This window comes from Tasmannia lanceolata, unplaced genomic scaffold, assembly GCF_043159265.1.
Source record: "Tasmannia lanceolata isolate RefF3 unplaced genomic scaffold, GAP_Taslan_0.1 ptg000135l, whole genome shotgun sequence".
Classification (NCBI taxonomy): Eukaryota; Viridiplantae; Streptophyta; class Magnoliopsida; order Canellales; family Winteraceae; genus Tasmannia; species Tasmannia lanceolata.
Window position 1 is genome coordinate 160,684 of NW_027518811.1, and position 144,179 is coordinate 304,862.

General features: G+C 39.0%; 8 protein-coding genes, 3 long non-coding RNA genes and 1 pseudogene across 13 annotated transcripts in view; 7 read left to right on the forward strand and 5 right to left on the reverse strand.

Annotated features, from left to right (window-relative positions):
- Positions 1-5,373: 5,373 nt before the first annotated feature.
- On the forward strand, positions 5,374-13,912 carry LOC143866508 (putative small nuclear ribonucleoprotein G). The gene is made up of 4 exons (XM_077375982.1): positions 5,374-5,508; positions 5,609-5,631; positions 13,347-13,468; positions 13,559-13,912. Exons 1-4 carry the CDS (start codon positions 5,474-5,476, stop codon positions 13,619-13,621), a joined length of 243 nt encoding a protein of 80 aa, XP_077232097.1. The 5' UTR covers positions 5,374-5,473; the 3' UTR covers positions 13,622-13,912.
- Positions 13,913-15,591: 1,679 nt separating this feature from the next.
- Positions 15,592-16,920, forward strand: LOC143866516 (uncharacterized). The gene has a single exon (XM_077375990.1). It carries the CDS (start codon positions 15,751-15,753, stop codon positions 16,648-16,650), a length of 900 nt encoding a protein of 299 aa, XP_077232105.1. The 5' UTR covers positions 15,592-15,750; the 3' UTR covers positions 16,651-16,920.
- Positions 16,921-25,584: 8,664 nt separating this feature from the next.
- LOC143866505 (uncharacterized protein At2g38710-like) lies at positions 25,585-42,866 on the reverse strand. Its single transcript, XM_077375980.1, has 5 exons — positions 42,530-42,866; positions 31,300-31,419; positions 29,489-29,603; positions 26,492-26,585; positions 25,585-26,048 (listed from the first exon to the last, which is right to left on the reverse strand). The coding sequence occupies exons 1-5, from the start codon at positions 42,631-42,633 to the stop codon at positions 25,846-25,848; spliced, it is 636 nt and encodes a 211-aa protein (XP_077232095.1). The 5' UTR covers positions 42,634-42,866; the 3' UTR covers positions 25,585-25,845.
- Positions 42,867-49,861: 6,995 nt separating this feature from the next.
- Positions 49,862-53,976, forward strand: LOC143866522 (uncharacterized). Its single transcript, XR_013242736.1, has 2 exons — positions 49,862-50,283; positions 53,477-53,976. It is a non-coding gene; the product is annotated as an uncharacterized LOC143866522 (long non-coding RNA).
- A 15,237-nt stretch (positions 53,977-69,213) lies between these two features.
- Positions 69,214-71,366, reverse strand: LOC143866518 (uncharacterized). The gene is made up of 4 exons (XR_013242731.1): positions 71,025-71,366; positions 69,945-70,077; positions 69,593-69,692; positions 69,214-69,495 (listed from the first exon to the last, which is right to left on the reverse strand). It is a non-coding gene; the product is annotated as an uncharacterized LOC143866518 (long non-coding RNA).
- A 916-nt stretch (positions 71,367-72,282) lies between these two features.
- LOC143866502 (uncharacterized) lies at positions 72,283-73,461 on the reverse strand. 2 transcript variants are annotated; one of them, XR_013242728.1, is made up of 4 exons: positions 73,398-73,461; positions 72,995-73,060; positions 72,504-72,571; positions 72,283-72,335 (listed from the first exon to the last, which is right to left on the reverse strand). It is a non-coding gene; the product is annotated as an uncharacterized LOC143866502 (long non-coding RNA). The 2 variants fall into 2 exon arrangements; XR_013242729.1 differs by having other exon boundaries at positions 72,995-73,057; positions 73,398-73,420.
- Positions 73,462-75,276: 1,815 nt separating this feature from the next.
- LOC143866512 (uncharacterized) lies at positions 75,277-83,566 on the forward strand. Its single transcript, XM_077375987.1, has 3 exons — positions 75,277-75,714; positions 75,789-75,872; positions 83,392-83,566. Exons 1-3 carry the CDS (start codon positions 75,580-75,582, stop codon positions 83,422-83,424), a joined length of 252 nt encoding a protein of 83 aa, XP_077232102.1. The 5' UTR covers positions 75,277-75,579; the 3' UTR covers positions 83,425-83,566.
- LOC143866524 (18S ribosomal RNA) lies at positions 78,934-79,320 on the forward strand (annotated as a pseudogene).
- Positions 83,567-85,518: 1,952 nt separating the features above from the next.
- LOC143866501 (disease resistance protein RGA2-like) lies at positions 85,519-86,584 on the reverse strand. The gene is made up of 2 exons (XM_077375976.1): positions 86,545-86,584; positions 85,519-86,399 (listed from the first exon to the last, which is right to left on the reverse strand). Exons 1-2 carry the CDS (start codon positions 86,582-86,584, stop codon positions 85,519-85,521), a joined length of 921 nt encoding a protein of 306 aa, XP_077232091.1.
- A 2,155-nt stretch (positions 86,585-88,739) lies between these two features.
- LOC143866503 (uncharacterized protein At2g27730, mitochondrial-like) lies at positions 88,740-93,245 on the reverse strand. The gene is made up of 3 exons (XM_077375977.1): positions 93,059-93,245; positions 90,513-90,551; positions 88,740-89,163 (listed from the first exon to the last, which is right to left on the reverse strand). Exons 1-3 carry the CDS (start codon positions 93,155-93,157, stop codon positions 88,957-88,959), a joined length of 345 nt encoding a protein of 114 aa, XP_077232092.1. The 5' UTR covers positions 93,158-93,245; the 3' UTR covers positions 88,740-88,956.
- An 8,470-nt stretch (positions 93,246-101,715) lies between these two features.
- On the forward strand, positions 101,716-109,418 carry LOC143866507 (small ribosomal subunit protein eS25y). The gene is made up of 4 exons (XM_077375981.1): positions 101,716-101,861; positions 101,996-102,070; positions 102,477-102,611; positions 109,105-109,418. The coding sequence occupies exons 1-4, from the start codon at positions 101,859-101,861 to the stop codon at positions 109,216-109,218; spliced, it is 327 nt and encodes a 108-aa protein (XP_077232096.1). The 5' UTR covers positions 101,716-101,858; the 3' UTR covers positions 109,219-109,418.
- Positions 109,419-138,563: 29,145 nt separating this feature from the next.
- LOC143866517 (heterogeneous nuclear ribonucleoprotein Q-like) overlaps positions 138,564-144,179 on the forward strand; it is a 12,412-nt gene continuing 6,796 nt past the window's right edge. The window contains exon 1 of one of the 2 annotated variants that reach the window (XM_077375991.1): positions 138,564-138,677. The gene's annotated coding sequence lies outside the window, so the exon portion shown is untranslated. The remainder of the gene's footprint in view (positions 138,678-144,179) is intronic. The other variant, XM_077375992.1, reaches the window with a different exon arrangement.

The following is a 144,179-nucleotide window of genomic DNA, read 5'->3' on the forward strand; positions in this document are numbered from 1 at the left end:
TTACTTTTCTAGCATGTGATTAGTTACTATTTTCTTAGCATTATCTCTTGCATAGGCTCGCGTGCTAGTGTATTTATTCTATTGCTTTGGTTGTTTACTATTTTGTATTATCTTCTGCGTAATTAGGTGCATATTAGTGTGTTTACTTCTTTATCTTAAGTGTTTACTCTTTAGATATATATCTTTTGAGCAGTTTCACATACTTATTCACATGCTTAGCTGTAGCATTTATTTATTCATCTTATCTTGATTATCTGCTTAGACATAGCTCTTTACTGTTTTTCCTGCTTATCTCATCATATTTGTCATTATCTGCTTAGCTGTAGCTGTGCATGTGGTTGTTTACTGCTTTCTTAGATGTGTTGAGTTAGGATTAGACGTGATGAGTTAGGATTTGTTTGCTTTCTTTGCCCATCCCTCGGTCATGCATGCTTAGGTAGACATTTTCTCAGGGGTGCCTGTTCCCATTTCTAGGGGTGTAAACGAGCCGAGCCGAGCTTGGCCAGGCTCGGCTCGGCTCGGGCTCGAACCAGGCTCGGGGAGCTCGGGTTATATTAAGTTCACACCCCTCATCTTCCCTGGACAGCCCTATCTAGTGTAATTTGACTACTTTTTTACACTATGAGGGGTGGTCCAAGTAACAAATGGGGTTCCAAAAATGAAGTGACATATTTTGCCTCCCCCTTTCACTCCCTGGACAACCCTTTTAGTGTATATATTAATATATATAATATATATATTTAAATATATTAAATTCTTAACGAGCCGAGCCGAGCCTGGCCTAAATCGGGCTCGGCTCGTTAAGCTTAACAAGCCTGGTGAGCCGGCTCGGCTCGTTAAGGATTCGAGCCGAGCTCGAGCGAGCTTCCGAGTCCGAGCCAAAATTGACACCCTTACCCATTTCACATGATTTTAGCCCAAAATTCTTTGAAAATAATAAAAATGGCATGAGAGACTGAGTGCGCTCGGGCTTCCATGGCCTTAATCCATGGATGGCGACTTTTCTTTATATTTAGGTACATCTTGACTCCGAGCTTTGACTCTGAATCAAGAAGTATCGTATATACCGCCATTACTCATGCTGTAAGGGCACTATATTTTTTAGAGAGCCTTGACAAAGCTCTCTATCGTGTGGTGATCAAGAGGCCCCCTCGGGCAGCCTCGAGGTCGCGGGTCCACAGTATCTTGGAACTGCTATCCAGCTGAACAAAGGGTGGATGAGATTGAATGAGGTTTGGGGCTGTTGGAAAGAAGGTAAGATGGGAAGATTTGGGTGGTGTTTTGTAATACAAAATCAGAAAATTACTGGTTTTGAAAAGTTGATGGCGGCGCAATGATCAAGCAGAGAAGGACTTGTGGGGCAGAAACATTGATTGAAGGCTGGTGGGTTGATGAAAGTGCAGACTTTCTGCACTTTTTCCGGACAGATCCATAACATCACAGTTACCTTATATAATATAAGGTAATTAACCCCCTCATATTACTCAGACCACCCCCCTTTTTTATTCCTATTATTTACCTTATAAAACAAGGCAAATAACCCCAGATTTATCCTTTTAGGATCCAAAAAAAATATCAGAAAAAAATTAACTCAAGCCTAATTTGAATCATCATTTCCTTCTTCTCTCGTCTATCTCTAGCCCTAAACGAAAAAGAACCCTAGCCGATCTGGCAAAAGAAGAGATGCTAACCCTAGCCAATTGAACACTGCGAACCTTAACCGAGAAAGAAGAGATGAGGTCGTGAGCAAGGGAAAAACATCATTCTTCGAGGGTATCGATTCCTTAAAGGAAGCTGTAGTGTTGGACAATAACAATATTGAACTGGACTCCTATATTAGGAAATATAAGGCAACCTTGCCTGAAAAGGTTATGTGTGACTTGCATAATCTACAGCTACCCAATGTGTAGTTCCCTCCGGCAATGATACTCAACATTTGTGTTTGATTGAAAAACAGCAAGAGGAGGCCCTGAACACCACTAGATCCCTTAAAGCACAGTATCCTTTTGAAGCATTCAAAACTAGTGGTCTGAAGAGATCAAGCCGTGAGGATGAGGAGGAAAAACGCCTGCCAGCCAAGGCGGCAGGGGATAGGGACAGTGGAGACAGTGTTGGAGGCGGAGGGTGCACTGGAAAGACACGGCAGGGGATAGGGACAGTGGGGACAGTGCTGGTGGCGGAGGGCGCACTGGGAAAAATTCGGCAGGGGATATGAATAATGCTGGTGGTGGGCCTGCAGGGGATATGGACAGTGTTGCTGGTGCCGCACGTGCTGCCTTGCTGGTGCCACAATTCCAGTATTTTTGTTTCTTGTGCAATATATTTTTTATGCATTTTAGTGTGCAATGTGTTTGTGCCTCTACATTCAAAGGTAAATTGAATATTTCAGTCAGCCCACGTTGTTCCTATTGATGTCATTAGCAATAAGGGGGAGATGAGCCTGGCCATTACAACTCATAATACATATGCACGATCTTGACAGTTCATTAAGTGGTTCCCACCCTGGAGATAGGTCATGACCCAAAAATCTTCAAGAGAAGATAGATCCTAAGCTCACAGATTTAATGGCCGTAAAATAGATGGCTAGGAAGTTTGAGTTTTACGTCGTAAAGCCAGTGATCATTGGATCGGCAGAGAAGGAAAACTTCAGGGTGAAAAAGTTTAGCATATAAAAGTTTTACTTAGACCATGAGGAAATAATTTAACTTTCTTTTGGTTCCCAACAAATTCTTTTTAACTCTAGCATAACTGAAGTTATAAAATTGTAATTTTTCTCTTTTCCGTTTTTCTTTTTAAGCGGCGGGATTCTCTATCAGTCTTGACACCGAGTTTATTGACAAAATTATAATTTTCTTTTGGTGTGTGGTTAAAGGAGGCCCTCTAACCAGTGTTGTCAAAATGCTTCCTTTTTTATTAGATAATATTAAAGTTCACTCACACCATTAAAATCATGATTTCCTTATCAGATGACTTTTTTCTCATGGATTTGCAGGAGCGGTTTTTCGAGAAGTACAGAGAGCAGGAGACACCTCCACCCACCAGAGAAACATAAGAGAAGGATCATATCTTTGAGTGATTTAGCTTTCTGTGCTTGTTGCAAACTTATGTTCAAGTTGCAGACATGAAAAGTTTTGTTTAATAACATCCTGTGCATGGTAACATCATGGTAACAACTATTTCTGGATATGTTTTTATCATAACTCGAATACTTGATGCTTTTGGTTCTCATCATTGTAGCATCATAATGCGAAAAAATGCTTGACAGAAAATATTCAGTAAGTTCAGCACAACCAATTGAAGACAGAAAATATTCAGTATGTTCAGCACAACCAATTGAAGGAGATATTTGTGAGGGTGAGAGTGAGGGGAGTATGAAAAGTTCTTGAAAAAACAGGGGGAAAAACCCAATTTGAAGTATAGTTTTTTTTTCCCACTGGTTTTTAGGAATTTCTTGCCAGTCTCCATGCTCACCCTCACTCATGGCCTCTCAATTCTCCCCCCCTTCCATCATTCTGCTCTTCCTTCACAATTGGGCTCACAGATATTCCATGGAATAATTTTTCTTGGTTTTGCCAAACATGCCCTTGCTGTTTATCAAGTCTGTCGATTTTTCCCAATTATGGGTCCCATTTTGGAATGACAATAGTCTTGCTTTTGTCCTCCCATGTTCATCAACAGTATTGGATGTTAGGATTAGATTATTGGCCCGATTTTTAGTCCATAAGATCCATAACAACTCCGATAAAATAACCGGTTTGGATTAATCAAAGGTGAGACTCAACATGTAGCGTAAGGCTCTGTTCAGTTGTGTAATTTGGTTTAGAAAACTCCTGTGAAATGACCCAAACATGGAAATTTTATCTCATGTGTGCACTTGGAGTATATTATTTTTCAAAAAATACAGTGGGGCCCACTTTTTACGATGTTCCAAACCGTTCATCTGATGGGCCACACCGTAAATAGATTGTAACCAATAGGATGATCCTAACCCGCCATATGTTTCTATAGATCGGAAGGCTAGGATCAACCTATGGAGATGATTGGCAGGGTACAAGCCTATTTAGGGTTTGGATCATATTAAGAAGTGGCCCCCACTGTACTTTCTCAAAATTACTGGACTTCACATGCACACATAGTATGAAATCTCCCAAAACATGTTTTGTTAATAGAAAAGAAAAAGAAAGTACACATGGCATTGATGAGAGAGATGTCTTTAGTCTCTATTTGGTTGCACAAAAGCCGGGATGACTTAGGGGTTTTGGTTGGCTAAATAAGTACCAGGTTAGCCAAACTCCTTGTTTGGCTGTCAATATAGCATTGAAATCCCTGGCGTCTCCTAATCATTGCATCTCGCTGATGTGCCACCCTTGTCACCTCGGAAAGAAATTCAAGCTTAAAACTAAAAAAAGTGAAATTTTGCTTGGATTTTTCAAGAATGATGTTTTTTCTCTTTCTCTGTCTTCTCTCTATATTGGTAATGACACTTCCTAGTCCCTACCAATACTCTTCGAAGTTGACCACTAAATGCTACTTACCACTATTTTACTAGGTAAGTTGCAGCTAAACCCAAGACTTGTGTCCTTCATGTGGACAACCAAACTAGACCTGGCAAATGCGTGGGCCGGGCCAGGTTTCACCCAACCCGTACGGGGCCGGGTCTTACGGTCCGAGTTAAAAAAGACCCAGAATTTTACGCGTCAAAATTTGGCGAACCCGACCCCACCTGTACAGGCCGGGTGGACCTGCAGGTCACCCGTTTTTTTGTATTTTTTTGCTGTTTTTATTCCCACACTATAATAGAATGATCCAAGCCGTCCATGTGATACACCATAACGTAAATAGGTGGGTCCAAAATATCATTTCCATATGATGATCCTAGTCCTCTGATCTATGGAGGAATTGCATATTATTATTTATGGAAACCTCTATAGATTGAAGGGCTAGGATCATCCTGTGGAAATGATATTTTGTGGGTGACCTATTTACGGTGTGTTCCATCACATGGACGGTTTAGATCATCCTATGATGTGGTCAGTACATATTATCGTGCTATAAGGGCTTACACCATGTAAAATCTCGAACATTTGTGTTTTTACGGGCACCCGACCAGACCCAGTTTTTACGGGTTGGGCCGGTCCGGGTCAAATTTTCAACGTGCCGTGATTTAGTGACCCGGACTCGTAAATTACGGGCGGGCCGGGTGGACGTGCAGGTCCGGGTCACTTTTTGCCAGGTCTAAACCAAACCCTATTTACCACATTGCCCCAAAAACAAATAATACAATTTTTCCGAGGGAAAGCAACTGAACGCGTTGTGAGGGAAAAACAAAAATTCCGTCCCACTAATACCAAGAAAATATCTTCCTTCTTCAAGACAAAAGATATTCGAGAGGAAACGAAGAAAAATAAGGGGTTTAGGGTTTAAAGGGGTTTAGGGTTCAAACAGGACACTTCGATCTCCCTCTCTCGTCGCCATGAGTAGGTCAGGTCAGCCTCCAGATCTCAAGAAGTAAGATTCTCGAATCCCAATCTTCATGATCTTTCCCTTCTCTTTTCGTTCTTTTGTTTTCTTTCTTTGTCGTTGATCGGAATTTTATCTGCTATTACAGGTACATGGACAAGAAACTCCAAAGTAAGTTTTTGATTCCAAACTTCCTGTATTAATTCTTTTTCATCTTCAAGTATTATTTATATCGATATAGTTAGGGTTTATGTATTTATACCTTTTGTATGATGTCAATACGCTTATATTTCCCTAAACTTCTCATATTCTCTCAAACATATTTAGGTAAAATTGCTTGAGTTATGTATAATGCTTTTTTAGTTTTTCGTGTTGCGCGTTCCATTTAATTGCACGATTGTCTTGCATCCTTGATGTTGAGAAAATCCACCAGGCGAAACCAATCTGATCGTGCTCAAATTAAATAGAAAAGTAAAAGTAATAAATCGAGCCACGAGATGAACACTAAGATTTTATGTGGTTCGGCCAATCCTGCTCCACTGGCGAGAAACACGATCTTTGACTATGAGAAAAACAATATACAAGGATTACAATGGATTTAACCCAAACCCACAAAACCGCAACCCTTTCCTTGCTTCACTCAAACCTAGGTCGTACACCAGAGAAACTTGAGAAAAAACCCACAACAGAATACCCGAGAAAACGCCAAGAGAAAAACCAAGAAGGAAACCCTCTTCCTCCTCCTCTCTTTTTCTCTGCCTCTTCTCTCTCTCTTTCTCTCCTTTACCTTGAAGTAGCCGACACACTCCAAGCCTTCTTGCCGCAGCCCACAAGCAAGAAGAAAACATTCTCAACTTTTATAGATTAGGTTTTTCAAAAAAACCTAAAAATGACACTTTCTGTTTTGCCTCTTACTTCCCACGGAAGTGTTGAGAAATAAGGCAACTTTCCCCAACACTTCATAACTTAATCACTCTGTATAAACCGTTGATTTTACTTATAATTCGGACAAATCTTGTTTTTCTTTTTTTTGAAGTAACATATTTTTTGTTAACACAATTTTTGTTCGATGATATATTGCGGAACATGGTTATTCTGGTTACGTTTATTTTCTTTTACATTTTGTTGCAATATTCTTGGGTTTTCTCCCTTGCTCTCTATAGATGTACTTCGTCATCACATATTACTAAATTTCCTTTATTTTCATAGACTATTGCCTGGTACAAATCTGTTTCTAGTACTAAAAGAAGCTGTGAAAAGCAATAGAGAAACTGATGAGCTCCACTTGAGTTGACTGTGATTATCTTTTTTTTTAAACACATACATAATTTTCTGAAAGCATGCATACTATAGCCCCAAATTATTCTTGAAGGAAGGAACATATGTTGGGATTTATTGGGGAAATGGTGTTACTGGTTTGGGATAGATTAAGGTCCTTTGAGAAAAATAGTTGAGGTTAAGTGGGAATTTGGGATGCATGTTTGGGGTGGGATGCCAATGTTGCTTCTAGGAGTAGGGTTTTGAGGCTGTTTGGTCGAATGAGGTTAGAGCTTAAAAGGGGGGACTAGATTCTGAGTTAGGAACTTCAGGATTGGTGATAGTGTTAGATGTTGGGAAGGTGTTCAAAAATGAAAAGACTTTGTGTATGGTATTTTCCCAAGGTTGGTCGGTCAAACGCTATGTAGAAGCATAGTTTTAAAACTCCCTCGTGGACTCCCCCAAGTCGACTCCCTTTTACCTTGGCCGTGTTCTGCATTTTGCCCCACAAAGTCAATAAAACACCTCTGACTTTCCCAAATTATGACCGTGTCAACCGAGTACTCAACCAAGACAACTAGGATTTTCCTCAGCCGTGTTTTGACCCGCATCCACAGTTTGAAACAATGTAGAAGTATAAAGGTTAGTGAGAGTATTGGCAAAGAGGGGCAAGTTTGTGCAGTTCCTGCTATGACTAGAAACTTGCATTATGAAGAGATTCCTATTAGATTATTGCGTATACTGTAGCATTGTTTCAAATTTCGGTTTCGGTCCTTACGGAATCCGAAATTTCGGCCGAAATCCGACGAAATCAATTCAATGGCTATTTTATATCGTAGTTTATTTTTTCTGCAATTTCGGGATAATATTAAATAATTATCAAAAATCGAGAGAAATCCCTTAAATTTGGGACAAATTTCGGGATAAACAAAATTTCGGTCGAAATTTCAAAATTTCAGCCCAAATAAACTACCGTTTCGGGTCTAATCGGTTTCGGTTCGGTTTCGTTATCGACCGGTCAAAATTTAAAACCCTGGACTGTAGTGGATCAATGTACACAGCAGATCAGCTGATATGAGGGGATGGAGATCTGAGAATAGTTACTTATTCTCAATTAGGCCATTTCATTTAATTCTTAGTGTTAACATGTATGTGTATAGGGGCAAGCATTACTGTTATTTTTTTTTGGATAACCTTTTTAGGAGTAGTGTATCTTTATCTTATTCTTTATTTGTAAAAAGTATTGCAAGGTCCTAAGTAGAGTTACCGAGATGGTTTATCTCTCCCAAAATGTGCTCTTGGACAAGTGCTATGGTCTTATATCTCCCAAAATGTGTTCCTGGACCACCACGATGAATCTTTTGGCCTAAGTATTCACTGAAAACTCTTAGAAAGGCACAACGCATATCGTAGAAGATGTAAGCTTCTTGGAGGGTAAACTTAGACGATTGCCCTTGTTGTCCTTCATAGCTCTTTTGGGATCGATGAGCAATAAGATTCTTCCTTATAGTTCTCATTTATAATGTCGAATCCCGTTAATTTCATAGGAAAAGTATCCAAAAGTAGCAAATTTTGACTCAATTTCTCATCCACCTTGTTTTGTGACCCCAATTTATGTTCAAAGTACAAAGATGTATTCTTGGAGGATGACAGAAACTCCCGATGAAGAAGATAATGTCTTCAATGTGTCAAAGCCTTGATAATGGTCTAGAACTCCACGTTGTAGAGTATCCCCTTGGGCCCTGTTAAGCTTTTTTCTAATGTGATGTATTGCAATCAACATCTTGGTAAAGTTTGGAGGAGCTTGTAGAGGAGCTTGTATCATTTTCTTTTTCACGGGCTCGAAGTTCTTTTTTGTTTCTTTGGTCCACAAAAATTAAGTCTTTCATCATGCATTTGATCATGGTGGCAATAAAGGTGCTAACATTTCGAATGAATCAATGATGGGATGTTGCCAACCCATAGAAACTTTGTACCTCATCTATGATAGTAGGTGTCGACTACTCGAACGTATCATGTATCTTCCCTTGTACAATCTTGACTCCATCAAGTGGTACCTTGGACCTGAGGAAAATCACCCTTGGTTGCATGAAAGTGCACTTCTTCAAATTGATATGGTGCTTCTCCCGCCGAACAATATCCATGACTTCCCTAAGTGGTCCACATGTTTCTCTTACACTCAGGCCATACACGAGAATGTTGTCAAAGTGAGCAACCACAACCTTGCCTATGAGACTATGTAGTATCTGGGTCATCATGTGCATGAAGAAGCTTGGAGCATAGATCAATTCGAAAGACAGAACACGGCACTCATACAATTTTTTCTTGATCTTGAAGGCCATCTACCACTTGTCAACCTGTCTTTATGCGGATTTGATGATACCCACACTCCTTTAGATCAATTTTGGTCAAAAAAACATAATGCAGTGAATATCATTCGACATGTAGTAGAGACCATTATTTGACTATGATTATTGTTGATCACACCATTATCCACATGCATATGCTAAGAGCAATCTTCTTCTTCGTAAAGCTGGAACTGCACATGGAAGAGGGCGAGCCTAGGCCAACGGTAAGGTTGCTCCATTGTGAAGTGGTGGTCACGAGTTCGAGTCACGGAAACAGCGTCTCTGCAAAGCAGGGGTAAGGCTGTGTACATCTAGCCCTCCCCAGACCCCCGCAATGGCGGGATCCTCGTGCACTGGGCTGCCCTTGGAACTGCACATGGTCTGAAGTTTTCCCATATCAATCTTCAAGTTGCCTGCTTAGCTCGTTGTTCTTGATTGAAACTATTTCGTATGCATCTTGATTTGGTAGATTAGCTCCCATCACCAAATCAATGGCATTTTTTTTAAAAAGTAAACTTTTATTAAAGAGAAGAACCCATGTACAAAGGAGGGGACAAGATGTCCCGCACTGCAGTTACAGACATGATATTGAATGGCTGTAATACCTGCAGCCCCACCGCCCCACCGTAAATACAAACACCGGCATCAAATTAGTTACCAACTGCATGCTTTGGTCCAACAGACAAGTGGAAGCATAGATGTCTCGATTGACTGCAGCACTTGGGTAGGAAGGAGCAGAAATAGTCCGTTCCTCTGGAAAGTCACTGGCATGTTCAATGTTGTGCATTGGTTACTCCATGAGAACCAAGTTTCTAGTTATAGTTGTCAACCCGTGACTCGACTCGACACATTACTCATAAGAGTTTTTGACAAGTACAGAAATTTAGTTGCGAAAAATATAATTATATATCAGAAGATGAAGCATGTGAAAAATATAACCTAATAGCACATAGATAAAGCATTAAGCCAAAAATATAAATAACTATATCCTTGTAACTTGCATGCACAGAAATAATTAAGTTCCAACTTCCAACTTCCAAATTTTCAACCATCAAAACAAGAAAGCCCAGGCCCAGCGACTGGGCTCGACTCGTAAGAGTCTTATTTTGTCTAGTCAACTCGCAACGACTCGCTTCAGTCACCAGACGACTTGTAAGAGTCTTAAACAGAGGCGCGAGTCACCCATGCGCCTCAACTCGTGAGTTGACTCGTGCAAGTCGTAACAATTTGACAACTATATTCGTAGTCATTAAGCACTCATTGAATCTCTGTCAATGCACTCTTTAACAATAAGAGGAGAATCTCCGCCAAATTGCAGTGGAAGTGGATCCAGCAGACGGAGGTCGTAACTAGGAATCTGTTTCTTTACTCATTAAAGGTCTATCGATAAGCCAAGTCCTATTGAGGATGGATTCTCTGCTCTCTTCACTGAAAAGTGATGAGTCGAGAGGTTTTTCGGAAGTGCTCAGCAAAACAGGGCACTTTTGGTTTCCTGGATTTTCTCTCTGAAGGTTGGATCACTAGAACATTGGATTTGCTGGGTCTTATTACCCAGTAAACAGGGTTTCCTCCCATGCAAACAGAAGGGCAGACATGGAGAGAAAGAGAGCTTGGCGTAGACATTTTTTAACGGTTTGACTGCCCCTTCCCAAAGGAATTGTGAGCTTGGAGGTTGAAGCTTGGAGCTCATGTTTAAGTTACTTGCCTACTTTTATGGTATCTACTCTGCTTGTTGACGGGCCAATGTTGCTGTTCTTCCTGATGTCTAGATATAAAGTTTCTTTTCCTTGGAGGCTATGTTGCATGAGTACGGATACTAGTGTCCGGATCTGACATGGGTATCGAGTGTGGGATACAGTTAACCTCGGAAAAAAAAAAGGATTTTTGGATTCATCTGATTTGATTTCTTTGACATGATAATATGGTTATATATTGGGAATTTTTGTAGATTAAGTAAATATAATGTTTTTTTTTCATATAAAAAACTTACTATTCGGATAGATAAAACTCAAAACACATGGGAATTTCAAATTTGTTGTAGTATTTAGAAAAAATAAATTTAAGAGACCTAGAAGTGCAGCAGTGACTCCAAAAGTATTGGAATCCAACACGTGTCGGACACATATACTTCACTGGTTCAAAAGAATCCATTTAACAATGCTTGCAGCTATATTGCAAGTGCACCTTGAGTATCAGCCTGACTCGAGCACGTCCCTGCCAGGGAACCATTTGATGGTATAACCATTCCAATGCCAGTAATGACCTTCCTTTCCATGATTTTCTCCGTCTTCACCTTCACATGTTCAGCCCTGGATAGACAGAGCTACTCTCTAGAAACACTTTTGCAGCCTCTAGTGCCTGTTTCTGGTTCATTGAACTTCCCGGTTTCCCCACCAAACTGTTCAACCTTTTCTTGTTCTTCATTACCCAGGCATGTCTTGTCTCGCTTGGTGAAAGAAGGTCCAAAGCGTTGTAGGTCTCGATATCCTTTTGGTTCAAAGTTCAAACAGTCCCCAGTCTCCACCTCAAGCCCTATATCTGTCAGCTCCCAACTCCACCATCTCCATTTTCCATGCATCTATCAGCCATCCTCACAAGGCCACAGAATCTTCATTATCTCTGCGCCATCATCAGCTCTTTGTGCAATGGTACTCTTGTTTTTTTTCTTTTTTTTTTAATGAATGGTACTCTTTTAGTGAGAATATCATCTATTTAGCAAGGTAAGAGTAGTCAAACCCGGAAATAATTTTAAAAACCAAGAGGGGGGAGCGGGGTTAGGGTGTTCCCTTTGAGATCCTAGGACCTCCATTTCCCTTAAACGCAAGTTTCCATCTTTAGATCATTGATGCTATGCATTTGAACTGAGTACGTTCAATGATCCCTTCATAATTAATCAGTGATACTCATCTAACAGAAATTATATGGTGTAAGGCCTTAAACCAATAAGGCCTTTGTACGGTGGAGGTACCATCCTTGATATTTGATCCAACAGCCGCTTCTCAAAAAGTGAGCTGCTGTTGGATCAAATATCATGCTTGGTACCTCTAGCGTATAGTTGTAAGGCCTTACACCATATAAAAACTCTTCAACTAATACTTTTAGTCAGTTATTGGAAAAGTCATGCTCGACGGATGCCTGCTGCAATAGATGGAAACATAGCACTCCTAACATTAGCAACAATAACTGCAGTTAGCATACCTACATCAGGAAGTTTGCAGGTCATATATGATTTCTAATTGGCTGTAAATCTCACACAAAATATTTGATTCCAAAATCCAAAGTGCTTTATTTAGGAAACCCAGTGTTATGGGTGCTATAAATCATCTCTGTTATGGACTTTTTCTTCTCTCCCCTAGATGTCCATCCTACCTCTCAATTAACCAAGGTGAGTGAGAAATGCTTTAGGTTCTTGATTTCAAGGCATAAAAGTCCTTGGGTTCATTGTCAGTATCTTTGTTGTGGAGGCCGCATGGTGATGCCTGGAAAGGTGGTTTCTGAAAATTCAATGCAGGGTTGAAGGTGTAAGTGTTTTGTGAGGCTGTCCTGATGATTGAAAGTGCCCTGGGATGTGGATGGAGAAAGCCTACATGCAGTTTTTTATTTCTTCTTTTATGCTTTTTGGGGATTCAGGAGTATGCTCCTGGATCATCATACTATGTAATCGCTAGAGGGACTTACTGGTCCCCATGTAAATTCCATGGTATGAATATATCAAGTCACTTTTTCCATACATCTACTTTTGACCTCTGTATTTAATAGGGTTTTCATACATCTACTTTAAAAAATAACAGAATTTTACGTGTGATAACTCATAAATCCATTCGAAATGATACATTGAAGTTGCGAATTACTACTGCTGAAGTATTACTAGAGAAACTCTAGCTATTGTCCAATTTTTTCCAAGAGGAAACCATATTAATTTGATCGCTCCGATCTGCTCTGGTGGTTCTAGCAAGTGCTACTAAGTTAATCACAACAATCTATTTTTGTCATTAGATCTATTTCAGTTGTATCTTTTTTTCCCAAGTTTTCTAAATTCCGTCAAGTTTGTAAGTTTTGTTTCTGTCTAATTTAGAACCAAACTAAAGCCCAATAGGTACAGATTAGTCTGACATGGGGGTCTTGGATTGCCTTTTATTGGTTTGTAGGCTCAGCCAAATTTTCATTGTTATTCATATGTAGCTTCTGATTGTCACTATTATTAATATCGCTCTCGAGTTACCTTAGTGTGCATTCCCTTAAGTGGAGCTAATGTATCTAAACTAAAATTCATTGTTGCAGTTAAGTTGAATGCGAACCGGGTTGTAGTTGGCACCCTTCGTGGGTTTGACCAGTTCATGAATCTCGTGGTTGATAACACACTGGAATTGAATGGCAACGAGAAAAACGAAATAGGGATGGTGGTGGGTTTCTGTTGTGCTTTGCACTTCTCTAATTGTTGCCCATTATTTTGTTTTGTGCTTGGATGATCTTATTTTTTGCCTTTCTTACAGGTTATCAGGGGAAACAGCGTAGTTATGATTGAGGCTCTTGAACCAGTTAGCAGGACTCAATAGCTGTTTTTAAGGTGAGATTGACAATTTGTCTTGTCATCTACAAGTTTCTTTTGGACACAAATGGTGGTTTAGAAGAGAAAAGGGGTCTTTAGTTTATGGATTAGACGGAGGTTGGATTTTCCTGCTTTCCCTCTGCATTTTCCACTGTTTTGAATTTATAGGTGGTGTAATGGAGTGAATTGTTTTTGTGGGTTGGGGTCGATCTTTGTCCTGCTTATGTCTGCTTCTTATAGTTTAACTACTTGCTGACCTGATGATTTATCTTATGACAGAAATATGAGTTCTAGGAAAGTATTGTGTTCTAACTATCCATGACTGCATTATAGGATCCAAAAACTTTTTTGAACGTTCAAAAAAGCAGGGCTTGCTGCTGCGATATGGTAATGGGTCATCCAAATGGAAAAAATTAATTCAAAAAATTTCAGTACAAATTTCATTCCGACTAGGGTGGAATCAGAATACCACCTCTTGGGGAGGGTTTTTTCATTTTTGCCCCTTTAATGTTGATTCCGTCCATTTTTTTTTAACCAATAGTTGGAATCAGAATGGGATACTGATTCCAACACCTGATTCCGACAATCCAAATGCATCCTAAAGAGCCTAGATTTTGAGAGGATAACAAGTGGGGGATCTTTATCACGAGCTTATGTATACCTGTCTCGGTGCCCTTTCGTGTGCATATGGCAAAATATCCATTGGGACCCACAATATTGGATGATCCAAACCTATCTCAGATAGACCATGCTTCAATAGTCATATCTGTAGGAAGATTCTAATCCCCCGGATCAGAGGGTTAAGATCAACATCCCAGATATTTAAGTTAATGGTTTAGATCATCCAATAGTGTGTGTGGTTCCCACCTTTTTTTTTCTTTTTTTTTGGGCTGAAAAGACTTGTAATTTGCACTAAACCAGCCATTACAATTGCTTTTCTACTATGACAAAACCATCACAACAATAATCTTATAATAGAAGACTCTACTACTGATCAATTTCCCTTTTCTTCTTCTACTTTATCTTCTCTTTCTTTCTTTAGGGTGAAAATGATTTAAAAACTCCTTCAATAAACCCGTCTACGTAACTTAGTTTCCTTTCCTGCGACTCCAGAATTGACCAATGGTGATGGAACATCACATGAATCCAATTCGAAATAAGATAAATATAGTATTCTGTGTTTGAAAGGAGAGACGACCATTGAAGTATTCTATTGAACTAATATCTGTTCACTGGAAAAAGACGATTGAAATGAAGAATGTTCCAGTTCCAAATCAAAATATATAAAATTTAAATATCTTCACCACATGGTACGCTAGGGTTTCCATTTCCATTTTTTAGCGATTTGAATTGCTGTGTGTACCATGTTTGGGTTCATGCAAGCCATATCACGGGATTGGGGGATAGTGACCCTGGTGACACTGGATCAAATCCATGCCTTGAAGGGGTGGTCCATGTCCTTATCCTTTTTTATTGGCTATCATCATATGATAACAACTGGTAGCTTTGTTTCATATCTAGATTCCTGAAAAGCATAATACCCATCTCACTAGGATCAATTTTTTTAACAACAGAAAATTTAACTATATTTCCCAAGAGAATTACAATAACCAAAGCCTAATGTAGCCACATATGGACAATTTGGATCACTTTCTGACCTCAACATGCATCACCTAATCTAAATCTGAAATGGGAATGGGCATGCCAGCTAAAGGCTTCAACAAAATCAGTAGTGGGTAAAGTTTAAAAAAGAATGGAACAAAAGAGAATCCCCAACTCTCTTACAGAGAGGACCTAAAAAAAGATATCTGGGATGTATTGAAGAGATCCCTTATTTGACATTTTTAACCAAGTATAGAAGGACTTGAAATCCACACTTCACAACCAATCCTTATTTGACATTTTTAACCAAGTATAGAAGGACTTGAAATCCACACGTCACAACCAATCCTTATTTCCCTCAACTGGAATCCAAACAGATCATAGCCAGTAATAGCATCTTCCCACCACCTCATTCTAAGCCAGTTGTTCTTCCATATCTGTCCTTTCTTTTCTCCATATATTTCTCTTCTCCTCTCTTAACCCACTATCTATCTTTACAGATTTCTCTCTCCTTTCTGTTTCAAGCTCACAACCATGGCTGCCTGTGGTAGCCTTCAACACTTTTTCGAGAACCCGATGCCCGAAAACCCAACACTCCTTGAATCCTTAGCCTCATGGAAACAGATGAAATCCATGAAACCAATTGAGCTCTCCTCATTTACAGAGATCTTCGGCGAACTTCACTTCAAGGAGAAACCCGAATCGCTTGCTTCCCCACCTCCTTCATCATCCTTATCCTTAGATCAAAACCCGCCATCCAAAGTCGAAAATTTGGATATAAAAAACAGCAAAGAGAAGAACCCATCATTGGATTTTTTGTTTGGTACCTCCAAAAATCAATATACAGCTTGCTCCAAGAACAGCGATTGCTTCTCATCGAAGAACTCTGAAAGTCTACAGCTTTGTACAGAAGGACTTGGATTCGAGAGCTCCGGCGAGGTCGAGGACTCAAAGAACAAGAGTGGAGATGATTGGGACAATCATGAGAAGGAAATATTAGAAAAATATGGTGCTTTGAAGCTTCCATTGGAGAATCAACATGGAGGCTCAAGGAATGTTTTTTACTCCGCTGGCGGTGGAAGTTATAAGAGATCAAGCACAAATGGCAGCTTCCCGCCGCCGATTTCTTGTATTGGGAGGAGTGGAAAACCTTGGGTTTACTTTAGATCTTATAGGCATGATGGGAGGTTTGTTCTTAAAGAGATCAGAATTCCCACTCAGGAACTTTTGCACGCGTCCAGAGAAGATGGGCGTCTGAAGCTGCATTTTGTTCAGCCTGACGCAGAGATCGCCGAAGAGAAAAAAGAAGAAGAAGATGATGATGTTGAAGAAAAAGAAGAAGAAGATGATGATGATGAAGAAGAAGAAGAAAAAGGAGAAGAATATCCAGGGGAAGATACCAGTGATTTGCTAATGGGTAATGAAGTTTCCTAATTTATCGGTCCTAGATGCCAATAACATGCAGTTTTATGGTTTGATTTTCTTCCACCTATGTAGAAAAACAATAATGAGAGATTAAAGGCCCTTCAAGTGATGGTTTTTTGTTGTTGGTTTTCTGAAGCAATTCTGGTTGTGAAGAGATGATTAGAACTTTTGGTTTCTTTGTTCTTGAGGAGAGCTAGACATGATGATGATCCAGTTCATCAATGTGAGTTGCTGCAAATTTTAACCAAATTTATGCAATCTGGATTGGATTCGAGGGAACTTAACATTAGCAATTTGTTGCAATTTTATGCAAACTTTGATCTGATTTGGTCAGCTGTTGGGTACCTAACCAATAGGGCAAAAGCTCTAGGGCGGATGGAATGCGTAGGTATAAGCCCTTTAAACCTGTCCCATACCAGGCTGGGTTCCATGCCTAGGCAGGCCCCTACCCAGGACCGTAACATTCCACCATGTTTCTATGTCCGCCCTCCACGACGGCCCACTCTGTGATAGCTTTCACTTTAGCCTTTTTTCTAAGTAGCCCTTCCACAGGTTACCCCTTCCATGGCGGCCCACTTTGGAAACTTCACTCTGGCAGCTTTCACTTTGGCTTTTTTACCAGGTAGCCCTTTCCAGGTAGTTCGCTCCACATGTCGCCTCTTACGTGACTCAAATATTGGACGTGATGACTGCTCTAATACCAAATGTTAGGTACCAAACCAATACGCCAAAAGCTCCATAGAACTCGTTAGGCTAAGCCCTTTAAACTTGTCCCACAGCAAGCTAGGTCCCACGTAGTCCCATACCTAGGCAGGCTCCCACTCATGACCTTCACCAAGTTTCTTCACCCGCCGTCCTCAGTGACCCACTCTATGACGGCTTTTACTCTGGCCTTTTTTCTAGGTAGCCCTTCCATAGGTTGCCCTTCCACAACGGCCCACTTTGTGGAAACTTCACTATGGAAGCTTTCACTCTTGCTTCTGTGCTTGGTAGCCCTTTCCAGTTAGTTCTCTCCACAAGTCGACTCTCACATGACTTGAATGCTAGACATGGCGAATGATCTAATACCAAATATTAGGCACCTAACCAATACGCCAAAAGCTCTAGAGCTGATGGAACGCATCAGGCTAAGCCCTTTAAACATGTCCCATACCAAGCTGGGTCTCACCTAGACCGGCTCCTACTCTTGACCGTAACATTCCTCCACGTTTCTTCATCTGTTGTCCTCTACAGCCCACTTTGTGACGGTTTTCACTCGCCTTTTTTTCTAGATAGCCCTTCCACCGATCGCCCCTTACACGATGGATCACGTTATAGAAACCTCACTCTAACTCTTTTACTATGTGGCCCTTTCCAGTTAGTTCTCTCCATAAGTCGCCTTTTATGTGACTCGAATACAAAATGTTGTAACTACTCTAATAACAAATGTTAGGAACCTAACCAATACGCCAAAAGCTCCAGAGCTAATGGAACACATTAGGCTAAGCCCTTTAAACTTATTCCATACCAAGCTGGGTCCCACCTAGTCCCATACCTAGGCCATCCCCACTCAGTACCGTAACAGCATCCCATATGTTGAATTGTAACTCCAAGCAAGTTGGGTTTTTCTACGTGATTAGCTTGTGTTAAACATGCACTAAACACATTGAGGATGTCAGGATGTGCCATTGTTAGGGGGGGGGGAGTACAAATTCAGTAGACACAGGACTGCAACAAACTGGAGATACTGCATGGGAGCCAACATATTTAGAGATAGTCGAAACTAATTCATGAAACCAGAAAGAATTCATTGTCGGGAAAAGAACCAATCTTCTCATTCTACCTTCCACTCTTTTAATTCTGGCTTTGATGTAGATGAATGGTTTTTCCAAAACAGTAAAAGGAGGACATGATAGTTCTACATAGAAAAGGAGAAGCTGCTATTTTCATGGACCGAGGATTAGTCATGATCTATTAGAGGGCATTTTTATTTTTATTTTGAAAAAGGTGCCATTTATTAATAAAAGAGAAGATTACGAGTACACTTGGGGCCAAAGTTTAACCCACATAAAAGGATCTCTACCTCCTCTATATCATATGAGAGCCTCAATACCTCGTATTTATATGGGGAATGATCCATTGGTAAGGGAATCTGCATCATACCTCCTCTATATCATATTAGAGCCTCAATATATTCTAGGGAAGTCAGCTTAAGCCTGATTAGGAAAGACACCTTGAGGAGTTAACATAATCCTAAAAGGCTTAGACTCTATTCTACACTATAAAAAAAAGGGGTAGACTAGGGCTGCAACAGGGTCGGGTTTTTCAAAACCCTAGCCCAACCCTAGATCCCATTATCTCGGCCATGACCCTGAGTCAGGGTCGAAAAACCTCAACCCATTGCCCGCCCTACAGGGCTCAGTGCTGGCCCTAGCCCGCCCTGATTGGCCCTGATTGGGCAGGGCCGGCCCTGATTGGGCAGGGCCGGCCCTAATTGATCCTAGTGCAAATACCTGTTAAGAGTGCCAAAAATAAAGCAACCACTTATCATAAAGAACAAAATGATCAATAAACAGAGAAAGGGAACAAAATAAGACAATATGAATTCAACAACATGACGGGCAAGAGAGACAATTAATAATAATAATCTAATGAAACATCAATCCAAGATAATAGAAAACATTAGCAAAAGAAACATGCACAGATGGTTCAATTATATAATAGAAAACTTAGGGTCGGGCCGGGTCACGGTACCCGAGGCATTAACCCAGAACCTGACCCGACCTGAGTCAGGGTCTAAAAAAATGAACCCTGACAGGGTTGGAAAATCCAGCCCTGACCTTGTTTCGGCTCCAGGCAGCTCAAGGCGGCTCAAGGTTGACAAGGCCAAACTTGCACCCCGAGGGTAGACCCCATGGTACGCACTCTCATTCTAAACCTTTTTGTTGTTGTCGCTCCTAACTTAAGCATCGGAGAGCCTCACCTGGAATCAATTCCAGTGCTCTTTCTAACTGATCTCGTGTGCGCAGGTTTTCTTCCAATAGTCTGTTTAAGTTTCAATGGCAACAAGAGGTTTCATTGAAACAAGAACAATCACGATAAAGATAGTTTGTTAATGAATCACATTCAAGTTACAAAGTTCGTATTGGGGAATAATTTGGTGAAACAAACGTTCTAGTGACATATCTGGAGCAAATTTTCCCTTCCCCCTGCTTCTAGGTGGTCGAAAAGTGAGTTTTAAATCTGAACCCTCCTCTTCTTTATCATCATTATTTCAAGCAGTGGCCAATCGATGATGAGAATCCGAGTCAGACACAGGAGGGTCATTCAGACCAATTGATTTATATGATAGTGGGGGCATTTCCAACTGGTAGTTTCTCATCCACTTATGTTGGGGAGGCTACCAATCCTATAATGGTTGAAAATAGGGGCCAACCAAGACCCCTTAATAAGGCTTTGTTCTATAAAGCAAACGATTCATTCCGACAACTTACAAAAAAATAAAAATAAAAAAAAAATTCACCGATCAATTAAGATCATAGATTTCATAAAATATCGAGAAGATTCGAGAAAGATCATATGTTATTTTTATATTTAAAACACTTATACTCCATATACATGTAATATTATTTCTATTTTAAGATACAACTAAGGCCATTACAGGTTTCGAATTCTTGCAAGATTTACAAAGCACATGAAATTAACAAGTCATTCGCGAATTTGTAAGAAATTCAGCATTTCATTCCCAGAATTTGCAAGTTTTAGAAATTTGAATTTCTCAAAAAATTTATGATTGTTTGGTGAAAAATGTCAACTTATTCGGAATTTCGTAAAAAGTTAAAAAAATCACCTAATTTTGAGACTAAGGCATTGTGTGAATTGCAAGAAAAATATTTTCTCAGAATTTATTTCGAGGGAAATGCTATGATCATGGTTAATTTAGAGGGATGTGATCACAATTTGAAGGTCCCTCTTAATAAAAATTGAAAAGGGTTGGTTCAAGATATAATTTTCATGTGTATAAAAAGTAGTAAATTTTAGAAATATTTTTCCTTTCCAAACTTTTTCAGAAAATTCCTGCAATCCAAACAGGCCCCACGAAGAAAAGTATAACCTCACTTCCTAGCACTGTCTTTCCGTGTGTGTTTGTCTCCTTCGAGATAATTTCTCAAGGACATGGCATCTCTGGTGAGGCCCACATGGAATTGAGCACATCTAGACCATGTCTTCATCTCAAAGATTGTGGGCCCAGCTCAAAAGAAGGCCTCACCCACAAGATTTCAAAGGAAATCAAATCTACACGACAAGACACTTTTATCAAAAGAAGGCCCTGAGGATAAGAAAGATCCAACATTTCATTGAAAACAAAGGCATGCAAGTGTTTGGATGAGATCAAATTTCAAAATCAGCCTCTAAATTGATCAAAAAACTAGATAGACGATAGGACCCTCATGCATACCTAAGACTTAGGTTATGAAATAATCTTAGAAAACTTTATGATGTAAATGTTTACCATGCAAAAGTAAAGTTATACTAGAAAAAGATTGTTTTCTGCCTGTACTTAAGAAAATTACTCTCTCTCTCTCTCTCTCTCTCTCACTCATAGCCTGTCATCAAAACAACTTTCTAGCTCTTTATCGATGTATCACATGCCTCTTGCTTGCCATCTTAAAAAAGCAAAAAGTTACCAACCAACCACACAAAATTGAAGAGCAAATCAGATTCGTACGGTAGAATCTTAACTTCTATAGTATAAATCTTATGGGACATAAGCTTGGAGGTTTCCTTTTTTTTTTTTTTTTTTTTGTAAGAAGATAATGGATAATAAATTAAATTAAAAAAAAAAAGGATTACACATGCACATCAAAGGGCCTAGATCGCATAAGAATTCAAAGAACCTCTAATGACACTTGATCCTGCGCCCGGGTCCCAATAAGTGGTATCAAAGCTGAGCGGTGGTAATCCTGGTGTGCCTCTGAGGATGGAAAAATCTCTCAAGGAAGATCTTGGTACCCCCGGTATGAATCTGAGGACGGAAAAATCTCTCAGGGAAGATCTCGTAGTTTCCAAGTTCCTGCCACGTGGAGGGGCGAGATTGTCCATGTTGCTTCCACCGGGAAGGGGGAGATTGTAGGAGGTTCTATGTGAAAGTAAAGATCCAACATAAAAAAAGGTAATAGATGTGGATGGGCTTTATAACGACTCGGGCAACCTCCACTTAACAACTACTGTTAAGGGTGAGTTCTACCTGGGTCCCAACACGGTGAAGATCTCGTAGTTTAGTTCCCACGTAATTGCCTCCATGTGGAGGGGCAAGACTGTCCCCGTTGCTTCCAAGTAGAGGGGGAGATTGTTGGGGGTTCCACACGAAAGCAAAGATCCCACATCGGAAAAAGTGAATTGATGTGGATAGGAATACAAGGGCTTGGGCACCCTCCCCTTTAACGGCTAGCTTCTAATGGTTTCTACCAGGGTTCCCAACTGTACATTCACTTCACAAATGGATTATCTTTTCAACCTAATATACTACACCTTCATTTGAAAAAAGCACCCGGTTCATGTTATCTGAAAATTTCATCACGTCATCACATTTCGTACTCATTTATTCCTATACCAAAAATGATAGTTCAAATCAAACACCTATTTGTCAAACACATACGGATTTGATTCCAGACAAAAAATAAATTCCAGACACAAGTTTCTCAAAAAGATAATCTTCTTTTCCTTGGATCCAAAGATGCCCTAATTATATCCTTTTCGCCATTTCTAAGTGCAACATTTTGTGAACAAAGGGTATTGATTTGAAATTTATAAAAAATGTGTCATCAGGTGAGAGAAGATGGTTTTAGGACAAATATACCCCTCCTACCTCTTTTTTTTCTCCACCTTTTTGCACCTATCCCTATGCACTTATTACCTTCTCACCTACCACCTTCTTCTTCCTCAAGACTTTTCTAACGTGGAAAACTCCATTGAAGGGTTTTGAAGGCTGCCATTTACAACAGGGTTTGGTAATCATGAGGGTTTATTCATGATAAACTTATCGAAGCAGTGTTACAAAATGCAAAGAAAATGAATTTTGAGCTTAAAACTGAATTTTGTTGTTTTTCCCATTTTCAAGATAAATCTATTTTCTTTGCATTTTTTTATTCTAAAACATCAAAATCAAGCTTCAATTTATGGTTGCCTGCATGACACTAAGATCACAATGTATATCCCTATTATCCTTCGAATTTTTACTCAATTTGAAAATAAAAATCTTTGGAATTATCCATATTCTACTGGCTTCCGTCGGAAGTCTGAACAAAACTTCGGACTTCCGAACAAACGTTTGGACTTCCGACGGAAGACAGTCAAACTTTGTAGTTCGGTAATTGTCTTATGTTAGTGCATTATTTTGGTATTTTTTTCGTAATTTTAATACTTTGCTTCCATTTTTTCGTAATTTTTCATTTAAAACTTAGCACTTCAGCCACAAATCCGTAATGATTACTATTTTTTGCAAGAAATGATTACTATTTTTTGCAATTATGCTTTTGCTAGCCACCTTTGCACCTATTACTTCTGCCAATCTTTGCATCAAAGGATGGGCCACAAGCCGAGAAGTTGCCTCGGCAAAGGTGGGTAGCAAATTCCCATACAAAAAAGGGAAATGTTATACACTCTACTGTATTTTGATGAGGGCACTCCTCATTTAATTAAAAGTGCAGTATGGCCTCCCATAGGATGATCCAAAGCGTCAATTAGATGGGCCACAGCCTAAATTGGTTGTGTCCCAAAAATCATTTCCATAGGTTGATCCTAACCCTCCGATCTATAGAGGGTTAGGACCAACCCTCTAACATTCTGATCAGAGGGTTAGGATAAATCTACGGAAATGCTTTTTGGGGCACAACCTATTTAGGCTGTGGCCCATCTAATGGACGGTTTGGATCATCCTATGGTGCGGGCCATACCGTACTTTTAATAAAGTGAGGAGTGTCCTCATCAAAATACGGTAGTGCGGATAATATTTCCCAAAAACATCTTAAAAAATACGGCAAAAATTCGGGTGACATGCGGGTCGACCCTGCCCGGCGTGGGAACCACATTTTCTACCCCGGAATCACTAGGGAACCAAATTTTATATCTCGGAACCACTAGGGAACTACTAGGCAACAACATTTTATACCCCGGAACCACTAGAGAACCACATTTTATACGCCGGAACCACTAGGGAACCACATTTTATACCTCGAAACCACTACGGAACCACATTTTATACCCCAGAACCATAACGGAACCACATTTTATACCTCGGAACCACTAGGGAACCACATTTTATACCCTCGAACCACTACTGAACCACATTTTATGCCTCGGAACCACTAGGGAACCACATTTTCTACCCTGGAACCACTAGGGAAACACATTTTATACCTCGGAACCACTAAGTAACCACATTTTCTACTCCGGAACCACTAGGGAACCACATTTTCTACTCCAGGACCACTATGGAACTACATTTTCTACCCCGGAACCACTAGGGAACCACATTTTATACCCTGGAACCACTAGGGAACCACATTCTATACTCCGGAACCACTACGGAACCACATTTTATACCCCGGAACCACTACGGAACCACATTTTATACCTCAGAACCACTAGAGAACCACATTTTATACCCCGAAACCACTAGGGAACCACATTTTCTACTCTGGAACCACTAAGGAACCACATTTTATACCCCGGAACCACTAGGGAACCACATTTTATACCCCGGAACTACTAGGGAACCACATTTTCTACCTCGGAACCACTAGGGAACCACATTTTATACCCCGGAACCATTAAGAAGGGTATATTTATCCTAAAAGTCATCTTCTCTCACTTGACAACACATTTTTTATAATTTTCAAATCACTACCCTTTGTTCACAATTTCGCATAAACTTTGCATTTTTTTAATGATTTTCCCTTAATATATCATCTGACATGATACAGCTAATATTCATGCTAACACAAAGGCTTCTTTGGACAATTGGACTTCACCAAAATTTGTCCTTCTTTGCAAATAAGATTATTTTAGGGAGATGATAAATTCGCACTCCCTGGAGGATAATTCGCACCGCACCCTGTACCCTGGATCGACGTCAAAAAAGCCTAATAAAGAAGAATATGTGGCAGACATTAACGCAGTTTGGCGTCATTGGACGTTAAGGGGGGCGATTTATCCTAAAGGGGGTGCAAATTTAGGGGAGTGATAAATCGACTCCCATATATCTTAAATCGACTCCCTATGTGTCTGTCTCCCTCCTCTTTCTCTCTCTAACCCAGAGGAGAGAGAGACATTGGGAGTCGATTTAAGATATTTGGGAGTCGATTTATCACTGCCCCAAAATTATCATCGCCCTCTAATTTGCAAATGGGACATTAAGGCGTCTTTGGAAACCATTAATTATATCATTTCTAAAACTATTATGAACATGCGTAATGCTACAATCAGCCCTGCAAAAAAGGGGGTGGGTGGGTCAATACCCATTTAGAATGATACATAAAATTAGTTTCATAACTGTCCTAAAACCATTTTACCCTCTCCTTTTTTTTTGCAAGGGCTCCTGTGAGTCTAGCATTCTTCTATAAACATTATTTGAAAACGATCACATTTAACATCAAAATCATTTGCACGTAAGCTTAGAGGAATGCTAAACTGAAGGGCACCCTCGCAAAAACCGAGCGGCATGGGCATCACATTAGATCCACATCACCTAACTGCATTTATAATTCCTTTAATTTTGTAATTTTGAGGACAGTTATAAATATGGTTGTGTGAAGCGGAACCAATGGGGCGCCCTTGCGGATGGATTTTTAGAAGGGTAGCCATCCGTTTAGCACCCATAAGATTATATGCAAACATTTTTCAGAGATCCAAAGAGGAGTGAGGTTCCTTTCCACCCACCAAAGAGAATTTGAACGCAAATGAGGCAATGATGAATAAGAGAGTGGATTGATCACAAAATAGATCCATACATATATCGTAAGTCACAAGTTTAAAGTTCACATAATACAGCTTGGCATGTGAAGCTGTTAATAACTGAGTTTTATATATAGTCACAATCATTGGGTAAGAGTTTTCTTTTTCCTCAAATATAATTTGAAGAACAACTACAACAGATCAATGAAGAGGACTGTTTAAATAAGCCTTTCGAATTTCCAACTTCAGTTATAAAGATATTGGGATAAATCAATTGTTGGGCTTGGGTCCAACAAGTGCAGGGACAGCTCCTCTTGTTGTTTTAACATGGGAGGCATAGTCATTGTAGTGGAGTGTGTAGAGGGTGCTCTGGTAGCGAGTCAAACGGATGCGCTTGCGGAGCGACTCGGTGATAGCGCCATTGTAACCTGCTTTGCGCATCAGCGAGTCGATTGTCTCCGTCTTTGTCCAGCCTGTTTTGGGCCCAAGAACCAAACAACCACAAACTAAGTATAAAACATGTTTTTGTTATTAGAAATCAAAACATTTTCTTCCTTCTTAAACCCTTTTCTTTTTATTCCTAGACTATGTTTCTTTCAACGCAAAAACAAATTTTACACCCATTTTAAACCTAAATGTAAACTTAAATTTGTCAGGAAAAAGGAGATGCAAATAAGTTTGAAGACATATGGATATGGTATAGAACCATGGCTAAACTAACATAACCAGAAATCTTCTGTAGGGAACCTAAATAAGAGATAAACAACTTTTTGCATTAAGTTAGGTTGGTTTTTAACACAATGATGGTTTAAGCTTTCAGAGAAGATCCTCTTCATGACAGTAGGGTCTTCCCTACAGAAATTGAGGAAAAGTAAACAAGGGAATAGAATAAATGCTGACCATAAACAGAATATACCTTCATGGGCAGCTACATCAGGCAAGTATGTTGCGCTACGCCTTGTATTATAATCAGGGTCAGTGAATTCAATAATTAGACCATGCTTTCCAACCTGAAACAATAAAATATCCAGTTTACACATGGAAAAATCAATTTGCTAAAATGTGTCTTACAGAAGATTGTTAGAATGTGATTAACACTATTTGGAAACAGTTCAAAAGATTGGATCACGAGACCACATTTCAATCATGTATTACAAGAAAACACACCAGAAGGCAATGCAACCTTTTTTGTTTCTGGCAGATTAGATGCTGATGAAATCTTCTTTTTTTTTTTTGAAAAGTGACAAAAATATATTGATAATTCATACGAAGGATACATGAAGAAGGGACCAGGAGTCCCCCCATGGATTACATCGTATGGTGGCCTAGGAGATAGCTCCAGGGCCTTAAAAGATAAAATATTCCAGGACTATTCCCCCTTTACATTCCTCTTTACATTCTCCATTCCAAAACAAAACACCCATCTGTGAATACCCAGCAGCCCTGAAACTTTTCTAGTAGAATACAGTAAGAAATTAGTCCTGAAAGACTGTAAATCCTGCTGACATCAGCAGCGCGGGCCTATAGTAGTCTGCATTCAAATGGCAAGCAGGTGCGAATTGTGTTCATGCAATGAGGAATCACTGGATCACCTATTAGCCTTATTAAGGATCAAAAAAGGAGTTGGGGGAGAATAGCCTTTGATATAAAATCTGATCTGATAGTGTGGATACAGATTGGTAATGAAGAGCCTAGCTATAGCGTTAGAGAGATTCTAAGGGACTGGAAAGTGATCATTTTCAAGAAGAAGATCGAGCAAAAGGTGCTACCATGTTGGAGCCCACCCCCAAATGGGTGGATAAAACTAAATTTTGGCAGGAATTCAGAAGGAAAGCCGGGCATTGCGAGTATAGGTGGCCTCTTCCAGGACTCAAACGGCCGATGCCTTCTTTCTTACTCAGGACCGGTCGGAGTTTGTGATGCCAATGAAGCGGAAGCAAGAGCCACTTCTGTGGGGGTTGAGATGGTACACAACTCATGGGACGGGCAAATTTGTAGTGGAAGGGGACTCAAGGAATGTCATATCATGGGCGACCAACAAAGCGACTGGACCATGGGTCCTAACGGGCATCATATCAGAAATCAGGGTTCTAGTAACATCACTATCTCCTAAATTTAAGCACAGCGCAGATCGGCCAATGAGGAGGCTGATAAACAGGCCAAAGATGGAGCGGAAAAGGAAGAAATAATTATTTGGCCTGTAGACTTTGGAAATATATAGGTCTGGTATGGGGTAGGATTAATGCATGTTGTTGTGGAGGGACATCCGTTCCCCATTAATTGTAACCTGGTTATCACATCATTAATAAAATTGTTACTATTCAAAAAAACAAATCAGTAAAGCCTGCGGTGAGGGTTCTTGTCGTTTGAACTTACTGTCTTTAGGATCTTACCCCGTGCGAAGATGATTGAACCATGCAAAATCTTGAAGAAGATGGGCAACAACACTTGTGAGATTGAACTTCCTAATGACTTGCATATGTCAACAATATTCAGTTTTCCGAACCTCCATGATGCTGTCTAAAAATCCAAGATTGAGAAGACTTGCAAGAGATTGAGAGTTGTCTAGAACTCTGTGAGGTCAAATAGAAAGAACAGCCACTAGCTATGAAGCACGGGTGCGGGTGCGGGGTGCGGGTGCGACAAGACACGGGTACGTGGGTACGTGATTTTCCAAAAAACTTGGGTGCGGGTGTGCTCGGGTGCGTTGAATATAATAATATTTTTTATTAAAAAAAATTTTAAAAATAGGAAAGCAATCAAATAACCATAACATCACCATTCACCAAAATGGAAAAAGGGCTTTTATAATTTAAACCCCCAAAAAAAAAAATGTTATTGGCAGCCCTCCTCTTTTTCTTTTTCTTTTTTGTTTTAAAACACTTAAAAACGTGTCGGGTGCGTCGGGGTGCGCACCCCAAGCGCACCCGACACGCACCCGACCGTCAAAAATTTTTTAAAAAGGGTTTTTGAATCGGGTGCGCACCCGACACGCACCCGGGACGCACCCGAGCGCACCCGTGTCGGATACGCACCCGATACGGGTACGCGGGCCATTTTGAAGCACCCGTGCTTCATAGGCCACTAGTACAATATTGCGTTCACTGAAAGAACCTAACAATCGAACAAGCTTCATTGATTGATGACGAATTGGAGATAGATGAGAAGAAAATTAAAATGTTTGGAGATAGACGCGATCACAGGTGGGCCCACAGGATCCCACCTGTGAACGCCCTCAAAAGTCCGGTGGACCGAACGTTTGTAGCAGAAAAAAGGGGAAGGATCATAAAGATGACATCTTTCTGACATCAAAAGGAGGACCCATAGAAGTTTGCTGTGATACCCAGATATAAAAAAGGACAAGAAAAAGGAGATAAGAATCAATATTTAAAAAAAAAAATTTAGTACACAGATACTAAAACGAATACTGATACAGATGTCTTATATCATGAGATAAGGCACAAGACATGTATAAATAAAATATCATGGAACTTGATTATATTTAACTTAGAAGATGGAATTAGTAGTAAATTTAAAATAGCATCAATAGATTCTATACTACTCATATGTTCCACATTATCATTTCAAATATATGACATTACAGGCAAAATGCATTATAGTTAATTCAAAGTAAGTGGCATATGTTTCGAACATTATAGCTATTTTGACCAGCAAAAATATCCATGAAGTATCCGAGTACAAGTATTGGTACCATAGCAATGCCAGACAAGGTACGTTGTGCCTACAGAAGTATTGAGTATCATATTTGACATTGGCTTCAAAATTCAGGGAAAGCTGCCATTCATTTATTTGGAGAATTACCATGATTTTTTTTTGGGGGGGAAGTTCTGATTATTCATTCTAATAATCTGAAACTTAAAAAGCACCGAAAAGAAAGAAAAGAAAGTCAGACCTCCCAATCAAGGTAGTTGAGAGCAGATTCATAGTCAGTCAGAATGGAAACTGTACATTCTAAATATGGCAGCTCTTTAGGCTGTATAGGAGGAAACCGGCGGTCCCTCAAAGCACTGCAAGATTACAAAGAAGGAAACCGATAAGTTGGCATTTTGCAAGCAAATGTAGAATACATAAATCCAGCACAATCAAAAGATTAAACAGGCAGAGAAAACATTTTCAATCGGCGGCAAGCCATGTCAGCAAGTTCATTATACTACAAAGTCAACTCAACTCAACTAAGCCTTTGTCCCAAACTAGTTGGGGTAGGCTAATGAATCCTTCAGAAAATTTTCATGACACTATACTACAAAGCTATGATTTGTGGACACGGACACAAGTGTCGCGTGCCGACACGGACACGGAGTGTCGGACACGGCAAACCCCCAAACTTTAGAAACGGGGGCACGGCTAAAATAGGAAGTATATGTAATCATGATTTGTGGATATGGATTCGTGTGTCCAGTTTCAACATGGATACGAGTTGTCTAAATGAGGTAACACAATATTCAATAAAAAAACAGAATGTCACACTTGACACGGTACAAAAACATGTCCACACACCCACATTAAGTCTAACACTTCCAGCAATACAAGTAAAAGTATCCAAAGGAGTGTCGACACGTGTGGACACGCGTGTCGTGTAGGACACGGCAGGACACGTGAGTCTGCAATAAATACGAAGTGTCGGCCAAATCATAGGTACAAAGTCAATTAAGCATAATTTAATAAAAGCAACAAAAGCCAACAAATAAGACAACCAATTAAACAGTGATATGCCAAATGACACAAAGATAAAAAATAAAAAAGGGATTGCGTGAATAATGCAGTCAAAGGGTAATATACTCTTACATGCGGTAAATAAAATGGAAGGTTTTTTAAGACAGTCAAGAGGTTTCTACTCAGTAGGGCCCTATTCATTTGTGGGACATACCAAATCATGTGTTAATGAAATCAGTAGTGCCCTATTCATTTGTGGGACATACCGAATCATGTGTTAATGAAATGGAAGGTCTTTAAGACAGTCAAGAGGGTTCTACTCAGTAGTGCCCTATTCATTTGAGGTACATACCAAATCATGTGATAAATAAAAGAGAACGCAGAAACTATGATCAAAACGGCAAGTGTATGAGCCTCATCAGACAGTAAAGAGGATGGGCATACATATGGTAACCTGTTATTTACAATAGTCAACACTCCAAATTGTTCACTAATAAAATGTCATTTATAGTTCTCGTCCTGTACTATTATCTTGTTTCTAATATTCACGTTGTTTCTCTTTCCCTTCCCCCTCGAGGTGTTGAGTATAAAGTCAGTGAGAAACAAGAAGCTCACACGCTTGCACTGCTTGCAGCATCCATATTACTCATTGGATCTAGGCACTCCCAAAGTTCTTAAACTTGTTGTTGAACCTATTAATGGTGATTCACTTGTTACCAGTGATTTTTTTCCTTTTTTTTCTTCAAGTCATCGACCTTTCCACTACATGATCACATATTAATACTTCATATGAATATATAATATGCAAATGGTGAAGACAATATAAACAGTATTTCAAAAATTGCTACCAGGAATGCCTGGGAAAGATCCCACAAGTGGGAGAAATAGGGAACAAGATCATTCTCAGTCCCAGTCAACTTCCATTTGCATTTCACTTTGGTTTGACATGAGATGAGACGTGAAGAGTTCAAAACATGCACGGAATCAATGACTTTACAGAAATAGAGGTCAATGGCTTCAAAAATAAAACACACAATTCAAAAAATGTACCTAGTTAAAGCATAGTCCTTGAACCCATTGATCAAGTAACGAGCTTCTAAGGTTCCTATGCATCCACGTAGACGAGGCTCCCCGCCATTAATAGCTTTCTTCCAAGTGACAAACAATGGGCTGAAACCAGGTAACTTTTCACATGAGATTAAGATAAACAGACGAGAAGTTAAAATATCGAATATAATAAATTCTTTAAAACTGTCCATTAAAATAAGTACATTTCTAGGAGAAAAGGACAGATATTATAATTAAATACGGAGGGTCCCAGAAAAATATAGTGAAGTAGATTACTATGGGAAAAAAAAGAGCTTTTGAATAGAAGGTGCAAAGTGTAAACCGACCATTAAACAGAAAGGGAAGAAATGATTACATCCAAGTAATTAATTCAGTTGGAACCAGTTCAGAGACATAGACCAACAAGAACGGCCCAATTTCAACAAGCTGATTTGGCAACAATTTGGCCTTAGTTTCATTCTCTTTTATCTTCCTTTTTTTCTTTAACAAAAACAGGTACCATCAGACACTTCGTTAGTTCGGTTTAAGAAAACTTCCAAAGGAAGTCGATAACAATTTTATTTTATTTTATTTTATTTTAATGGAGGAACTCAATAACAATTATTCATCAAAAAACTAATATAGTGATTATAGACAAAGTGCACACAGAGCTTTGAACTCGGTCACTGATTGCAACCAACAGAAAGGTTCTACCAATTAGAAGAGACAATATCATTTGCGAAACCAATAATAAGGTGGTCAAAAAGCACTAAATTATCCAAAGCTTTCCAGAGTCAAAGTTGCCATCTTTGTTAGTTTTTTGAGGTACTATGGGAGGAAAACCATGAATCAATAGCCAAGGACAAAGCATGAATTTGTGGAAAAGTGTGCCCTATAGGTGTTGCAGTGGTGATGTCAGTAAGGAGTCCACTCACTTTAGGATCCTCTGAAAATTCTCAATGTCATTTGTCTTTTTCTCTTGCATTGAGGGTATTTTTCCTCATTGGTGACCACCATCACAGCATAGTAAACAAAATGAACATGTTCCAAGGGAACCTCAGCTTGTTGGGGAGTGTTAGAACTTAAAAGTGGTTGAAATGTATAAGTAGGGGCATTTTGCCATTACAACCCTCGTGCATGCGTGTGTCACTTGTATTGAGTTACTATAATAAATGAAAGGAATTGAGTTAGAACCTTTTTTTTTTTTAAAGTTGACAGGGATATATTAAAATCATACGAGGGATACATGCGAGGGAGACCAGTAGTCCCCCAAGTATCACAACATATGAAGACCTGGAGCATTCCAGGTAGAAGAAAAACAAAAAAGAAAACTATAAAACCAATAATTGGCCTTCCCGAGCATCTTTAACATCCACCCAAACAGCTATACTACTATTCCTTTAAAGGAACTTTTCTTCACCAATCATAAAATGCCCCCCCCCCCCCCCCCCTCTCTCCTCCTCAACTGTACACTTACCCAGTTCCTTTAACAAAAACTTGAATTCGTAACGAAAAGCCTCTTCGCTCGCCACTGTGTCCAGATCCTCCTCTTGTAGATCCCTGTCGTCTGGCGCCTTTCCGGCCGCTCTCTTCTCTTCAAGTTTTCGTATCCCCACTGCTTTCTTCGCCTCCCACTCTTGTCGTCTTAAGCTTCTCTCTTCCATCAAGGATTTGATGAAGAAAGGATGCTTGTGCATTGGTTTATGGGTCTCCTTAACATTGAAGTCCCTGTCAGACTAAAGGAGGCCTCACTTCTCCTATTAGTGTCGTCTTTGAAAAGCGACCATTGCCTTTTGATGAAATCACTAATGATTTCCCTTAAGGTTGGCGAAGACTTAAAAGCCTTTTCTTCGTTATTAGCAATGCCCCCCTAATCCTGAGCAAAGCCTCCTCTATTTCATAAAGTCCATGTGCCGCTTTCGTTTCCAACTTATGGCCGGAACGACTGATGAAGATGAAAGTGGAGGGAGGCTCTGATCCTGCTGTTCCATATTCCTTAATGGGGCAACGAGAGGACTGAGTTTTCGATTCTACTATTTACTTCCAAAGTTCCCCCTCATTTTATTATAGGGACAACCGCCTACAGTTACCAATAACCGCCCCCACACCACCCACAATGGCGAAATAGAAGAGTTTTCCGAGGCTTTGATATGAACGCATTTATGGAGCCAGGCAGTCTCCGGACAAAGTCTTTCTGCCTCTTCGGCTTCCAAGGATAATATGACAAAAATTCCTATACTAAGTAATCAAACAATAGGGCCCTAGAATGGTTTCTGACAGGATTCTAATCATCCCCTTCGATTTCCACAAGCGCCTTAAATGCTATGCTATTTCTTATGATGATTAGATCCATCTTTAAGGGAAATCGCTGACTCCCTCTTGTCCTTTCCGATGATTCAGCTGACTTGATATAAGTTTTTTCAATTCAATAGCGTAAGCGGCAATCTTTTGCTTGTTTCAAAAAACCAACTCACCCATCTGTATAGCACCCATCGAAAATCCATTTTTTGCTTCTCCTTTTACTTCCTACCTTTTTATTTTCCAAAAAACCTATAATCCATCTAGCTTCCATAGGGATGAAGCTAGAGGAACAAAACCCCAATGACCCTTACCCGGTCACCCAAGGGCCACATATGCCCTGGGTAGATGTAGAAAATCATTTTTTGGACCCCATTCGACCATTTTATTCCTTTAGGCATTGTCGGAATGTAGCTTCCATTGATTCTTGAAATTCGAACCAACCAAGCGGAACTCCGCTTTCCTTGATTTTAGGACACCCAAAGATTTATTCCAATTCAAGCGCACCCCAATAGGGTGGTTAGCCCTGCTTTTACTTGATCTAACGCGCTCGAGGCACTGTATTTGAGAAAAATCCGCCCTCCCAAGAGCTTTTGTTTGCTCAGTCTTATTAGGATCAGAAAAAATACCATTTTGACCTGAACGATGAGACACGGGATCCGATGTATGTCCATCAAATTCTAAGGGATGTGGGGCCAGTGGAGTATTGGGAAAAGCCTCCTTGAATTTTCCTTTCCCTTTCTTTGATTGATGAGATTTGAATTTTGAATTCAAATAGGTGGGCCCCAAAGGTTCAACGGTTTTCCCTCCAACAGACCCCCAGCCTCTTTGAATGGGGGGGGGGGGGTGTCAGCAAATCCGAGTTCGGTCCATTTCTTTCAAGAGGAGGGGAGACTTCAATTCTTATAGTAAAGCAGTCACCCAATATCCAGAGGAGAACAAAAGAACATGAAAGCTTCCATCTAGGAGCGAGGATTCTAGCCGAAAAGAAGCTCATACACTGCATGTGTCTAATTTCCATCCTTGCTTGCAAGACCGGACAAAAAATGTTTCTCAAGGCTTCCAGTGTTGAAATTGCCCATGCGTGTAACGGAATTCCATAAAAGTTAACCCAGGTTTCTTCCGCTCCCTGGATAAAACCCCGATTCCAAGCTGAGAGAGATAGCAATTGGTTCCCACACGCTTCCACCCCCTTGGCCAAAATCGATGCAGCATGGTCTACTGATTCAAACATAAAAAGAACTTCATCCCTCGTTAGGAAACAAGGGCAGGAGAGGGAAGGTAAGTTCCAAAGTCGTTTGGCCCAGGCCCAGGCCCAGAGATCATCTAGGGTCCCATTTGTATCCTTATTTTTTCCGACCAGGCATGCTCTTAATATTTCAACCCGAGCTCCCACTTCCTTTCCGGATACAAAAAGTGAAGGGATCCCTTTCTCAAAAGATGTGATATTTCTCCGGAATCCGGCCACGACTCGTTCTCACCGCCGGCATTGGCCGAGGACTGTTGAGGGTGAGTAACGAGATTCGGCCCAAGATTGAGAGGGGCAGATTTATTTATTTTTTCCTGGTAACACCACATCGAACCCGCCATTTGAAATTGTGGTAGTGGCAGGAAGGGCAAGTCCAATCCCCAGGCCATCTTCCTGCCGAAGGAGGAGACCACTTTAAGACGGCCTTTTTCTTCCCTACCCCACCCACCATCGACGTCTGCTTTCTCATTTGCCCTGGAATTGAGTTAGAACTCCCACATGATTTTTCTCCTTTCTCTTCTATACTTCTACATCTTTATCATACTTAACGATAGATTTTATAGACCATCCAAAGTGGCAAACCAAGATAAGCTAAAAAGACAATCTACCTTGCAACCCCTTATTTCCATTTCTCATACAATTTGTCTCCATTCTCGCAGGACTTTACTCCCATCATCTTTTTTGGCATCAGAGCAAGTTGTAATTCTTAAAAAAAATTTAAAAAAAAAAAAAAAAACAAGTTGTAATTCCTAAACTGATCTAGGTCATCACAGAGAGTGATAAAAGCTCAACCAATGACAAAGAGATGAGATGCTGGTAGATTTGATCCAACAGTGGTTGCCTAATACAACAGCTTCAAGCTATGCGCAAGGAGCAATCTGATGAAATCCGTCCAACTCGTGCCAACGAACAACTGGAAGGCAAGGTTTTAATTTTCGTTTTGGTCGCCACGGAAACAGAAATGTTTCAGTCTCAGTTGGAATTTTCAGTGGAAATCCTGTAAACTAAAATAACATAAACATATAGAAACAGTTGCAAATGATAAAATTTTAAGATGAAACCATCACATATGCAAGACAACCATTTATAATGGTTTAATAACATCAAACGCCCGGTGATGCATTGTCACGCATGTCTGATAATTCAGTCCATACCACATTTCACATGTAATCTATATAAATGTGTATACATAGTACATACACCACATTTCACATGCATTTCATAGAAATATAATTGTGTAACATGTATTGATGTAGTATGCCACTGATGCACTCACGATTTTGGTTTCAGAATGCGTTTCGATTTCGGTATCGTTTCAGTGGGCATGGAAATAGAAACATTTTGGTCATTTTGTATCGGTTTCGGAGGAAACTTAAAACCATGCTGGAAAAGCAAAGATTTTCCAAAAGAAAATTTAAAACACCATCAATCTGATCATTTGATGCCAAATTTGGAGGGAAAGAATCTATTTCAAAATGAAATGAAACAAAGAAACCCCCTGAGTCTCATTCCTGGGTCGTGGGAACATTGGTCTTGAATGCCAAGTTTTTTGAAGAAAGAGCTAAGAACGAAGATGACCCTATGAATACAGTGACCCTCAAGATTTTGAGAGGGGAATGAAAATCGAAGTCCCTGATTTTCATAGCATTCTCCAACTTGAAAATTCTGGGAGTGGTTAATCAGTATAGGAAACTTTTTTCGAATGGAATGATTTGCCAAAAGTACGGAAGATTAACTTCATGGTAAAACAAAGTTAAAAGGGGCTGCTTTGATTTGGAGGCATAGACTAATGGGGAAAAAAATAGTTTCAGCCAAGGCCGAAATTGGTACCGAAACCGAAATTTAAATCCATGGCTCATACATACACCACAAAGTCCAGATATTCAGCACGAGGATTCAGATGATGACACTACGTCGTCATGATCATCTCACAATTGGATTCACTCATTTTACATCCTTCAGAGGTTTGCCAGAGTTTTCTTCAACATCTTGACACCTTCTGGAGATTACTTCATAGACACATGGACGCTCGAGACTAGTCGAGGGTTTCGTTGGCGGTACTTAGTTTGTTGGTAACAACGATTGGGTCTGTGGTTAGGTGTTGTACAGATGCGACAATTTCACGGGACCGTGTTTCCAGATGTAGAGAATCTTACTCGACGGAGTCGAATTCTTCCCACCCAGGGAAAACTGATATGACCCGGCTATGATTACGTGTTATTTTTACAGACTTTAGATTTTTTGGGTGGGAAAGATGGGATCAAACCTCCGACATCAAGGTTGAGAAACAAATCTTAAAACATTGAGCTACAGGACCACCATTTCAAAAAAAATTGAGCTACAGGACCAACCCCTAGAGACTTTATCTTAGTTAGTTGCTATTTTGTATCTAGGACTTATTTTAGTATTTTGCCATGTTGGAGCCAATATGTGTGGTTGTCTACACCACCTAGGGCCCACACCACCTCACACCCCACTCGCCGGTCCTAGGTTCCCCAAGCTAGACCCATCAAAGTTCAACTTTAATAAGCGTTGAGAGGGGGGAACCCAATCTTCAATGATCTTGGGTACCTGAATAGAATCATAGCAAATTCCCTGCCATCCATACCATAAATCATAGGCAGATACAAATCTAAAGCAAGGGAGGGATCTCGCCCCATGCAATGGTCAAGGCAATGGACTTATTACATAGGAAATGCCCTCTTTTTTAATATCCATTGAATATCCGAGCATATCGCTCTTTCCACAACACCCATATTATTGTTAAGAGAAAGATTCCAAAGAATTTTCCCTTTCTTCTTCCACGAGACACTAGACCACCCTTCAAGGACTTCTATGAGCTTAGCAGGGACTCCCCATGAGATTCCAAACCTAGATAATACCCTGCTCCACACATCTCTAGCCACCCAGCAATGAATGAAAATGTGGTCCACTGTTTCCTAGCCTCCAAACATAGCGCACAATGGTCAACAATCAAAACCTCCCGGCTCGCAAAAAGTCCACCGTCTGGATTCGTTGAGGCAAGTTACCCAACAAAAGGCACAAACCCTAGATGGTGCTTGGATGCTCTAGACTTTGGCTCCCTTTTGAAGATCCAGGACAAGGTTGCAGCCTCATAAGGGGTTGTTCACCACCCAACAGTCCCTTCTATCCTCTTCCCTTCTATCCTCTTTCTTGGCTTCTCGACCTTCTTTTCCTTTTACTTCTACTGGGCTGGTAACTCTCCTGGTTAGAGCCCCACCTTTTCGATTTGAGATTGCATGGCTCCAGGATCCAAATATGGAAGAAAGGATGGGAAAATGGTGGGCCTCTGAAAATTTTGAGAGCCCCACCTTTTCGATTTGAGATTGCATGGCTCCAGGATCCGAATATGGAAGAAAGGATGGGAAAATGGTGGGCCTCTGAAAATTTTGAGGGGCCTGCCAACGTAAGAATAGGGAGAAAATTGAGATTTGTTAAGAAGATGTTGAAGGAATGGATTAAGGAGAAAAGAGGGTATGACTCCTGCAGAAAGAATTGGTTGGAAAGTAGGATTGTAGATCTAGGAGATTTAGAGGAAAAGGGATTGGGGAACATTGTTTCTAGGGAGGAATTGGGGCGTTTTGGAAAGTAGGTTTGACACCCCTGGTTGACTCTTTTGTTTAATTCTCTTCGATGGTACGAAATTTCAAAATTTCGGCCGAAATTCTGTACGAGATAAAATATTATTTTATTCGAATTCGTCAGATTCCGTCCGAAATTTCAGTTTCGGTGAGGACCGAAACGCATTCCGAAACCGAAATTTGAAACCATGCCTATATAGCAGCACCTTGCCGCCTTATACATATTTCCTTATTAATTTTGTTGTCCGGGCTACACATGAGAGCATTTTCTCCACTCCAGTTCCATCCATTGCTGGCTGCGGTTGGTTATCTTGGACTGTTTTTGGACCTTCCAGGCTGTTCCACTACTTCTCTTGGGCCACTTCACGCTAGGCACATATATCTACCGGTGAGGTCTAATTGTTTATGGTTTTCAGCCTGTTTTGGACTTGATATTTTGATTCACCGACACACTTGGCCTTATACTTTTACCCTCACTTCATTCCATACATTATTTACCCTATTTAGGAGGCTACTAGGACCGATACATTCTTTATTTTCAGATTGCATTCCAACCATCCACTTGTTATTGTCCTGTTTATGTATTTATACTTGTTATTGCCCTGTTTGTATATTTATTATTCTTTAATGTGAACTTTATTTGCAGCAAATGTTTGAGCAGAATTTTAGACTTATTATTGGATTATCTCAAAGGTTAGATCAAATTAAATCTTTTATCATGGATTGATTAATTTCTGGAATGCCTAATCTGAAAATGGGGCTGATTTGTGCCAGTCTACCGGGAGTTTAACCCATTAAGCTCTAAAGGTTCTCCGGTATAATCGTGAGCCCTTCTGGGTTTGCACCAAAATTAATTTCAACGGGCAAATATAGGAAATCTAGGACATACAGGGATCTTGTTAGTGACAACTTCAGTGTAAGTGGGCATTCTTAGGTCCAATAGTAGTGAAGGATTCCAATGAGGCGAAAGTGATAGCAGTCTTCTTTTTTTTTTCTTTTTTCTTTTTTTTTGAAAAATGACATATATATATATATATATATATATATATATATATATATATTCATACAATGAAAGTTACATTGGGGACAAGTGGTCCCACACGATTTACATAGCATGAAGATCCAGGATCATACATCCTGGGCCAAAAAACATAAAAGAACCAAGTTATCTACACCCACATCCATCTAACATAATCACCATAACCCTCATAGAAATAAGTCACAGTACTTCCAATCCCCCATATAAACATCTGAACATATTCCAAGCTCAAAGAGCATATAGAAACCACAAAGAGAATGTAGTTATCCACCTTTCGTCAAAGCCACCACTAGTCCATTGGATTAGTCTTGTATGGTATCAGATTTGTTGATTGTGAACATATAGGCTGCCTAATTGTAAAAGGAGATTCACTTAATGTGATCTGATGGATGGACAGGAGGAATCCCTATCCTTAGAGGTTTGCGAATATCATTGAAGAAATTCATGATAGATTGGAGGAGGGGCATTTGGTTCATTTTTGGCATGCACGAAGATCAGCGAACAGCAATGTAGATCAGATGGCTCGATCTAGTGTAGACAGAACTAGACTAGAGTTGTTTGATGACCTTCCTCCATGATATTTTTGTATTTGTAGTTTAGGATAGGACTGTTTGCTTTGTATGTTTATTTTCTTTTGTACTGACCGAGGGCTTCATTTCTTTTTCTAATAGATTACTTCGCCATTCAAAAAAATCCTTAGGTGTTGACCCTTGTTTATTCTTAATTTCGATTGCAGATATTGATGTTTATTTTTATTCATTTGGGGTTTATTTAGTACTAGTAGCATAGGAATATTCTCGGGATTTCCTAATAAAACACTATAGAAGGGTTATTAAAGGGACCCTCTTTCTTTCTCTTTCTCCCTCGTTTCTTTCTCTTTTCGTCTTCCTCCTCCCTTATCATTCAAAAGGGAAAAAAAGAGTCATGGAGGAGTGTTAATAAACATCTTAAAATGCATTTTTCCCATTCAAATAAAAAAAGAATGGCCTTGGAAGCCCTTCTCTTGTCCTCAAGTTTAAACACTCAATAATGATAACTCCATTTAGCATTGTGTCCCTACCAAACATTCCTTGGAATGGAAAGATAACTTTCTCAAGCACCCCTTTGAGTCTATTGGCAATGGATAAAGAAATAAGTGTGTAAGTCATACGGACCATACCAACCTAATAAGCCAGATATATGTTACCTCAGCTGCCCCTCCCCCTTTTGTTACAAGCATGAAGAAAGTGGTGTGACCATATTTATTAAATGTTGATAATGGGTCACTTCTACCTGGATGAAACAACCTACAGAGGATACAACAAGTATTCAATAGGGATGGTAAAGTCTACTATGGGTTTGGCATTCCGCTTAACATATACACAGCACAACCTTAACTCTTTCCACATATGAGTAACCCTTCATCAGCAATGCGCACATACGAGGCTCTACATCGCAATCGTCTTCTTCAGATCAGATGGTGTTCTTTGGGATAGAACTCTTTCAAAGACTCGTTCAATCTCTCTTAGCACGTCCTATTACTACTAGAAGAACACCATTTCAAAGCTGATCGGTCCCAAAGATTAGTCTCCACCCATCTTCAATACCGTATTTCAAATCTCATCCTGCTCAACCCCAGCCACAGTTTACTGTCATTGAACAAGCATCTAAACTCTAAAGTCAAGACCATCAAGCTTAGTGTGGCAAATTCTTTGGGGTATAAATGCTTAAAGGAGCTAAACGATCACTTCGCCTAACTCAGTCTTGTCTCCCACCAGATGCCCTTTTTCAGAATTTATTTGATTTAATTCATTATTCTCCTTGCATCCATCATTCTGTGAGAGAAGGTTGTGTTCTATCTCCCTCCTTGAGTCACTTTAACCTAGATTAAGATAACCCATACCCATTAGGAGGTAATAAGTTTAGCCGCTAAAATTGAAAATCATGGAATTATATAGTTTGCTGAAAAGAAGGCCTGTCATGAGCAATGCAGAGGCCTTCTACACTTGTTTCCTTTAGATAAGACAATAGTTTCTTTCAGTAGTCTAAGAAAATGGATAAGAAGTGACCAAAAAGTATTCAGGGTGCTCTGCAATCTTAACCTAAAACTATACTCTAAATTACAAGAACAGAAACGAGTACGGAAGCATATGGTAGAGGAATACCTTGAATGGAATGCAAAAAAATAAAAATGAAAAGGGTCTCCTAAAATTCATTCCAATAAATCAGGTGTGGGACACTATAAAGAGGTGAATCAATACAAAAAACACAAGTTAGCAGGAGTAACACCATCACCAACAAAAACAGAAACAAGGTAAAACCAACCCTGGTAAATCTATATTCATTTGGATGCTTAAGCATTCATTGGGCAAGTCCATGGAGGAGGGTAGGATTTTAAAACCCCGATAAAGCCAAAGGGAGCCAAAGTCCCTGTTTGGATGCAAAGTTAACTGGGTTGGGGGGAATTACCTACGAAATTTCTTCTTTTTTGGGTTATTTCATATGGAAAGATACGTAATGCCTCATCACCAGACAAGCAATTATTACACATGTTTCTTGTCTCGTAGTTTTTAGGGATTTGGATGCTACATTGGCAACCAAGCACCATAAAGTTGAAATTTTTTTCTTTTCTTTTTTGCTTGGATATTGCCTGAGGATGCCTCGCATGCGGCATCCAAACAGAGTTATTTGAAAATTCATCCAAATCCATCTGATGCCAAGTTGCCAAAAAAAAAACGCAGAGAACCCAAAAGGCTCATGAATTACATCTAAATGCAGAAAAAATTGAAATTAGGGAAATTTAAGATAAAACACATCCAATCAAATAGGACGAAAAGAGGAATATAAAAAAGCCTGATGATAATCACATCAGATTACACGAAAGCATGAGATTTTACAAAAATGCAGATAAATAAAAACAATAACCAGTCAATTAAACCCTAACAACACCCAAACCAATAAAAAAACTCCATCAAATTCAAAAGAAGAAGGGAGAAGAAAAAATCAGAGAGAGAGAGAGAGAGATCATGGATTTTAACAGATCGAATTGAAACCCTAGAAACGTACTGTTGGCCTTCATCAAAAGCGGGAGGAGGAGTCTGTTCGCTGTTATAATGCGCGACGAGCGTGTCGAAACAATAGACCGCCATTTCCCGATTTGCAGAAACCATATTTTCGAGCTCGAGAAATCGGGAAAAAACGGGGGGGAAATAATTGTAGAGGAACAAAGCTGTCAAAGAATCGGGATCTAAAAAAATTGAAGGTTCAGTAGAGTTTTGATCGAGTGACGATTAGAATTGGGTTTTCCGATTGTCGAGTTGTGAAAATGTAGAAGAAAAAACACACACAACTTTTGCCTTTTCTTTTTCTTTTTGGGTTCTTCTTTTTAGGCTTTTTATATTTTGAAAGAAGAAGAAGTTGGAGTTGTCTGACCTTCCACGTCGCGAATGATTGGAGACGGACAGATGACACCTGTTTTGTGGCACGCAGGACCACCTGAAACGAGTGTCCCGCCTCGATCTCCGTGCTGCACTAGAATTGCTTTAAACGATTTCTTCAAGGGGTGGGCCCCACTGAAAGGGGTGCACCTTTGGACCGGCTCAGCCCAATTTTGGCTCGGGCTGGGTTGGGTTAGGGTTGAGGCTTTGGGTTAGGGTTGAGGCTTTGGGCAACCCTACCTAACTTGAACCCGAGCCATGCTCCAAATTTGATCGTGTGTTTATTCCCATCTGACACGCTCGACCTCAGAAACCCACTATTCATGTTGAAAGGTGTTTACCCAACGAGGCGTTGGCTCTTCGGCATAAAGTCACGGGTTTGCTCCCTCTTGACGAGTGTTCAATCCCGCCCCCAGCTTACCTGACCCACGTGGTGAGTGGGTCGTTGTGTGTAGGGACTAGTCCTACTCCAGAAGGGGGTGGGGACATCATACGTCATCAAAACCTATTAAGTTGGCACACTTCACGAGGATTCTTTTGGTTCGTTTGAATAGGTATTTGAACTGAAAGAACCTTGGGTTCGTTTCTATCTTGGCCGTCGGAAATAACTAGAGATGAATGAATACTTGAAACGTGTTGAAAAACTTAAACTGTTTGGAACGCTAACGTTATTTAATACTTTAGTGAGCAGCGCCATCTTTTCTCACTTCTCTTTTGGCTTAGAACGGTAACGTTATTGAATACATCTCTTTTGGCTTAGAATCTTTTCCCTTCTCTTTTGCTCCTCATTAGTTACACCGGCTTACCCCATTATTTACGCTTTCCGCCCGCGTACCCCTTTATTTCCACCGGCGTACCCATTATTTTCGCCGGCGTACACCCTATTTCCGTCGGCGTACCCCTTAATATTCCGGTGGCGTACTCCTGAATCCGGCAGCATTCTCAGCCAAAAGAGACATGAGAAATAATAAAATATTCAATAAAGTCGTCGTTCTAAGCCAAAAGAGGCGTATTCAATAACGTTATAAGCCAAAAGAGAAGTAAGGACCAAAAGAGAAGTGAAAAGATAGAAACGAACTCAAAGCCAAAAGAGACGTATTCAATAACGTTATTGTTCTAAGCCAAAAGAGAAGTGAGAAAAGATTATGATTGACTTTGGGTTGTCAGCGTTCCAAAAAGTTTTTCAACACGTGTCAAGCATCCATCCGTCTCTAGTTATTTTCGACGGCCAAGATAAAAAAGAACCCAAGGTTCTTTCGGTTCAAATACACATTCAAATGAACCAAAAGAAGCCTCGTGAAGCGCGCCAATTTAATAGGCAGTACTGAAAAAGGATGACTTTGTGCATGTCAGAAGGGTATCAGGGTCTTTTGACCACCCGATTTTGAAGATTAGCCCGCGTTGTGTTCTTGTTTTAAAAGGTGCCCACAATCCAAATTCCTCTAAACATCAACCCGAATTCCGCATTCCGTACTTTTCTCTTTGTAATGGAACCTTTTGTCTTCTTATGGTTTTGTCTCTTTGTAAACCACCTTTTGTACCTTTTTACTTTAGCGGTCTATATAGCTACAATTTGAAGTTCTCTCCCAATTTCTAAAGTAAAGTGAAAAACCTTTAGTCCCACGTGGAAAGTGTGAGTGGAGGTGAATGGGCATATATAGAGATCCTCTTCTTCTTGTCTTGTGAATGAGAAGAGAAGAAAGGGGGTCCTACTCGCACGGTCCACCTATTAGGCTTGATGGGCTTTTGGACATACAACACAAGCGCACGCCCGGCCCGGCGCAGCTGCGCGCGTGTGGGCCCAAGTATTCCTTTATTTTTTATTTTCCTTTTAGCAAATCTTTTAATTTATTAACGTTAACTTTATTTGTTACCGTTTAAGATACGGCATAAACGTGGTTTAGCGGCCGTTTGGGAAACATCTTTTACGCCATAATGGGTGCGACGTTTAGCCTTCTCTCTTTGTTTTCTATTTAATCGGTTTTGAGATTAGGCAAGAGGGATCCAAAAGGAAAGCTCTCTTTCTCTGGTTTTTTTTCTTCCTTGCTCTTCTGTTATTTCTCGTTTACCCCCAATCCTTTTTCTGATCAAGGCTCTTTGGCACATATAAGCAAGTTCGCAAGGAGTCCGGGCTGCGTGAGTTCACACCCCTGGAGCGAGAGTTGATGTACCCTAGAGGCATACGCCGTGAAGCCCATCCGTACCGTTGATTCGTCATAGTGGGAGCGAGATTTGCCTTAAGGACGGCAATTTATTTCGCGCCTCAACTCAATAAGTCATCTCTTTCTCTATTGATTTTATTTACAGATTAATACTTGCTGGATCGTTGTTCTGTTGGTTTCGCTTTCATCTTCTAGGACATATCTATTATCAAGTATATTTCAAATCCCAAAATTACATATCTATACACCGTTTCTAACAAAAAGGGGCGCATTATCCTACAAGGGGTGAAAAAATATTGTCGTCTATTTTTTTCATGATTTTGCCTTGAGACAACCAATACCCAACCTGACCCAGTTAGGAACATTGGGTTAGAATGGTTGGGTTAGGATTGAGAGATTTAGAGGGGGGTTGGGATAGGGTTGACTCTCCTCAACTTGAGGCATGGGTCGGGTGGGGTTAGGGTTGAGGTAATGCTGCCTTTGTGTCAGGTTTGGCCTCAACCCGACCCAACCCGGCCAAGTTGCACCCCTACTACAAAATGTGTCATCTAGTGGTGGGGTATCAGAACCGGGCCCCACTTGATGGAAAGTCTCAACCACGAAGAAGGTGGCATGTAGGATGGAGATTGGTAGATTGGGGTGTTGCTTCTCCCTTTCCCTTTTCTTTTCCAATAAAATAACTAAAATTTTGCCTTTATAGGGTTTATTTAAGCTTGGAAGTTTTTAGATTTCATTCCATCCTAGATTTTATATGGTGTGTGGCCATGTAGACCCGTATTTTTCAGAATGAGTTTTATAGGCACTCAGGATCTGAAAGAGTAGATTCAAGAGAGGAAGCAACTGGAGCTCGTTTAGCCGAAGGTGCAGGAAAGGAAGCTACTTTACCGAGTTTACCAGGTGCAGGATATCAATCAGTAGTATGTTAAGCAAGATACGGCTTATCAGCCTACGCGCGATACGGATTTCATTGAGTTCCCCCGTTTGCTATTCTGTTGGATTTTAGATTATGGATCTGATCTATGGTTTATTCGAACCCAAAAAATCTGCAACTTGAAATGAAAAACTCTTTCTGTTTGGAAATCAGAAATTAAATAGAACTTATCTGTTTGGTTGAAAACCCTTTGGAAATCGGATTGAAAAGAATAAGGTTGAGTCGTGCCACTGGTCACTCTCCTTAAGAATCGTATCTGCCCCCTACCGGTGCAACCGGGATTTGCGAACCGACGCTCCAAGATAAAACAGTCAAAATTAGCCCCAGTCCACGTGCACTCGCTGACTGGTCCACCCAGAATCACCAACGGAACTGTGCTCAGAAAGAATGGAAGGAAGGAAGGAAGAGAACATAACAGAAAGCCTTGAGTGCAAAAACGTATGTGTAATTTTCTGTGTGTAAAACAATATGTCTCGTCCCCTTTTATAGACCTGAAAGTGTCTGTTGGGGAGAGCCACCATTAAAACACACCCTTAAAGGCCAGTAACGTTTTTTCTCCCAACAGTCATTTTTGTGACCGTTGAGATTCTAAAGGATTCTTTGCAATAAAAATAACCTTTTCATTTAAACCCAAAGCCAGACCCGAACCTCGGACCTCGAACCACGGGCCACGGCCGCGGCCCGGCCCGGCGAGGCGCGCGCGCGCGTGTGTGTGTTTTTTACACATGGGCTTGTGCACTTCTAAAAGCCCAAGACCCAACAAATTCTAAAGCCCCTTGAAGGCTCAAGCCTTTCTCCAACTCTCCATCTTATATGGATGAGAAAATTTCTCTCAAGCTCCCATGTGGGACTATTTATTTTGCCTTGGTTTAGAGAGCACAATGTTCACACACACATCAAGGTCTTGGATTCAAGTCCCCATTCAAGCAAAGGACTTTTGCCTTCCAAATAAGAGAGGGAAAACTTTAATTTGAATCTTCCCTTTAAATTTTAAATACAAAGGAAAAGTATCTTTGACTTTTCAACTCTAATTTTGATTTAAAAATACTAACAATCCCCCACAAGATTCAAAATACAGTCACAGTTTTGAAAACGGAAGTATCTGAGCACATTAGAATAATAGAGCGGATTCATACCGGTGTCTTTTGGACTTCAACCGATATTTAGGATAAACAGATTACGTTACCGAGTACGGGTAGAGTTAGACTCCTTCAACCTTTCCTCGTAGGTGTAACCGACTAACCTGTCACCCACACCCTACCATCGATTCCTTGGTGATTCAATCACAGTTTTGGAACATTTTGGCCTTGTTCCCCTCTTGGTTCTCATGAATGTTCTAGAGAATTACTCGTTAAATTCTCATAGGAGGTGGCCTTACTTCCACATTCACTTAAGTCAGTCATCAAGTATGCACTGCAAGTAACATACCACCCAATATAGGTTATGAACTGATTAAGAGCCTATAACTCATCCTTTCTCATTTGCAGTGAACACTATCTTCCAACATTTTGCACCTAGGAGTAGGGGGTGATAGTGTTAACAAACCATCCGGTGACTTGTTAGTACCCATTGAACCAAATTTCAGGGATCTCCTTTCACATTGGTTGGGTGTCCATCACTAATTATTCATGCCACGAGCTTTAACCCCATTCCTTGCGATGCCTCATAAACCACCTTGTCTATCTGTGGCTTTGTTAGAAGATCTGCCAGATTCCTCTCCGTCCTTACAAAGTCGAGTGCTATTGTTCCCTCAAGTATTGCTTTACCAAATTATGCCTCAGGCGAATATGCCTTCTTTTGCCATTATAGGTCTTATTTTTTGCCTTGGCTAAAGCAGGTTGGCAGTCACAGTGTAGAAACACCGAGGGAACTGGCCATGGCCATAAAGGCACATCTGCCATAAAATTCCTGAGCCATTCGGCTTCAGCTCCTGCTAGGGCTAAGGCTATAAATTCTGCTTCCATAGTGGAACTTGTACTACATGTTTGTTTAACCAATTTCCAAGAAATCGCACCACCACCAAGGGTGAATACATATCCACTGGTAAACACTGAATCTCTTGAATCAGAGATCCAATTCGCATCACTATAGCCTTCTAAGACAACAGGAAACCCCCTAAAATACAGTCCAAAGTTCATTGTACCTTTTAAGTACCTCAACAACCTAGTCAAAGCCCGCCAGTGTTCATGTCCTGGTCTGTGTGTGTTGACTGAGTTTTCCAACTGCTAGTGCAATGTCAGGTCTAGTACAGTTCATTAAATATGACAATGAACCTATAATACTTGAGTATTCCTTTTGGGATACCAACTCACCTTTGTTTTTCTTTAGGTGAACCTGACAATCTAAAGGTGTCTTTGCAGGTGAACTATCATATTGTCCAAACTTCCTAAGAATGTTTTTCACATAGTGAGACTGAGACAATATTATTTCATTTTCTTTTCTAATGATTTTCATTCCTAGAATTATATCAGCTTCACCCATATCTTTGGTTTCAAAGTTTGACATTAAAAATCTCTTAGTAGATTTAACTATGTCCAAACTAGTACCCATAATCAGTATATCATCTACATATACACACAAAATTACACCTTCATCACCATTAAACTTACTATAAACACATTTATCAGATTCATTTATCTTATAGCCATTTGTAATTAAGATACTATCAAATTTGTCATTCCACTGTTTAGGTGCTTGTTTTAAGCCATACAGTGACTTAATTAATTTACAAACTTTGTTTTCATGTCCAGTTACAATGAATCCTTCATGTTGTTTAATGTAGATTTTTTCATCTAAATCTCCATTTAAGAAAGCTGTTTTTACATCCATTTGATGTATTACCAGTTTATGAATAGAAGCTATATCTAATAATATCCTAATGGTGGACAACCTTGCAACAGGAAAATAAGTATCAAAGTAGTCTATATCCTTCTTCCGTCTAAAGCCTTTAGCTACTAGCCTTGCTTTAAACTTATCAATTGTCCCATCAGGTCTTAGCTTCTTTTTAAATATCCACTTGCTATCTAGTGCTTTAGTTCCAGGAGGAAGGTCCACTAGTTCCCAAGTGTGATTTTCTATTATGGAGTCTAGTTCACTTTTTATAGCTTCTCTCCAGAATACAGCATCTGGAGAAATTACAGCTTCAGTATAAGTTACAGGATCTTTATCTATTAGATAGGTGAACATCCCATCTCCTAGATTTGTTTCTTTCCTTTGTCTTTTACTTCTTCTGAGTTCTTGAAACTCAGGGTCCAATTCCTTTTCAGTTTGATTTCTTGAAACATTACTAGGTTCTTTAGGAATTTCTTTCTTCATAGGGAAGTGATGTTCAAAGAACTCAACATCCCTAGATTCAATTATAGTGTTATATTCTAGGATATTTTCAACTGATTTTAAAACCAGAAATCTATAGGCAGTACTATTTTTAGCATATCCTATGAATACACAGTCACAAGTTTTAGGTCCTAGTTTTCTTTTCTTAGGTTCAGGTATTCCAACCTTAGCCAAGCAACCCCAAACTCTTAAGTGAGATAAACAAGGCATCTTGTTATGCCATAAATCATATGGTATTTGACCATTCTTCTTTGGAGGTATCCTGTTATATATATAACATGCCGACAGAAGTGCTTCCCCCCACAAGTTTAAGGGTAAACCAGAACTTATTAACATAGCATTGAACATATCCTTTAAGGTTCTGTTTATCCATTCTGCTATACTGTAGACACCCCATTTTGTTTTGTTTTAATCAACAAATAAATTAGTGTGTTAAATCCATGTGAGAACCCCCTCTATCATTGATTTATATGTTTTAGGTCATTAATATCTTGATCTGACTTTACGGATCATCAATCGGGACAAAATAAGCTAGGGTCACTTCATAGCCCGGACCCTGATTCCATTCCGAGACCCGATTTCCGTAAATCGTTAGATCAATGGCAGATCATGACCTGGGTCTAACCATCCAAAACCACCTAACCTCTCCTCTCATCCTAACCATTCAAACCTCACCTAACCTCACCTAACCTCTCCTCCCATCATAACCATCCAAACCTCACCTAACCTCACCTAACCTCACCTAACATCACCTAACCTCACCTAACCTTACCTAACCTCACCTAACCTCACCTAACCTCCTATCCCATTCTCCTATAAATACCCTCTCATCTCACCAAAGAAAAAAAAAAAAAAAAAGAAAAGAGGATAGAACCCCTCTCTTAGAAAATTCAAGCCCTCTCTCTAGACCAAATCCCTCTTCTCCATAAGTTTGCATGGAATATCGTCTACAAAAAGGTATGTCTTTTGGAATTTTATTTTCTTTTCTATATTTGTAGGATTGAGTGTTGTTTTGCGTATATTTTGGTTGATGTCATGTTTAATTTTGTACTAGTTTGGCCTTGGTCATGTTCTCACTTATGCTAAATATAATTAATGTGTTAGGGTCATTAGAACCTATTTGCAATGGGATGTTGAAATCATTGGCTTGTTAGGGAATTTAGATTTCTTTTGGGAAAACAATTCATTAAAAATTTTGAACATTTACAAGAAAGAAAACTTGAATTTTACATGAATTATCAAAACCCATTTAATTTGGCTTACAAAACCTCCATCTTTCAATTGATAACAACAGCCCCCACTCCAATTTGATAACAACAGCCCCCACTCAATCTCAAGAACCCAATATCCATACCCCACCTTGCCAAGTAGATAAAAACAACCCCTTTTTCAAACATCCCATTTGAATCTAATCTCAGGCCCATTCAAGCCATTTTTCATATTCACCGTCTTTTAATCACTAAAAAAATAAGAACTATCAAAAGAAAACATGGGGGTGCCAATATCATTCCCGTCATAGTGCTAGCTGTTAGACTTTAAACAGATTTTTCGACCTCTAAACAACAGAATCGTGGGAAATGGTTAACTACAAAGTCGTAGATATTTTCGTGCCGTTTCCAACGAGTATTCGTGCTAGATCAGACAGCGAGCGGTTAAAAAGTTAAGTCCAAAATGGTTGCGGCACACCTTTAGGCATTTCCAGTTTAATGTTGCTGTCCTTTTGTTTGCAACACAAATTCGAACCTCTAAATCACAGATTTACAAACAATGGAGAACTACAAAGTTGTAGCCCTATAAAAGATCTTTCCAACGCATGTTTTTACGTTGAATTTGGCCAAGCGGTTAAAGAGTTACGACAGTTTTAGTGGGCTGCATTTGTCAGATCTTTTAATGGTCAATGGTTTGTCGAATTTGTGCAATTGTCAAAACTTGGTTGTGTTAACGTCATTTTCCAAACCAAAATCGAAAGACATTAATCTAAAGTACATCCAACCTAAAATTAACAAAACTAAAATTCACCCATTTAAAATCCACTGATAAAAATCCATTAAAAGCCATTAACCAAAAGACCACTAAAAATTTCAAATGAAACTAAAACCTTCTAAATAAACAACTTTAAAAGCTACCAAACACACTAAATACCTTCAGATAATAAAAGCTTCAAGAAAACTCTAAAAGTTTCCACAAACCCAAAAGAATTCGAGATTCCCAAGAGCCGGTGGATTCAAAATTCCTTTAGGAACCCTTAGAGCCCAATTTAGGAACACTGGTGTCGTGTCGTGTCGTGTCCTAAGTTTTAGGGAGTCTTAGGTTTTAGGGAGTCCTAGAGTCAGGAGTCCGGCCTCATCACGGACGCTTGCTATGTATAGCAACCGTGCCATAGGTCTAGTTACACTAGTCACCCAATCTTTCCCTAGGACAAGCCTAGTAAACTAGGATGTAAGGCAAACCTGCATTAGTCTAAGGGACCATTTGCATTTAGATGAGAATCATATAGCATCTTAGATGAAATCCTAAGATAATAAAATCTTCAACTTGAATTAAATAACTTCTCCTAAAACTGTTGAAACAGTCAATCCCGTCTAGGTCGGTGTCTTAGTTGAGTTAGGCATATGTAACTTAGCTTAGGTGCACCGAACTACGTCGACTCTGATCCCAGTGAGGCTTGGGTACGTAGGCAGCTTGGATGTCTGATGGCATACCACCCGCGAGTCGGCACCACAAACAAATTGTGGTGTTTTGTATATTAATTTTCTTGTAAATGCTTAATCAAATCACTTAGGACTTTCCATGAAATTAGAATTTTAGGAGAACTTTCACTTAGATTGAATCCAGACAAATTAATAAATCAAGATACACATTTAGGATTCACATTGAAATTAGATCATAGGATGCATGTCACTTAGTTCGCACATTAACATAGAGTTGAATGAGCCATTTAAAATAAATTTAAAAGAGTTAGCTTTTGGAATCGAAGACCGATTATCGGGCAAGAATGGTGCATGTGGTGGATAACTCCCCATACCTTCCATTCTCGTAACCAGGTAGCGAGTCTAGATTTCTGGTTAATTACGGGTCCTAGATCCCACATCTAGGTGGCGACTCTGTCAGTCTCTTTCGTGTGGAATTCGGATTGCCTTAGTGATCCCAAGTTCACAGGAAAGATTAATTCAAATCAATAATAAAATGCACACGCCAATCGCGTGGATACGAGAGACCAAGAGAGAGAGAGCGGCGGCTCGCGCCCCACACCCCTCTCGCGGGATCAGGGTACCACAGTTTGGCGACTCTGCTGGGGATCACCTAACTTCATTAAAATTTCAAAAGATAATTCATTTGAATTTAATTTAACTGGCTCATAAAAACTCTATACTTGATAGATTACTTTGTCTTGTTTTATTTTCTCATCACATTTTACTTGAACTTAATCTAACAAAACCTGAAGGCATCGTAGATTGCGCAAACATATTGCATACACTTACATCACTTGCATCTAAACCCTTGCATCTCACGTGCACACACATCCTATTTTAGGAACCCGGAGTGTTATCTAGCATGGTTGACTGGGATTTCATCACCTGGTGCCTCTGTGCTAGAGAAGCATTCCACCCTTAGCCTAGTACCTTTATGGTACGTAAACGGATCTCTTGTTCACGTACTGATACACCGGACACTGGTACAGTATATCGAACATGGATTCGCGCTAAGGGAACTCTTGGCCTTACCCCTAGATTAACCCACACATGCATGTAGTATACGAACACATGTGCATCACGTGTGTGAGCCTAGTTTAGGATATCCTACCTATTTGTGTCTAGATTAGGCCGTAGTCCATCTTCCAATGGCTACGATCGGTCCTTAGATACACGAACAAAGTCATGAGTCGAGATCCTCTCTCCACTCCGATAGATTAGGATTAGGGTTGATGCCTTCAGGTAACACTGATAAAATGTGAAAAAAAAAAAAAAAAAATTTCCCTTTGGGTTAGGATATAAATCCCATAATTTTCAAAGATCTCATAGGATTAGTCATTCATGATCTATCCGTTGAAAGCAATCTTATGCTATCTCATCTAATCTTTTGATCGTGCGTCTTTCGTTCTTCTGTCATACGATTCGATCGTATCTTCATGCCATCCCCTAACTGGAAGATGCAGAATCTCACAATCTTTCGATTATGCGTTCTCATGATCTGATCATGCCTGGTCCAGATAATCCAATCTTGCTTGTACCCCTGGTCTGTTCCTCCTCTAGGGGCTACCTTTTTCAAGATTATTTTGCTAAGTCCTTCAGAGTTCACTCTCAGAATCATTGAGCTAGGGGCATTTCCCTATGCGAATCAGTCATCATTGTCCAAAATTGAAAGTATCAGCCATGATGATGTTCAGAACGAACCAGCCTTCGCCGAGCCTTCAACGCCAAACAGTTGCAGCAGTTAAAGTTTTAGTCACTTACTATTTTATGTTGAGTCAGTCATCATGGTCAGTATAATTGTTGAGTCCGGTCTTACAGTTAAAGGTCAATGCCTAGTCCAGGCAAGTTATCTTCTGTTTCTCTTTCTTATTTAGAGTTGTGAATCGTGAGCATGTTCAGGATAGGTCGTCTGATGTAATAGCTTTTCTTTAAATAAAATTTCAGTCAGTTCCAAAAAGTTCACTTGTGTCTGTTCTTAAGTGTGCTTCTGGTCTTAAAATAAGACTCCCTCCTCAAATGAGGACAAAATTGACGAAACTCCACTTGAGTCACAGCAATTACTTGAACGAGAGGAGGAGCGCCAATCCCAACCTTTCAAAGATGAAATTGAAATGATAAACACTGGCACTGAAACTTTGATTCAGTGAATGCCGATTGAAAATACATTACCCTCTAAAGAGTGTGAAGAATTGATAAAATTATTTCAAGAATAAGAAGATTGTCTAGAAAAGCTACAACCGATACCAGGGGCAAGACATAGATGGAAAGCTCAAAGAAAATGAAGAAAGTAAGAAGATATATGCTATACAAGGGGCATAGAGTGGAAACAACTTTCATATTTCCAATCAATGACCTTGGTTCTCAAATTCATAAAGCCAACAAATTCAAGATGAAAAGTTCAAAAGCAAACAATGAAAAGTGATCATCAGATATCGAGAGTACGAATCCATAGATGGAGGATGTCAAAGAACAAGTTTCGCTCTATGAAAGTCAAAAGCACATATTAGAATCTTGAAAGAAGAAGATCCATTATCTCTTACCTGGAAATGCCGTCAAACTCCGCGAAAAAAAAAAAAACAAAAGAGAAAAAAAAATAATCAGTACCAGAGGGACTCTAGTAACCTAGATCGATTCCCAATCTGAACATCGAAAGGCCTCCTTTGGCCGATTAAATCCCAAAATCAAAACCCAATGTCAAAAGAATACCGATTTGCAAACCCTTCGAGCCTAAATCAAATTTTCTTGAAAACCCATCAAACTTGGGGCATTCCCCCGAACTACGCGAGACCTGATCCCTATACTGGGGTACGTAGGCAACTCGGTTGAACCGAGTTCGGTCGATTCAAAAAGGAAAAGAAATTCAATCCTTTCAAAAAAAAAAAGAGAGGGACAAGTTCCAAAAGAAGAGAAGTTAATTGTTCCAGAAAGAAAAGAAAAAAGGAAAAAAAAATCAAACAATTTATCTTCAAACTAGGGGCATTCGCCCTGAACTACACACGACCTGATTCCTACCTTGGGATATGTAGGCGACCTGTTCACAGGTTCGGTCGAAATCTTTGTTGAGCCTTAAGCCATTCTTTGAAAAGCCCTATCCTACCTATAAAAGTCCTTCTGGTGTTCAGAACTAATGAGCTAGGTCCTGAGATACAATAAAAAAATGAAATGATGATGAATAAGAAAAATAACGGAGTTTGAAGATCTGCTAGACTGAAAACCTGAAAGGGCGGTCTAGGCAAAATTTAAGATCATTCCCCTGCTAAGTTGAAAACCCGAAAGGGCGGCTTAGGCAAAAGCTAAGGGGATAGCCTGCTGGATCGAAAACCTAGAAAGGTGGTTCAGGCAAAAGTTAAGGCTAGCGCGGTCCGCCAAGTTAAAAACCCTGAAGAGGTGACTTGGTCACGGTAAGAGAATCAGTATAAGAAGGCAACAGCCGGTATCAAGACTGAAGATCAACTGAAGTTCAAGCAAATTCAAGTGATATCCTCAAAACTGGGGGCATTGAAGCTAAGCAATCTTAGGGGTCGTAATTAAATTCTTGAGGCATTACTGTTTCGAGGAAGAAGTCCGATGTTTACCAATTGAAAAACTATTCCTTGAAAGGATAGACTTACCAAACAAAACATTAACTAAGTCAGAAGCATCACTATGTTTGTCAGTATAGTCAGTCAATCTTTATTATTCTAAGTTCACTCCTTCAGGGCTGCTCAATCCTTTGAGTAGTGCCTTTCATCTAAGTTTTCTCTTTAGAAAGAGTCAATTGTCGTTCCTATGTCCAAATGATGTAACTGTCTTGGTGAAGGAGGCCAGGCCTAGGCAGCTCCCTGCAATTATACCTGAAAGAGCTCGAGAATTTAGTCAAACAACTTCATTTCAAAGAAGATCAGCTCAGAAAAATTCAGAAGTAGAAACATCAGAAAGCCCAGCTTCCGTAAAAAGATCATACCCCAGGAAGGCACCTTAAGCTTGGAAGAACCTCAGATGCAATGGTGGTTGAGCCAATTTCTCAGAAAGATGAACCATTCAAATTCATAATTCCCTTCCGGTTAGTTATCCTGGTCAAGAAATGTTTATCTAAACACCTGTCAAGAAGCAGATCCCGCTTTTCCATGTTAATATCCAAGAGAGTCGTTGTTCTAAATTACCAATCTCAAATGTCTTGTTCAAGGTTTCAGTTATCAAAATCCCCAGAAGACAAGACCAGCAGTCTCTTTGAGAAAAATCTTGTTGAAGTTTCATAAAAATGTTCCTAATCCATTCTTGCTAGTAATGGTTCTTCGTTCCAAAGGTTTGCCGTTTCATCATTCGTCAAAGTCCTAGTTTCCAACATCTTTGTCGGGCACGATCCATAATATCCCCGATTTCATTGAGTTCAAAAAAATAAAAAATTCATCAAATCCAATCTTACGTCAAATTCAAGTTCATGGAAAATCTCTAAATTCTTCGAGCCCGTTTGTGAACGGTACCTCTTTTCTCGAGCCCATTTGCAAATGGCCTCGTCTTCTCCTTGAGCCCGTTTGTGAACGGTGCCTCATCTCTCGAGTCCATTTGTGAATGGTTTCGTCTTCTCCTTGAGCCCATTTGTGAACGGTGCCTCATTTTCTGAGTTCATTTATGAATGGTCTCATGTCCTCCTTGAGCCCGTTTGTGGACGGTGCCTCATTTCTCAAAAAATCAAAAATTCATCAAATCCAATCCCCAATTCAAAAAATCCAATCCTACGTCAAATTCAAATTCATAAAAATCTCTAAATTTTTCATTGTTGAATTCATCAATCAAAGCTATCTTGTGTCGTCGAGCCCGTTTGTGAACGGTGCCTCATTTCTCGAGCCCATTTGTGAATGGTCTCGTCTTCTCCTTGAGCCCGTTTGCGGACGGTACCTCATTTCCCAAAAATAAAAATTCATCAAATCCAATCCCCGATTCAAACAAATCCAATCTTACGTCAAATTCAAGTTCATGAAAAATCTCATGTCCTCTTTGAGCCCTTCTGTGAAAGGTGCCTCATTTCTCGAGGCCGTTTGTGAATGGTCTCGTCTTCTCCTTGAGCCCGTTTGCGGACGGTACCTCATTTCCCAAAAATAAAAAATTCATCAAAACCAATCCCCGATTCAAACAAACCCAATCTTACGTCAAATTCAAGTTCATGAAAAATCTCATGCCCTCTTTGAGCCCGTTTGTGAACGGTGCCTCTTTTCTCGAGGCCATTTGGGGATGGTCTCGTCTTCTCCTTGAACCCGTTTGTGAACATGTTTCTCATTCTCTGAGTCCATTTGTGAATGGTCTCATGTCCTCTTTGAGCCCGTTTGTGAACGGTGCCTCTTTTCTCGAGGCCATTTGTGAATGGTCTCATCTTCTCCTTGAGCCCGTTTGCGGACGGTACCTCATTTTCCAAAAATAAAATTTTTTTTTATCAAATCCAAATCCTTAATTAAAAAATAAAAATAAAAATCCATTCCTACGTCAAATTCAAGTTCATAAAAAAATCCCTAAATTCTTCGAGCCCGTTTGTGAACGGTGCCTCATTTCTCGAGTCCATTTGTGAATGGTCTCGTCTTCTCTTCGAACCCGTTTGTGAACAGGTGTCTCATTCTCTGAGTCCATTTGTGAATGGTCTCATCTTCTCCTTGAGCCCGTTTGTGAACGGTGCCTCATTTTCTGAGTCCATTTGTGAATGGTCTCGTGTCCTCTTTGAGCCCGTTTGTGAACGGTGCCTCATTTCTCGAGTCCATTTGTGAATGGTCTTGTCTTCTCCTTGAGCCCGTTTGTGAACGGTGCCTCATTTCTCGAATCCATTTGTGAATGGTCTTGTCTTCTCCTTGAGCCCGTTTGTGAACGGTGCCTCATTTCTCGAATCCATTTGTGAATGGTCTCGTCTTCTCCTTGAGCCCGTTTGTGAACGGTGCCTCATTTCTCGAGTTCATTTGTGAATGGTCTCGTCTTCTCCTTGAGCCTGTTTGTGAATGGTGCCTCATTTCTCGAGTCCATTTGTGAATGGTCTTGTCTTATCCTTGAGCCCATTTGTGAACGGTGCCTCATTTCTCGAGTCCATTTGTGAATGGTCTCGTCTTCTCCTTGAGCCTGTTTGTGAATGGTGCCTCATTTCTCGAGTCCATTTGTGAATGGTCTTGTCTTATCCTTGAGCCCGTTTGTGAATGGTGCCTCTTTTCTCGAATCCATTTGTGAATGGTATCGTCCTCCTTGAGCCCGTTTGTGAACGGTGCCTCATTTCTCGAGTCCATTTGTGAATGGTCTTGTCTTCTCCTTGAGCCCGTTTGTGAACGGTGCCTCTTTTCTCGAGTCCATTTGTGAATGGTTTTCTATCCTCCTTGAGGCCGTTTGTGAACGGTGCCTCATTATCCAAGTCCATTTGGGAATGCTTCTTATCCTCGTTGAACCCGCTTGTGAGCGGCGTCTCATCTCCTTCTAAAAACTGTTTGAGAGCGATCTTTGTCCTTTCCCTTCAGAATCCATTCGAAAATGATATCTCATTCTCTAATTGCCCGTTTGTGAACGGCGCCGCATCGAGTTTTTATTATTATTCAAGTTCTAGGGTTTCATCTAAGGTTTTGCATTATGTTAAGGTGCGTTGTGTCTAGAGAGTCCTTTGTCGATTAAAACTACGCAAAATGGTTCTGTCATTTTTAACTTTGGTATTCAATGACTACGTCATCTCTACCAAAGAGGGGCATCTGTAGACACCCCATTTTGTTTTGTTTTAATCAACAAATAAATTAGTGTGTTAAATCCATGTGAGAACCCCCTCTATCATTGATTTATATGTTTTAGGTCATTAATATCTTGATCTGACTTTACGGATCATCAATCGGGACAAAATAAGCTAGGGTCACTTCATAGCCCGGACCCTGATTCCATTCCGAGACCCGATTTCCGTAAATCGTTAGATCAATGGCAGATCATGACCTGGGTCTAACCATCCAAAACCACCTAACCTCTCCTCTCATCCTAACCATTCAAACCTCACCTAACCTCACCTAACCTCTCCTCCCATCATAACCATCCAAACCTCACCTAACCTCACCTAACCTCACCTAACATCACCTAACCTCACCTAACCTTACCTAACCTCACCTAACCTCACCTAACCTCCTATCCCATTCTCCTATAAATACCCTCTCATCTCACCAAAGAAAAAAAAAAAAAAAAAGAAAAGAGGATAGAACCCCTCTCTTAGAAAATTCAAGCCCTCTCTCTAGACCAAATCCCTCTTCTCCATAAGTTTGCATGGAATATCGTCTACAAAAAGGTATGTCTTTTGGAATTTTATTTTCTTTTCTATATTTGTAGGATTGAGTGTTGTTTTGCGTATATTTTGGTTGATGTCATGTTTAATTTTGTACTAGTTTGGCCTTGGTCATGTTCTCACTTATGCTAAATATAATTAATGTGTTAGGGTCATTAGAACCTATTTGCAATGGGATGTTGAAATCATTGGCTTGTTAGGGAATTTAGATTTCTTTTGGGAAAACAATTCATTAAAAATTTTGAACATTTACAAGAAAGAAAACTTGAATTTTACATGAATTATCAAAACCCATTTAATTTGGCTTACAAAACCTCCATCTTTCAATTGATAACAACAGCCCCCACTCCAATTTGATAACAACAGCCCCCACTCAATCTCAAGAACCCAATATCCATACCCCACCTTGCCAAGTAGATAAAAACAACCCCTTTTTCAAACATCCCATTTGAATCTAATCTCAGGCCCATTCAAGCCATTTTTCATATTCACCGTCTTTTAATCACTAAAAAAATAAGAACTATCAAAAGAAAACATGGGGGTGCCAATATCATTCCCGTCATAGTGCTAGCTGTTAGACTTTAAACAGATTTTTCGACCTCTAAACAACAGAATCGTGGGAAATGGTTAACTACAAAGTCGTAGATATTTTCGTGCCGTTTCCAACGAGTATTCGTGCTAGATCAGACAGCGAGCGGTTAAAAAGTTAAGTCCAAAATGGTTGCGGCACACCTTTAGGCATTTCCAGTTTAATGTTGCTGTCCTTTTGTTTGCAACACAAATTCGAACCTCTAAATCACAGATTTACAAACAATGGAGAACTACAAAGTTGTAGCCCTATAAAAGATCTTTCCAACGCATGTTTGTACGTTGAATTTGGCCAAGCGGTTAAAGAGTTACGACAGTTTTAGTGGGCTGCATTTGTCAGATCTTTTAATGGTCAATGGTTTGTCGAATTTGTGCAATTGTCAAAACTTGGTTGTGTTAACGTCATTTTCCAAACCAAAATCGAAAGACATTAATCTAAAGTACATCCAACCTAAAATTAACAAAACTAAAATTCACCCATTTAAAATCCACTGATAAAAATCCATTAAAAGCCATTAACCAAAAGACCACTAAAAATTTCAAATGAAACTAAAACCTTCTAAATAAACAACTTTAAAAGCTACCAAACACACTAAATACCTTCAGATAATAAAAGCTTCAAGAAAACTCTAAAAGTTTCCACAAACCCAAAAGAATTCGAGATTCCCAAGAGCCGGTGGATTCAAAATTCCTTTAGGAACCCTTAGAGCCCAATTTAGGAACACTGGTGTCGTGTCGTGTCGTGTCCTAAGTTTTAGGGAGTCTTAGGTTTTAGGGAGTCCTAGAGTCAGGAGTCCGGCCTCATCACGGACGCTTGCTATGTATAGCAACCGTGCCATAGGTCTAGTTACACTAGTCACCCAATCTTTCCCTAGGACAAGCCTAGTAAACTAGGATGTAAGGCAAACCTGCATTAGTCTAAGGGACCATTTGCATTTAGATGAGAATCATATAGCATCTTAGATGAAATCCTAAGATAATAAAATCTTCAACTTGAATTAAATAACTTCTCCTAAAACTGTTGAAACAGTCAATCCCGTCTAGGTCGGTGTCTTAGTTGAGTTAGGCATATGTAACTTAGCTTAGGTGCACCGAACTACGTCGACTCTGATCCCAGTGAGGCTTGGGTACGTAGGCAGCTTGGATGTCTGATGGCATACCACCCGCGAGTCGGCACCACAAACAAATTGTGGTGTTTTGTATATTAATTTTCTTGTAAATGCTTAATCAAATCACTTAGGACTTTCCATGAAATTAGAATTTTAGGAGAACTTTCACTTAGATTGAATCCAGACAAATTAATAAATCAAGATACACATTTAGGATTCACATTGAAATTAGATCATAGGATGCATGTCACTTAGTTCGCACATTAACATAGAGTTGAATGAGCCATTTAAAATAAATTTAAAAGAGTTAGCTTTTGGAATCGAAGACCGATTATCGGGCAAGAATGGTGCATGTGGTGGATAACTCCCCATACCTTCCATTCTCGTAACCAGGTAGCGAGTCTAGATTTCTGGTTAATTACGGGTCCTAGATCCCACATCTAGGTGGCGACTCTGTCAGTCTCTTTCGTGTGGAATTCGGATTGCCTTAGTGATCCCAAGTTCACAGGAAAGATTAATTCAAATCAATAATAAAATGCACACGCCAATCGCGTGGATACGAGAGACCAAGAGAGAGAGAGCGGCGGCTCGCGCCCCACACCCCTCTCGCGGGATCAGGGTACCACATATACCATTTGATTCAGGTTGGTATGGGGCTGTGGTTTCATGGATAATACCATTATCATCACAGAACTTAGTTATAGAGTATTATGTTCCTCTATCTGTTCTAAGTCTTTTAATTATTTTATCTAACTGATTTTGCACTTCATTTTTATATTTGATAAAGGCTTCTTCAGCCTCATTTTTAGATCTAAGAAGGTATACTTTAGTGTATCTAGAGTAGTCATCTATAAAGGTTACATAGTACCTTTTACCTCCTCTAGATTCAAGATTTCTAAAATTAGCTAGATCACTATGAATTAGCTCTAATAATTCAGTTTTTCTTTCGACACTAAAGTGAGGTTTCTTAGTGAATTTTGCTTCAACACAAATTTCACATTTTTCTTTACTAAGTTCAATCTTTTCATTTATTAAACCTAAGTTGCAAAGTCTTTTAATATAAGGTGTACTTCTATGACCTAGTCTACCATGCCATATATCATAAGATTCAACTATGTAAGCAGAAGAAGATGATTTTTCATTTATAATGTCAAGTACATTCAGTACAATCAAACCATTGGCATTATAGCCCTTTCCTACAAATACATTACTTTTACTAAGGATCGCCTTGTCTGCTTCAAAAGTGAGCTTCAGTCCATTTTTGTTGAGGAGCGCGCCAGACATCAGGTTCCGCCGTATATCCGGCACATACAGCACTTCTTGCAATGCAAGTATCTTTCCTGAAGTTAACTTCAGAAGGACCTTGTCTTTGCCCATGACTTTCGAGGTCTGTGAGTTGCCCATATAGACCTGATCTCCTCCATCAACTGTAGTGAAGTTGTAGAAGGAACTTCGGTCTCCACATATGTGCTTGGTAGCACCTGTATCCAGCACCCACTCTTTTGCATTTTTCACAAAGTTCACCTCAGTCACAACTGCTACAATCATATCTGCCTCGGTTAGATTAACCTTACCACCGGATGAACCAGTCTTTCGGTGTCAACAATCCTTCTTGTAGTGTCCGGGTTTCCCACATTCAAAACAGACTCCTTTCTTCTTAGGTCCAGATTTCTTGAAGTTCTTATCCTTCTTCGGTTTTAGATTCTTAGATCCATCATTCTTGGTTTCAACAATGTTTGCCTTAGAGGTGTACTCTTTGGCCTTTAGTTGCTTATCCTTAAGTCTGTTTTTCTCTTCAATTTTAACCCGAACAACCACTTGGTCTAAGGTCCATTCTTTTGTCTTGTCCGATTTTAAAATCTTTCCAAGACAAAGGCAATTTCTCAATGAGAGAACCAGCCACGAATGTATCAGGTAATTTCATACCTTCCTTAGCTAATTCACCAATAATAAACTGATACTCATCTATTTGGGCAGAAATAGGTTTCACATCTTCCATAGTAAAGTCTAAAAAATTTCCTATCACATATTTCCTATTTCCAGCATCCTCTAATTCATATTTAGTTACTATGGCATTCCAAAGATCAGCAGCATGCTCATAGGAATAATAGATATTATAAAGTTCATTTGACAAACCATTCAACAAATGATTTTTGCAGCTATAATCTGCATTATCCCATTCAGCAGTTTCTTCACTTGGTGCAGGAAAGGAAGCTACTTTACCGAGTTTACCAGGTGCAGGATATCAATCAGTAGTATGTTAAGCAAGATACGGCTTATCAGCCTACACGCGATACGGCTTTCGTTGAGTTCCCCCGTTTGCTATTCTGTTGGATTTTAGATTATGGATCTGATCTATGGTTTATTCGAACCAAAAAAAATCTGCAACTTGAAATGAAAAACTCTTTCTGTTTGAAAATCAGAAATAAAATAGAACTTATCTGTTTGGTTGAAAACCCTTTGGAAATCGGATTGAAAAGAATAAGGCTGAGTCGTGCCACTGGTCACTCTCCTTAAGAATCGTATCCGCCCCCTACAGGTGCAACCGGGATTTGCGAATCGACGCTCCAAGATAAAACAGCCGAAATTGGCCCCAGTCCACGTGCACTCGCTGACTAGTCCACCCAGAATCACCAACGAAACTGTGCTCAGAAAGAATGGAAGGAAGGAGGAGAACAGAACAGAAAGCCTTGAGTGCAAAAACGTATGTGTAATTTTCTGTGTATAAAACAATCTGTCTCGTCCCCTTTTATAGACCTGAAAGTGTCTGTTGGGGAGAGCCACCATTAAAACACCCCCTTAAAGGCCAGTAATGTTTTTTCTCCCAACAGTCATTTTTGTGACCGTTGAGATTTTAATTAAAACGGTTTTTTGCAATAAAAATAACATTTTCGTTTAAACCCAAACCCAAACCCGGACCACGGGCCACGGCCCGGCCCGGCGAGGCGCGCGCGCGTGTGTGTGTTTTTTACACATGGGCTTGTGCACTTCTAAAAGCCCAAGACCCAACAAATTCTAAAGCCCCTTGAAGGCTCAAGCCTTTCTCCAACTCTCCATCTTATATGGATGAGAAAATTTCTCTCAAGCTCCCATGTGGGACTATTTATTTTGCCTTGGTTTAGAGAGCACAATGTTCACACACACATCAAGGTCTTGGGTTCAAGTCCCCATTCAAGCAAAGGACTTTTGCCTTCCAAATAAGAGAGGGAAAACTTTAATTTGAATCTTCCCTCTAAATTTTAAATACAAAGGAAAAGTATCTTTGACTTTTCAACTCTAATTTTGATTTAAAAATACTAACATATTCTGTTTGCTCCACCTCTTTACTTGATTGCGTAGTAGTTTGCTCCTCCGTAAGCCTAGTGTGCCTAGTCCCGGTCTATTTCATTTCCTCTCTTTCCGTTTGCTTGGTCTGCCCTTTCAACAGCTAGCCTTCCTTTTTAATTGGCAAGCTAAGTAAGCTACTGCGTACACTTGGTAACGAGCAAGTGAACCCTCGCTCGCTTACACTTCATAAGTAACCTACCTTAGCTTAGCTTGCTCGTCATGTAGGAAGGAAGGAGCGAGAGCGAGTCATGCCATGTTGACCGAAGGACTAATGTTTCTCTGGATTTTGAGTCATTACATCCATTCATTTAATAAGTGATGATCAAATGGTTCTTACTTAGAGAACCTTTGGGCTTAGTTTGGGGGCTTTATTGAATAATCGCATAAAAGGAATCATAATGAGGGCTTTAAGTTGGTAGAAATGATCAAGCAGTACTTCCCCATGATTCCGATCCAGAGTATGCTCCTATCCACTGATTAAAGAAATGACTATCAGGAACTTAATACAATACAATAATAATAATAGATAGTGTGCTAAAAAGAACTATATGAACCTTTCTACCATATTATCTATTATACTAATGATTCCAATCCTCTCATTTCATTTAAAACTTGGAATTTGAATCTCTTTCATTTATTAAAGTGAAGTGAAGTGAAGGGTCAATCCCTGAATGAATGTAACGATCCCAATATGATTGTTTGCACGTGTTCTTTTCTCAAGTGAGGCGAGGTCCCTAAGAGGAGTGCGGTCTTCCCAGATCGATTTATGCTAAAGATGCATGTGGTGAGCGCGCCATCATTAGGTAAATCCAATCGGTTGCCTGAAAGACTGTCTTGCTCCTCGCAGAACAGTTCGGTTTCTATCTACCGTTGGTGAGAGCTTTTCCTGACCTATGTCCCTTAGATCACTGAACCTTCGACCTTTCCGTTGACCAACGAAAGTTGTGTACCATAGTCAATAGCTAGGTATGGATAAGGGGGCATGGAATACATATGGTGAGCTACAACAATGGTTAAAGAACCTAACATAGCTAGGTTAAGAGATAATTGAGCATGCCATGACGTTGTTAGGATCTCATAGAGGCCTTTTTTACCCGGGCCTGTAAATGGCCCTTTATAAGCCTCTAAAATATCTTTCAATAAATGGTTCAAATCATTTTATTGATGTAAGTGTTCTATATCATATAAATTGCCAACTATTCTATTCATTTTTAAACCATATCCGTACTAACGTAGTGGCAGAAAGAGTACCATGTTGAAACGTAGCATGTCCAAAAGTAAACTGTCCCCATGGATTTCTACGAAAAACACCATCGGATTTCAAAGTAGCACGATCTAATTCAAAAAATTTCACCAAATTGGGCATGTCTAGCATATTTTTTCATAGATCGGAGGGTTAGGATCTACCCATGGAAATGATTTTTGGGCAACCTATTTAGGTTGTGGTCCATCTAATGGATGGTTTGGATCATCCTATGGTGCGGGCCGTACCATACTTTTAATAAAGTGGGAGTGACCTCATCGAAATACAGTAGTGCTGATAACATATCCCTTCAGAAAATGACAGCCTTCTTTATCTTGAGAGAAGAGCCCCTACGTAACTGTATTGTCCTTTTCCATTGTATTAAAATGGGTATGAAAAGACACTGAGATAGAGATGCGTGCATTCATTTGCTCTTGCATGTGTCACAAAAAAAGGGAAGAAATAAACGACCATTCATGGTGGGTTTACAGGTAATTAATTATTTCCATATATGAGCTCCACTTTAGTGCTAGGAAGGGAAATGTTTTTTGTTTAATTATATTCGCCCCTTTTTCTCCCGTGGGCCAAACCCCATTTCGAGAACTTACTTTTGCTGAAGAGGGCCCTGGGGAGAGGGGGAAGGGAGAAGCTGAGCTCGAAGAATGAGCCGTGCAAGGACGCGGGGATATAGCAAGTAAGCAGCAAGGTTCTCCCTTTAGGACCGACTACAACAAGCTAACCAAGCCCCGCGCCAAAGGAAAGGACTCAACTGAGAAGCCCGAACCTCTTCCTCTTTCTTGGAGAGGAGGTGGGGATGTCACTCATGTAGCACGCACCTGAGATCTGATCTTTATTATCCTCCTGATTTCCCCACCCAGTCACAGAAATGGTCCTTTCCTCGCCGCTTGCCAATTTTTGGTGGAACTCACAGGAATCTACGAAGTTCGAACGCCCGAGCTGCTGCCTTTTTTTTTTTTTAAGGTGAAGCAACTCATGTCGCGCTTCTCTTTCATAAAGTTGTCCCATATGAGGTGGTGGGACGGAGGGCCGCCCTCGTTCAAGCGAGACTTCCAGATTGAGTTTATGTTCATGGAGTGAGATATGAATACCCGATAATAAAGAATCTATGTTCTACAAGAAGCTAAGAGAGGAAAGCTCGATGGATGGGAATGCTACCCAGAACGAAGGAAGGGAAGCCATCCATCTCTTTGTTTTTTCTTCAGCTCTCTCTTCCCCTCTCTCTCACTCAACTTAAAATTCAGTGAAATTTGCGCCCACTCGAAGCTGTAGAAGTCTACTTTACGACGAAAGAACGGAAGTGAAAAAATTCCAAGTATTTTGAGAGTTAAGAGCAAAACAGTGAGACTAGCGTGCTTTTGTCGTGCTGATTTCAGACCTATCTCTGATTAAACGACCATAGCTCACTCAATTCAACTAGAGGGACTGCATTATGGAAACTTCTATTGATCGTACGGTTAGGACCATCCTATGGAAATGATTTTTGGGGCACAACCTAATTACGTTGTGATCCAACAAATAGACGGTTTGGATCATCCTATGATGTAGGCCATACCGCATTTTTTGAAAAATACGTGTTTATTCATGGCTGCACATCTTATAACATGTCAATATACATGAGCAACATAGACTGTTGATCTTTTAGAACATCTAGGTCCCGTGCTGAAAGAAAATTCCTACAAAAATCAATGGCTTTATCTAGGGAAATGATATCAGCATAACCATGTTTTAATAATTGCACAAATGCACCACGTCTTTTCTTTTTTAATTTGCTTGTCATTGTTTTTTGGGACCCTTTTGGGAGTTGTTATAACTCTCTGGCAGCTCTTTAAATAATAAAACATAAGTTGTGTTAGGGCAAATAACAAAACATGGCTGTGCTTTTAACATTTCCCTTTTTACTTTTATTGGCAGAATCTATGTTTGGATGCATATAGGTACCTTGAATATTGTGGTATAAGTTGTCAATAATCTATGTTTGGATGCATATAGGTACCTTGAATATTGTGGTATAAGTTGTCAATAGGGAGGAGACAGACATTTGTAATGTTTGATCTACCTAGGATTTACCTAGTAGAATAGTGATAAGTAGTGTTTGGTTGCCGATCTCGTAAAAGTAATGGGAGGGGATGTCATTACTAATATATAAAAAGAGAAGAGAGAGAGGGAAGAAAGAGAAAAAGTAAAATTCTACTTGACAGATTCTTCCTTTTTTGAGGAGGATGGCATGGAAGGTATAAGTAGAGAACATGGGTGGCACATCACCAGACAAGCAATTTTTACCTTTGAATCTTGTCAGTAGTCTCTAGGGATTGTGATGCTAAATCGTTTACCAAACACGATAAAATTTACCAAAAAAGTATTTTTCTATTTAGGACATACTTGAGGATGCCAAGCATGTGGCAGCCAAATAGACCCTAAGTAAGGCTTAAGGGATAACCATTCAAGGCAGTAGTATCAATGTATCCGATTATGTCACTCCTGCCAAAAAGTGCTCATTTCAAAAGAACCTACGAGTCTGTGTCATGGAATATTAGTTTATCAAGTGACGGGAGAGGAAAAATATATAACAGTTTGGTTGCTCGGGGGTGGTTTGGAGAGTAATGGAATAAGAAGTTAAAAGAGAGGAGACAAGTATTTGTTTTGACTAGAAGAATAGTGGAGTGGTAAGTGGTGTTTGGTTGCGCGGCAGTCCTCTCGGAGAGTAGTGGAAAAGTAGGGTGTCATTACCAATATGGAGAGGGAAGAGAGAGAGAGAGAGAGAGAGAGAGGACCTTTTTCACTATTCTTCCACAAAAGTTATACCATTTTGGTAGAATTTGGTTGGAAGATGACCATGTGGAACATTAGTGCCACATGGGTGCCAAATGAGAAAAAATCAATGATGATGTCTCAAACATGTTTGGTAGTCAAGTGGAATTTCATTACAATATTGGCAACCAAACAAGGAATCAGCATTCATTGGAATGGCATTTGAAATTCGAAATTCCAATGACTGTCGAGCGTTTGTGCAACCAAATAGAGAGAGAGAGAGAGAGAGAGAGAGAGAGAGAGGGAAAGGGGTCATGAGCAAGGAGTAGGTGAGAAGTGGCTGAAAAGGGAAAAAAACTCCACTAAAAATAGAGTTTTTGTTCTCCTTGTTTTCTGCCACTTCGCGCCATCCCCTCACTTATTTCCTCCCAATCTTCTCCCTCTCCCACTCTCAACTTAGAGGTGCAACTTCGAACAGGTGGGTTGAGCTTTTGTAATTAAATTCCAATGAATGTCGAGCATTTGAAACCGAGAGAGAGAGAGGTCATGAGCGAGGAGTTGGTGAGAAGTCGCTGAAAAGGAGAAAAAAGAGAAAATTTCACTCAAAATAGAGTTTTAGTTTTCCGTCTTATTTTTCTGCCATTCCACACCATCTCCTCACTCATTTCCTCCAATTCTCTCTCTACCCCACTCTCAACTTTGAAGTGCAACTTGGAACGGGTTGGATTGAGCTTTTGCTAAAAAATGAACTAGAATCAACTCGAATCCAACCCAGATTTATGGTAAAAACTCAACCCCAACTTCCTAAAATCAACTCAAGTCGCACCCCTAATCTCAACACTTGTAAACTAAGGCCCTGATTATTTAAGACTAGTAAAAGTGCACATGCGTTGCACGTGAAACTAAGGTATTAAATAATAAAATTTAGTAAAGACTTGCTTCACAGTTATATTAATAACATCACAATTCAAATAAGAAGCATCCTAGTAAACGAATAGATTCTACTCTTCAGTTGGCACGATCCATTTATGTACTAATCTTATCCATGGCGAAGATTCTACTCGTCAGTAGGCATCCATTTATGTACAAATTTTGTCAATGAATTCTCTGGAATCGTTAAAGACTGTCTGGGTCACTGCTAATGACAGCAAAGGCGTCACTGGCTTTTTGCAAGGGCACCTTCAGTTCAACATTAACAAAAGAAAGCAGTACGATTATCATGCATGTGCTGTAGGCAATAGAGCAACCACCCATAGAAATTATGATCAAATAAAACCTGATCCCATCTCCAGCTGGTTTGCCACTTCTTGAATATCGAAAACTTTGGCCTTCACCCTTCACCCTTCACCGATTGATTTCACCATACCACTCCAGATCTGTCGAACAACAAGAAATAAATCCCCAATTCCCCTACAAGCTCCTCATGAAAATGAAAATAAAAATGAAACAGACAACAACATCTCATTGTATTTTTATTATATCATCATTTCATTATATTGCTCACATTCATCCTATTGGATACATCGTTGACATGCCAGTGTCATGTAGTTAATGTTATGCAAGTCTCCATGCAAATTGGCCATTTAAGGTATCAAACTATTGGGGAATAAAGCAGGTGAGACACATACCAGTTGTGTCCTGAGTCACGTTTGTAGGTGCTGACTGGCACTCCTAAAGGGTGACCAATGTTTGTGCCTGTAGCATCAAGGCTCCAGTGTGCTTCTGATCCAGCTCAAGCACCGATGTACATTCCTCTGCTGCCTAATATGTTCGTTGGCTCATCAGTTAAATCCACTAAAAATGTGTAAAGGCAAACCAAACATAGGAAAAAGAAAACATGGATTATGACTTTATCCTGTCTAGTGCTATGCTGTAAGGTTCCAGTTTACACATTTTTGAGGCCATCACTACTTTTGGATGTATCCGTTCCCATAATCGGAAACAGCTAAAACCAAAGCCCATATCTATGCTACCAAGGTTTAATATAAAAAGTATAGCAAAAATGACAAAGATCTAATACAAAAAATGAGCAATAGCAAATTTATCTAAATAAAATTAGATAGAAGATTATTTCTTTTGAAAATTGGCTTTTATTAATATATAGAAAGCGAAGAGGGGACAAGGTGTCCCCATCCAAAATACATAGGCTCCAGCCCAATACACTTACAGTAAATGAGTAATAAAATTAGATAGAAGTTTACAACATACATTCTATGAACTAATGTAAGAAATAAATCAATAATTTTTAAAACGGCCAAATTACAAGTTAAAATTTACACCTATAAAAATGGATATGATTGTTGAATAAAACTAAAACAGATTAAAAGGAAATGAAAAGAATAGAGTTTCAGGATACTATGAACCTATGTATACATTGTTATATCGAGATAACCAAATAAAAAATGAGATAGTAAGATACTTGGATAACCATGTACAGAAAACAAGAGAGGAGACATAAGGGCCATCCAAAATCCAAATTTCAGACCCATTCACAGAGGGATGCAAACAATAGTATTCACACATCAATCCCAAAAAAAAAAATTAACCAAGATAATGCTTCTCACAAAAGTCACCCGTGATAAAAGTAAAACCCTTGATCTTGTATGTTGCCACGTCCAATGATCATTATTAGCTCAAAATAATGATCAGGAAAAGACAATTCTTGAATGTGAGTTGAATAATGGATGGGGCTGAATTCAATTACTCACCGAGGAAAGATGATAGCCAAAAAATATGAATTGATGAAAATTTCCGGCATTATTTCACCACGGATCTGGTTCATTTGATTTCTGAGGTAGAACTTTTTAAATATTTAGTGTCACAACCAATTTTATCAATAAGATTAGCCCAATGGCCTCCCATTCTCTGAATTTCAAAGCACTTATATCCCTCAAAATATATATAAAAGAACAAGGTCCAGCTGATTTCTTTCCACATCACATCCCTGATGGATCAAACAGAGAGATTCAGAGGTTTTTGTATGATGTATTGAAGCTTGAGCTGCTGCTTCTTGCCAAGGCTTGTACAAATCTTCCTCACAAAAGGTGCAACCTCTCTATTACATATCCCTTTCAACAAAACCAACACTCTTTTGGGAAGAACAGACTCCAACTCAGTTTCAAAGCTATCCACGCTGGAATGACTCGTTCTATTGCATGAGCTCAAGCATCCAGATCTAGTAAAATGGCCCAAGACCGATTCCTTAAATTCTTGCATTTTACCTGAATGGTTGACTCATTATCTGTGATTAGCCCTTGAACAGTGTGAAGGCACTCATGAACCACTCTACAGTCTGAGAATTTTCTAAGTAGCCACAGATACAATTCAGAATCTGGGAAAAAAGAGAGATAGCAAATTAGTTAAAAGTATGATATTCGATCATGAACTAACCAACAATAATATTTTCGTTAAGTTGAAGTAAATCAACTTTATTTAATAGTAAATATAAAAAAGATACTTATGTGCACTACTGAATGGACTATGGAGCAGAGCAATACCAAACTCTTGATATATCATGAAATAACTACAAGAAAGAATCAGATTTTTTTAATCACAAGAAAGATTCAGATTTGTTGTAACAAAATGAAAAAAATATGGAGGAGGAGAAGAAGAATAAAACCTACAAACAAGAGAGATTCAAAAATGAAACCTACAAACACGAGAGATATTAAAAACTGAAACATATAGAAGAGTAAGATTTGTTGCAATAAAATGAAACACAAGCCTAAGAGAATGAAATTTACAGAACTTATTGGCCACGCATGAGATAAAAGACCTTGTGAATAGATCATTACATGGCTATAAAAAATGCAGTTTATGGTCAAATATGCTATAAACCCAAACCCAAAGCCATTGCCCAAAACAATAAATATTTAGTGATGTGAAACCAAAATGTAGTAAAACAAAAGAAGAAACGATCTGAAACCAAACAAATTACCCAAAAAGCAATGAAATGATCTGAAGCTGAAAAAAAGGTGTTCCTTCCATTGCCTCCTCTTCCAAATCCTCACCCATTGAACCTGCCAAATGTAACAGATGTTCCTTCTTAGTATTCTTCATTACATAGTTGCATTTTTCTGCAACGTAATTTAATTACACATAAAATATAATTACCACTATCGCTCAAAGAGATACTATGTCTAGATATTTAGTGATCCAATAATTTTATTTTCTGTTGGACTACTTACAGATGAAGTGATCTTTAATAGGCCTTAGCTCCACGTACTTCTCGCAATCATTTCCATGAATACATTCTCTACAAAGCGTACATTTCTTGTCAATTTTGCATAAAGCTACCAATAAAGTGCCATGAAATGAGCATGGGAAAAGAAATGGAAAAAAAATTATTTAGTAATATACCCAAATGTTATTTATATCTTGTCAATTTTGCATAACGCTAGCAATAAAGTGCCATGAAATGAGCATGGGAAAAGAAATTGAAAAAAATCATTTAGTAATGTACCCAAATGTTATTTATAAGATAAATGTTATTTATAAGATAAAGCATTTCCATTACAAAACAGGAATATTCAGAGGAAGTTGTTCCAACCGCTGCAACCAAAGCAAAGATAAGTAATATTTCTACCCTTTCACCATTATACAACACTTATGTGGCTTTGTGATGCCAAGGGAAACAAATAAAAAATTCCATAATCTTGCCAAGGATAAGGTAGCTCACCACTGGCAATAAGACACTAACTGGGCACTTTTTTTACAAGCTCCTCTGCTTTATCATCTTCAACTTCTTTCAGTAATACAAACCAATTAAACAAAACCATAGGAAAAAAAATAAAAGTCAGATGCAAATACTTTTTTACCAAAAATTGAAGACGTTTTAAAGATCTGAGGATGGATTTTGAAGTTCTGATTAAGAGATATTTTAAAGTATTAGATTTTTATAGATTTTAAACAATTATATTTTTAAAAGAGGTAGCAGAGATTTCAAAGAATTTGTTCTGAAACAAAAAAAAAAAAAAAAAAAAAAAACCCTTGAAGAGAGATTGAAAGAGAGAGAAATTGAGAGACTGAGAGAGGGGGGATTGAGAAAGACAGATATAGAGATAGATTGAGAGCGAGCATACCTGGAAAAATCGCTGGTAAAAATTGTCGGACTCGCGACAGGGGAAACCCGAGAGTAGAGATGCGTTTTGATACCCAAAAAAAGCCCTAGAGAAGTCTGCTGTTTCGATAAAGAAGTAAAGCTGTAGTTGAAATATGCATGCGAGTCACCTGGCGAGAAGATGAAAATGCATGAGAGACACCTAGCAAATACCCAGAGCAGAAACAAAAAAGGAGAGACATCTGGCAGGATTTATGCATGCGAGACACCTAGCAAATACCCGTAGCAGTGTAGCAAAAGGAGAGACAACTGGCAGGATTTTTGGACGTATTCTAGGGGTAAAAGCACATACTGAAACGACGATAAGGCCCTAAGGAAAGGGGATATATCCGGAAGTTGTAGGAAATCAGAACTGGGACTTAAATGGGATTTGTACAAAAGTTGGTTGACGAATTTTCCTTGGTTTACGCTTTTAGAATAGTAAGGATTATGACAATCGATTGTGAAATCTATTAGACTCAAAATTTCAAGGTAAATTTGAGTCTAATAATCGGTTAAGCACTCGCAACCAGTTGTCACGATCTAGAACAATTATTGGACTCCATATTACGTTTAAATTGGAAGTCCAATAATTGGTTTAGGCCCACAATCAGTTGAAACAATCTAAAATGGACAGGGAATGCGTTTGACTAGGGTTGCAACTCAGGTCGAGTGGGTCGGGTTTTCTAGAATCCTACGCTACTCGAGAAATTATCTCGGGTTGGGTCGGATTGGGTTTTCTTTGAGAAAACCCTAGATTTATAAACCCGACCCTACCCAAGATAGTTTCTTGGGTTGGTTCGGGTCGGGTCGGGTTTTTATTATTTAGCGTAGTATAATGACTAATTTCAAAGATAGTAGAAAACAACAAATTTTAAGCCAAAAATCTCTAGATTTATATCATCCAGTGTATAAATTTAAGAAAGAAAATATTCTTTCACATCACAAACATGATCAGCCCAATGAAAACAATTATCTTTCATATATATATATATATATATATATATATATATATATATATAAGTAAAGCAGAATCTTCTACGCCATTACTTATTTGCTATCATTGTTGCCATTGCATATTTGCTATCATTGTACTGCAGAGTGCAGACATCTATAGGGTCGGCTTTGGATTTGTAATTTTGTTCCCTTGGCTTACTAAATTTGACGATTACATTAGATTTTTTTTTTAAATATCTATAGTTGAGATGGAAATAATATGAAATGATATGATGGGGGTTAATTTAGAGAGAGATTATCATTAATTGAAGGTCCCTCTTAAGTCAAAATTGAATTAGGTTTTATCTGATATCAACTTCTCAAAATTGTTTATCTGATCCCACCTTTAGGCATACCAACAAAATTTAGATTTGGATTTAGTTGATATTTTGAACTGGATCAGATCCTTAGATTTCCAAATTAGCTACAACAGTGCAAAAATTTCGGATTTTCAAATCTTTTCTGCGAGACATTATTTGGAAATCAATATTTGTGGCATTTTCCTTCACCATCGCTGCTCCTCGACGTTGCTCCGGCAACAACGGGACATCCCTCTCTCTCTCTCTTAAAACATGATCATGGAGATGATTGATGTGTTTTGTATCCAAAACTCAAATCCAAATCAAAATACAAATGCATGAGGTATCCAAATGGGCCCTTACCCATTCATCTTATAGTTCCTCATATTACACTTTTCTCTTGCTCCTCAATCTAAAATGCATTTCAAATCATGCATCGCACGGTTGGTCCCAGTAGTACATATGAAGAGATTTCTAGATAAGTCTCGCCTATGTCTATCACTATCTCTTTCTCTCTTGCTTAAACTTGCATCCATCCAAGCACATGGCTTTACCAGGGTTTACAAGACATCTAACATCCTGTCGGTAGACATCTAGCCTGAGTCTGATGGTTTTTGTTTCTTTTTTCTTTTAAACTCGATCCGACGGGAGGGTCCAGTAAAACCCGGCAAAATCCGAGCCAAGTTGCAACCTTATTATATGAGACTTCTAAAAGCGGTTTTGGCATAACCGCCGCACCGGATATAGAATCCCGGTTTTTTCAATCCGGTTTTTGCAGAACCGCACCAGGTTTTTCTATCTCCTCCCCCTTATAAGAAGCCAGTGTTCTTATTCGAGTGAGCTTTAAGGAGAAAAAAAGGAACAATAGCGATGAGATCGGCGTTCAGGAAAATTTCTGTCTCTCGTTTAATTGGAGAAACTAAAAAGAGTTCTCGTTATTTCAGTGATGGAAAGGGTAGGGTTTTGAGCGAGGAAGAAAGAGCAGCTGAGAACGTCTACATACAGGTAGGGTTTCTTTTTTATTTATTGATATTTTTTTGTTCTTTCTCTTGATTTTGAGATTTTGGATTTTCTTTTAGAAAATGGAGAGGGAGAGGTTAGAAAAACTGAAGTTGAAGACGGAGAAGGAGAAAAAAGCTGTGGAGAAAGAGAAATCAGAGAAGGTGTGTGTGGGTAATTAGGGTTTATGTTTCTTTTGAGTTTTTGCTTTTGCTTTTTATTTGAAGATTGTTTTTGTTTTAATGTTTATACTGTTCTCTTGAATACAGATCATTTATTTTCCTCTCAAACTGATATTATGGTTTTCTGTTTTCTTTTTGTGGAAATTCATTTGGTTATTTGTTTGGATTATTTATTAGTTTTTTTCTGGATTGCTATGTTTCAATCAAGGAAGCAGGATTCTTCCCAGGGAGCCTTCGATTCCCGCTTTAGATTCCCGTTTCAATTCCCGCTCCGGCAATACTTTCAATTGTGGATGTGAAATTTATTATACGTTTTGATGAAGGATATTCACTGAACCTCTTTGTGAGATTGACAAAAATAGGGCACAGAAATTGGTTTTAAAGATAGGGAGAAAGAAAAGGAATATGACCCAGTTCATAGAACATAAAAGAATCAATTGTGTATTCTCATCACCACAAATTAACAGTTTGAACTTTGAACATAAAAGACGCAATTATGTATACACATCACCACAAATTTACGGTTTCTTTTATACATGTATTATACATGTACTACATGTTCTATACCTCAGTTTTTTGGCAGGTATGTTGACATTGAATCAGTGCCCTCAATGTCAGGATCTTATGTCCTAACTCCTGATTGATGGAGAAAGAAATTCAAACCTCATTTCATATTGTTCTTGTCCGGTTAGTAGTTCAGTTCATTTTGTTGCTAGTTTAACTACGAGAGCAAGCAAGTGATTAAAGGCTTGTGTTGCTAAGTAGGCTTTGGGTTCTTGCTGGTGCAAATTTGGTACAATGATCGATAGGAATTTCAGTTTGGTACATATTATAATTAGCACAGGTTGCTACTTTGTGTATTGAAGACCAATCTAATACACATTTTCTTGAAACATACATTTTCTGTTATATTACTTGTTGTTTTTATATGTTCTCCTGAAATAAAAAAAATGTTATTGATCAATGGAGAACCAAACATACAGTAGAGGGCAATTCTGAGATAGGGAAAAGCAAGCATAATTGCATTTAAAAGGAAGCCAAAAGTGGTGGAAACTCTAATAGATGGAGAATATCAACCAACATTTTTCAACCAAATTAGTCAGTTACGTAACTTACATTAAACTATTACTAAACTTGGATTCCCGCTTTCAGTTCCCACTCTGGCAACCTTAAGCAGGATTCTTCCCTGGGAGCCTTCGATTCCCGCTCTCGCAATACTTTCAATTGTGGATGTGAAATTTATTATATGTTTTGATGAAGGATATTCAGTGAACCTCTTTGTGAGATTGACAAAAATAGGGCATAGAAATTGGTTTTAAAGATGGGGAGAAAGAAAAGAAATATGACCCAGTTCATAGAACATAAAAGAATCAATTATGTATTCTCATCACCACAAATTAACAGTTTGAACTTTGAACATAAAAGACGCAATTATGTATACACATCACCACAAATTTACGGTTTCTTTTATACATGTACTACATGTTCTATACCTCAGTTTTTTGGCAGGTATGTTGACATTGAATCAGTGCCCTCAATGTCAGGATCTTATGTCCTAACTCCTGATTGATGGAGAAAGAAATTCAAACCTCATTTCATATTGTTCTTGTCCAGTTAGTAGTTCAGTTCATTTTGTTGCTAGTTTAACTACGAGAGCAAGTAAGTGATTAAAGGCTTGTGTTGCTAAGTAGGCTTCGGGTTCTTGCTGGTGCAAATTTGGTACAATGATCGATAGGAATTTCGGTTTGGTACATATTATAATTAGCACAGGTTGCTACTTTGTGTATTGAAGACCAATATAATACACATTTTCTGGAAACATACATTTTCTGTTATATTATTTGTTGTTTTTATATGTTCTCCTGAAATAAAAAAAAATGTTACTGATCAATGGAGAACCAAACATACAGTAGAGGGAAATTCTGAGATAGGGAAAAGCAAACATAATTGCATTTAAAAGGAAGCCAAAAGTGGTGGAAACTCTAATAGATGGAGAATATCAACCAACATTTTTCAACCAAATTAGTCAGTTAAGTTAAACTATTACTAAACTTGGAACATACCTGGTGGACTGAGATACTCTTCTTAGTAGAGCATTTTATTGGTTTGGCCGGTCGAATTAACCTTTTTTTGATCATGTTTTCTTTTCCATTAGCTTGACTAGAGATGAACTGAAATTGATTAGGGAGTTAGACACATTGATGCAAGGTGTATGGAAAGATCATTATGCATGCCACTTTAATACCAAGTTGGTGGTGGGCCTGGTGGCATTCTAAGAGGTGTAAAATAGGGACTAGGGTTCGGATCCGTGAGATTAAAGTTTAGGTGTGATGGTTTCATTCAATAAAATCGGTTTTAGGATTGCTGGGACTATTTCAGTGGTCAGGGACCATTACGGATGCAAATAGGTTATGTAGGGTGATTGTCTAGGGTGAGGATGAACCATAGGCACTAGTGTATAAGAGTGTTAGGATCTGGTTTGAAGTTCTGGGTTGAAACAATGATTATAGGAAAGGAACAGTCCACGAAGGTTGGGTGTTAGGATCTGGTTTGAAGTTCTGCGCAGAAATAATGATTATAGGGAAGGAACAGTCCAAGAAGGTTGGTCGGTTGGGTTGACAGTCAATAGGGACTGTTTAGGTAAGGGTAAGGTGGTCGAGGGTGGAAAGAGAGGTTGATGTCGATGTAGGGAGGGTTGCTGGCGAGGGAGTAAAGGATTAAAGGGGGCTAGGGGTCTACGGGCTGTGTTAGGTATGTAGGGGCTGTGGAAAGAGGTATGCGCAGGTTTCTGGACAACAACCTGTTGTTGGGTTTCGGAGAGGGGATTACATGGTTGAGGTTATGGGAAAGGGGTGAAGGGGCTGGTGGTCGAAGGTTGGATAAAGGGAGGTAGGGACTGGGGGTGGTGCGGTTGGGAGTGGAAGAGGAGAGGTAGTAGGGGTGATGGCTTACGACAAGTTGGCCGCGGGTTGGGGTTTGCGGCAAACAAAAAAGAAAGAAAGAGAGATAGAGAGGGACATAGAGAGAGATAGAGATAGAGATAGACAAAGATAAAGAGATTACCCCTTAGGGTCTTCTCCCTGGCTATGGTTCAACCAAGCTCGGTGAATCGGGTTGAAAATGAAAGTCGCCAAAAAGTGGCGGAAAGAGCGGAATTTCGTGTGTAGGGGTGACATCCTTAGATCTACGAAGGAACGCCAAAAGCGAAAGCAGCTCTCTGGGTCCCTACCGACGCTGGGGTGCGAAAGCATGGGGGAGCGAACAGGATTAGATACTCGGGTAGTCCATGCCGTAAACGATGAGTGTTCGCCCTTGGTCTACGCGGATCAGGGCCCAGCTAACGTGTGAAACATTCCGCCTGGGGAGTACGGTCGCAAGACCGAAACTCAAAGGAATTGACGGGGGCCTGCACAAGCGGTTAGGAGCAATTATTCAATCTTTCTATTGTATCTCAAAAGTGGCTAAAGGCCTTACATTAATATTTTTAGTAGAAATCCTAATCAAGACTTAACCCATAATTCTAATGGAACTCAAATAACTAATCCCAACACAATTTAACAAAAAACTCTCTGCAAAATAGAACTCCTAATCAAAACTAAATAGATAGTAGGCTTACTATATTTAGTAAACTCGAACTTATTATTTTAAGTAAACCCGACTTCACCTACTTCATTGTTCTCAACCGTTTCCTGTACATCTATTGAAACATTATGGTTTCATGTTCCTTCATTTATTGGTTATTCCTCCCTGTTTGTATCTCCTCCGATTTTGGTCTCGATTAGTTCAAAAGATTGAATGGCCAAGTCATTGAAAAGTGCCTCCAAATAGATAGTGGGATTACAATATTTAGTAAACCCAAACATACTTTTTAGTAACCCAGAACTTGCTATTTTTAGCAACCCAAACATACTTTTTTTATCAAGTCACTTTAAAAAAAAAAAGAACTTGCTATTTTTAGTAAGCATGAACTTACTAATTTCAGTAAACCTGATTTTACTTATTTAGTAAATGCGAGCTTACTATATTTAGTAAGCTTGATAAGGATGCCCCAAAGGTACTTTAATGCTCCCCCCATTTGATATTGGCACCTAAAAGATACTTAAAATTAAAATATGGGATCTAGGATGGTCCTCATTACACATTGTTTGGGTACATCACTCATTACCATTGGACACAAGTGACAGAAAGAGGTCTTGTCTCCTAAATCTTCAAGTTCTTTTCACAGGCCTCCACATTCCTCAAGGAATAGTTCTAGCGCACTTAAGAAGGTATTGTTTGCACATATAATCTTTTAAAATAGACATATAAGCATGGTTAGGGAGAGGAACTGTTAGTGATCTCTCCCCGCTCACAATTAGCTTTAGTAAACTCTGATCAATCGACATAATTACACCCAATTAGTTGCCCGTTATATGTGAATAAGGGAAAATGAAACTACGTCATAAGGCCACTATAACACTCCAATGCAAGTTATTGCATAGATGTCAGCCATTTTCTTTAGGAACATTCCTTTTGAGTCTCCCGGAAGAGTCTCAAAAGGTTCTTCTTCTTGAGGAACGGGGCCTTCATCTTGAGGAACCTTCCTTTTGGATCTCCTGAAAGAGACTCAAAAGGACATATCTTCTTCTCAGAGAAAGTCTGCAAAAAGACAATAAAACAATTAGTTCCGGAAATATTTTTCACCTTCTTTCTTTTTCTTCCTTCTTCTCTAGTTCTTATCCTTCGCCTCACTTTTTTACTCCGAAAGATCTGATCTCTCTTTCAAAGGACCTTTCCTCTATTTATAGAATTCTTTTTGGAGTCATTGGCAATTGCCACCTCATCCTTTATCTCTCACTCCACGATCCTAACTTTCTCTTTTTAGAGCCATTGTGACCGCCACCTCACCCCTTATCTTCTTCTTTTTTTGAATGATAGCCAAGAATATATTAAGCAAAAAAAGACCGAGATGGTCAAATTACAAAGAAGAAAAGAGAGATAAACACAGGGGAGAATCTAAAACAAAATCAAGGTAGGAGAGAATCATATAAAGCTAATGCTTCTTTGGAGACACCATCCCTCACCAATCTATCCACCACCGAATTAGCAGATCTTCTAACATGTTGGAAAACTATGGGCGATGACCCAATCCGATCAAACACTTCATCAAAGAGCGAATCGAATCTCCAAGGGTGATTATGTGATCTTTTTAACCAACGAATCACATTTAGGGAGTCTCCTTCCACCACCAAGGACGCCAATTGGGATTGCTCCATTAGTTTTATCCCTTGGTGAACTGCTTTCACTTCACCTCACCCCTTATCTTGGATCCCACACAACTTCCCCTTTTATGAGGAGTTACGTAACTCTCTTTGTTTGAAATGTAGATGACTCATTTCTTCCTCCGCAAAAGTTTTCATTTCCTTAAATTTATTTCTCTTTTTGAATAAAGTATTTTTATTTAACATTTATCCCTTTTATACCCCTTTTATTTAATAAAATTCTGAGTTCAACTCACTTCTTTGTAAGAAGTACAAAACCTCTTCAACCAAGAGAACCCCTTGCTGCATTGTTGCAGTCTTCCTAATGCAACTAATAAATATGAGCAAGATCATGTTGTTGAGAGGAAGTTCTAGCTATTGCCTCTGGTATTTCATTTATTGTCCTATGAAATAGAAAGCTTCGAGTCTTCAAATGATGTTAGGTTCCGTCAAATTGGGCAACCATGGCATAATGAGCAGATTCTCACTTTCCCGGTCTCCGCCCAATGAATCGTCCCCATTTGCTCTTTTGATATTCATGGAAAATTGTGATGAACCCAATTTTTTTACTTCCAATAAACATTTTGTCAACTGAGCTTATTCAAGATATTTTTATATTGTTGAGTCCAACCGTGGTGATCATCAAACTTGGATGGCCGTTGTGACTAATTCCCATTGTTGATAGTGTTTTCTGGGTATACTTTTCTTTCTCCATTATAATTCATGTCACTGATAATAATCTTACTTCAAGCATACTTCAAAAAAAAGAATAAAAGAAACCACCCTAAAAATTGCTTTGGATTTGACATCCAATTGCTATTCTTCACCACTAAACCCTCCACTAGATTCTCATGGAGGGTTCCGATCAGATTTCACATCGGAATCTGCTCGGATACCGTGATATAAATCGGCACTAAAAGTTTTAAAAGATAATCAAGTGATTAAAAGAGAAGAAGAGATGGAGAGGAAGAAGGAAAATAAGAAGAAGAGAAGACAAGATAGGAAAGGTAGTTCATGTAGTTGGAAAACCCAAACCACGAACACTCTTAATATTTGCTCAAAGCCCAAAGTGGGCCCTCAAGTCACTTAAGTGACTGAAGATTCAGGTGATCTTCTTGGGCTAGTAGGTTTTCTAGAGATGGTTTTGTGTCTCTTGTGGAGGAGGATCAAAGACTGGGTTTTGGATTCTTGAGGTATTTTTTGATGAAATCTTGGAAGACAAAGGCTTTCTTGGTGAAGTCTTCCTTAAGTTCCTCGCAAGGGAAAATTTGAAATATGGCTCATGGATTGTTTGGAGTGTGTTGAGTGTTTCCCAATTCTCATAATCTTCTCTTGGAGGATAGGAAATGTTTACATTTTGGGGGGAGTTTGGATTCCTTGGAGCACGAATCCAGCCTGGTGGCTTTGTTGGTCCTTTAGAAAAAAAAAATCAACGGATGTTCGAGGATAATCTCTTTAGTGGGGAATTCGACATATGAGTTAACCTTTTTGTGGACACTACCTCTATAGAAAATGTAGTGCGATGATGCACAGAAGGCGTAGCCAAAGTGAAGCGAAAACTCGAAAGTGGACTTTCTTGTTGCTCTTCCCTACTAGATGATATTTTGATGGCTTTTCTGGTGAAAACTCGGCCCAACTGTGACCTAGTGGTCACGGGTTCAAGTCACGTAAACAGCCTCTCTGCAAAGCAGGGTTAGGCTGTGTACACTGGGCCGCCCTTTTCTTCTGGTGAAAACTCGGCCCAACTGGAATTCATGGCATTTTTGAATATTATAAAGGTGGAATTGTTAAAACCCTTCTTGTGTGCAACTGACTTTATGGATTCTCATGAAGCCAATGCGCATGCTCTTCTTAGAGGGCTTGCGATGGAGCTTGAGGGTGCAATTTGGAATTTGCGATGGAGCTTATTTAAAAAAGATGCAGTGCCCTATGTCCTATATGCAGTGTATCCAAAGGAGCAGTGATATTCATGCTGCAGATCTGAAATTTGGAACTATATCATGGGAACAAAAATAAGTAACGACAGTAATTTTTTAGCATGCATTTTGTCCTTAAACTTTACTATTCGCTTTTAGTTCTCAACAGTATTGAATCTGAACCATTTGATACAATAAATTTGTGACTGCATCTGTATCAAAGAGCTTGTTTTTTGTCTTACTTTATAAGATCACATAAAATTAGACTCAACTATGCCAACATGAAGTTAACACCCTTCTATTATTGTTTTACATTTCTGGATTACTTCAACCAATTCTTCTCAGAAAGCTGAAGATGAAGAAGCTCACAAAGGCTAATAATGCATCTGGGAGTACCGATGGCAAATACTTTATATATTTGGCTTCTCCATGTATGAACCTTGGGTTTGTGTATAAAGGATACGTTTGTTTTTGAATGTTTGGATAGAGGAAATGTTGCAGACAGATTTTGCTTCTGTTAGTCATTGGTGTGGGTCTCCTTTTATAAGCGGAGGTTCCGTGACTTGTGGGACTTGATTAATGTACTTTCTTTATCTTACGCATGGATGTCCCTTGGCATGGGACCAAGACCAGACCAATTGGGTCGCTCCATCCATGTTGAAACACTACGTATGATTTTTTCCGCGCATTCTAAATTACTCATAACAGCCCTGTTTGTTTTGGATTTTGAGGATCAATTGTGAGTCCAAAACTGATTATTGGATTCGCAATTGATTCTCAAAATCCGAAACTAACAGGGCTAAGGATGTGTTCTTCAATCATTCTCCAAAAACACTACTGAGAATAATTTTTTTTCCCTTTGTTTTTGCCCTAGGCCAACCTGAACCCAACCCGATGCGATTTGGAAAAAATGGTTTGGACGGTTGGGTTAGGGCTGTGGGAGATTTAGAGGTGGGTTGGGCTGGGGTTGCCCATCCTCGACCCAAGGCTCAGGTTGGGTCGTGTTAGGGTTGAAGGAGTGCTATCTCAGGTTTGGGTGACGTAGGAGGCCTCCTACGTCTGATTCCGAACTACTATGTGGGTGGGACTGAAGGAGGGAAGGAATTTGATTGGTAGGTGAGCACACCATCCCTCCGGGGAGCAACTGGAGGTTGATTCAGTCGTAACCCACCTGGCGAGTTCAGCTATCTATTTCGGTTCAGGGTTGGCCTCATTCCGACCCAACCAGCCCGAGTTGCAGCCATAATGCTAGCATTTTACTCTGACCCAACCAGCCCGAGTTGCAGCCATAATGCTAGCATTTTACTCTCTCTCTCTCTCTCTCTCTCTCTCTCTCTCTCTCATGTCCTAGGCTAAATCACTTGCCATCCTTCACTACGGATGGGGAATCCCCTCAATTGCAGTGAATAGAGGTAGGCGCTCAGTTAGATGAATAGAATTATCTCTACAATTAGATGTTTGTGCCATGAGACGGGATATATCAGAGAATCAACACCAACTTTCACTTAATCTACAGGGTAAAAATTATCCATTGCAGTGTAGTTATCAATTTCTTGATCATGGATCTAAAAGAAATAGCCCAGAGAGATTCAAAGAGATTTAAAAAATGGACTCAACCATATCTGCACGTTGTGCTGTGTGATTTTAATCTTCTCTGCCTCCATGATGGTCTCCTCACAAGAATCATATCAGTAGATTTTTTCTTAAAATCAATTACACTATGATGGATATGATAAAGCAATTGCTCCTGGTAGCAACAGTCAATGCAATAACATGAAAAAAAGCCATAAAAGAAAAGTTCATACCTTAACAATCTTGTAGATGTCGGAAACCCCGAGAAGCAGCACCACCCAGAATGTGTGAGATCTTCATTCTTCATCATGGCCAATATGAAAAGATTTAGATGGTGGGGACAAACCATCTTCCAGAGATCTCACAGGCAGACCATCTTCCGTCAAGGAATTAAGTTGAGGACAGTATTGAATACTCAGATTCTGGAGGGAGGTAAGTTTCGCATCCCCTTAGGAAGGGACTCTGGTCTATCACAGTATCTAATAACCAGATTTTCAAGAGAGTCTAGGTGATGCAACCCCACCTCCATGGGCCAATAAACTAAGTTTTGACACTTGACAATCCTCAGATCTTCAAGTCTAACTAGGTGTTGCAGCATCTCATTAGGTAGTGATGTTAGACTCTGGAATCTTTCAGTGAGAGAGGAGAGAGAAGTGAGGCAAGGCACCCAAGAGCAATCAACTTTGGACAATCTTTAATGGTCAACTCTCTTACTGTAAAGGGTGCGATCATTCTAGCATAAATGCACTGGATCCCGACGAGAATAGTACTATGATGGGTGACCTCTTGGGAAGTCCTCATGTTGCACCTCTCTAACTATTTGTCTTCTTTGACCTTTCAATAAAGTCATCTTTCAAAACAAAAGACAAAAGACAAAAGACAAAAAAAAAAAAAAAAAACTTACTGTAAGCAGGTACACCATTCCTCCAATCGAGACAGCCCTTCAAGGTTTAGAATCTTTAGTGATGGAAAGCCCTTACCCCTGTCACACCCAACAAACTCACCACTGATATGTTTCAAATCGTAAATATATAACCTATCGAGAGATAATTGAGGAGGGGTAGCTGCCCAAGAAGTGGTAAGACATTGCATCCTGAACATGACACAATGGTAATTCTTACTATAGAACTGTGAATCTCCAATCCAACTTGGGAAATATACACCTCTATAGCCTTCTATTCTCAGGATTTCAAGGTTGGTATGAGGTTGGACGCTTTCGAGTACTTCTTGGCCGTCTTCACTACCAAGTTCCCATTGAAAGGTCAATTGGCGAAGGTGTTTTTTATTCTTCAGATTTGCCACTTGGGCCTCTTCTCCATTTCTTACCCTCTTAAGATGTGAAATGTGAATTGCTCCTCTGAGGTTCATCGGGTCCTTCAATTCACCAATACTATTTCCACTCTCTTTGCTCCCCACAACAAATTTGGACAATGTTTGGACACTAGTTAATTTCCCAATTCTAGGTGGAAAGAAGTGTAGCCTTATTTCTGTCTGAAGATCGAGACGCCGGAGGTTAGTAAGGTTCCTCATGTCATTTGGTAGCTCACGAAAGAGTTCGCACCTACTGAGTTTCAGAATTTGTGAGTTGTAAAGGCTGCTTGTCGATTCGGGCAGCCTACTGATCGAATTATTCGAGAGGTCAAGATATCGTAGATGTTTCAAATTATTGATAGAATCTGGCAACTTATTTATTCGAAGACCTTTCAAATCCAACACCCGCAAGGAACTCAAACATAGGAACACATCATGAAAGAATAGCTCAATATTGTTAGGAATGTTACCTAGAATAAAAAAAGTGGGTAAGCCCTTAGATTTAATGTTGCATGCCTAAAAAACTAAGGGATCTTTATCACGACAGTAACAGGATGAATAGCCTTTTCATGTTTACGCCACGACTCAATACTCTCAATTATAAACATTCATCACCCGCAGTGAATTGTGCTAGGTCATGTATGAGAGCATGCATCTTATACATATCTTCAAAATAACCGGTATGAGAAGATTGAAAGAATGAAACTCCACATCAAAATATCAAAATACTCACTACCTATAGCTTCCACTTGCTTACTTCTTGTAGGCCGAACGGCTTGTGCTATACACAATTGGATCAATTTATCAAAATACTCCCTACCAAAAAATCAGCTCCATAAATCATCCCAACCCTACGATTTGTGGAGGTAAAAATGGACATGGATAAATTTTCACAAATTTGTCCATGTTTTGCCTCCATAGTTCGAAGGGTTAAGATGATCCTATGGAGCTGATTTTTTGGGCACACCCTATCTATGTGAGGGCCCATCAAATGAAAGCTTTGGATCACCCAAACAATGTGGCCCCCACTGTATTTTAAGCCTAGGGTGTAGATAAGTTATCTGTACTAGGGTGTAGGAACTCTCTTTCTCTCTCTCTCTCTGTATTAGCTAAAGAGCTTTGAAGCTTTGAATTTTGAACTTTTTGGGTTAAGTTAATGGAAATTTTGTCCCAGACTCCTTTTATTTTTTTAACTCTTAAATAGCCTAACTTGGGATTTATTTTTAGCATATTTAAAGAGGTGTTTTGATCTAGGTAAAAAAAAGTTGGAAACAACTATTTTCCATGGAAAATAGTGTTCCATTAAAAACAAGGAAGTGATATATCCGCCCCTTTTGAATACTTGGGACACCCAGCTGCTGGGTGTCCCAAGTAATCAGCTGGGTGTCCCAAGTAATCAAAAGGGGCGGATATATCACTTCATTAAAAAAAAATGGGGATTTTGCAAAAGTCCTCTACTTTGCTTTATTTGCAAAAAGGGTCTTCTAGGCTGACAATTTGCACAGAGTCTATCACATTTTGACAGAATTTTGCAAATCAGGTCATGCAATAAATTTCTGAACAAAATACCCATGGTAGATACACATTGGCTTACGTGTTTCACTCTAGCTTTTTTTCACCAGGAAGACCTTTCAAGGTAGTTCTCTCCTGGGGGCACTCCCTTCTGTAACCTTTCCAAGCAGTGATCCCCACAGGTCGCCCCCCTCCCCCTACCCCCTTTTGAACATGACATACGTGCTTATGGAACACATTAGATTAAGCCCTTTACCCATGTCCCACACCAGGTTGAACCCTACCTAGTCTCATACCTATTCAAGTCAAGACTGTGTATCCCAGAAATGTGGTTTGTCTAAATCAATTGTTTGGGTCTAGTCTCTAGTCTCTAGTCTCTAGTCTCTAGTCTCATACCTATTCAAGTCAGGACTGTAAACACTCCGTCGGTATCCCTGAAATGTGGTTGTCTAAATCAATTGTTTGGGTCCATATGCATCCCCATTTGGTGTTTGTTTTGACCAATGATAATCTTAATATGTAGGGCATCGCTTAGATACAGGTCGTTTCAGATTTTGGAGAAGTGATTTTGAATCTAAAACTGATTATTGGAATCGAAGTTCATTTTCAAAGTTAAAAAACAACCCGGCCTTACAACTGTTTGTTTAAGATATTTTGCATCTGATAAAGATTCCTGACATGCAGGTATGTGAGAACCACTTTGAGCTGAACTAATAATCAGCTTCCCTAATCAGGGTTCATTGTACCAGCATCATTGAGTTATTCATGCAGTATCTAATCTCAACTAATCTTGGAACTCAGGGTGAGTTTGGATTGCCAGAATCAATGCACTAGAATGGCCATCCCATTCTGATTCTGCCTTATTCTGGTGTTTCGCTCAAAAAAGGAACAGAATCAAGGGGCAAAAAGGACATTGGGGTGGAGTTAGAGGGGAAGCATTGCTGGAATCTGCACTAGAATGGCCATCCCATTCTGATTCTGCCTCATTTGAAGCTCTAGTGATTAACCTCTGTGTCTAGTGACTCGGAGATGAACAATGAATGAAAGACCCTCCTTTGGACCTAAAGGCAGTGAAGACGAGAGAAGTTTCCCTCATTTCCCTCTCTCTTATGTTCCTTCTGGGGCTGTTCTCCATGGGGATAGAAATCCGTGAATAAGCTGTTCCTGGGACTCCCTACCCTTCATGGATAACTTTATCTTGAATACAGTCCTCAGATTGACTACCCTTTTCTTGTAAATAGACCGCCTCATTAAGGCTATTCTGCAAGTGAAATGAGGATAGCAAGCCCATCCAAGGATTAAAAAAAACACACCCCTGCTGCTTTGGGTTGTAAGGTTGTTGGGTTTATTCGCATTAACAAACTGTCAGCATATGAACAAAGATCTTAGAAAATAAACTCTCTGGTTTGCCTGTCAAGATGTTTTCCAAACCTAAAACATAGGAATAGCAAAGCAAAGCAAAAAATAAGCATTCATGGCTTACCTATTCCCCCAGTCACAGAGGATCTCTCTCACTCACTCCAGGATTTCTTCTGGTTTTTTGGAGGTTGATTTGAGATACCAGCCCAAAGCAGCCGCGGCAGCTACCACACCAGCAACAACTGCATAATTCCGCTCCTTACTAGTCGACACGCCAGCTGTTGAAGTCTCAGGGCCAGATGGTTTAGCATCAGTACTTGTTGTCCCTGGGGCTGTTGTTGGTTGCTCTGCCGGTTTATAGCCCTGATAACACAACCATCTAATGACTAGTTTTACATACAAAAAATATCAATAAAAACAACACAAATGATCTGTGCTCACTACTTAAAGTTGATCTGTTCAAGTGAACGATCAGATGCTTCAACTTAAAAGAAGCAGAATAGAACATTCCATTCAATCGAACAAGGATAAAACATATGAAAAGAATTTATGACAGAATTTCGAGGTCCTCTCATAGCCCAAGAAACTGAAGAGCTGGTGACTCCTCCCAACTCTTTACTCATTCCAACTCTCAGTTTTAATTAATATTTCCGAGTGAAAATTCCTTTGCCACGTTTGGATACCTCATGCTTTTGTATTTGTATTTGGATTTGAGTTTCGGATACAAAATACATCAATCATCATCATGCTCATGTTGTACGGGAGAGGGAGAGAGGGAAGGGGAGGAGGGAAATTTTAATCGGAATATAAGGCCACGTTTGGATACCTCATGCTTTTGTATTTGGATTTGAGTTTTGGATACAAAATGCATCAATCATCCTCATGCTCATGTTGTAGGAGAGAGAGGGAGAGAGAGAGAGGGGGGGGGGACGACGTCCGGCTGCAGCAGCAGCAGCAAGGTCGAGAAGCAGCGAGGGTGAAGGTAATTGCCACAAATATTGATTTCCAAATAATGTCTTGCATAACAGATTTGAAAATTGGATATTTTTTTCACTGTGGTAGCTGATTTGGAAATCTAAGGGACCTAATCCAGTTCCAAATCTCAACTGCAAATGTGAGAAGTCCAAATCTAAATCTTGTGGGTATCCAAACATGACCTTAAGGTGAGTCTTCTACAATTCTTGCAGACATCACCAAAGACTGTTGACACCAATTTTGACCATACATGCATGTATGTAACAACCCGAGATTCTCAGGACATCCAGACTTGCCCTTAAACTCATTATCTAGCATTATGGGAGTATGTTCCTTCCTTTTCTGTGTACACCTCTTAAAAGCGGTTCTATAATCAAAATAATGCCCAATTAGAAAAATGTAACATGCTCAAATATGGGTACGGGTGCAACTCAGGTTGATTTTTGGGAATTCGGACTGAGCGGTTGAGCCTTTAATAAATTGGGGTAAGGTTCAGGTTGATTCCAGTTCATTTTTAGCAAAAACTCAACCCGGCCTAACGCAAGGTGCACCCCTAAATGTGTGTGCAAGTGGGCCATGAACTTTCACAACAGCAGCCATACAAGCTTGAGGTTTAGCTTAGATTAAAGGAGAAAAGGCTGAGTAACCAAATCTTTGCCCTTTTCTCAAATAGTAGAGAGTACAAAATCAATAAAAAAAAGCATACTCCAGATCAAGAAAATTAATTGAAAGCATACCTTGCGTGCAAGCTTCTCCATCTTTTCCTGCTCGGTTTTCTGCAGTACAACAATGGAAGCATTTAGTACGAAGATGTGAAATGCAGTGGAAAGCTCTTTTGACTTGAAACCTAATATAATTAAGAAAATCTAATACAGTAGACAACTCCAGGTTGTATTGGAAACACAGGTACTAGAAAGCCCTTCAGTCTACCAGAAGATAAATGTGAGAGTTAACAAGCACTTGTGACAAATGAAGTAACATATACAGCAATGGATTTGGATATACCAAAAGCATAGGTCCAAGCATATAATTCATAATGCTATTATTAACACTGTAGGTTATATTAAAATATCATTTAAAATGCTAAAACGTTATTTAGAATGTTATTAACACACTAGGATATATTACAATGTACCCAAGCAGTGATGTAGATCAAGATTGCCTCATTGCGTTCATTATAAACATCCTCTAGTCTCATCTTTGCACAATGCAATGGCATTAAGCACATCTCATGCACACGCCGTTATAATCATCACTGCATCCTTTTTTGATTCCATAAGAGGCAGAGAAGCAATTTAATAGTTTCTATCAGCACACTACATAGTTCATATTTATGGGCTTCCAAGTTTCAATCCACTGAGCCAATAAAGGAGAAATGGGAGCAGCTTTTTTTTTTTTTTGAAAGACAACAGTTTTATTTCAAAAGTTAAAGCAGTACAAGCGATAGGGACAAGATGTCCCCACGAGAGAAAGAACAGATATTATTTCCTTCCCCAGATACAATTCCAGAGGCATATCCTCATGGTTTCCCAACATTCTAAAAAGTTTCCAAAAAGGCCTTGATCGGTACTAGTTGCTGCCTAAATAGTGAAAATTATAGGTCCTTCACACGGTAAACTAGATTCATGGTATGATAAAGTCTTCAGCACCACGAGAAAGGACTACGAAGAACAAACAATAATATGTTTCACTTGTTCTCCACCAAGTTCCTTTGTACTTCACGTCAATTTCCATTTCCCGATTAGTGACATGGATAAGCTGAAGCAGTTGTAGACATGGTTTTAAATTTCCCCAAAACAATTGAAATGTTTCCGTCTCATCCCCACCGAAAAGGAATCTCAATAAATTCCTTTCACGTCATTATTTCCGATCAAAATTCGCAAAATTCGACCGAAATGGACGAAACGATAAAAAATGGAAAGGTCTTATGATTTACATCGTATTGACATATAGTTGGGGTCCTTGGGGGGATCTTGGTCATTGTACTTTCTTATACTTAATTACATTGTACTTCTTTACTGACTTTACTCTTCCAAACATGTGCCACATGTCACTAGGTGTTCAATGTGATTAAGCCATTATAGATGGCTTTCTTGCTTATGTGATGGTTTCTAAGTATGTATTTGCGCTTATTCTAGCCTTTTCCCAAAATTTCATCATTTGCAACCATTCAAAAAAATCATCATTTGCATATGATTCCATACATTTCTGTGATCTCACAACATTTCCACCGAAACTGAAATGATTCTATTTCCGTGCCGACCGAAACTGAAATATAAAAACTTAGCTGTAGAAGAACTTCCTTTAGAATACCAAGAGGATAGGAGGCAGTCTCCAAATAGAAGAGGTGCGGGAGAAGGGAGGTGGGGTAGAGGGTCTTAATGACAACACTGTTGGGAAAGTGGGTTTTTGCGACTTGGTGAGGATTATCTTTGGAGGATGATAACCGATCGAATGATGAGGATGGTCCCCAGGTGACTCATTTTGCTTTTTTAGATGGTTACAACATGGAGATATACTATAAGATGTGAGAGCAGTTTATATGTGAATTACATGCCAAAGCATCTTCAGGGCACTTTAGCGAGGATAAGACCATTGTGATGGTTGGGGAACTTTGCTATGGGCCATCACTAAAGAGGGATGTTGCAAGAACAATCCAGCAATACCCCATAACATGTCAATTAGCAAAAGAGAGAAAGCAAATTACAAGGTCATATACTTGATAGTGACCCATGAGACCTGGAATGATTTGAGTATGGGCTTTGTGCTAGGATTGCCGCAGACTTTGTTAGAGCATGGTTTAATATATATGGTTGATGATTAGTTTTTCAAAATGACTCATTTCTTATCATGCGGCAAAACATAAGATGCAGTTCATAGAGCCAAACTCTCCTTTACAGAGGAGGCACGTTTTCACAGACTTTCCAAGACAATGTGAAGTTTATGAGTTACTTCCAGAAGACATTGTAGAAAATGTTTTTAACACTAAATTGCAATGCTCTAGTGCATTTCACCCGTAGAAAGATGCACAATTTGAAGTGTTTAGTCGTAGTTTAGGAAACTTGTTGCGATGTTTGGTAGATCATGTTACAGGATGGGAAAATCCAAATTCCCAATAATTGCATAAGCTATATCAAGTAAGAAAAATAAAACACTATCTTAAAACCATGAAATATCAATACAACATCCAGATTCGATAAAGAAGAAGCGAAGATCAACCGATATTTTCAAAAACTTTGTAATTTTGAGGATGAATATGAGAAAAATGCAGAGAGAAACGCACCTTGATGAAGACGTTTTCCGCTGCTTTTTCTTCTTCGCTGAGGATCTTTCCGCTCGAGAACCTTCGAGAGATATACCTAGCGGCCATTCTCGTTGCCATGGCGTCTGATCTAGGGTTAGGGTTTCAGAAGATTTCAGAAATGGGAAACCCCTATGAATTAAATTTGCTTTGATAAATCTCGACCGACTGTATGAGCTCATACATAACCCCTATGATTTTTCTAAAATATCTAGATTGCCATCCCTTTAACTTTGGTTGGTTTTATGGGTGTCAACGGTCAAGTGTCAACCACGTGGATCGGATCCCCTATGTCTTGGCTACGATCCGGCAGTTTCGGATCCTACTTTTTGAGTTTTGGTCATGATCCATTTCGAATTGGACCATCCACCACATTGTCCTAGGTACTACTTACCTTGTATAAGTTAGGGCTTAGGGTTAGAGCAGGGAAGATGGAAGCATGGTTTGAAATTTTGGTTCCGGCATAAATTTCGGACCTAGCCGAAACCGAAATTCGGTAAAGACAGTCGAAATTTAGGCCGAAATTATTTGAGTAAAGAATAAAAATTTAATATTTTTTCCAAATTTCGCTGAAATTAACGAAATTTCCGAAATTTTGAACGAAATTTGGTACGTTTCTCCAATTTCTATTTCGATTCGGTCTTGACCGAAATTTAAAACCATGGATGATATATATATGAGAAAACGGTTCCTACACATATGTTAGAGAGTTCTCTACACACTAGCTTAAAATACAGTGGGGGCCCACATTGTTTGGGTGATCCAAGCCATCCATTTTAAAGGCCCTCACATAGATAGGGTGTCTACAAAAAATCAGATCCATAGGATCATCCCAACCCTACGATTTGTGGAGGTAAAATGGATGTCTCTAAACCTTCACAAATTAGTCCATTTTTTGCCTCCACAGTTCGAATGGTTAGGATGATCCTATGGATCTGATTTTTTTTGGACACCCTATCTATGTGAGGGCCTTAAAAATGAATGGTTTGGATCACCCAAATAATGTGGCCCCCACTGTATTTTAAGCTAGTGTGTAGATAACTTATCTACACATGTGTGTAGGAACCGTTTTCTCTCTCTCTCTCTCTCTCTCTCTCTCTCTCTCTCTCTATATATATATATATATATATATATATATATATATATATATATAGAGAGAGAGAGAGAGATATATATATATATATATATATATAGAGAGAGAGAGAGAGAGAAAACGGTTCCTACACACATGTGTAGATAAGTTATCTACACACTAGCTTAAAATACAGTGGAGGCCCACATTGTTTGGGTGATCCAAACCATTCATTTGATTGGCCATCACATAGATAGGGTATCCACAAAAAATCAGCTTCATAGGATCATTCTAACCCTTCGAACTGTGGAGGCAAAAAATGGACAGGTTTATGAAGGTTTATACACGTCCAATTTACCTCCACAAATCGTAGGGTTGGGATGATCCTATGGAGCTGACTTTTTATCGACACCCTATCTATGTGAGGGCCAATCAAATGAATGGTTTGGATCACCCAAACAATATGCCATCCACTGTATTTTAAGCTAGTGTGACTTATCTACACTTGTGTGTAAAAACCGTTCTCTCTCATATAGGCATCAATGAAGTAATACGAAAGATATTTATTTTTGGGAAATAATTTCAGCACACTGTGTTTTGATACATGCGCTCATGTATCTTGTCTCTTAACATCTAATTGTCATGTAAGTCCATTTTGGGGACTGTAAAAACCCTATTACAATTCTTTAAATATAAAAGACAAGAAACATGAGTGTCATGTATCAAAACATGTTTGTGTTGATATCATTTCCCTTAATTTTTTTTACCAAAGTTTTTATATGGTGGCCAAGTGTGAAGTACGGTGCGATCACGCTTAATAATTCATCCAACGGCAATACGTCTTAAGTTTGAAGTACCACCACCTTCATGTGACCTCACGGCCAGGCACCTTATAATTTCCCTTTTTTACATTGGCGCTCTCCAAGTCAGATATAGAATGCTCCATCAGATTTTGTGGCTTTGTCTAGGCCACAATCCAAACAATTTCAAACCCTAATGTGGGAGAATATTTAGTGGTCACATCAGCTTTTTCTTGCTGACATCAGCAAAATCTTGTCTTGAAAATGGTGGTCTCTCTTTCTCTCTCTACCCTCTCTCTCCACTCATCATAATATCTTTCTCTAATTAATGCTTGTCCCCTCTTTTGTCTCCTACCTTTACCCACATAAATCCCAGGAAAAGAAAAAAACCCGGCAACCAAACGCCTTCTTCCATAAGAATTCCGGGTCCATTGACCACCGCGCCCCCCCCCCCCCCCCCCCCACGCCCCAAACCACCCAGTAGGCTTGGGTTGGGTGCATCCTGGCTGTAATATATGTACTCGTTTAACACGGTTGTTCCAAATTTATATCTCTGCAACGGTTCAAATGGCCCTTATCCTTTTTGGATTTTTATCAGAATCTCGAAGCCTTAAATTGATCCTTCGTGGATCCTATCTAAGGTATTTGGTCCTATCTTAATCGTATTTGGATGGTCCAAGATCCAACAAAGATTATACAAATTCAAAAATCGATCCAATTTGAGAATGAAAAGTTTGAGGAAGTGTAAACTCAAGGGCACCCTTGCAAAAATCAGATGAAATGGCGCCCCATTGGTTGCACATCACCAAATTGCATTTATAATAGCACTGAATAATGTAAAAATAAATGCACTTTGGTGACGTGCAACCAAGGGGGTGACCTTGCATCAAATTTTTGCAAGGGCGCTCCCAAGTTTAGCATTCTTCAAAAAGTTTATATAGCAACATTAATGTGTCAACATATTCACAAGAGTGGAGAAAAATTAATGAAGGAATATTAGTCATCCTATAGAATACTTGAGGCTACATGATTCACATTTCATAGCATGTTCCTTTTGAGTTTTCTTGGATCAATGATCCGTAAATTCTATTAGGGCCCGTTTGGATACCCCTTTGATTTGGATTTGGAGGTGAATTTGAATTTCCAAAATCCATGAATTTGAAATCAAGAATTTTATAATTCACAAATTTATAAATAATGTCGTTTGGATGACCACATATAGATTTGGATTTCAAATCTAAATTAATTTTTTTTTGGTTTGGATGCTCTTTGGATTTGAATTTGAAATCTAACAAAACCAAAAAGCCCTAAAATACTTGATATATGGGCATTTCAGCCATTTTTCATGATGCAGGGGTATTCTAGTCATTTTACCCTATATTGGGGTATGTTGATCATTTTTTATGTCAAAAGAGTGTTTTAGTCATTTTTTATGACTCAGGGTATTTGGTCATTTTCACCCGGTATAGGTGTATTCCGGTCATTTTCCATGACCCGGGGGTATTCTAGTCATTTTACTTAATATGGCATATTTTATCATTTTTATCTCATGAAGGCATTTTTAGTCATTTTAGTCATTTTTCATGAGCCATCGGTCATTTTTACTTGATATAGGAGTATTTCGATAATTTTTCATGATCTTGGGGTATTTTAGTCATTTTACCCTATATAAGGTTATTTTGATCATTTTTATGTCATAAGGGTATTTTGTCATTTTTACCTGGTATAGGGGTATTTCTAGTCATTTTACCGAATATGGTGTATTTTTATCATTTTTATCCCATGATGGTATTTTTAGTCATTTTAGTCGTTTTCATGAGCCATGGGCCATTTTTACCTGATCTAAGGGTATTTTAGTAATTTTTCATGATATTGGGGTATTCTAGTCATTTTACCCTGTATGAGGTTATTTTGATCATTTTTATGTCATAAGGGTATTTTATTCATTTTGCACGACTCGGGGTATTTTGTCATTTTTACCTGATATAGGGGTATTTCAGTCATTTTGCCTGACTCGGGGTTTTCTAGTCATTTTACCTAATACGATTTATTTTGATCAGTTTTTAATGTCATGTGGGTACTTAAGTCATTTAACACTTCTTTGGTATGTTTTGGTCATTTTAACCCCTTACAAGTCAGATTTAGATTTATAAATAACTTCTCGCAGAAATGATTTATAAATCCAAAAAATTACACTAACATGAGGAATTTGTAAATCTTGTGGATTTCACTCAAATCCAAATCCAGATGTCATAACGGCTTGCCAAACGCCAAATTGGGATTTGAAAATCCAAATTCACCTCCAAATCCAAATCCAAGGGGTATCCAAACGGGCCCTTATTGATTCATTTGGCTGAATTAAACCATAGTGCATGAGTTTGTTATATTCAAATCACCATTGGAATCCGGAAGATATTAAGGAAAAGAAAATAAAGTGAGATCCAACATACCAAAAATTTTGTTAGGAAATTATTCAACTGCGGATAGTTTCATACAATAAGTGGACATCTTGCTCGACAGCTACTTTTTATCATCCAGAATGGTTTAGAGATGTGCAACATTACATTTCATCTTAGTCAAGATTTGTGATATTTCTACTCTGGTTGATATACTCATGATTGATCAAAATGTGATAATGGTTAAAGTGCAATAGTTTCACATGTACATTTAGGGCCCACTTGGATACCTCATATTTTGTATTTGGATTTGGAATTGAGTTTTGAATACAAAATGAATAGATCCGGCAGCTCATGTTGAAGGAGACAGAGAGCGAAGGGGGTACTTCCTAATGGAGGGGAGAGGTTGAGAAGCAAAGAGGGTGAAGGAAACTGCCAGATATGTGGATTTCCAATTACTTATTTCCACAATATATTTGGAAATCTAATTTTTTCACTGTCAGTCGCTGATTTGGAAATCCAAGGATTTGATCCGGATCCAAATCACAACATAAAAAGGGCTGAAATGTGAGAAATCCAAATCCAAATCTTCTCGGCATCTAAACAGGCCCTTAATGATTTTAGAGCAATGATAGATAAAAGGGAGCCCTTGCATAAAGAGTGGCAAAAGGGCTCTTCATTGGATCCACGTCATTTTCAGTTGCATTCTAAAATCGGTTGAAAAAGAAAAATCAGTTACATTTGATGACGTGGATCCAATCATGAGCCCTTTTGGGGCTCTTTATGCAAGGGCTCCCTTGTATCTATCATTCCTCATGATTTTAATGTATAAAATAAGAGAAACTTTTGAATTTAAATAGTCTTGTTTTAAATTCGGGTGACATTAGTATCTTAAACTTTTCAATCCCATAATCGGAGCACATTTGGAAAATTGGGTTGGTCTACTTCAAAATCATATATGGGTCTTAGATCTCTATACCTACTTGTGCGTACTTTTTAAAAATGTCACTATAGCACACCTTGTTCGAAGATCCAAATCATTCATTTGTTGATCCTACTCCTGTAATATATGGACGAACATCTCTACTGATTGGAAGGTTAGGATCATCTTATGGAGGTGATTTTCGGGGCAAACTGTGGGACCCAACAATTGAATGGTTTAGATCTTTGAAGAAGGTGCGCCCCAGTCTATTTTTTAAAAATACGTGCACATACATTGGAACATCATGTACCGCATATTTTTTTTTTTTAATTCACTAGGGTCATTTGTTGCGCCCCGACATAAATAGGCATTGGCCCTAATATTATCTCCATAAAATGTTGTATGACTCGTTTTTCGAATATGAATCAATTAAAATATATTTAAGTTAGATTTTATATGATTATTTGCAAAATAAATACTATAAGACATATTAACTTTTGGAAAATAAGTTTCCTTATTCAAGAGATGCTTTGGCTCAAAAGAGCATAAATGATCCTCTGTAGAGAACACGACCTCGGTGTGACTAATGTCAAGTTGGAACAGCATAATGAGGTGTCCATCTTTAGTGAACCATGAGTCCAAGAGCCAAGAAAAATTCCATATCTTTTGTTCCTAGTTGTGAACCCACAAGAGGAAAAGAATATTTGGATCCCACCATGATTATGGTAGGAGATGTTGAAGTACAAATGACTAAATAAACACCATCTCTAACAGTAATAACTTAATCTTTTGGAGTAATTGGTTGTTTCACATAGTATAAGAGCTATTGCCCCACGGCAGGTCTTGTGTTCAAAACACAACTCCGTGGTATTGAAAATCCTTGTCTACGGCCGGCACACATGAGGGGGGGGGGGGGGGGCGGGGGAAGTATAAATGATTAGATAACATCATCTCTAACACTAACAACTTAAGCTTTTGGAGTAATTGGTTGTTTTGCAGGAGAAAGAGCAAGAGCTTTGTAATTGGATAAATGAACAAGATTATACTGTAATGGAACCCAAGAAAGTCTACTTATTCACTGAGATTGCTCTGCTCTGCTTTCAGAAGCTTGATATTCTGTCCAAAAAACAAAATATAAGGAGGGGGGAGGGAGGTGAAGGAAGAGCTAAAATTTTATAATAAAAAAAAGAAAGAGTGAGGTGGCAAGCTCTCCCTGAAGCATGCAAAATTTGGAGGGTTCCCCTTAGATGTTGGATCTTGATGTTTGAATGGATGAGATGGAATTAACTTCAATCATCACCTAGGAGTGTAGCTCTTTACATAATAGTGACTCATTTTAGCAAGTCTGGGTTACATGATGGCCCAATAGACTAGAAGTAAGGTGCTATTAGGTTAGGTTGGCAACTAGTGGGGGCCATGTGTAGTTTAAAGGGAAGTCTAGAGTTCATTTTTATTAAATCAAGGATTTGTGTAGAACTTTTGCAACTCCTCTCAACTAAGCCTTTGTCCCAAAGTAGTTGGGGTAGGCTTGGGTAGAACTTTTGCAATTAGGGAAAAATTAAGGCCTGCAGTTCGCATTCGCACCCATTTTAACGTGATTTGACATCAAAAAGCGTTAAAGTTGCCTGCCGTTCACGTTGTAAGGGGGGCGAAGGGTGAAAATATCATTGCCCAAAATTAAAGGTGCTCTAAATCCTTATATATGGGGTAGGAAGGTTTCCGGACAAGCTTTTGGACCTGACAATTGGGTTGCTCTGGTGATTAAGAGGTGGGTATAGCCCATCCTAGAAATATAATGTACTCTGTTCTGATCGAGGCCGTTGGGGATGCATCCGCACAATTGTATCACTTATTCACTATCAACATGCTTGATCCTTTGTTTTTATTTTTCTGACAATTTGCATTGGTTGCTTTGGATGCGTATTATTGAGTTACCACAAGGTCGAAGTGACTTAAGCGAAGATGTATAGGACGCATCAATGGGGACATGAGGTGATGAACCTTTTTGTATGGTTGAATCGTTCTAATTTGACATGATTGAGTGAAAATTTCTCTGACATTTTCAAAAATGCTTGATTGATTTGAAAAGCAAGGTGGGACCGCTTCTTCAATGATCCGAACCGTTCATTTCACGAACGCCATTTGATGAATGACATTACGGATGGGCCATGACCCATGACTCTTCCTCTCTGGTTTATCTTTGAAGATTTTCTTGCTGAATGCGGGGAGTATCCCACATAGCTAGGGGTGCCAACGGATCCACTTATGTCTGGGTCAAGATCCATTTGGATTCCTTATCGATCGGATCCTTTTCAAAGTGCTATTCGGATTTTACATTTTGAGTCCAGAGTCATGATCCATTTCAAATCGGACCGTCCATTAGAGTGCCTTACATTGTGCACATTTTAAGGCTTAAAATAACTACAGGAGGGATTATGGAACAAACTTCAGGGTGAGAATAGAGAAGGTGCGGCGGAATTAGGAATTTGAACCGATATCACATTCCAATCCCATTCCAAATCCCTCGGTAAACGGAATAGCAATTGCAATTCTACTGTTTGGGTAAGTATTGGAATTTAACAAGGGAATCAATTGTGATTCTGATTCTAGCGTTTGGTAGCATATGGAACAACATTGGAGTAGAATCAAATATTCAAAAAATCTTAAGTCTTTTTTTTTTTTCTCTTTTTTTTTGCTAAAATTTCAAATCAATTTTTATGTCCAAATCCAAATAAGATTCTATGCCCCAATATGGTGGTTGTTCCAATCCATAGGATCGTTTGGGAATCAAGATTTTCTCAAGGAAAATGATATGGAGACCGAGAATAGGACCTGCAATGAAAATATGCCATGTGTTAAATTTTTATATCTTTTCTATGATCTCCCTAAAATTAAGGACCGGCTCAGGTCACTTTATTCAATATAAAATTTAGGCCGAAATTACTGAAATTTTGGTAAAATATTAAAATGATTTCACCAAAAAAACCGGTTTTCTTGGTGAAATTTCGGGAAAAAACGAAATTTCGGCCGAAATAAATTACAGTTTCAGGTAATAGCGATTTCAATGTCAATCTCCACCGAAATCCGAAATTTTGTAGGGAAATTTCGGATTTCGGTCGAAATTTAAAACCATGGTTAGGAGTTAGGACAGGGTATCAAAGCCTTCCTTCATTTTCCATTTAACCAAAGATAGGGTAACAAAATCCTTAGGAAGAAAAGATGAGAGGTACATGTCAGAATACCGCCTATTTAGTAGGGAAACAAAACTCGTCCTTTATTTCCCGTGATATTTCCGCCTCCCCTTTCCAGTTACACCAGAGTTGCAAAACCAAACGTCTGAATGAGGCCATCGACAATCACATGCCGATTCTTATTTACCATTCCCACGAATGAGAGGGGGTTTAGAATATTACAAACATACCCCTTGACAAATAGACATAAACGAACAAACATACTGAGGGCATTTTTGTATATTGCTCCTCTCCATTCGGATAATAAAATCCCTTCCTCATCACAAAACCCTAACCCTAGCAGAGTCCATTGTTGCAAGAGGCTCCGCTCGATCTGAAACCCTAAAAATCGCCTCTGCAAAATGGTAACCTTGAGTGCCTTTATCCTCTCAATTTTACTAGATCTACTTTGATTTCTGTTATTTTTCTTCACTCAGAGCTTCGTCTTTTACTTTAATGGCGTTTTATCACTTTATCTTTTTCCCCTAATTTGGTGCAGGCGCCTAAGAAGGAAAAAGCTCCGCCTCCATCTTCCAAGCCTGCTAAATCTGGCGGAGGGAAACAGAAAAAGAAGGTATATATTAGGGTTAGGGTTTCATCATTCATGTAGATCTCAAGGACTTTTGGAACGGCTTTATTTCAACCGAGTTTTTTGAGTTTTATTTGATGGATTGCAGTTTTTTAGATGCTTGTTCTGCTTATAAATTAGGGCTTCTATCGATGCTTGCAGTCATTTGATTTTTTATTTTTATGAGGGTTAGGGTTTTCATCATTCATGTAGATCTCAGGGCTTTGGAAGGACATTAGTTCAACTTCGGGTTTTGAGTTTTATTTGATGAGTTGCAATATTTTGGATGCTTGTTTTGGTTATAAATTAGGTTTCTATCGATGTTGGAAGTCATTTGATTTTTTTTATTAGGTTTATGGCTTCATCCTTCATTTGATTTATTACACTGAGTTTTTCGAGGTTTTCGTTTCAGAAATGGAGCAAAGGGAAGCAGAAGGAGAAGGTGAACAACATGGTTCTCTTTGATCAGGGTAGTTATGACAAGCTTCTTATTGAAGTTCCTAAGTACAAGCTCATCACTCCTTCGATTTTGTCCGACAGACTGAGGGTATCTTTCTTTCTCCTCTATCTCTTGAGTTGGGTGTGTCTGTGTAGAATTGTGTTTGCTTTTGTTCAGATTGAGTACTATATTTTTTGTCTTAGTCATTGGCCGAGATCACGAAACCTCTGAGAGCCCTATTAGCCCTTGCGAGTATGTCGTAATAGGGGGATTTAAATAATCCGTCCTTGGCTTGTTTCAAAACCTCTGTGTGCTACGTGATATGGGATGAGAAGGTTAAATCAGTGTTTCAAAACGTGGATGTTGGACAATACACGCTCCTAGTCAACTCGGGTCAACGCTTTCGAGTAGTCAGTTGATGTGGCTGGGCTGCTCGGTTGACGCGGTCATAACTCGGGCAAGTCAAAAGGAGTTTTGATTGTCTTTGTAGGGCAAAATGTGGATTCGGACAAGAATGTGGCCAAGGAAAAGGGGACTGTTCGGGGGAGTCCATGACGACATGGGGGAGTATTGAAACTATGGGTTGAATAGGAGCTCCTCACTACTTTAAAAAGAAGAAGGCTTTTGTTATGATCCATGATTCCATGTTTTAAAATTCGAATTTAATTTTTCATATCCTTTCTAGATTAGGGTTTTGGGTTGATGATTAGGGGTATCTTGAATACAATCTTGACTTTGTGATGATCCATTTTTATGTTGTAATTTGGCTTTTCGTTCTCCTTCTAAACCATGTTCTATGATTCTTGATCCGAAATGGGTTTTTGTAGTGCTTCTGGTGTTGAATATGGTAAATGTTCTTAATGAAGACTAGGATTGCAATTGGGTGAGTCAGGTGATAATAAAGTTACTCTTACGAACATGCGAATTCATTTACGAGGTAGCCCCTCAAGGTGGGTCTAGGATTGCAAATTGTTGAGTAGGGTGAGAACAAAAGTACTCTTAGTAACATGTGAGTTCATTTAAGAGGTTGCCCCTGAAGATAGTGTAGAGATTTTGGTTTTTGCATTTATTTGTTGGGTTTATTACATAATTAGAGAACTTCTATTGGCATATCTTCTTCTTCTTTTTTTATCTGATCCATGAATAGAAAAAAAGGGCAATTGGTTCTATGATGTGGGGTCTGGTTTATATATATCTATCGTGCTCCTTGTTGAGAGTTCTGCGATATTAAAAGGTTAACAAACTACTTGAATCATCAAGGAAAAATGAACAACATGATGGAGGATTCCTTGTCTCTGGTCTATGTCCTGAGATTCAAATTGTAACATTATATTGTAAAAGGTCTGGTCAAATTTTCTAAAGTAATCCTGATTGTATCTTTTTTTCTAAATTAATAAAAACTATAAACTCTCAGCTCTACTCAACTCAACTAAACCTCTGTCCCAAACTAGTTGGGGTCTGCTAATAAGAACTATAAAAATAATAAAAAAACATGAGTTAGCAAACTACTTGAATCGTCAAGAAAAAAAAAAGAATGACTTGAAGGAATATTCCTTTATGTCTGGTGTGTAGCCTGAGATTCAAATTGCAACATCATCTTGTAAGAGGTCTGGTCAAATTTTCCAAAGTTAATCCTGATTGTATCTTTTTTCTAAATTAATAAGGAGTATAAAAATGATGATACATGAAATAGAGATATGGGCAGTTCAACAGAATTGATATCCGCCATATCAATTCCTAGTCACATTTAACATTCCTTGGCTTTTATATTTCGCTGTAGATAGGTTGTGTAGGCCACCCAAAAAACTCATTAGATTGGAGAAATTGGCGTTTAGATGGTTAACTGAAGTTTTATTTGGCTCCTTTCAATTCAAAAGATTATATCAACTTCAAAACTACCAAGTGACGATGGCTTATTATTCTTGGAGTCATCAAATCCATGCGTGACTAGTGTGACGTTATCCAAGTTGATTCTAATGATCTATGTATGGAGCAATCTTGTTGGGCTGTAGGATTTTATGTCGAAATCATAGATTTCAACAGAACTGTTGGAATAAGACATGAAATACAAAACCCCTTTGAAACGAAAAGAAGACTTTCAAGGCACAAAACCCCTTTGATACATTTTATCAAACACTTGGTGGGCACCTTGGAGAGGAAGACAAAAGACATGAGACACAACAAATATAGATGGAGAAAACAAAGATAGGTTGAAGAACAAGAAGAAAACACTCCATGCGGCAACCCAGAGGAGAGAAAGAGTAAATACGGCCGAGGAAAATGGATTTGCCGAGAGAGAAACGACGGCACTGAAAATACTGAGAGAGATTTTTGGGGTTTGAAACAAAAAAAGAGAAATATGAGACAGTAGGGGAGAGAGATCTTAGGAAGATTTGAGGAGAAACTATAGGAAGATAAAGAGAGGAAAATGAGATGCGAGAGAGATATGAGAGAAATAGATGATGGCGTGGATGGAGATAGACTCTTCTTCTTTCTTTCTTGAAGGATCAACCCAACTTACAATGACTACAATACCCGTACCCATTACAAGTAATGTCTAAACTACCCTAATACATTATTCAACAGTCTTAAATTGGATATCTCTCATCATATATACTATGGTTGGGCCCAACGACGACGATGACATATCTTTTGAAGATGCTCCTCCTACTGGTGGTGGCGGCAGGGGCGATTACGACGACGACGACGAAGACATTGAGTAAGATCATCAGGGTTATGAATGATGCTCTTGAGACATGTGACTTATGAGAGATGATATCATGCATTTCCTTTTTTTAAGCTTTCTATGTATCACTTGCACTTGTGCAAGAAAATTTCGTGTTCAAGTAATAAAAATGCCTTTTGTTTTACATATTTTGATTCATTTACAAACTAAATGGCCACCGAAACGAAATTTTGAACTAAGATTAAAACCCCAAAAATGAGAATTAAACCTAAAAAATTATGATTACGAGGCAAAGATCAGGGAAATATGCAAGTACTATTAGAGCATATTTATCACACATTAATGTATTCTTTTAAGATCATATAAACCCAAAAGGCTATTTTAAATGCAAACATGAGTGTTTGTGTTGAATTTTAAGACATGAGTATTGCACTCATGTAGAACTGTACTCTATCCTAAATCTTAAGTAAATGGATCACAATCAATTCAATAATATGATGAAAGATCATTAAAGAAGCATCACTTAGGACCTAGCACTTATACTATTGACATTAACATAGAGATTAAAATCAGTAACACACAGAAGCTGCAACTTGTAAAGAAGATGATTGCAAGATTATATCCAAATCCTAATCACAAACATCCTCACATTAAAAACATAACCTAATAATGACTCAAACTCAAAAGGCCAACCGTTAATATTATTTCCTGATCATCTTGTCAATGAATTATATCCAAATGGTATGTGTACTGTTCCGGATTTTCGTAAAATGATTATGATAAAGAGTGAGAAGCACCATATCCTAGGCAGTCAGTCCACTTTCTTTTCTTTTCGCTAAGAAAAATGAATTGTAGCAAAGAAGTTAGAAATGCCCGGTCATGATCTAAGCAAACAAGACTTAACCTTTTCCTATCAAAACATCTTCATACCTAGAATTAGCACATTATCAGTTCATCACCAATGTTAATTCATGCTACCGCTCTCCAAATTTTAAATTTGAGAAAAGATGATTCAGCCATTTTCGAGAGACTTTCAGTGGGTACGGTTTACGATTTCGAAGAGGTAGAAACATGAAAGAAGGAAAACGGGCTATTATAAGCGCTTACACCATATAAAAACTCATTAGTTTTAGAGTGGTTTGATTATCTCCCTCCGTAAATTGTATTTTCTTTTTCCTTTTCTTTGTAATTTGTGAACCTTCTTGGTTCCTTCCTTCAATATATTAATATTTCAAAAAAAAAAAAAAAACTCATTAGAAGTATATCATTATCCATGTATTTATTCATAAAGAATCTTGTATGAAATTTAAACTAACAAATATATTCCTGTGATGCTCATTTTAAAAAAAACTTATCATTCAAAAAAGAGAAAAGAAAAAAAATCAACTCTAGAAAGTTCTTTGGGTTGACCTCGCCCTAAGCAAACGTGAATTTTGGTATGGTGGATTCATCCTTCAAGCAAGGATTTAAATGTCGGTTTCGGTCACAACCGAAAGGTCGAAACCTAAATTTTTCGGTTTTGGCTGAAATCATGTAAAATTTTGAAAAACAATTTTGGTATTTTGCAAGATTTATGTGGAAATTTCAGTCGAAATTTTGGTAATTTCGGATTTATGTACTATTGAGGTCGGTTCCCGGCCGAAATACCGATTTGAAACCATGCCTTTAAGTGCGTTTTCGTCAATTTTCATATGTGTTACCCTCGTACCCTCGATGCTCCTCTATTGTTCACCTAAAAGTTTCTAATGCATTTCCTATGTGTATCTCAATGTGTTTCTCATATGATTTCCTATTGCTTCTTTGTTTCTTGTTCCCCCCTATTTTCCATGTATTTTATGAACTTTTTGCTTCCCGATCTGGTCACTATCAGGACCCTTCAATTAAGATGGATTGGTATTGAGTAAGAATTAATTTTTGTAAATTGAATATATAAAAGGACTAAGGTTTTTGCCATTAAAAAAAGGACTAATTTTTTGGAAAAGCATCATGGATTGATGATAGGGGATAGTTTTGAATTTGAATGATACGGGCTCTTTCATAGTCTAGACTTTATTCTTTTGTGTAATTATAATGGAGGTGGCTGAGAATCAAGCTATGATTGGGATTGGTGTGAGTTTATTGTGAGGGGTGTTTGCCCAAGGTAGCTTTGAGAAGATTGCTCCTTAGAATGACATTTTATTTTGGGGTAGCTGTTTGGAAAGTGAGCATCAATAGCATTTTTTTTGGTTTGACTTTGTTACATATTTGTAGTAACTAGAAAAGAAGATTCATGGTTTGATATAGTTGATTGATTATAGAGAAATTATATGATGCCCAACCATCAAGCCCTGTGTGGGCGGTACATCAAAAGTACTGCCCTTGATATTTGAGCCAACAGCCGCCCACTTTTTGGGGTAGCTGTTTGGAAAGTGAGCATCAATATCATTTTTTTTTGTTTGACTTTGTTACATATTTATAGTAGCTAGAAAAGAAGATTCATGGTTTGATATAGTTGATTATAGAGAAATTACATGATGCCCAACCATCAATCTCCATGTGTGCAGTACGTCAAAAGTACCGCCCTTGATGTTTGATCCAACAGCAGCCTCTTAAAAAGTGGGCGGCTGTTGGATCAAATATCAAGGGCGGTACCGCTCAGACGGGACTTGACGGTCAGGTGTTGTATAAAAACTTGTTGATTATATAAATCATGACCCGGTGATAAACTGATTATGTGCTCATTCTAGGTATGAAGATGTTTTGACTGGAAAAGATTCAGTCTTGTTTGTTTGGATCATGACTGGGCATTTCTAACTTCTTTGCTGCAATTCATTTTTCTTAGCAAAGTGAAAAGAAAGTGCCCTCTAGGATGTGATACTTTTCACTCTTTATCGTAGTCATTTTACGAAAATCTGGAACAGTACACATACCACTTGGATATTCGCAGGATCTTTTGCAGAAGTAGAGCAGGGAACAGGTTTGAGCCGGCAAGTTGGAATCAGTAACTGGTGCTTACAGCATGGAATTTCACTCGTCTGATTTTTCCGTGTTTAGGAGTGGGATAGGAGGAGTCTTTTTTGTAGGTTTAAGCAAATTAAGGGAGGAGATAAAATGAAAGTGCTCAGTCTAGGCTGCTGATTCCCTCTTGATCTTTTCTATTGATGGTTTTTGGTTGTCTTTTTCCCTAGAGATCGATTTACTTTCGACACTTTCATCTGGAATATGTATTTTTTTTCCTCATATATATTCAATATCTCCTCTCATGCCCTGTCAGCTGTGTCTATTTTATTTAAGCCCAGTTTAGAAACCAGGTTTCTCAGAGCATTCCTTATTTCTGTCATTGAATGTTTCAACGCTACGTATTTAAGATTTATGTCTGAAACGTCCTTTGCAATTTCATTGTATTATCTCTCAATCAAGCATGTTTCTAATATGGTAGTATGAGAAGGAACATAGCAAGTCGTGTCAGTGCTGAAATGACAGCATTTTCATCTGAAAATTCCTTACTTCTTCCTCACATAAATATAGTTTCTTCAGCCATTTTCTTGTTAGCTGGTACTTGTTATTTGAATCTCTGTTTAGAGACTAGAGGCCTCTTTGGATGCCTCTAAAATCCTTTTGCATATAATACTATGTAAATGATTTTGAAGTTTTTGTGCAAATAATGGTTATTGTAGTTTTTTAAATTGATATAGTTAATGGCTTCCAAAGAGGGCCTTAATGTCCCATTTGAAAATAAGGACCAATTTTGTGGCATCCACAGATGCCCTAGATCTCTTAAACCATTCTTGAGATCTCTTCCTCAATGCTTCAATGGTATGTATTTGGAGATCTATGTCTGGGATAACCTTTTGCTTTTCCAATATATTATCTATAAAATGACTGCGTTTTGGTAATTGATTAATGAAAAGCTGTTTTTTTTAATATTATCTCCAGATTAATGGATCACTCGCTCGTCGCGCAATCAAAGATCTAATGGCAAGAGGTTCGATCAGGATGATTTCTGCTCACTCCAGCCAGCAGATTTATACCAGAGCCACCAATACCTAGAAGTAGTCCTCTTTCATTATTGAGTTTGTTCCATTCCATAAAGAGTGTTTATTACTGATCAGGCTTTAGTTTGCAGTAATTGCGAAACTGTTGCATTTCTTATTCAGGTTTTGATGTTTTCTGACCTAAATTCTGTTACTTGTTAGTGCTCGCTACTCAAAAGTCATTGCAATTTCTTAAGAGTATGATGTTCCCATCCAGTTCTTTACCACCTTTTTTAACAAGTAGAAGTAACCAGGCTTTTATAAATAGATTGAATTGTTGGTTTTCCGAGAAGTTGAGGCTTCAGATGGAACGGTACACAGTTGGTGTGTCTAAAATCTTTGATATCTTCTAAACATCAGAGTGCGCAATTGCTTTTTACCTTAGCCAGGAAAATGAAAGGCTGAAGAGATGCAACCACTGGCTACTTCCAATGCTTCTTTTTAGTGGTTTTTGTGACTTTTGGACAGAAACTGTTCTCATAAAACCAAAAGAAATGGGATGCTATGTATATAAGAAGGGTGGGTGTGGGGTGCATTTATCATCACCTCTCCTGTATAAAGCAGCTGATGCTTGCTGGAAATTGTGTGGTTGAAAACTGAGTCCCATTACTTTCACCCATGAGAGCATAATTAAACCTCAAATTTTGGGCTAAAGGCAATCGTTGAACTGGAAGCCCCCTCCTAAAAACTTCATAAACTCAATTTTGGTGGATGCTTTCTTTGCAATGTTTTTAGAAAATTTTCGGGTGACACCATCTATTCCTTTGCGGATTTCACTGAAGCCGAGGTCTCACTCTATCAGAGTCTGATCATCTTCATGAATCAAATTGATGGTAGTTTGGAAGTGGAAAGCTGTTCTTCAAGGTTCACACTCTATCGGAGTCTGACCATCTTCACGAACCAAATTAAAGGTAGTTTGGAAATAGAATGCTGTTCTTTTCACAGTGTGAAGTAGGCCAAAGGGATCCACAATGGTTTCTAGAAACTATGTGATTTAATTGATGAGATTAAATGTGTTTGTTTGGAGGTTTCTCCCTTTCTGTTATTTTCCCTTGTTTCCTGCAAGTGCTAGAGGCTTGGCGGATTAGAATACCTAGTCAGACTAGTAACTTCCTTTCTATAATGGTATCTGAAAAATTCTTAGCTTCTCTTTTACCTCCCATATCCTCACCTGTGTAATATATTGGAAGGTCTAAGCATATGGATTTGAGCTCTTAACCTTCGCCTTGTAGAAATATGGTGATTTTTGTTGGGGGTAATACTAAGATCACGACATGTGGCGCATAGCCTATTTAGGAAACTGAACTTGCCGTTATGGGACAATAGCAAGGATAGTAACCCCGGATTATTAGGAATGTGCCCTAGAGAGGAAATCTATCTTATTCCTAGCACGGCAACCTTCCTAGAATTCAGAAATCCAAATAAGTAACCGAGTCCCACAAGGAAACTTAGAAGATATCCAAGGTAAACATGGAAACCGACTTCTTAGAAAGATTGGCCAATGGGAAACTCTTTAAGGAGGGCAAACTTCCTGAGCTTCCAAGGGATCCAAACTCTATAAATAGACCCACGCTCAAAGGTATGCATCTTCAATGATCTAGTCTTTGATCAAGCCTCTACCGATGTGAACAGATTTCGGCACCATCTGATTGGCACCGACCATGGGACCTTCAAGTTTTGAGTTTAAGGGTACGAATCCTCCTCAAAGCAGCATGATGGTCACTAGAAGCCAGCAAACTCAGGCCCACCGGAATGCTAGTTCCTCAATGCCTCCTCCTGTGGGAGACACCCGCCTCCCTCATGTGGAATAGTCTCCACCATACGATGCTCAACATCCCGCCGGACCCCACGATGGAGCAATTCACCGACCTGTCAAATCAAGTGGCCGACCTAGTTATATTTTCAACAAATTGGGCTTGCAACGTCCAGTTAACTTTACTGATCAATAGCATGCAATATATTACCCAGAGGTGTATAGAGAAGTCACAAGGGAATGATACTTCATCCCGTTTACCAGCACATTTCCACCCCCATTTGTTTTGTTTTCTTAGAAATGACTACATTTTCACTTCCTTTTGCTGGTCTTTTTCACGAAAAATGAAGTCATTTTCAAGGGGGATAAAAAGATGTTATTGGTCAAAAGAATCACAATAATGAATATAATATATAGGTCCGGAGTTATATAGGTAGGATTGAGTGGAAGGAGAGCATGGGTCCCTAGCTAAAGCCCTGTTTGTTTAAGATTATGACAACCGATTGTGATGCCAAAACCAATTGTTGGACTCAAAACTACGTCTAAATTTGTGTCAAATTAATTGGTTTTGGCCTCATAATCGGTTGGCATAATCTTAAACGAACAGGGCATACGGGTCATTCATTCTTGTTCCTACATTCAAACTACAATCTCTATTACTAACTAGTTGTAGACCCGTGCAACGGAACGAAAAACAAAGAAAAACAAAAAATCAAATGAAGCAAATGTAAAAATGGAGATGGAGATTTTGGGAGAAGGAAAGAGGAGAAAAAAAACTAAAGGAGATAATGGGAGATGGAGATCACATATGCACAAAAGGAATTAAATTAAGAAAAGGAAAATTTACATACCTAAATAAGGCCCCGAAACCTCAGAGCTTGGGAGGGGGAAAATATGTACATGAAGAACCATAGAGGAAAGAGTGGCCGAAGCTTCCATGAGATGCTTCTTCACTGGCAAAGCCCTTTGGAAAGAACCGTATATGGAGGTGCGAGCCGAAGGGTTTGGGAGAGAGGGGGAAGAATATGTACTGGAGGTTTGGAATATGAATCGGAAAACAGAAACGTAAATGGAATCTAATAAAAGCAGTATGTGGTGGAGAGGTGGAATGGGAAAAAGGTGAGAAGGCAGTTTCTTGGAGGTTTCGTGTGATAGAGGGATACATGGAGTGGTGGAATGCAAAAAGGCAATTACTATCTTAAGAAGTATCGTGATGCACAGGACGAAGCAAGCAAGCTCATGGCACTATACATTCATACGAAATTAGAAGCATCAATTTCAAAAAAAAAAAGAAAAAATTCAGTTTACATGAGCATCTTAAAGGAGAACACTCGCCCTCTTCTAATCAATTATAGAGATGATGTTAAAGAGATTTTATAATTCAGTCCCCACCCGTACTTCGCTTGTGTTTCAAATTTTGTAAACAAGCCTTTGAGGTGCCGCTGTGAAAGCTTCATCTCCTTCTGCACTGTATTGAAGTATAAGGGCCCAATCTGGTGCTTCCCTTTGTGCAGCTTCCAAGGTTTTCCCCTAGCAGATGGAATAGGCACGGCCATGCATTATGGATTGCTCTTTTTCATCCTTATAACTAATACAATATTGTCAATGTAAAATGAAAGAAAGTATAGATATAAGAAATTGAAATATTAGACATTAAGATAGTACTTTGTAATATTAACGTAAGAGAATGAAGAAAACGACTCTCTGCAGATTCCAAGACAATTCTACTGAGGGAAGACAGATCATGGGAAATGTACTGTTAATCGTGAAGGTGCTGCCCTGGGGAATAGTGTGCCTGTTAAAAATTAGTTTGCCAGAAATGAAGCTTATCGAACCCCTTCTCCATGGCTGCTGCACCGAAACTACTGACGCTTAGCACCAATGTACCAAAAATGCAAAGCTTCATCACCAAACACAGTTCAATTAATATTTAAATAGACAATAGAAGCAAGATTTTTAAAAAGGTGAAAAGTACTCTGGAGTTGGATTTATAAAGAGAACACCTATAACCACCTTAAAATGTTTTCAACAAATAAACTAAATACAGATAAAAAAGGGATTTGCCAGGGACCGTCACAGAAGGCAATTCCCGGATGGACTGTTTCATGAGAGCAGCCACATAGGCTCACTTTTCAACAGATTTTGTCTTTATTCATGAGGTGCTGCTCTCTCATGCAACAGACCATCTGCGAAATGCCTTCTGTGATGGTCCCTAGCAAATCCCAATAAAAAATAAGTGGAATGTATCTTAAAATAGTCAATTCCTCATATACTTTTGAGTGAATGCATATGAGTTTGCCTGCAGCATTGTTGAATTCGAGCTTCTATCAGTTGGTTGGGTAGTTTAGTATTGTACCACACAAAAATAGTATAAACAATGGAAGAAGCAAAATTGTAGGAAATTCCTCTTGGAGCTCCTTATTTGGGTCCTTCAAGCAGCTCTCCTGCTCCCTCTACACCAGCCTTTCTAGCAGCTTCCAAAAGAACTTGCCTGCAAGAGAATTTCAAATGCTTTTAGACACTGACATTCTAGAAAATGAGAACATAAGATGAACCGAGTCTCAGACCACACCCAAAACTTCCAGAAGTATTATCTTGTATACACGAAAACACACTGCGTACTACAATTTGAAATTATGAGATGGTGATTTTGTAATTCAAAATTCATCCACTAAAAGTAGAAATTAAAGAAAAGATTCAGACATTAGTTATGTTATTATGGGCCCTAAAGGTATCATTCATCTAGGAAGCATGGGAATATGATCCATCCAAGTAGACTTGGATCATTCATTACACATACAGACACATGTGTGCCAATTCTACCAATGAAATTCACTCTCTCTCTCTCTCTCTCTCTCTCTCTCTCTCTCTCTCTCTCTTTATATATATATATATATATATATATATATATATATATATATATGAGAAAACGGTTCCTACACACATGTGTAGATAAGTTATCTACACACTAGCTTAAAATACAGTGGGGGCCACATTATTTGGGTGATCCAAACCATTCATTTTTAAGGCCCTCACATAGATAGGGTGTCCACAAAAAATCAGATCCATAGGATCATCCTAACCATTCGAACTGTGGAGGCAAAAAATGGACTAATTTGTGAAGGTTTAAAGACATCCATTTTACCTCCACAAATCGTAGGGTTGGGATGATCCTATGGATCTGATTTTTTGTAGACACCCTATCTATGTGAGGGCCTTTAAAATGGATGGCTTGGATCACCCAAACAATGTGGGCCCCCACTGTATTTTAAGCTAGTGTGTAGAGAACTCTCTACACATATGTGTAGGAGTAGGGTTGGGATGATCCGCATTTTAAGCTAGTGTGTAGAGAAAACGGTTCCTACACATATGTTCAGTAGAGGGAAAATCATGGTGCACCATCAAGATAATAAGTAAGCAGAGAAGATTATGCAAGCAAAACAACCACAGTAACAATGGTTAAAGAGAAAAAAAAACAACCATCTCAGCTCCATATGCATCTACTCGCCTTACCCACCCCTCACATCCATATGCGACTCAATATATGCGTGTAAGAGTGTAGGTGATGCGCTTGACAACTTCCAAGATCCTTCAATTAGTTCACTTTTATTAAGTTTAAAACTGGAGAGAGAGAGAGAGAGAGAGAGAGAGAGAGAGAGAGAGAGAGAGAGAGAGAGAGAGAGAGCACTTCCTGTATATGAAGAGGAATATTTATAAAGATAGAGGGAGGGAGAATCATAGAATAAGAACCCTTTATAAGAAACGAAATCAAAAGACTGCTGATTTTTTGAGGATAAATATTTTTTATTTGAAATTGTTCGCAGTGAAAAAGTAAGGAGGAGAGAGATCAATAGAAACTCAAGGGACGGAACCCAGAGAAAATCTTAGAAATTGCGTTATTTAAGATTTTGGAAATTGCGTATAAGGGTTTAGAGGAGGAAACGTGGAGTGGTAGAATGCTAATCGAGGGGTATAGAAGGGGTGCCACGTGGCGCACCCACGCTGTCCAGGATTCTGTTTTACATTTCTATTATATGATATTACTACTACCTGCACATCTCATCTTATCAAAGAACTAAAACGAAGAATGCTAAACCACTGACTGTTCGATTCTAGTCAGTCCGGTATGATGACAGAGATCAATGGTCTATTTGCCCACAATACAAAGATTTAAAGCTGAACACTAAATCAATAGGCATCACAGATCTGCATTCAAAAATTTATCAAGGTGGCAACAAAGTTTTGAGTAAACTCAAAAGGATTTATGCATTCTGAGTTGAACATCAAGCTTTTAAACTTTAATACAAAGTTTCAAACCAAAGATTCGTTGGAATTCGTGAATAATACAAATCAGAACGATTGAACTGGATTAACATGCTATAAACTTACACAAAAAGGAATTACATCTGAAAAGAAAAATTACTTAAGTTACTCCATATAAAATAAATATGTTTAGACAACCGGAATTATCCAAAAAGGTGGATATATCCCTCACTGTTTTTTAGGCTTGTTTGGTTTGTATTACTGAATAACCATTGTTGGGAGGTACCTCCATGAATAAGTATTAGCTTTGGAGTGATACTTCTCCCTTGCTTCAGTTGGTAGATCGTATTAGGCCTGAAGTAGAAAATTGTCTGAGCACAGGGAGCCAAAATGAGGAAAAAAAAACATAGTTCTCTTAAGTCCAGGTTTAAGAACGCAAAACCCAACTTAGAATTGATGAAGTGAGTTTGATTTGACCCAAAGCATAAACAACTACTCAATCAGAGCACTCAATCCGACTCTTGATCAATCTGGCATGCATGCGGAATTCAGTCTCTTTTTCAGTTGGGTGAAAAGAAGAGAAAAGTAAAACTCCTAAGATATTCAGTGATGGTTAGGAATATCAGAAGCACTATGGCAGAAACGACACACCATAGCTTAGAAGTAAAAAGTTAAACATTTGACTGAACCTTCTAATGATAATTTTGAGTCCGACTGAATCTACTATATAATTGAAACAAGCTAAAGGATTTAGAGTCGACACAATCACACCAGAATTAACACACTATCAATTCATCACTTGGATCATGATTTATATAATCAACTATATCAAAACATGAACTCCACTGTGGTTTTCCATGTTTGTTACTACATCAATAAAATAACCCAGTAATAGGGTAAGAGATTAAGTCACCTCTAGTCTTAAGCGGCGGCTTCAGCGGCCGGCAGAATTTCAACATCCCAAGAGTTGAGCCTTTCAGTCGTATCATTGTCCCAGTTTACCTAATAAACAAAAGACAAAGAGTAGTACAATATCAAACTCATGTTCAAAAAGAAAAATATATCAAACTCATATAAGACGTATTGTATTACCTTAATAGACTTCTATGGAGATAGGTTCCGTGGACCACCTTGCTGATTTACAACTCCATCAACAGTCCCCTCTTCCGCAGGGACTCTTAGTCTGCATACTCTTTATTCTCCCATGCTCCAGTCAATAGCATGTGCGTTCTTGACTCGATCACCCACAACTAAAAAGTCCAAACGTTCCCTCATGGGGTAATAAATGATAAAAAATTGTGCTCCTATATCAGCTAATTCCGCCCCGTCTATCATACGCGAAGAACTGCAGTGCTAAGATTGCCTACGAATACCAATGAAATTTTTTCCCATTGAATGTTTTCTCAGGAAAATGATGAAGTCTTTTGTCTCGCAAATCTCCGCCACCCAGCGGAAAGGTAGTGAAATCCGTTCGGATAAGAAATGTAGATAAAATCCCAGTTCATTGCATGCAGATCTGTCATAGTAAAGTTCTCTATCAAAGGGTGATCCTGAGGCTGCCCAAAAAACACATTTGCCCAATGGTTGGGCACAATGAACTTTGTATTGAATGCGTCTGTTTCGTTAAGTTTCTTATTATGCGATTCCAATACTTCATCCGGAGTGTTTTCCGGTAATTCGGACAACTAATAAGCAGGTTCGGCGATTTTCGAAGGCAACAGCCTCAAACGAAATTCGACGAATATTTCGTTTGTTCCGTTGGTCACTCAGAACGTTCTAGAAATGACCCTGCATGTAAAATAGGGTCGGTGTAGGACGAAATCAGTAAAATCGGGAGGATGAATATAACTCTCCCCATGGGCTTAAGGAAAGTAAAACACGATGGAATCAACTGGAGGAAGTTCAATGTTAATTCCTACGACCGCCCATGATTCAACCATTTTCAAGAGAGTTTCAGGAGTTAGGGTTTACGATTTCAAAAAGTTAGAAACAGGAAAGAAGGAACACGGGCTAGGGTTTACGATTTGAAATAGACTTTATTGGGGAAAAGTTTAAAATACCCCGCTCAACTTACCAAAATACGAACGTGGGAATGGTTTGTTTGGATTGCCGGAATTGAGAATCAGAATCAGAATCAGTATCTGATTCTCATTCCGCCAATTATGGAGTTTGGTTCAAATAACTAAACCCCATTTAGTGTTGGAGTTGTTAAAACATTTAAACGTGTTTTTTGGCCAAATTTCCAACTTTACCCTGCTATATTTTGTAATTGACACAATTTTAAATGTGTTTTTTTGTGTTTCGGTTGTTTGAATCAATATCATATTGAACTCGAATTTTTCCCATCTCTTTTTTATCACATTTTGCTAACTATGGCCTTGATTACAAGTGAAAAAAAGTAACTTGAACCAGGGCAGTTAAAATTATATTTAGAGGGAACTACAATTTATAATAATATCCTTCTAATAAGTTTGTTTTTATATCGTGCTTTACTATTCTGAAGCCCACGGGGAGAGTTATCTTCATCCTCCTGATTTTAATGGTTTTGTCCCACACCGATCCTATTTTACATGTAGGATCATTTCTAGAAAGTTCCGAGTGAGCAACATAACAGACGAAATATTCGTCGAATTTTGTCTGAGGCCGTTGCCTCCGAACATCACCGAATCTGATTATCAGTTGTCCAAATCACCGGAAAACACTCCGAATGAAGTATTGGAATCGCATGATAAGAAACTTACCGAAGCAGACACATTCGGTACAAAGTTCGTTGTGCCCAACCATTGGGCAAATGTGTTTCTTGGGCAGCCTCCCTGTGATAGAGAACTTTACTATGATAGATTTGCATAGCACGAACTGGAATTTTATTTACCTTTCTTATCCGAACGGATATCACTACCTCTCCGTCGGGTGACAGAGATTTGTGAGACAAAAGACTCCATCTTCTTGAGAAAACATTCAACAGGAGAAAATTTCGTTGGTATTCGCAGGCAATCTAGGCACTGCGGTTCTTTGCGTGTGGTAGACGGAGCGCAATTAGCTAATCTAGGAGCACAATTTTCGATCATTTATTATTCCATGAGGGAACGTTTGGACTTCTTAATTGTGGTCGATCGCGTCAAGAATGTACTTGCTATTAACTGGATCGCGGGAGAATAAAAAGTACGTAGACTAAGAGCCCCTGCGGAAGAGGGGACTGTTAATGGGGTTGTAAATCAGCAAGGTGGTGCACGGAACCAATCTCCATGTGTGGACCCCGATCCGGAGAGGACGAGTGCGGCGAGGGACGCGAGGTCCCCACAGCAATCCTCTAAGATCATCCACAATGTGAAGGAGAGCTCTGCCAAGGAACTCTCGAAACGGATGCCACCCTCACAGCATAGCACGAGTGGCGATACAAAACGAATGAGATACATCCTGATCAGGAGCCAGGGCTCGAAACCGAGATGTACCTAAAAAGAACTCAGAGTCGCCATCCATGGATAGGCCATGGAACCCTAAAATCAAATCCTCTGTGCAATGGATAACCAGAAATATATATGGGTTCGTGCCTGGTTACGAATGGGGAAGGTCTGAGAGCACCCCCAATTCGCCCGAGTGCAAGCACTTGGTCTCTTATGCCATTTTCATTAATTCCAAAGAAGTTTGAGTAAAAATCATGTGAAATGGGAACAATCCTCAGGAATCGTCTACCTAAGCATGCATTTCCTGAGAATGGAGAAATAAACACGTAAAATGAAATGAAAAATGTGTCACCTAAGCAAAGCTAGGTTATGAGTGACATGCCTAATGTGTGTCTAAGTTTCTGGTGGACACGCACATGCAAGCTACAACCAAAGGTATAGTATCAGTACAAGAAAGTAAGAAAACATATCAAAACATGAGACACAAATCTATGCTATGTATGACGGGACAAGACAAGTCCTAACTCTAATGCAGGACTGGACTCGGACCAGAATGGCCATCCATCCTAGCTGCACTACGTATCCCGGCCTCGGGAAGAATCGGAGCCCACGTAGTTCGATGCCCTATTCAAAATTATGATGCCTAAGACACCTAGACCTCTATCCTAGACTCGATCTAAAAGACCGGACTAGTTATTAAAGCTTCTTGAACTATTATTTAAATTCCAATGAATGGTGGATTTTAGGACATCCTATATGCCCTAACTAAATGCAGATTGATTAGCCTTAAGCTAATGCAGGTGGTTCCTACAATCCTATGTGTAACTAGGCCGTGCAACCTAATGAAAACCACGGGATGACTATATGCCTAGTCTAGCCATCGGTTCGACTAAATGTCTAACCGATCGACTCGAGGCCTCCTAACTCTAGGGACACTCACACGACAGGACATACCATATCAATACAAATCAAGACAAACTCCTAACTCTAGAACACAACCTAAACAGCTAGGACATACTCCTAACTCTAGAGGAAGATCTTTTTGAAAATGGTTTGAATATTTTTGTAACTTTGAAAGATTTAAAATTTTTATTTTTAAAGGTTTGGCTGGACTTGGGATGTGGATCCCAAGCTGCACTACGTACCTCGTGGAAGAGGATCAAGCCAACGTAGTTCGAAACGAACTCTCTACCTATCAAACACTTACGGCAAATCAACTATGCTCTAATAATACTATTATAAGAGCAAATGAGTCAAAGACTCTCTAATGACAGTAACTGGAGAATAAATGAGTCAAAGACTCTCTAATAAAAGCGACTAAAGGATAAACGAGTCAAAGACTCTCTAATAAGAGCAACTGATAACACTGAAATGAGATAACGAAGTCAAAGACTCTCTAATAATACTGCAAATGAAACATATGAGTCAAAGACTCTCTAAAAACGGAAACACGAGTCAAAGACTCCAATGACACCAACTAAAAGATAAATGAGTCAAAGACTCTCTAAAGGAAAAGAAACACGAGTCAAAGACTCCACTAACATTAACTAAAGGATTAATGAGTAAAGACTCTCTAAAAGAGATGAAAAACACGAGTCAAAGACTCCACTAACACCAACTAAAGGATATATGAGTCAAAGACTCTCTAAAGGAAAAGAAATACGAGTCAAAGACTCCACTAACACCAACTAAAGGATAAATGAGTCAAAGACTCTCTAAAAGAGATGAAAATACGAGTCAAAGACTCCACTAACACCAACTAAAGGATATATGAGTCAAAGACTCTCTAAAGGAAAAGAAACATGAGTCAAAGACTCTACTAACACCAACTAAAGGATAAATGAGTCAAAGACTCTCTAAAAGAGATGAAAACACGAGTCAAAGACTCTACTAACACCAACTAAAGGATATATGAGTCAAAGACTCTCTAAAGGAAAAGAAAACACGAGTCAAAGACTCCACTGACAACAGCTAAAGACAGATGAGTCAAAAGACTCTCTAAAAGATATGGAAACGCGATCGAATCATATAATAGAAGATTGAAAATCTGTGATCAAGATGAGATGAGATAGCATAAGATTGCTTTCAACGGATGGATCATGAATGACTAATCCTATGAGATCTTTAGAAATGAATGGGATTTACATCCTAACCCCAAAGGAAAAGTTTTTTAATCTTCACACATTTTATCAGTGTTACCTGAAGGCATCAACCCTAACTCTAATCTAGCGGAGTGGAGAAAGGATCTCGACTCATGACTTTGTTTGTGTACCTAGGACCGATCGTAGCCATTGGAAGATGGACTACGGCCTAATCTAGACACAAATGGGTAGGATATCCTAAACTAGGCTCACACACGTGATGCACATGTGTTCGTATACTACATGCATGTGTGGGTTAATCTAGGGGTAAGGCCAAGAGTTCCCTTAGCGCGAATCCATGTTCGATATACTGTACCAGTGTCCGGCGTATCAGTACGTGAACAAGAGATCCGTTTACGTACCATAAAGGTACTAGGCTAAGGGTGGAATGCTTCTCTAGCACAGAGGCACCAGGTGATGAAATCCCAGTCAACCATGCTAGATAACACTCCGGGTTCCTAAAATAGGACGTGTGTGCATGTGAGATGCAGGGGTTTAGATGCAAGTGATGTAAGTGTGTGCAATAAGTTCGCGCAATCTATGATGCCTTCAGGTTTTGTTAGATTAAGTTTGAGTAAATGTGATGAGCAAATAAAGCATACAAAACTACTATTTATAATTACTATTCAAGACTACTATTTATAATTACTATTCAAGACTACTATTCAAGACTACTATTCAAGACTACTATTCACAACTACTATTCACAACTACTATTCACAACTACTATTCACAACTACTATTCAAAACTACTATTCAAAACTACTATTCAAAACTACTATTCAAAACTACTATTCAAAACTACTATTCAAAACTACTATTCAAAACTACTATTCAAAGCTACTATTCAAAACTACTATTCAAAACTACTATTCAAAACTACTATTCAAAACTACTATTCAAAACTACTATTCACAGTAGGACCTACCAAGTACTATTCACACAAACGGGCCCCACACAAACGGGCCCCACACAAGCGGGTCCCACACAAGCGGGCCCCACACAAGCGGGCCCCACACAAGCGGGTCCCACACAAGCGGGTCCCACATCGGCGGGTCCCACACAAGCGGGTCCCACATCGGCGGGTCCCACATAAGCGGTCCCACATCAGCGGGTCCCATATCAGCGGGTCCCACATCGGCGGGTCCCACACAAGCGGGCCCCACACAAGCGGTCCCACATCGGCGGGCCCCACACAAGCGGGTCCCTCGGTAATTGGAAACGAAATAACAATTAAATATTCCACCGAAAGAAAAATAATAATACTTAATTAATAGTAATCATCGCGGTCAAAAAAATTAATAATTTAATAATATTAATAACCGACAAAATTAATAATTTAAATAAAATAATCATTACGGTCAAAAAAACAATAATTACTCACCGACAAAAATAATAATTTAATAATATTAATCGACGAAAATAATAATTTAATAATATTAATCGACCTAGTACTGTTCACGCAAGCTTTACTATGCACGAAAATAAAAATTTAATCCTATTACTATGCAAACAGCTATTACTATTTCGACAATTTTAATATTAATAAAACTTCGAACAGTAATGATGAAACGAATGAAACGAGAAAAAAAAATTAAAAATAAATAAATAAATAAACATAAAAATGAAAATACCTGCGATCGGTAATGGTGGCCGGAGTTGGGGCCGGATTCCGGCACAGCCGGTCGGAGGTGGCGATGATCGGAATTTTGGGGAAGACGAGATCCGAGATTTTGAAAATCTGAGCGATCGGTAAGGGTGGCCGGAGTTGGGGCCGGATTTTGGTCGGAAAAAATGGGGGTGGAGGTGATCGGCGGTTGGTGGTTGACCGGAATGAGGTGGCCGGATCTCTCTCACCCCCTCTGCTATCTCTCCCTCTCTGCAGATCTCTCTTTTTTTTTTTTTTTCTTTTTTTTTTTTCTTTTTTTTTTTTCAAATGAGCTCCCCCTTCCTCTCTCTCTCTATCTTTTTTTGTATTTACAAATGAGCTCCTCCCCCTTCGTTTTTTATTTTTTTTTATATAGGTTAAAATAACCTGTTGATATCCGCACCCCCATTTGATGGGCGCACAAAAATGGATGAGTCGCGCCCGCCATTTTTGTCTTATTCGGCCTGGGCGCGACCATCACAGGATAACTCACCCCCCTCTTCAACTGGATATCCCATTCTTCAGATAATTCACCCCCCTTTGGATTTGTACTATGCACCCTCTCCCGGCTCGTCTTATTTGACAAATCAGCTCGGATCTTGATGAAATTTTACGGGGACCTATGGGGGACCCTAACCTAGCTTAGGGTGCAATTCGGGATCCTAACTTGGTGATTAGATGGGGCTTCGCCCAAGCACAGCAAACTTGGGTCCGGTCAAAATGGGGTGTCTACAGATGCCCCTCTTTGGCAGAGCGTGTGCAACACGCGAATGGCAAAGCTGAATAGACGACACATTTTGACTGACCCGAAAACAAAGCCAATTTTTAGGTTTTCAGTTTTAAAACGATATTCACAAAGATAAAACTCTACCAACAATAGGGAGATAGCCTCTCACTGACTCTTAACTCTGTAACTAAGACATCTCAAAGAGATAGTCTCTCCCTAATACTCATGACTCAACTATCTAAACTAGTTAACAAAAGACGAACGAACGATTGCAAAAAATACAAACACACATTTTTTTTTTATCAGGCTAAGCCAAAGTAAACATAACAATTGCTCAAAGAGCATCAACCAAACAAACAAAATAATCATTTTAATTACTCAAAGAGTTTCCATTTTTTTTTATATCAGGCTAAGCCAAAGTAAACATAACAATTGCTCCAAGAGCACCAACCAAACAAACAAATTAATCACTTCAATCACTCAAAGAGCTTCCATTTTCTTTTTTAATTTTTTAGAAACCACATTGCAATTTGTCCAAGACAAGTACAAACTCAAACACTTAAAGAGTTTTTCCTTTTTAGAAACCTGCAAAAATAGGCCAAAGACCAATGTATTGAAACTCGTCCAAAACAAGTTCAAAACCAAACACTCAAAGAGTTTTTCCTTTTTAGAAACCTGCAAAAATAGGCCAAAGACCAATGTATTGAAACTCGTCCAAAACAAGTTCAAAACCAAACACTCAAAGAGTTTTTCCTTTTTAGAAACCTGCAAAAATAGGCCAAAGACCAATGTATTGAAACTCGTCCAAAACAAGTTCAAAACCAAACACTCAAAGAGTTTTTTTCTTTTTAGAAACCTGCAAAAATAGGCCAAAGACCAATGTATTGAAACTCGTCCAAAACAAGTTCAAAACCAAACACTCAAAGAGTTTTTTTTTTTTTAAATCATGCCGATCAGTCAAAGACTCGACCAATTATTAGGGTAATCGAATATTCAAGCTAAACTCAAACTTCTAATACCCGAGGCGAGACTAAGTCTCAAGCCCAGCGATAGTTATACAGATCATTGCTGAAAATAAATCTGTGTAACTATCCGAGTAACTCTGACTCCTCTCTTTCAAGGTAGCGAATCACTCCGGATCATGCGGTTCTGCTAAACAGTTCCACGTAAATCCAAATTCGTAGGTCCTGCTAAACAGTCCCCTACGAACCTCTTCGCAGATACACATGACTCCTAACACGTTAGGAAGCTGCACATTGCGGGACGATGATTAGGTAAGTCACCACTTGACATTACACTACTAATCATCTGGGTACTAAGTACCAGAGGCGAGACTAAGTCTCAAGCCTAGCGATAGTTATACAGATCATTACTGAAAATAAATCTGTTTAACTATCCGAGTAACTCTGACTCCTCTCTTTCAAGGTAGCGAATCACTCCGGATCACGCGGTTCTGCTAAACAGTTCCACATAAACCCAAATTCGTAGGTCCTGCTAAACAGTCCCCTACAAACCTCTTCGCAGATACACATGACTCCTAACACGTTAGGAAGCTGCACATTGCGGGACGATGATTAGGTAAGTCACCACTTGACATTACACTACTAATCATCTGGGTACTAAGTACCAGAGGCGAGACTAAGTCTCAAGCCTAGCGATAGTTATACAGATCATTACTGAAAATAAATCTGTTTAACTATCCGAGTAACTCTGACTCCTCTCTTTCAAGGTAGCGAATCACTCCGGATCACGCGGTTCTGCTAAACAGTTCCACATAAACCCAAATTCGTAGGTCCTGCTAAACAGTCCCCTACAAACCTCTTCGCAGATACACATGACTCCTAACTCGTTAAGAAGCTGCACATTGCGGAACGATGATTAGGTAAGTCACTACTTGACATTACACTACTAATCATCGGGGTACTAAATACCCGGGAGAAGGAAGAAAAGACCAATCCGTGTAACACAGGATCGGAAATATTTTCCTTATTAAAACATTTCAAAAAGACCAAACCGTGTAACACAGGTTCGATAATTTCCATCTCTATTAAAATCTTTCAAAAGGACCAAACCGTGTAACACAGGTTCGGTAATTTCTATCTCTGTTAAAAACTTTCAAAACGACCAAACTGTGTAACACAGGTTCGGTAATTTCAAACTCTGTTAAAATCTTTCAAAAAGACCAAACCGCGTAACGCAAGTTCGGTAATTTCAAACTCGGTTAAAATCTTTCAAAAGGAATGAAGAATTTACCATCTTTGATCGATTTCACTAATGGGCCAGTCATCTCTTACCAAGAATAACTAGGAGCGCATGATCTTTGCTGAAAGCAAAACTCAAATAGATTGATGAGATTTTCAGGTGCTGACTCTCTTTAACAGGTGAGAAGCATTTTGATGAGGTTTGAAGGATGCAGGAGTAGATTTTATACTCCGCTGGGAATTAAAGTTTCTGAAACTGACTCCAAAAGAAACAATTGGATCAAGGAATTCAACTCAAAGAGCATGTTCAAGCTTCTCTGCTTTCTATTTGCTAAGAATAGATATCCCAGTTATCATTGTGTAATATCTTTTATGACGTAAGTCATAAAAGATGCCCCTAGTATGATGTGCTTCCATGACAAAGTCTTAAGAAGGCAAAAGCAAGGTAAGTAGAAAAAATTTGAGTTTGCATGGGTTCTTTCTTTGGTATAGTGGTAAAACCATCTCCACAAAGGCTGAATGTAAGAATTCTTCATTTTGCTCAGTGCTTGAGGCTTTGATGTTTCAGGCAGGTCTGAATAACAAATCTCTTGCCCTTCTTTGATTCTTAAACCAGGATCTACTTTGAATTTTCTTTTCACTTTGGAAGGTATACACCCATTCTCTCCAGTGCCAAACACTTTTGATTCTAAAAGAAAAACAATGATAAACCAGAAACAGACTTCTGATGACTCTTTCAAAGAAGACTTACAATATTCAAGGGACTTGACTAAATTTTGATTCACCCTTAGATAAAATGTGTTATTTTGTTATGGTAAGGTTAGCCACTCTTAGAGCACTCTCAAAAACTATGTCAAGATGACCTAATTTCCTCCATCGGGATCTCCGTCATGGTTGTTACCCCTTTCGGATTGCTCGGTCTTAGTGCCCCTAGTTTAAAAAGGTGTCAAAATAAGTCTCGCTGACACTACTCGGATTCCAGGATTCTGCCCTGTGCAGAGGTGGCTTCTCCGTCTCCCTGATTTCTCTCTTCAAAAGAAGTCATAACTTTTGCTTTCCAAGCTTTCAGTCTGAAAGACCACTTATCTCAACTTTTGCTTGTACTCAAACTTGGGAATTCTACGTAACTGAGGAACTCCTTCTGCTTCTATTCAACTCAACTGTTCATGGGAAGTCTTTGCCCTTGACTGGATTACCTCTTCAAGTTTTCAATCCAGCAGACCACTACCCTGACTTTTTGCATAAGCTAACTCTTTTGGCTGTTAACTTAGCAAATGTATATCTCTAGGCCGCCCTTTCGGGTTTTCAACCTAGTGGGTCTTCAGACTCTCATTCTTTTCTTTCTGTTTTTCTTTTCATTCGCCTCGAACCTTTGCTTGTTTCACCAGAAGGACTTTCTAGGTGGGCTTGGGTTCGAAAGGGTTGAATACCTAAGGTTCTAAAGATTTGAACCGAATCTGGTCTAGCCAGACTACCTACGTACCCCAAAGATGGAGGATCAGATCCGCGTAGTTCGCTTTGGGATTTTTCAAAGAATGGTTTAGCATTTAGCTTCAAAATTTTCAAAGGGGATTTTATCCCAAGGTTTGACCGAACTTGAATTAATCAAGTTGCCTACGTACCCCTGAAGAGGTGGGGATCAGGTCCGACGTAGTTCGGGTGCATAAATGCCCCGGGTTTATAATGTGTTTGAAAAGAAGTTGTTTTAATTTTGCTTTTGGCCCAAAGGGTTTACAAATGGATTTTAAAACATTAGGATTTTGGCTATAAAAGCTCAAACGATCAAGGATGGCCTCCTGATGTATTTGATGTACAAGCCCTTTTGTTTAAGGTTCAAAGCCTTTGAAATTTTTTTTTTTTTAGGAGTCTGGCGGTTTTCTGGCAAAACTTCAACCACTGTGCTCCACTCCCGTCTCAAAGATCTTGAATTTATGCTCAAGATTCCACAACTCTGTCTGAAAATCTTCTCTCAATATCTCATCAGCTCCACAGGATGCCTGACGCTTATCTCTTTAAAATTTTATTCCTCAACTGGATGTCTAAAGCAGATGAAGTCTTGCTTTGATCAACGACAGGGCATTCCCCTGGTTTATCCTTATAGGATCAAGCAAAACTACCTCAAACCCCTCTAAACAGGTTTATCAATTCTTTGCGCTCCTTAGGAGATAAAGTTTTTCCAATCCATCCATCCCGAGTTTCGGATTTCGATACCACTATCAATGGCTTTGATTTCTTCTTTAAGTGGCTATGCTCGACGCTCTTCCTCTCGTTCGACCATCTTTCAGATCTCGAGGTGAATTTCGTCTGCATTCTCATCCGAGAAGGGGGTCTTTAGTTGTTTAAACATTAGATCTAAGAGTGAATCATAGAGTATCAAAGATACGAACTCAACAATTTTATTGAATTGAGGACTGTAAGTACATTGATGATTTTTGACACACCTCAATGGGCTCTTCAACAGTTCTGATAGAAAACAGAATACTGACTCTGTATAAGAAAGATTGACAGACATGACTTCATTTTTTTTTTTTTTAACATCTACGTAACTGAACTTTTTCAACTTAGAGAGAAGAAAGTTGATGTACACTCAATGAAAGACAAATCTAAAGATACAGGACACTTCTTCAAAGGTAGTGAACTGACACTGAAAGCTTATAGGTGATACACCTTTCCTCATGATAATGATAACTATAAAGTTCAATCCCGGAGTAGAAATCACAGAAAAGACAACTCCACAAGGTCTAGGTTAAATGGGGCAACAAAAGGCTTATGTTGACAATGTGGGTAAAACAATAGACTGCCTGGATCAAGTATGATTAGAAATAGTCAGTCTTTAGAAAAAATGGTCTTTCGCTAAACATAGACTCTTGACTTGGAAGCACACACACTAGATCAATAGTCATGGGATAAAGATTCTGAACAAACAGAGAAAAGAGTAATCTTGAAATACACCAAAGGGTATTTTATTCTAAAAATCAAAGAAATATTGTCTATGAAGGTCAAAGCGAAATAGACAGTGATATTATGACCTACATCAACAGGGTTTCAATGAATTCTCAATCCACACCTTGAAGTCTCATTTGAGTATAACTGCTCTTCTTTTTGGGAATGAAAGAGTCAGGAACGATAAACATCCATAATCAAAATAAATTTCGATCTCAGCAATGATCATGCACTCAAAGAATACAGGTAAGATCAAACTTTTCCATTAATGATTTTGATATGATCCAAGGGTAAAAGATATATGATAGGTAAACATGGATCAAAAAATCAATGGCTCAGATAATAGACCATGGCCATAAGAATGACAAAAGTAGGGTCAAAGACCAGATCTAAAATCTGAATGATGGATATCAACAACTGTACGATCAATATGAGATGAAATGATAGACCATGGTCATAAGGACAGCAAACGAGCTATCGGCCAGATCTCAAGACAAACAGGTTGACAAATAAGGATCTAATCCTACTAAATGATGTATACATGAGAATCAAGACAAGGCAGACTGACTCCAAAGGATAGCAATCATGCTTAACATACTTTTGGATAAAATCCAGCAGCATAACGGCTATATGAGGAGGTCAAGGTCCAGACTAAGTAAACTGACTCTAAAGAGTAGCCGTCATGCTCAAAATGTTCTGGATAAAATCCGGCAGCATAACAACTATACAAGGGATCACCCTAGCTCAATCGAAAGGTATGAATAACGGTTACTAGAGAAGGGTGATCAACAGATGGACTAACCAAAGGTGAGAATATACAACAATGGGTCAAACCCTATAATCAACAGATCAAGGGCTAAACTCGGCCAAGGTAATGACGGTCAAAATCCACTGACTAGATCTAGATCTAAATTCGGAATGGATATAACCGACTGAAAGGAATAAGGAATCTCTGACTAAGAGGAGAACCATAATATACATAATCAGTATATATAAGTAAATACACATACACACAAATCCTAACCAGGGGCACCAGCCCTAATTCTAATCTAGCGGAGTCGAGAAAATCTCGACTCAAGACAGACTGATGAGTGTGCTAGGACCATGTTGTAGCCATATAAAATGAGCTACCCTAGTCTACAAATGGGGCAAAGCTCCTAACTCTAGGCTCCACATGTGTGAGCAACACATGTTCGACCCTATATGAATGCAATATCCTTATATAAACACGGGTACTTCCTAGTTGGGCTTCACTAGGTCAGTAAGTATATATATAATATATAAAACAAAGTAGGGCTCCGGACTCAATCTAATGGGTACCATGCGTATGAAACATACTTAACATGTATAACTCAAGTGCACCGAGTGTTATACATAGTATGCTTCATTGCTCATCGGCTGCTGTAAACACAAGTGCACCGAGTGTTTACGGCTGCAGCGTTGGCGCATAGCTTGGAAATAGATTCAACAGTACCATCAGGGTGAAGACATCCCAGTCGGGCACGCATTGAATCTATCCCGTGGAGCCAAGAAGGAAAAACAAGGAAAAACAAATATGATAATGCATGATGTGTAGTGTGTGAATCCCTTGTTTTAATTACGCACCTGCCTGGCGCCCCTGGATTCTAACGATAGAGTTCCCATTTAAAATGATTTTAGCTCAAATTTCTCCAAAGTTAGCAAAAATGGCATTTTTATAGAGTTAGGCAATGTTTCAAGAACTCCCCAGCAGAGTCGCCAGCCTGTGGACCCCGATCCGGAGAGGACGAGTGCGGCGAGGGACGCGAGGTCCCCACAGCAATCCTCTAAGATCATCCACAATGTGAAGGAGAGCTCTGCCAAGGAACTCTCGAAACGGATGCCACCCTCACAGCATAGCACGAGTGGCGATACAAAACGAATGAGATACATCCTGATCAGGAGCCAGGGCTCGAAACCGAGATGTACCTAAAAAGAACTCAGAGTCGCCATCCATGGATAGGCCATGGAACCCTAAAATCAAATCCTCTGTGCAATGGATAACCAGAAATATATATGGGTTCGTGCCTGGTTACGAATGGGGAAGGTCTGAGAGCACCCCCAATTCGCCCGAGTGCAAGCACTTGGTCTCTTATGCCATTTTCATTAATTCCAAAGAAGTTTGAGTAAAAATCATGTGAAATGGGAACAATCCTCAGGAATCGTCTACCTAAGCATGCATTTCCTGAGAATGGAGAAATAAACACGTAAAATGAAATGAAAAATGTGTCACCTAAGCAAAGCTAGGTTATGAGTGACATGCCTAATGTGTGTCTAAGTTTCTGGTGGACACGCACATGCAAGCTACAACCAAAGGTATAGTATCAGTACAAGAAAGTAAGAAAACATATCAAAACATGAGACACAAATCTATGCTATGTATGACGGGACAAGACAAGTCCTAACTCTAATGCAGGACTGGACTCGGACCAGAATGGCCATCCATCCTAGCTGCACTACGTATCCCGGCCTCGGGAAGAATCGGAGCCCACGTAGTTCGATGCCCTATTCAAAATTATGATGCCTAAGACACCTAGACCTCTATCCTAGACTCGATCTAAAAGACCGGACTAGTTATTAAAGCTTCTTGAACTATTATTTAAATTCCAATGAATGGTGGATTTTAGGACATCCTATATGCCCTAACTAAATGCAGATTGATTAGCCTTAAGCTAATGCAGGTGGTTCCTACAATCCTATGTGTAACTAGGCCGTGCAACCTAATGAAAACCACGGGATGACTATATGCCTAGTCTAGCCATCGGTTCGACTAAATGTCTAACCGATCGACTCGAGGCCTCCTAACTCTAGGGACACTCACACGACAGGACATACCATATCAATACAAATCAAGACAAACTCCTAACTCTAGAACACAACCTAAACAGCTAGGACATACTCCTAACTCTAGAGGAAGATCTTTTTGAAAATGGTTTGAATATTTTTGTAACTTTGAAAGATTTAAAATTTTTATTTTTAAAGGTTTGGCTGGACTTGGGATGTGGATCCCAAGCTGCACTACGTACCTCGTGGAAGAGGATCAAGCCAACGTAGTTCGAAACGAACTCTCTACCTATCAAACACTTACGGCAAATCAACTATGCTCTAATAATACTATTATAAGAGCAAATGAGTCAAAGACTCTCTAATGACAGTAACTGGAGAATAAATGAGTCAAAGACTCTCTAATAAAAGCGACTAAAGGATAAACGAGTCAAAGACTCTCTAATAAGAGCAACTGATAACACTGAAATGAGATAACGAAGTCAAAGACTCTCTAATAATACTGCAAATGAAACATATGAGTCAAAGACTCTCTAAAAACGGAAACACGAGTCAAAGACTCCAATGACACCAACTAAAAGATAAATGAGTCAAAGACTCTCTAAAGGAAAAGAAACACGAGTCAAAGACTCCACTAACATTAACTAAAGGATTAATGAGTAAAGACTCTCTAAAAGAGATGAAAAACACGAGTCAAAGACTCCACTAACACCAACTAAAGGATATATGAGTCAAAGACTCTCTAAAGGAAAAGAAATACGAGTCAAAGACTCCACTAACACCAACTAAAGGATAAATGAGTCAAAGACTCTCTAAAAGAGATGAAAATACGAGTCAAAGACTCCACTAACACCAACTAAAGGATATATGAGTCAAAGACTCTCTAAAGGAAAAGAAACATGAGTCAAAGACTCTACTAACACCAACTAAAGGATAAATGAGTCAAAGACTCTCTAAAAGAGATGAAAACACGAGTCAAAGACTCTACTAACACCAACTAAAGGATATATGAGTCAAAGACTCTCTAAAGGAAAAGAAAACACGAGTCAAAGACTCCACTGACAACAGCTAAAGACAGATGAGTCAAAAGACTCTCTAAAAGATATGGAAACGCGATCGAATCATATAATAGAAGATTGAAAATCTGTGATCAAGATGAGATGAGATAGCATAAGATTGCTTTCAACGGATGGATCATGAATGACTAATCCTATGAGATCTTTAGAAATGAATGGGATTTACATCCTAACCCCAAAGGAAAAGTTTTTTAATCTTCACACATTTTATCAGTGTTACCTGAAGGCATCAACCCTAACTCTAATCTAGCGGAGTGGAGAAAGGATCTCGACTCATGACTTTGTTTGTGTACCTAGGACCGATCGTAGCCATTGGAAGATGGACTACGGCCTAATCTAGACACAAATGGGTAGGATATCCTAAACTAGGCTCACACACGTGATGCACATGTGTTCGTATACTACATGCATGTGTGGGTTAATCTAGGGGTAAGGCCAAGAGTTCCCTTAGCGCGAATCCATGTTCGATATACTGTACCAGTGTCCGGCGTATCAGTACGTGAACAAGAGATCCGTTTACGTACCATAAAGGTACTAGGCTAAGGGTGGAATGCTTCTCTAGCACAGAGGCACCAGGTGATGAAATCCCAGTCAACCATGCTAGATAACACTCCGGGTTCCTAAAATAGGACGTGTGTGCATGTGAGATGCAGGGGTTTAGATGCAAGTGATGTAAGTGTGTGCAATAAGTTCGCGCAATCTATGATGCCTTCAGGTTTTGTTAGATTAAGTTTGAGTAAATGTGATGAGCAAATAAAGCATACAAAACTACTATTTATAATTACTATTCAAGACTACTATTTATAATTACTATTCAAGACTACTATTCAAGACTACTATTCAAGACTACTATTCACAACTACTATTCACAACTACTATTCACAACTACTATTCACAACTACTATTCAAAACTACTATTCAAAACTACTATTCAAAACTACTATTCAAAACTACTATTCAAAACTACTATTCAAAACTACTATTCAAAACTACTATTCAAAACTACTATTCAAAACTACTATTCAAAACTACTATTCACAGTAGGACCTACCAAGTACTATTCACACAAACGGGCCCCACACAAACGGGCCCCACACAAGCGGGTCCCACACAAACGGGCCCCACACAAGCGGGCCCCACACAAGCGGGTCCCACACAAGCGGGTCCCACATCGGCGGGTCCCACACAAGCGGGTCCCACATCGGCGGGTCCCACATAAGCGGTCCCACATCAGCGGGTCCCATATCAGCGGGTCCCACATCGGCGGGTCCCACACAAGCGGGCCCCACACAAGCGGTCCCACATCGGCGGGCCCCACACAAGCGGGTCCCTCGGTAATTGGAAACGAAATAACAATTAAATATTCCACCGAAAGAAAAATAATAATACTTAATTAATAGTAATCATCGCGGTCAAAAAAATTAATAATTTAATAATATTAATAACCGACAAAAATAATAATTTAAATAAAATAATCATTACGGTCAAAAAAACAATAATTACTCACCGACAAAAATAATAATTTAATAATATTAATCGACGAAAATAATAATTTAATAATATTAATCGACCTAGTACTGTTCACGCAAGCTTTACTATGCACGAAAATAAAAATTTAATCCTATTACTATGCAAACAGCTATTACTATTTCGACAATTTTAATATTAATAAAACTTCGAACAGTAATGATGAAACGAATGAAACGAGAAAAAAAAATTAAAAATAAATAAATAAATAAACATAAAAATGAAAATACCTGCGATCGGTAATGGTGGCCGGAGTTGGGGCCGGATTCCGGCACAGCCGGTCGGAGGTGGCGATGATCGGAATTTTGGGGAAGACGAGATCCGAGATTTTGAAAATCTGAGCGATCGGTAAGGGTGGCCGGAGTTGGGGCCGGATTTTGGTCGGAAAAAATGGGGGTGGAGGTGATCGGCGGTTGGTGGTTGACCGGAATGAGGTGGCCGGATCTCTCTCACCCCCTCTGCTATCTCTCCCTCTCTGCAGATCTCTCTTTTTCTTTTTTTTTCTTTTTTTTTTTTTCTTTTTTTTTTTTTCAAATGAGCTCCCCCTTCCTCTCTCTCTCTATCTTTTTTTGTATTTACAAATGAGCTCCTCCCCCTTCGTTTTTTATTTTTTTTTATATAGGTTAAAATAACCTGTTGATATCCGCACCCCCATTTGATGGGCGCACAAAAATGGATGAGTCGCGCCCGCCATTTTTGTCTTATTCGGCCTGGGCGCGACCATCACAGGATAACTCACCCCCCTCTTCAACTGGATATCCCATTCTTCAGATAATTCACCCCCCTTTGGATTTGTACTATGCACCCTCTCCCGGCTCGTCTTATTTGACAAATCAGCTCGGATCTTGATGAAATTTTACGGGGACCTATGGGGGACCCTAACCTAGCTTAGGGTGCAATTCGGGATCCTAACTTGGTGATTAGATGGGGCTTCGCCCAAGCACAGCAAACTTGGGTCCGGTCAAAATGGGGTGTCTACACCATGGAAGTCTATTAAGGTAATACAATACGTCTCATATGAGTTTGATATTTTTTTTTTTGAAAATGAGTTGTTTTTTGTTTATTAGGTAGACTAGGACATTGATACGACTGAACGGCTTAACCCTTGGGACATTGAAATTCTGCTGGCCGTTGAAGCCACCGCTAATGACTAAAGGTGACTTAATCTCTTACCCTATCATTGGTTTATTTTATTGATGTAGTAGCAAATATGGATAGTCACAGTGGGGTTCATGTTTTGATATAGTTGATTATATAAATCATGATCTCAGTGATGAACTGATAATGTGATAATTCTGGTATGAAACTGTTTTGACAGGAAAAGGTTCAATCTTGTTTGTTTGGATCATGACCGGGCATTTCTAACTTCTTTGCTGCAATTCATTTTTCTTAGCGAAATGAAAAGAATGTGCATTGTCATCTCACTCTTTATCAGATTCATTTTACGAAAATCTGGAACATTACACATACCACTTGGATATAATTCATTGACGAGAGGATCCGGAAATAATCTTAGAGGTTGGCCTTTTGAGTTTGTATGTTGGTGATTAGGAGGATTTGGATATAATCTTACCATCATCTTCTTTGCAACTTGCAGCTTCTGTGTTTTACTTATTTTAATCTCTATGTTAATGTCAATAGTACAAGTGCTAGGTCCTAAGTGATGCTTATTTAATGATCTTTCATCATATTATTGAATTGATTGTGATCCATTTACTAAATCTTGAGATTTAGGATAGAGTACAGTTCAACATAGGTGTAATACTCATGTCTAAAAATTCAACACAAACACTCATATTTGCATTTAAAGTGGCCTTTTGGGTTTATGTAAGCTTAAAAGAATACATTAATGTGTGATAAATATGCTCTCTAATAGTACTTGCACATTTCAACATGTAGAGATATGGTGATGTTAGATTATGACCATTGACCTCCCCCTTGTAGAGTTCTGATGATATTTAGTTTATGACCAGTGTTCAACATATCATCTCAAAGCTAAAAGAATTTGGTATTACCTCCATACATCAGGACAAAGAAACTTTTATTACTTTCATAGCTCAGATTTTTTTGTAAAGTTTAGCAAGGTTGTTCCATCAAAGAGAACCCTGCCTAGATTCTCAATGGCCCGGCAGAACCCCCATTTATAACGTATTTTTCAGAACTCTCAAACAAGGGCCCATCACAAAAATGTTACCCAATGCGTACAGTGCTCACATTCAAGCCAGACCCAAAGGGGTTGCTAATTAACTAATTAAGAAGCATCCAAACTTTTGGCCAATATTCCTAGCGTCCATCGCAAAAGCATTTTGCGGCTGGTCTGTCCATTCCCAGCCGCAAAATGCCTTTTGCGATGGACGCTAGCAAATCCCTTAGATCATTGGTTTACTCAGTTTTCTGAAAACCCTGATACTCAAAGGGGAAGCATTTCTGGGTTTTGCGGTATCTCCCACTTAAATTTGGAAAACCATTATTGGATATGGTTGTTCTTCAGAATCATCAACTGAGAAGTACAATGGTAGGTGGCTGGTTTACTAGAACTATGATGTTGGTGTTGTATGTATCAAAGGCCTAAAAAAACTCGTTTGGATTTCTTTCCTTTTTCTTGTTTGGTTGTATCACTGAATAGGGAGGTACCTACATGAATAAATATTAGTTTTGGAGTGATACTTCTCTCTTGTTTCAGTTTTTTTAATGGTAGTTAGTATTAGGTCTGAAGTAGAAAATTGTCTTAGCACAGGGAGCCAAAATGAGTTAAATCTCAAGTCCAGGTTTAAGAACTCAAAACCCAAGTTAGAATTAATGAAGTGAGTTTGAATTGACACAAAACATAAACAACTACTCAATCAGAGCACTTCAAGATTCAAAAAAAAAAAAAAAAAACCTCCAATTAATCTCATTTTTCTGGGGTTAGGAGAACTGAGTCATGCCTTCAACTCAATCCGATTCTTGATCAATCTGGCATGCATGAAGACTCTCTCTCTCTCTCTCTCTCTCTTGAAAGATGATAATGCTAGTGACAAGAGGAAAGTAAATCTGCTCAGATATTCAGTGATGATTAGGAACATAATATGCACTATGGCAGAAACGAAACATCAGAGCTTAGAAGTAAAAAGTTAAAAATTTGGCTGGACCCTCTAATGATAATTTTAAGTCTGACTGAAACTCTTATATGATTAGAGAATACTAAAAGGATGCAGAGGACTGCTTAGAATCAGGTGGAGGAAAGGTAAGAGAGGAATCAGCTGTTGAATAATATTACATAATAAGGGTTGTGAATGCATCTAGGAAGATTATTGGACTTACATTGGCTATCAGCGCATCACGACTTAGACCTTGTTCATTCTGGATTTTGTGAACCGATTTTGAATCCGAAACTGATTATTGAACTCAAAATTAATCGGATTTGGACTCAAAATCGGTTCTCAAAACCCGAAAGGAACAAGGGCCTTAGCAAGTGGCGCGGATATGCTTGTTTGTCAGGGATATACAACACAACACGGTGAAGGTAACTTGGATCTAGCACATTGCACAAAACATTGAATAAAATAAAATGGGAATTGTTAGCGTCCATCGCAAAAGGCATTTCACGGCTGGTCTGCCGCATGTCAGACAAGCCAGCTCGTGAATGGAGACAAACTTAGGGTCCATCGCAAAAGGCATATCACGGCTAGTCTGCCGCATGCCAGACCAGCCACCTCGTGAATGTTAGACAAAAAGTTTGTCTCCATTCACGAGGTGGCTTGTTTGACATGCGACAGACCAGCCATGAAATGCCTTTTGCAATGGACCCTAGCAAATCCCAAATAAAATTGTTCAAATGTTACTTACATCAAAAGTTTTGAAACCCCTCTAAGATGAAAACTCCATAGGAAAAAGAAAGGGAAGTGATATATCCGCCCCTTTTGATTACTTGGGACACCCAGCAGCATTGTATTGTATCAATGACTGCAGATGTCAAAAGGATTCAATGGGGCTGATTCCCTTGTACACTGGCCTATGTCCCAAGTAATCAAAATGGGCGGATATATCACTTCCCAACGGAAAGTCTTTCATGAGAAAGTTGTAGAAAAAGAACTATAGGACCTGCTGTTGAAATTATTTAAAGTAGGGCTTTGCTAGCGGAGGATCCATTGCATAAGAGAGCAGGCACATAGGCTCGAATTTGTCTTATTCTTTTAATTCATCTGAGGTGGCTCTTCTCTTATGCAATAGACACTCCGCGAAATGCCTTAATGCGATGGATGCTAGCAAATCCCAGTTTTTAAATGAAATTTTTTGAGGAATGATAGAATGAAGGGCACCCTTACAAAAACCAGTTTCAAAGGGCATCCCTATTGATCAGTTTCAGCAAAGTGCATTCAAGATAGCACCCCAAAATGTAGTTGGCGCATGAAAATATGAAAACAGCTTTGACTTTTGCTGAAACTTACCAATGGGGGCGCTCTTGAAACTGGTTTTTACAAGGGCGCACTTCATTCTATCATTCCTCTGCATTAAATCTCTGCCATCCGGATTAATTGCCAATTCACGTCTTGCTAACCATGGGTGGGGGGACCGTGGGAGTGGGACTAACTCCCCGTCTAGAGTGCTCAACGTTCAAGAATATAAATGGTTCGATCAACCTAAGGTGGGACCCGCTGTGTTTTTATTTGCACTCGGCGCTCCTCAGTGACTCAGTCCTCAGGACTCGGAGTGCGCAGATTAATCCCTAGCTCTCTACCAGCGCACATTAGCAACATCCCAATCTAGTTATAGTATGCTCAGAGTCTTGTCGTCATTTATTAATTTTTATTGTCAAAATGACTAAAATACCCTACTTACCCAGTACAATTTCTATATATGAAACAGGGCTACTTTCGGACTCATACTTTCAGGGCGTAGAACTTGAAACTAGGGTTTTTCTATAAAACCCTTTCATCAACAGATTTATCTCTCTCCTCTCTCTCTCTCTCTCGCTCCTTGAATTGGAAGCTAGCAATTTTTCTTTCTGGTAATCTTCTTTCCTATCTTAGTAGATTTTTTTCTTTTTTTCTGTATGTGATTTCTTTGATATCATTGCGTTCTTTGGAATTTCAGAACTAGGAAATCTTGTCTTATTCTCTATTCTCTCTCTTTCCCTTGCATTTGAAGATAGTTTCTTTTTCGAATCTCTACATTTGTCCTTTGCTTCTAGAGTTACTATTTCCGTGAGTTTTATGTTGCTGATATGTGCATGCTAGTGTTGTTTATGGGGTTAGTGAGAATATAGTTATTATGTGTTTAGGGTTGTGGGTTATGTGTTTTAGGGTTATGGGTTTTAGTTGTGGATGACTTGTGGGCAAGTAGATGGATTGTGTGTACTACTTTGTGCTTGTATTTAAGTTGTTGTATTACAATGGAAATGTAGAGAATTTTGACGCAAAAAATGAACGTTTTTTTTTTTTTTTTTAAGAGTCATGATTCCTCTCGAATTGAACCGTTAGTAGGTCACGGTGTCTCGAATCAGCCACTTTCCCCCTCTTTTCTATCTTCTTCTTTTGTTATTTGTGTTACGGCCAATTAGTCATGTAACAGTCCCATTTGGGAACTGTTTTGGTGTAGTTCGGATTCTGTGACTCGGATTTTAACTGCGAATAATGTTCTTTATACCGCATGCTCTCTTGATTTATGGTTTTTTTTTTTTTTTTTTTTTTTTTTTTTCACTGCTTTCGTTACATTGGGTGATCTGCTACCTATTTCCAGGGCTTTCTCGTTGATTCTATCTCTTTGGCATACAGACTGTTCGATGGAAATATTTAGGGTTTTCGTAGTGTGGAGTTTAGCCCAGCTGACTTCTGAATATTTCAAAGTTTCTTCGTTTCTGCTATTGCTTTAGGGGATTTAATTAGTGAAGATTTTCTTTGGGCTCCTTTTCTTTTTATTAGATATGGGTTTATTTTATTAGTAATGGTCTTGCTAAGCTCTTATCCGGTGTTATAGTTGCGAGACTGTTGTAGATTTGAATGAAGAAATTGGAAATGATGGCAATCCAACATTTCTATGAAAGTATTTCCATTTCAAGAGCTAATACATGGTCTCAGCTAATACATCGCCACTGGTCATGCAGTACAAGCTAAAAAAAATATAAACACTAAAGATCTCTTTTATCATTCGAAAAAAGCTCTCTTTTATTAAGAGATAAAAATTAACTACAAAACAGTATTCCAACAGATTATTCAACACTGAGAACGTGCCGGCTGTGAGCGACACCTTTGAGTGAGCCCCCTCGTGGTCATTGCAACACACTCTCCCAAGAAGAAGAACAATAGGGGTGAAGCCTTTTTTTTTTTGAATGGTAGAATTCATTAAAAAAGACCGAGATGGTCGAATAGTACAGAGAAGAAAAGGAAAAACTACAGCTCAAAGAATAAAAGCATCAGAGAGGAATGAAATCATATTTCTCTAGCGACTCCAACCCAACCCCTCTTCTAGCAAGAGAATCCGCCATATCATTTGCCGACCTTCTGACGTGATTGAACGTCATAGATGAATCTCCGATAATATCAAGAATCTCATTGAAAAAGTTCGCGAACCTCCAAGGAAACTTATGTGAACCGGATAACATTGATGAAGTCAGCTTCCACCACCACTTTATTTAAATCTTCCCCTTCTAACAACTTAATTCCTTGATAAGCCGCACTTACTTCCGCCTCATTCGAATCAGCAGTACCAATAGGGCCTGCATATGGCAAAATCACCACCCCCTTATCATCCCTAAGAACCCCTCCAATACCGGCCGGGCCGGTATTACCTAGACTCGATCCATCAAAATTTAGCTTATGATCACCATTCACCGGAGGGTCCCATGCTTGTACAATAGTATTATCCCATTCCGAACTAGAACACACTTCTCTCCATCCATACCATAATCAAATGCGGACACGAAGTTAAATAGCGGCATCGACTTAGCCCAAGATATTGTCAACGCTATTGCTTTTGAAGCAACAAAGAGGGCACTTTTGGATTTACCTCTAAAGTTCTAGCATTTCTTTCCCGCCACAACGACCATATAATAGCAAAAAAAGATAACTTCCAAAGGATTTTTCCTTTCTTCCCCCACGGCACATATTGCCAGCATTCCAAAGCCTGAGCAATATCTCTAGGAAAAACCCAATGTATACCAAACCTCCCCAACATCATACCCCACACCTTTCTAGCAAAATTACAATGAAGGAGCAAATGGATCGCCGACTCACCATCTTCTTGGCAAAGAATACAGTGATTAATAATAATCATCTTTCTTTCCCTTAGGAAATCAATCGTTTGAATCTGCCCTAGAATAGCAGCCCACTTGAAAACTCCAACAGAAGGAGGAACCGAGATAGACCAAACTCTAGCAACTTCCGGTTCAGCATTAGAGGGTAACAAGTGGTTGTAAAAAGATTTGGATGTGAATACTCCTGAAGATTCCCAAATCCATACCCTAACATCCACCCCTTGAGATAAGGGGTGAAGCCTTTTTAAAGTTTTAAAGATAAGGGCGATGCCAAATAAAGGGAAGCGATAAGATTTTTTATGGGTTGGACTCCTAGGTTCTGACAAAATGGGCTTCGTCCAAGGTGGGGAGCAGGCCTGTGTCTGTAATGGGCTATGGTAACTTGGTAAATTCTGGTTAGTGGGTGCCATACTATTTTGATACGAGAACACTTATCTTGCCAACGTAGAGAGAAAATATTAAAAACACAAATTCTAAATGGAATTAGTTGATCAAAGGGGACAGACCATTATACAATATTAATGCAAACATAGGGTTTCTAGGTTTGCATTAATATTGTAGGCAAACGTTCAATATTCGAAACGTTATTACTTGTAGGGTTGTATACACAATTTGTATGTATGAGAGATATGAGGGATAATACAATAAATAGCTTCTTGAAATGGATTTTTGAAACTACAAGTTGTAGATCACCTTGTTTTACGTTGTGTTTTGAGTGAATATGCCAGTAAGGAGGTTAAAGATCTTGCTTGTCATTTCCTGTTAATAGATGCATCTCTGAAGCATGGTGTATTTGGGCGAAATATTTACATTGATTAATTGTTATGATTTGGTGTAGTCCGATGAGAGTGTAGAAATGAAATAGCAAAGATATTTAGGCAACAAATACTGGTCTTACATTTGACAATTCGTAGTTCTTGTGATCACATTGTAAGATTCCAACTCTTAATTAAATCCTGTTCACGAACTACTTCTGCACTCATCTTACCTGTTTTCTCACACTGATTTTTTGTTTTTTGGTTAAAATTTTATCTTTTGTAATTAATAACCGTTGACAGTTATCTTTTATTTTCAGCACAAAATGATTGACAACTTATTGAATCAATAGCTTGATGTGAAGCAGATTTTGGGAAAACAAAACATGGAGAAGAATAAGCAAAACCAAAACCAATTTTTACTAACTCCCTAATGCCTATATCTTTAATTATATTAGCAGATGAGACTTTAAAGCAATTGCAAAATAACAATAGGAGACTAAAACCTGGACATCACTAATTCTAGCAAACTATCATTATAACCATTAACTGTTTTTTTTTTTTTTTTTTTGAACTACCATTAGAATCTCTACAGGCCTACCTACATTATCCATATAAGTGCCCATTTTATGCCCTTTTTTTTTTTTTTTTTTTTTTGCAAATACTGAATATACATGAGGGTTTTTTTTTGGGTGGACTTAAGCCGGGATTCCGGCTACGTCTGATTTGCACATTTATTTCACTTTGAAGTCACGCACACACAAAGTGACTATATCCTTTCCCACCGCTCCCTGCAATAAAATCATTAATTTTCAAAAAATAAAAAAAATCCTTTCCCACCCCTCCCTTTGTCCCATTGAATAGAGCTTCATTCTTGTGAGTTCAGACCCTGAAATTACTGCTCTCTTGAGTCCGAAACCTAGGCAGTAGCGTTTGTTTCCCTCTAGATTTCTTAGGTAATTGACAAACTCATTGATGCAGAACGATCGAAGGAAGGACTATGCTTCGCTATGATACCAATCTAATGTGGAGCGGATCTATAGAATGGACGGTAGGGGTGAAAAAGAAGGGTGAAAATTAGTATTTTGGTTCCAAAAATATGTTATGCGATTGGAAATATATTTCTAATAGGTTTCAAGCTGGTTTAGAAGGGTGCATATGTATGCCGGGAAGGTGCAGAAGTACGCTAGGAAGGTGCAAATGTATGCCGGCAAGGTGCATGCAAACGGTTTTGGACAAGATTAAGGGGCACAAGGTTTAGGCCGAAATATGTTATGTGATTGGAAATATATTTCTAATAGGTTTCAAGCAGGTTTAGAAGGGTGCATATGTATGCTGGGAAGGTGCAGAAGTATGCTAGGAAGGTGCAAATGTATGCCGGGAAGGTGCATGCAAAGGGTTTTGGACAAGATTAAGGGACACAAGGTTTAGGCCGAGATAGGATGGATAAAATAAAAAGAAAAACTAGGGTTGTGAGGTTTTAGGCAAGAGGAAAGAATATTTCAAGTTCCCTAACAAATTGTTTTTGTAGAGGAAATCAAGAAAAAAAAGAGATAAAATAGCGATACCTAGATTTTTTTTTGAATGGTAAGAGTAATTTCATTAAAACCAAACGAAGACCGAGGAGATCCCATAAATTACAATGAGACAGAGAGCCTGAAAAATAACATAATACAACAAAAAACAACTAGGGTGGGAGGAAATCTAAGAGCTCAACTGTGTCCCTATGTACACCCACTTTAGCAAGTTTGTCGGCCTCTCCGTTTGCAGACCGCCTAAAATGATTGAAGGCAATTGAGCAGGATCCGATTATATCCTAAATATTATCAAAGAAAGCTGCGAATCTCCAAGGGGCGACATGAGGGTCTCTAAGCCACCTAATGACATTGAGAAAATCCCCTTCTATCACCAACCTATTCAAGTCTTCATTTTGTAGCAATTTGCTTCCTTGGTGTATGACACGAACTTCCGCCTTATTAGAGTTTGTCACCCCTATTGGCCCACTGAAAGCCCAAATCACAACCCCATCTTCGTTTCTAAGCAGCCCTAGATTTTAAGTAATAAAAAAACATGATACTTATTTCTTGGCATCACACCTAGATTCCAGGCTTCACATCTCAGAGAAGATCAAGGCATCACACCTTGAGGATGAAGGTTCACTCCCACAATTTTGGAAAGTAACGAAGATCAATCTTTTCATTCATTCCTTCCATCATAGCATCCATATCATAATTATTAAAAGAAAAAGTGCCATGAGGCTTACAATATAAGAAAAAGAAGAAAACTAAAAAAGGGAAATGATTTCACCACAAACATATTTTGATACATGACGCTCATGTTTATTGTCTTTTATATTTAAAGAGATGTAAAAGGGTTTTTATGGTCCCCAAAGAGCACTTACGTGACAGTTAAATGCTAAAAGACAAGATACATGAGCGTCATGTATCAAAACATAGTTGTGCTAAAATCATTTCCCACTAAAAAATTCTAAAATCCTAAACAA

Excerpts from the sequence above, each read along its gene's own strand:
- LOC143866508 (XM_077375982.1), top strand. The coding sequence starts at position 5,474 with ATGAGTAGGTCAGGTCAGCCTCCAGATCTCAAGAA. Across the intron at positions 5,509-5,608 it reads CAGCCTCCAGATCTCAAGAA|GTACATGGACAAGAAACTCC; the intron begins GTAAGATTCTCG and ends CTGCTATTACAG. Across the intron at positions 13,469-13,558 it reads AAAACGAAATAGGGATGGTG|GTTATCAGGGGAAACAGCGT; the intron begins GTGGGTTTCTGT and ends CCTTTCTTACAG.
- LOC143866516 (XM_077375990.1), top strand. The coding sequence starts at position 15,751 with ATGGCTGCCTGTGGTAGCCTTCAACACTTTTTCGAGAACCCGATGCCC.
- LOC143866505 (XM_077375980.1), bottom strand. The coding sequence starts at position 42,633 with ATGGTTTCTGCAAATCGGGAAATGGCGGTCTATTGTTTCGACACGCTC. Across the intron at positions 31,420-42,529 it reads GCTTTTGATGAAGGCCAACA|CCCATTGTTTGTCACTTGGA; the intron begins GTACGTTTCTAG and ends ACCTGGTTTCAG. Across the intron at positions 26,049-26,491 it reads TGATGTAGCTGCCCATGAAG|GCTGGACAAAGACGGAGACA; the intron begins GTATATTCTGTT and ends GGCCCAAAACAG.
- LOC143866512 (XM_077375987.1), top strand. The coding sequence starts at position 75,580 with ATGAGATCGGCGTTCAGGAAAATTTCTGTCTCTCGTTTAATTGGAGAA. Across the intron at positions 75,715-75,788 it reads CTGAGAACGTCTACATACAG|AAAATGGAGAGGGAGAGGTT; the intron begins GTAGGGTTTCTT and ends ATTTTCTTTTAG. Across the intron at positions 75,873-83,391 it reads AGAAAGAGAAATCAGAGAAG|AAAGCTGAAGATGAAGAAGC; the intron begins GTGTGTGTGGGT and ends AATTCTTCTCAG.
- LOC143866501 (XM_077375976.1), bottom strand. The coding sequence starts at position 86,584 with ATGCATGCTCTCATACATGACCTAGCACAATTCACTGCGG. Across the intron at positions 86,400-86,544 it reads CCTAGCACAATTCACTGCGG|GTAACATTCCTAACAATATT; the intron begins GTGATGAATGTT and ends TTTTTATTCTAG.
- LOC143866503 (XM_077375977.1), bottom strand. The coding sequence starts at position 93,157 with ATGGCAACGAGAATGGCCGCTAGGTATATCTCTCGAAGGTTCTCGAGC. Across the intron at positions 90,552-93,058 it reads CGGAAAACGTCTTCATCAAG|AAAACCGAGCAGGAAAAGAT; the intron begins GTGCGTTTCTCT and ends GTTGTACTGCAG. Across the intron at positions 89,164-90,512 it reads TGGAGAAGCTTGCACGCAAG|GGCTATAAACCGGCAGAGCA; the intron begins GTATGCTTTCAA and ends TTGTGTTATCAG.
- LOC143866507 (XM_077375981.1), top strand. Across the intron at positions 102,071-102,476 it reads GAGGGAAACAGAAAAAGAAG|AAATGGAGCAAAGGGAAGCA; the intron begins GTATATATTAGG and ends TTTTCGTTTCAG. Across the intron at positions 102,612-109,104 it reads TTTTGTCCGACAGACTGAGG|ATTAATGGATCACTCGCTCG; the intron begins GTATCTTTCTTT and ends TATTATCTCCAG.